This window comes from Bos indicus x Bos taurus, chromosome 4 (assembly GCF_003369695.1).
Source record: "Bos indicus x Bos taurus breed Angus x Brahman F1 hybrid chromosome 4, Bos_hybrid_MaternalHap_v2.0, whole genome shotgun sequence".
In the NCBI taxonomy this organism is placed as follows: Eukaryota; Metazoa; Chordata; class Mammalia; order Artiodactyla; family Bovidae; genus Bos; species Bos indicus x Bos taurus.
In genome coordinates, this window is record NC_040079.1 from 80680439 (window position 1) to 80824617 (window position 144179).

A 144179-nucleotide genomic window follows, 5' to 3' on the forward strand; every position below is an offset into this window, starting at 1 on the left:
TCTCCACCTGCCCTCAATCTTTCCCAGCATCAGGGTCTTTTCCAATGAGCTAACTCATTGCATTAGGTGGCCAAAGTATTGGAGCTTCAGCCATAGCATCAGTCCTTCCAATGAATATTCAGCATTGACTTCCTTTAGGATGGACTGGTTTGATCTCCTTGCTGTCCAAGGGACTCTCAAGAGTCTTCTCCAGCACCACAATTTTAAAGCATCAATTCTTTGGTGCTCAGCCTTCTTTATGGTCCAACTCTTACATCTGTACATGACTACTGGAAAAACCATAGCTTTGACTACATGAACCTTTGTCAGCCCTAAAGTATGTTGTTCCACAAACTTTAAATTCTAACTGCTGTGAAGGACTGAAAGAAAGTAGACCAGTCCATTAGGGTGGATAAAACGATTTTAAAACTATATTTACTTTATCATTACAACTCATTAGCAATTTTCCTCTTTGAAGATCTCTATTTTGTAATGAAGTAATTGGAATTGGTATATACTTAGTACCTTCAGAGAGTATGATTATTCAGTGTGGAGGCAGGATGTTAAGAAAAATCAAGTCCTTTTGGGGGAGGGGAGAATGCTACAATTTAATGAAGAAAATTGCTTTACCAGCTCAGTTTTGTTGATAGTAAGTCTTAAAGACTTCTCTTTAAGAAATGATTCTGGCTTTCTTTTTCTTGAATAAATTTACTTGTCTTCCAGTAAAACTTTGAATTACCTCCACCCAATCCAACTGAAACAGAAGTGCCTCACCCCTTCACTGCTATCTGTTGTCACTAATCATTTGAGTTGGAAAATCATAGCTATAAAATGCATGGCTGTGCCAAGAGAAATATTTCATAATTTTAAAGTAGTAGTATTACTTGAATTCCTCTATTATATATTTCCTTCTATGAAAACTGGGACCACAACTAAAATATGATAACCAGACACAAACTCTTATTCAAAGATTGTAGTTCTCCCAATGGATAAAGATAAACCAAACTGATAACTTTAATCTCAACATCAACTATGAAGGAGAGTGATTAGTAATAAGACAGCTGAATTTACCCAAAAAAAAAAAAAAATCCCTAGAGTAGAAATTATTTGTTCATATCAGTCAGTCAGTCAGTTCAGTTGCTCAGTCGTGTCCGACTCTTTGCGACCCCATGAATTGCAGCACCCCAGGCCTCCCTGTCCATCACCAACTTCCAGAGTTCACCCAAACTCATGTCCATCGAGTCAGTGATGCCATCCAGCCATCTCATCCTCTGTTGACCCCTTCTCCTCCTGCCCCCAATCCCTCCCAGCATCAGAGTCTTTTCCAATGAGTCAGCTCTTCACATCAGGTGGCCCAAGTACTGGAGTTTCAGTCTCAGCATCAGTCCTTCCAAAGAACACCCAAGACTGATCTCCTTTAGAATGGACTGGTTGGATCTCCTTGAAATCCAAGGGACTCTCAAGTGTCTTCTCCAACACCACAGTTCAAAAGCATCAATTCTTTGGCACTCAGCTTTCTTCACAGTTCAACTCTCACATCCATGCATGACCACCGGAAAAACCATAGCCTTGACTAGACAGACCTTTGTTGGCAAAGTAATGTCTCTGCTTTTGAATATGCTATCTAGTTTGGTCATAATTTTCCTTCCAAGGAGTAAGTGTCTTTTAATTTCATGATGAAATCACCATCTGCAGTGATTTTGGAGCCCAAGAAAATTAAGTCAGCCACTGTTTCCACTGTTTCCCAATCTATTTCCCATGAAGTGATGGGACCGGATGCCATGATCTTAGTTTTCTGAATGTTGAGCTTTACAGTGCAAAATCCTTGCATTCCAAATTGCTAACAAAATTTCCACTAATTCGAAAGAAAACTTTAAATTTACAGATCAAATGTCTTTCTTTAAGCGAAAATCGAAAAGAATTAGAAAGTACTATAGTATTTTGGAAGTCAAACTTGGTGACTTCCATTCTGCAAAACTATAGGAAAATGATTCCTTGCTACTTAGATTCATAGAGGCATATATTATAGTCTAACTACCACACAATTGCACTCATCTCACATGCTAGTAAGGTAATGCTCAAAATTCTCCAAGCAGGCTTCAGCAACACGTGAACCATGAACTTCCTGATGTTCAAGCTGGTTTTAGAAAAGGCAGAGGAACCAGAGATCAAATTGCCAACGTCTGCTGGATCATAGAAAAAGCAAGAGAGTTCCAGAAAAACATTGATTTCTGCTTTATTGCCTATGCCAAAGCCTTTGACTCTGTGGATCACAATAAACTGTGGAAAATTCTTCAAGAGATGGGAATACCAGACCATCTGACCTGTCTCTTGAGAAACCTGTATGCAGGTCAGAAAGCAACAGTTAGAACTGGACATGGAACAACAGACTGGTTCCAAATAGGAAAAGGAGTACATCAAGGCTGGATATTGTCACCCTGTTTATTTAACTTCTATGCAGAGTACATCATGAGAAACGCTGGACTGGAAGAAGCACAAGCTGGAATCAAGATTGCTGGGAGAAATATCAGTAACCTCAGATATGCAGATGACACCACCCTTATGGCAAACTGAAGAGGAACTAAAAAGCCTCTTGATGAAAGTGAAAGAGGAGAGTGAAAAGGTTAGCTTAAAGCTTAACATTCAGAAAATGAAGATCATGGCATCCAGTCCCATCACTTCATGGGAAATAGATGGGGAAACAGTGGAAACAGTGTCAGACTTTATTTTTCTGGGCTCCAAAATCACTGCAGATGGTGACTGCAGCTATGAAATTAAAAGATGCTTACTCCTTGGAAGGAAAGTTATGACCAACCTAGATAGCATATTCAAAAGCAGAGACATTACTTTGCCAACAAAGGTCCGTCTAGTCAAGGCTATGGTTTTTCCAGTGGTCATGTATGGATGTGAGAGTTGGACTGTGAAGAAAGCTGAGTGCCAAAGAATTGATGCTTTTGAACTGTGGTGTTGGAGAAGACTCTTGAGAGTCCCTTGGACTGCAAGGAGATCCAACCAGTCCATTCTGAAGGGGATCAGCCCTGGGATTTCTTTGGAAGGAATGATGCTAAAGCTGAAACTCCAGTACTTTGGCCACCTCATGCGAAGAGTTGACTCATTGGAAAAGACTCTGATGCTGGGAGGGATTGGGGGCAGGAGGAGAAGGGGACGACAGAGGATGAGATGGCTGGATGGCATCACCGACTGGATGGACGTGAGTCTGAGTGAACTCCGGGAGTTGATGATGGACAGGGAGGCGTGGCGTGCTGCAATTCATGGGGTCGCAAAGAATCGGACACGAATGAGCGACTGAATTGAACTGAAGGGAATTTAGCTTAATTAGCCATTTATCTTAATACGATTTATTTTAAATGTATATACATACATATCTTATATTAATTTATTTATAAAGAAAAATATTTTAGGCTCAACTGTGGTAATGTTCACTTTTGCTCTGATGAACAGAAAGGAAAAACAGAAAAGAATAAAAGGAAGGGAAGAAGAGGGAAAGAAATTTGAAAGTTATGTTAATGAAATAACTTGAAAATACACGCTTTATTATACATCAGCCTGGTATTTGTGCAAGAGAAAAAAATTGTACCTACATATGCCAAAGAATAATCATTAAAGAAAGGGAAAAAAAAAAAGCCAATTTGTGTCAGCAATTAGATCAGGCACATCAGAGCCCTGAGCTAATTGGAGCAAGGAAGGCAACAAATGGGGATGACAATTTTCAGATTTAAAATGTACATGTCCGTCCCTCATAATACAGAAATAGTTGTTTATTTACTGGCTTCTTCACCGTTAGGATTTATCTTTTTCTCTTCTTCCATGAAATTCTTTTTCTTTCTGTAGTTCCTTCTGAAAAGGAATAGGAATGCTGATCTTGAACTGTGTTCCTCCATCAGGAGCCACTGTACTCTAAGAACTTTCAGGGGAATTCCCACTTGATGAGACATAAGTTAAAATCTAGCAAATGGATTTACCAATTGTTAGAAAAATAAAATATTGGTGTTTATAAGCTTAATAGCTTATACTACAACATTAACACTACTTCCTTGATAATATTAATGGCACAGACTGGCCATTATTTCAATAGCCAGCTTAGTTCAAAGCCAAAAGTACTTAATTTATAAAATGGCTTTGTATTTATAACAGATTAATGTGTGGGACAGTTGCATTTGTGCTTGATTGAAAGCTACATTGAATTATATGCCATTCTTTGGAGAGAATTCTACTTTTAGATTTATTTTTTGGAAACAAACAGCTGCTTTTAGTTTAAATAGTTTACTCTTGCTAAAAGTGATGGCAGTCCAGAAACATTTTTCTATCAAGGTTTATCTCCACTTGTTAAAGTTTAGATAAGAGACTGCCAGATTTTCTGCTTCAAAAGAGATAAGAACAACTGTAACCACAGACACTGCTCATTTATCACTAGTGCATATGGTTTTACAGAACAAAGTAAAAATGCATCTATCTCTGCTTAGACAGAGGATACATTCGAATTAGACCAAGGAAGAAATATTGGATATTTAATTTCAAAAGAGAGTGACACGGTTTTTGTATGGGAGGAGAGAATAATTCACATCTAATACAATAATGAAATTTCAAAGATAAAGTTGATAAGTGAGTTTTGAACTCCACTGGTTTCAGGTGTTTTAAAGGTTTTGCAGAAGACTGAATGTTCAAAATAATCATTTATTTTTATTCTAGTGTTCAGAATTGAAACAGTGGTTTTTCTATTCAAGGAGATTTGCAAATACTTTTCATGACTACATAGTATCCTTTTTCAATTTAGCCTCCAACATTTATGTAGACTTAAATTATTGAAGATTACTAATTACTATCAGAGAAGGCAATGGCATCCCACTCCAGTATTCTCACCTGGAAAATCCCATGGACGGAGGAGCCTGGTGGGCTGCAGTCCATGGGGTCGCGAAGAGTCGGGCACGACTGAGCGACTTCTCTTCACTTTTCACTTTCATGCATTGCAGAAGGAAATGGCAACCCACTCCAGTGTTCTTGCCTGGAGAATCCCAGGGATGGGGGAGCCTGGTGGGCCGCCGTCTATGGGGTCGCACAGAGTCGGACACAACTGAAGCGACTTAGCAGCAGCAGCAGCACTAATTACTAAAAACAAAATAATTATCAGGAATTACTATGTAGGTAGTATAGTCTAGGCATGATGCTAACACAGAGGATTAAAAGAAAAGAAATAAAAGAATTCCAGAGGGAGAAGTGCTAGAAAAAGTACAAATACTCATAATGTAGTATGATAGGGATTATGGGAGAACAATGAATAATTAATTTATTGATAAAGCAAGATTCGTGGAGAGGAAAGTATTGGACCTAGGATATGAAGAATAATCAAGTTTATGCCAGAGAATGAGAAAGGGAGAGGCATACTCTTTAAGGGGCATACTATTTAAGTAAAGGCACTGGATCATAAAATATCAGGAGTTTAGGGACAGAAATACAGTATGACTCGATCATATATTACTAGGTGCTGAAATGGCCTGATAGAAAACATGGAGGAGATATAGATTTGGGCCAAATAATCAAGAAAACATAATTAAAACTTTGGCAAAAGTGCATCATATATTTTTGTCATGGCAAATGTGTCACTATGGCTATATCTTTGAGTAACCAAGGAAAGAAGAAGCAGATAAAAAAGACTAGAGAGATACGTTTGCAGCACATTGACAAGCACATCATGTCATACTAAAAGGCTTATATTTAACTTCAGGCAGTGAATTTAAGCTGGGAAGTAACATGATGAGATGTTAATAGAGAAAAACTCCACTGATGCTGTATAGTATAAGAATGTGAAGGAACTAAATTGCTTAAGACCAGAGTCACGTTAATTTTGCCTTCCCATCACTCTTCTTCCCCTTTTTAGTAAATGCACTTTCCCTTTTTTTTTTTCTGAATGTAGAAGGAAAGAGCATCCTACCTTATCTTGACTGGGTTAATGATAAATAATAACCATTTATCCATGACCACAGTGAAAGGAACAGAGAAGAGTATATGCTAGCTGCCTGAAAATTACAGATTACAGCTGAACAGAGAAAAGAGTTCTATCCTTATGTCTAATCTTCTCTGAAAATAGCTTCATCCCATTTCTAAGTTTTGTTTATATGAGTATAGTATATTGAGTGTGAAAATGGCACCAAGTCTTCCTCTCTCTCTTTACCTGTGCCCTTTGCAGTGTGAATTTTCATCTCCTTCCTTGAAAATGCAGCATCTATTTCTCCATGCCTTATATCTGGCATATCTGTGACTTGCCTTGGGCAACAAAATGAGGCAGAAGTGCCTGTGTTTCAGTTATGAGCCTGGGCCTCAGAAAGCCTAAGACAATTTGTTCTTTAGAAACCCTGCCATTGCCATAAGAACAAACTGAGGGCAACATGCTGAAAATTGGGAAACCATATAGAGAAAAGTTGAGTCAGCCCAAATACTAGGCAGCCGACCTGCCAGTCTACCTCAGACACATAAACTAGCCCAGCCAAGGTTATTCAAACCAGTCCAATCCACAGACTGCTCACCTAATTCACAGACTTACAGAGCAAAATAAATTTTAGTATTATATTTCACAGAGATTTTGTTTTATTTTCTGATGCAGCATTATTGTGGCAGTTCATAGTTGGTACCATAAGCCAACAAATCCCACCCCCCTTCCCCACTTTTTAAAATAAGTTACCTGGATTTGAGATTCTGACACAAGACCTTAAGAAGGCATTTTGATATCAAGGTGAGAGTTCAAGCCAGAAATACTGTGGAATGCACAAAACATTAACATTAAAAATCAATCTAATGAGTAATGGCCAAAACTTTTATGCAGTTGGATATGGTTTGGGACAAAGTGGACATTGTTAGGAAATATGCTAAAATTTATGTCTAGAAAAATTGGGTGATTTATCATTGAATGGGGAATAAAGAAGCAGACCAGATAAAGGTGGTCTAGGAAAAGAGTAAGCACAGCAAAGGTATTTTGCATCCGATGACCTGTAGCTTGGGGTTATTATGGATAGTGCTGCTATAAATATTTTAGTACTCATCTATTGGTGAACATGTTTATGAATTCCTATTAAGTATATATCTAGGAGTTGAACTGCCAGGTCACAGGGCATCAATATGCTCAGCTTATTTTATAAAACTAGTTTTCCAAAGGGGCCACACCAACATACACTCCCCCCAGCACAGATACAAGTTCTAGTTACTCTATACCCTTTCCAAAACTAAAAATTCCAAGCTATTTCCCTTCTTTTATACTGTAGTCATTTTGGTGGGTATATGGTGATATCTTAGTAAAGTTTTAATTTTTGTTTCCTGGCCTTCCATTCCTACCCTCGTGTCTTCCCAAGACAGTTGACTGAGACCTCAGACCCAGCACAGCTCTCACATGACTGCACTATTTTATATCCCATAGTAATAGTAAGCAATTAGTAAATGTAAGTCTTGCCCCACAAGAACAGCCCAGAATTTCATGGATTAATTGGTTAATTGCATTTACAGAATATATAACATCAACACTTCAAAGTTTTTTTCAGAAAATAGAGGAAAAAGCAACACTCTTCAACTCTAGGAGGCCATATTACCCTGATATGTAAGCCATTAAAAATATATTATTAAAACAAGAAACAAATATTCCTTATAAATATAGATATAAAATTTTTCAACAAAATATCAGCAAATGGAATCCAGCAACATATAAAATAATTATACCTCATGACCAAATGAAGTTTATTCCAGTGATACAAAACTGCTACAGCATTCAAAAATCAATGTAATCTACATACATTGTAGATTACATATTACATATTACAACCTAAAGAAGAAAAATCACATGAAATACAGTTGAGTAAAACTTTATTAAATTTATTAAATTTCCAGCAGGCTTTATTCCCCCAAAATTGATAAATTTCTAATCCTCAAATTTATATAAAAATATAAAGGACCAAGAATAGCAAATAAAGCATTGCCAAAAAGCAAGGCAGAAAACAGCTGCCTCCCAATTTCAAAATTTTTAAAAACTACAGTAATAAAGACACTGTGGTACTGGCATGAAGTAAATTCTCCATTTGGATGAGCAAATAAATGAGTACTCAAGCAAAACAAGACAAACAAAAACCAAACAACAACAAAAACACAACAGTTTGCCTGAATGCAAAGTGTTGTAAAGTTATCTGGAATATGATCAAGGAATTTCATCAGCTTGATTTTGCTGGAGCATAAATTGTGCTATGGAAGTTGCAATCAGTGAAGTCAGGAACAAAAACACAGTCCAGATGATGAAGACCTCTATGCATTCCTAAGACTGGGATTTGTCCTATAAAGAAGCTTAAGGGTGGATGATGCTTAAGGCAAAGGGCTATAGGATCAGATTTTTATTTAGAAAGATAACTCAGGGGATAGTATGGAGACAGAAAGAAGTAGGGATAAGGCTAGGGTATAAAGACAGTCCAGGTAGCATACTTTTCAAATATCAGTTATTCCCATAAAAGTCTTCAAGATTTTTTGCATTTAAATCTATGGCCTATCAGACATGACTGAGCGACTTCACTTTCACTTTTCACTTTCATGCATTGGAAAAGGAAATGGCAACCCACTCCAGTGCTCTTGCCTGGAGAAGAGACCAGAAAAAGGTGGTCTAGGAAAAGAGTAAGCTGGTGGGCTGCCGTCTATGGGGTCGCACAGAGTCGGACACGACTGAAGCGACTTAGCATAGCATAGCATATGTCTTTTACTTAATCCTTACTTTTATATCAACTTGCTTTAAATTTCAAACCTATTGATTCAGAAAGAAAATTTATATATCTTAAAATAAAATAAATAATGGCTCCTTTTTAAAATTTATCCCTATATGCAATCTAAAATAATCTTCCGTACTGCTAGTGACATGTGTACAATTTGGAAAATAATACTCTGTCATTCAGGGGTAACACAAAGGAGAGGATAGAGTTAAGAGATACCAAGAGAAAAGATTTGTCAAGACCTAGTAACTGATTGGATGATGGTGCAAATATTATCTAATCTTATATTAGATAATTAATATATGAAGAACTGTACAAAAAAGATCTTCACGACCCAGATAATCACGATGGTGTGATCACTGACCTAGAGCCAGACATCCTGGAATGTGAAGTCAAGTGGGCCTTAGAAAGCATCACTACGAACAAAGCTAGTGGAGGTGATGGAATTCCAGTTGAGCTATTTCAAATCCTGAAAGATGATGCTGTGAAAGTGCTGCACTCAATATGCCAGCACATTTGGAAAACTCAGCAGTGGCCACAGGACTGGAAAAGGTCAGTTTTCATTCTAATGCCAAAGAAAGGCAATGCCAAAAATGCTCAAACTACAGCACAATTGCACTCATCTCACATGCTAGTAAAGTAATGCTCAAAATTCTCCAAGCCAGGCTTCAGCAATACATGAACCGTGAACTTCCTGATGTTCAAGCTGGATTTAGAAAAGGCAGAGGAAGCAGAGATCAAATTGCCAACATCTGCTGGATCATCAAAAAAGCAAGAGAGTTCCAGAAAAATATCTATTTCTGCTTTATTGACTATGCCAAAGCCTTTGACTGTGTGGATCACAATAAACTGTGGAAAATTCTGAAAGAGATGGGAATACCAGACCACCTGACCTGCCTCTTGAGAAATTTGTATGCAGGTCAGGAAGCAACAGTTAGAACTGGACATGGAACAAACAGACTGGTTCCAAATAGGAAAAGGAGTACGTCAAGGCTGTATGTTGTCAGCCTGCTTATTTAACGTATATACAGGGTATATCACGAGAAACGCTGGGCTGGAGGAAGCAAAAGCTGGAATTAAGATTGCTGGGAGAAATGTCAATAACCTCAGATATGCAGATGACACCACCCTTATGGCAGAAAGTGAAGAGGAACTAAAAAGCCTCTTGAAAGTGAAAGAAGAGAGTGAAAAAGTTGGGTTAAAGCTCAACATTCAGAAAACGAAGATCATGGCATCGGTCCCATCACTTCATGGGAAATAGATGGGGAAACAGTGGAAACAGTGCCAGACTTTATTTTTTTGGCTCCAAAATCACTACAGATGGTGACTGAAGCCATGAAATTAAAAGATGCTTACTCCTTGGAAGGAAAGTTATGACCAACCTAGATAGCATATTCAAAAGCAGAGACATTACTTTGCCAACAAAGGTCCATCTAGTCAAGGCTATGGTTTTTCCAGTGGTCATGTATGGATGTGAGAGTAGGACTGTGAAGTAAGCTGAGTACCAAAGAATTGATGCTTTTGAACTGTGGTGTTGGAGAAGACTCTTGAGAGTCCCTTGGACTGCAAGGAGATCCAACCAGTCCATCCTAAAGGAGATCAGTCCTGGGTGTTCTATGGAAGGACTGATGCTAAAGCTGAAACTCCAGTACGTTGGCCACCTCATGCAAAGAGTTGCCTCATTGGAAAAGACTCTGATGCTAGGAGGGATTGGGGGCAGGAGGAGAAGGGGACGACAGAGAATGAGATGGCTGGATGGCATCGCCGACTCGATAGACATGAGTTTGAGTAAGCTCTGGGAGTTGGTGATGGACAGGGAAGCCTGGCGTGCTGCAATTCATGCGGTCGCAAAGAGTCGGACATGACTGAGCACCTGAACTGAAGTAAACTGAACACAACTGTAAGCACTTTACCCTATAAGAATACCATTATCATTTCCATTTCATGGAGGGAAGGTTTCAGTGAGAGCTTTGCTCTTTGACAAAGACCTGAAGAAATTAAGTCATGATATAACCAAAGTAACAATATTCTAGTCAGAGATGGAGAATAGGAGCTGAAAGTATTAGCTGGAATTTACCCATTTCAGTTCAGTTCAATTCAGTTGCTCAGTTGTGTCCCACTCTTTGCGACCCCATGAATTTGCAGCACGCCAGGCCTCCCTGTCCATCACCAACCCCCGGAGTTCACCCAAACTCACGTCCATCGAGTCAGTGATGCCATCCAGCCATCTCATCACCGTCGTCCCCTTCTCCTCTTTCCCCCAATCCCTCCCAGCATCAGAGTCTTTTCCAATGAGTCAACTCTTCGCATGAGGTGGCCAAAGTACTGGAGTTTCAGCTTTAGCATCATTCCTTCCAAAGAAATCCCAGGGCTGATCTCCTTCAGGATGGACTGGTTGGATCTCCTTGCAGTCCAAGGGACTCTCAAGAGTCTTCTCCAACACCATAGTAATGCTCTGCTTTTGAATATGCTATCTACATTGGTCATAACTTTCCTTCCAAGGAGTAAGCGTCTTTTAATTTCATGGCTGCAGTCACCATCTGCAGTGATTTGGGAGCCCAAAAAAGTAAAGTCTGACACTGTTTCCACTGTTTCCCCATCTATTTCCCATGAAGTGATGGGACCGGATGCCATGATCTTTGTTTTCTGAATGTTGAGCTTTAAGCCAACTTTTTACTCTCCACTTTCACTTTCATCAAGAGGCTTTTTAGTTCTTCTTCACTTTCTGTCATAAGGGTGGTGTCATCTGCATATCTGAGGTTATTGATATTTCTCCCCGCAATCTTGATTCCAGCTTGTGTTTCTTCCAGTCCAGTGTTTCTCATGATGGACTCTGCTGCTGCTGCTGCTGCTAAGTCGCTTCAGTCGTGTCCGACTCTGTGCGACCCCATAGACAGCAGCCCACTAGGCTCCTCTGTCCCTAGGATTCTCCAGGCAAGAATACTGGAGTGGGTTGCCATTTCCTTCTCCAATGCATGAAAGTGAAAAGTGAAACTGAAGTCTCTCAATCATGCCCGACTCTTAGCGATCCCATGGACTGGAGCCTACCAGGCTCCTCTGTCCATGGGATTTTCCAGGCAAGAGTACTGGAGTGGGGTGCCATTGTACTCTGTATATAAGTTAAATAAACAGGGTGACAATATACAGCCTTGACGTACTCCTTTTCCTATTTGGAACCAGTCTGTTTGTTCCATGTCCAGTTCTAACTGTTGCTTCCTGACCTGCATACAAATTTCTCAAGAGGCAGATCAGGTGGTCTGGTATCACATCTCTTTCAGAATTTTCCACAGTTTATTGTGATCCACACAGTCAAAGGCTTTGGCATAGGCAATAAAGCAGAAATAGATGTTTTTCTGGAACTCTCTTGCTTTTTCCATGATCCGGCAGATGTTGGCAATTTGATCTCTGCTTCCTCTGCCTTTTCTAAAACCAGCTTGAACATCAGGAAGTTCACGGTTCATGTATTGCTGAAGCCTGGCATGGAGAATTTTGAGCATTAATTTACTAGCATGTGAGATGAGTGCAACTGTGCGGTGGTTTGAGCGTTCTTTGGCATTGCCTTTTTTGGGGATTGGAATGAAGACTGACTTTTTCCAGTCTTGTGGCCACTGCTGAGTTTTCCAAATGTGCTGGCACATTGAGTGCAGCACTTTCACAGCATCATCTTTCAGGATTTGGTGTCACTAGAACTAGTTAATTAGAAATGAAGAAGGTACAGCTATCATGAAACACTTCTGGTACCTTTAAAAGGAGGCCAGGAGAGTCTTTCCTTAGTTCTTCTTCCTGTGGTCAGCAAAACAAAATACATGATTGGGACTTAAGATTGTAGTATACTCTGGCAATATCTTTTGGCTTCTTTAGTTATCTTATAAAAGAGATGTCTGTACTGTGTTCTGACCTTTTTCATGATCAATTCTAGAGTAGAATAGGCCACAAAAGTAATGTTTTACACCATGATTAGTATCATCTATGGTTTTTCCAGTAGTCATGTATGGATGTGAGAGTTGGACTTTAGAAAGCTAGCACCGAAGAATTGATGCTTTTGAACTGTGGTTTTGGAGAAGACTCTTGAGAGTCTCTTGGACTGCAAGGAGATTCAACCAGTCCCTTCTAAAGGAAATAAGTCCTGAATATTCATTGGAAGGACTGATGTTGAAGCTGAAACTCCAATACTTTGGCCACCTGATGCGAAGAACTGACTCATTTGAAAAGACCCTAATGCTGGGAAAGATTGAGGGTGGGAGGAGAAGGGGACGACAGAGGGTGAGATGGCTGGATGGCATCACCGACTTGATAGACATGCGTTTGAGTAAGCTCTGGGAGTTGGTGATGGACAGGGAGGCCTGGCGTTTTGCAGTCCATGGGGTCGCAGAGAGTTGGACACAACTGAGCGACTGAACTGACTGACTGTCATCTGCATGGTACAGACATACAGCCCCACAAAAGATGTAGATTTACCTTTATTCAATAGTCTTCTTATAGATTTAGTGATTTCTTAGTCTGTTGTCAGAATTGGTATATAACCTTAAAGTAATTATTTGGTGGGATTTATTTAGCTTTCATTTCTTGAGCACTAACTCTTTTAACCAATGGACTAGACTGTTGGGAAGACAAACAGTAGCGTCAAACAGTGATCCTACTTTCCAAAAGTTTGTGTTCTAGTGAAAATATAAGCATAGTCATACTATCTTATGATATGTACTATGGTAAAGGCATATAAAAATTGTTTCAGAGGTTCATAGTAGGAAATGATTTTTTTCTCTGAAGAAGTCTGGGAAAATATCCCTGAGGTGGTGACAATTCAGTGGCATGTGAAATATGAATTTAAGTTCACCATTTGTAGGAATGAGTTGAGATAACATGTGAGAAAACATATGCAAAGTTGTAAAACAGTATGCCATGTTTAGTGAGTGAAAGTTAGTTCTGCATGATTATGGTATAGGATGTGAAATAAGTGAAAGTTGTAAAACAGTATGTCATGTTTAGTGAGTGAAAATGAGTTCTGCACAATTATGGTATAGGGAAGTGAAGTGAAGTGAAAGTCACTCACTCATATCTGACTCTGTGACCCCATGGACTATACAGTCCATGGAATTCTCCAGGCCAGAATACTAGAGTGGGCAGCCTTTCCCGTCTCCAGGGCAACTTCCCAACCAAGGGATTAAATCCAGGTCTCCTGCATTGCAGGTGGATTCTTTACCAGCTGAGCCACAAGGGAAGCCCAAGAATACTGGAGTGGGTAGCCTATCCCTTCTCCAGTGGATCTTCCTGAAGTAGGGGACAAAAAAAGTTTGAATGGCTTTTTAATATTCTTGTTAATTTAAGCCTAGATCCTTTAGAGAATTTGAAGCCAATGAAAGTTTTTAAGTATGATTATTAAATTTTATTTTCAAAGATAAAATGTGGAGCAGTGTAAAACAAATGTTATTTATTATGAACACTTAAATAAGTGACATTAAATGGCTTAATGGAAAGATTAAAGGCCATGTATTTATACAGACATGTTCATATACTATCACAGTCATTTATCACCTTTACTTTTTAAAATGTAGAACCAGTTTTCCCTCCCTTTTGTAAAATGATGATTATATATTTAACTTGCATGATAGCTGGAAATCACAGAGTATCAGGTACATAGTAGATGTTCAGTAGATATTTTATCACCAATGGCTTTTATTCGCAGGGTTGTCATGAAGATAAAAAATAATTTATACAGTTAAAGTTTCTAGTATAATGCTGGCATATGTAAAACACAATGTTTTATTTCCCTTTTTCTTTCTTTTTAAACTGAAATAGAGATTTTTCATGGTGTTGTTCATGAGAAAAAGCAAAAATAAATTCATTTTGAAGGTACCGTAAGGAAATCTTGGGGACTGAGTAGTGTGATTAAAAAGAAAAAGTGACATGACAAAGTTATGTGATATCCATTCAAACAAAAAAGTAGTAGTTTTTAATTGAAATGCTAACAACAATGTACAAACTAAAAATATAGAATGATTTCAGTAATGAGAGAAAGAAATTGTTTATAAATGTGATCATGGGAAGATGCACTACCCTATAGTCTTGAGCACACAAAAGTGTATATATATATGTATGTAATATAAATAGATATAATTTAAAAGATATATGCCAAACTGTTAATATAATTTCTATGATGATATGTCACTTTCAGTTTTACCGTATATTGTTACATTGTTCTGCATCTTTTGCTTTTGTTCAGGCATGTATGATTTTTTTTTATGAATACAAAACTTGATAAAACAAATGCACACACACACACACACACAAACACAAATTTACACTAAGATAATACCCTTATGGCAGAAAGCGAAGAACTAAAGAGCCTCTTGATGAAAGTGAAAGAGGAGAGTGAAAAAGTTGGCTTAAAACTCAACATTCAGAAAACTAAGATCATGGCATCTGGTCCCATCACTTCATGGGAAATAGATGGGGAAACAATAAGAGACTTTATTTTGGGGGGCTCCAAAATCACTGCAGATCATGACTGCAGCCATGAAATTAAAAGATGCTTGCTTCTTGAAAGAAAAGCTGTGACCAACCTGCTGCTGCTGCTGCTGCTAAGTCGCTTCAGTCGTGTCGTGTCCGACTCTGTGAGACCCCATGGATGGCAGCCCACCAGGCTCCCCTGTCCCTGGGATTTTCCAGACAAGAACACTGGAGTGGGTTGCCATTTCCTTCTCCAATGCATGAAAGTGAAAAGTGAAAGTGAAGTCGCTCAGTCGTGTCCGACTCTATCGACCCCATGGACTGCAGCCTACCAGGTTCCTCCATCCATGGGATTTTCCAGGCAAGAGTACTGGAGTGGCGTGCCATTGCCTTTTCTGGTGACCAACCTAGACAGCATACTAAAAAGCAGACATATTACTTTGCCAACAAAGGTTCATCTATTCAAAGCTATGGTTTTTTCCAGTAGTCATGTATGGATGTGAGATTTGGACTATAAAGAAAGCTGAGCACAGAAGAATTGATGCTTTTGAACTGTGGTGTTGTAGAAGACTCGAAAGTCCCTAGGACTGCAAGGAGATCCAACCAGTCCATCCTAAAGGAAATCAATCCTGAATATTCATTGGAAGGACTGATGTTGAAGCTGAAACTCCATTTCTTTGGGCACCTGGTGCGAAGAACAGACTCATTTGAAAAGACCCTGATGCTGGGAAAGATTGAAGGCGGGAGGAGAAGGGGACGACAGAGGATGAGATGGTTGGACGGCATCACCGACTCGATAGACATGAGTTTGAGTAAGCTCTGGGAGTTAGTGATGGACAGGGAAGCCTTGTGTACTGCAGTCCATGGGGTCACAAAGAGTAGGACAGGACTGGACTGAACTGAAGATAATACACCAAAGATAGCATTAAAGAACAAAACATAATTCCTTTTACAAAGGGATCCAGCTCACAAAAATGCAAAGGGGAAGTGGTGGCTTTATCTCAATGATAAGGCTGACATTGAGAAATTCCAGGGGAAAGTAATTGAAGAGACATGCGGAGCCTTGTCTCCACTCCTTTATGGTTGGTTACTAATTACTAACACCGCTGCCTCACAAGGACAGCAGAGGAAATCTGTGAGGCTTACAATTAAATAAGTAAAGATAAATCTCCCCCTTTTTCTACACTAAATTAGAGGCAGAAAGGGTCAGGGACTGATGTGATAAATAGCATGAAATTAAACTTTAGCAAATGGCACCTACAGTGACACAAGATATGTCTTTGGAGACTCAGCTAGAGTTAAAGTTTTCATCATTTTCAAATGATAAATTGATGGTATAAGATTATGAAGTGGATTAATATGGAGCCATGAAGAGTCTCATTGTGTGTTGCACTAAAGAATGTTGGCAATGTTAAAGGGGAAAATGCTATTTTTCATGTAGATGAGAACTATGATTTTCTCTTTAAAACACTTACTTTATGAACATTTTGCATTTGTATATACTATGTTTTTCTGCTTAGAAAGACCAAGGCTGAGAGGGAACATCTGGAAAAACAAACTAAAGTTACCTGCTAATTCAATACATAATATTTAATTTCTTTTCACCTTCAATTGAATCTTGTCTTCCTAAGATATAACACTCAACATAACACTGAACTTTCCAAATCCTACAACCCCTGTTTCTTCCTTTTTAAACTGTGGATGCATGCATATACTATAAAGTAGTAAAAACTGTACAAAGTAGCAAGACTAATTTGAAATCCCTTCTTTGTTCCTCATCCTTTGACTATAGTTGTCACCATTTTGGTTTCTTGCCATCCCACGGTTTTCTCTTTCATTTTTTACTTTTACTATACTATATATAGACTTCACAAGCACAAGCATTTTACACGTAACCTCAGCAATGTAGTGTATTTTCATAGCAGCAAAATATATCTATGAGTTTGTATTATACATTTCATCATTCTAAAGCTGGCCATTTACGGTCCTTCAGAGTTGAAATATTGTAAAATTGCTATGCTAAACATATTTACATGCTCTCTCTCTCTCTCTCTCTCTATCTTGGCCATACTATCAAGAATCAATAATAATATGTATAAAAATGACTCCCTGACACCACTTACCCTGGTGCAACCCAGAATGGCCTATGAGAAACAGGTCAACTCTAAGTCAACACCTCTTTATTTAGAGTATCTGCCTAGCTGAATTTTAATTTTGTCTTCATTCATGAAAGCCATCATTTGTTTTCTCATTCCATAGAATCTTTTCTTTTTTTTTTTTCAGTTTTATGGAGGTATAATTGACAAAATTGTCCTGGATTTTTTTTTTTTTTTTTAAGGATAGGGCGAGTGGATAAGTAGAGAACAGGGTATCCCTTTTTAAAATTTAATTATTTGTATTTTTGGCTGTGCTTGGGCTTTGTTGGTGTGCATGGGCTTTCTCTAGTTTCGGTGAGTGGGGGCTACTCTTTGATGTGGTACACGAGCCGCTCATTGTGGTGGCATCTCTTACTGTGGAACACAGGCTCTAGGCACGTGGGCTTCAGTGGTTATAACACGCAGGCTCAGTAATTGAAGCTCATGGGCTTCAGTTGCTCCACAGCGTGTGAAATCTTCCTGGACCAGGGGTCAAACCTGTGTCCCCTGAATTGGCAGGTGGATTCTTATCCACTGTACCATCAGGGAAGGTTCTGTCATTGAATCTTAGTGCTTATTGTATGCTGTTGTTGATCGACCTCCAAGTAGGGGGTCTTAGTGTATCCTAGTTGTAATCCTCAGATGCATAATTCTATCAGTCAAGATAGGCTAGGTTATGTCATGGTAATAAACAGAATGAATATCTTAAGTGGTTTTCAAAACAAAGTTGTTTTTGTTTTTTTTTCATCTCCCATATGCTAGTGGAAAGAGCATGGGAAAGGACATCTTAGGAACTAGAAAGACTTGCAGGGGCGTTCAAACTCTAGCTCAGGAGTCCCCAATCTCTGGGATCTAATGCCTGATGATCTGAGGTCGAGCTGATGCAATGACAATAGAAATAAAATGCACAATGAATGTAATGCACTTGAATCATCCTAAAACCATCACTTGTCACCCCTTCCCTCCCCACCCCATTTGTGGAAAAATTGTCTTCCAGGAAACCAGTCCCTGATGCCAAAAGGTTGGTCTAGCTCCTTTTGGAAATCAGAGTAGAAGAAAGTGTTCCTACTGTGCTATGTGAAGAAATGAAAACACATGAAGCTAGAAAACAAACTACTAATTATACTCCAGTGACACTTAAGTTTTCATATGTTGTCGATGGAAGTTTAAATTCATCCTACCTATTTTGAAGACAACTAGATTATATGTGAAAAGCTTCTAAAATAATTATCTCAATAATCCAGCAATTATTTTTCTAGAGTTTTAAACAAATAGAAAATTTGACCTGTGTGTTTGATGGATATGTTTGTTTCTGAAATAGCTGGAACTTTGGTAGGTTTCTTTTTTCTTTCTTTCCTTTTTTTTTTTTTTGCAAAATTTAGAAAATTTACTTAAAATTATGTGATTAAATTATATGCATATTTGAGATTTATCTGGTGGGGAGGGCAAAAGACCCTCAAAGTGACATCTATTGTGATGCATTATGTTTTTATTCATAAACGTTCATTCACACTCCATGGGGAAGGATTACACCATCTGTCTCATAGACGCGGGCTCAGCCACATGACATGCTATCATCAATGAACTGAATCCAGAAGTGAAATGTGTTGCCTGTGGGCAGCAGCGTAAAGTCCTTTCTACAGTGATGACTGGAAGGAGTCTAGACTGAAACTTTTCCATCAAGCTGACTAGGTGGAGCTTCCTATTACATTTAGAATAAGCTCAACCCCCTCACCATGGCCTACGACAAAACTATAGATGATCTGTCTCCTTTCTGCATCCAAACCTCATCTTTCTCTATTCTCCAAATCCTCTTCTAGACACTCAGGCTTTCTTGCTGCTCTCATTCTACAAGAATCTGACGTCTCATGTCTTTTATTTTCTCTGCTCTCCCTGTGGAGCACATTGTTTTCCTCCCTATATTCTCTTCCTCTACTCGGATATGATCTTCATGAAGAAAGAGGTCTTCCCTGATTATAGATCTAATACCACAGAATTTTCTTATCTTCCTACTCTTTTATTTAAAAGTTCTAAAACCATTATTCTTATATTTTTAAAAATCTGTTTACTTGTTTATGCCTGGATCATTCACTGCTGTGTTCCCAGTGCCTAGAAAAGTACCCAACACATGACATCTGTTCAATAAATATGTGCAAGTTAAATTAATTAACAAATGTTGTAACTTACAGCAGGGCCTAGTTTCACATTCTTGAATAAATGGCTTGTTGTACTGCTTCAAGAAATTTTCATGAGTATCAACAAGCAAAAAATAATTGCCTTGACATATGTACTTAAAAACCAGGAAGGCAGACCATAGAAATATAGCAACAATACTAGTTTATCTGTCAAAATAGATGTTTTAGCTATTTCATCCTGGTATTCTGAAATAATGAGAATAAAGTGTGCATGTCATGGTAGAGGAAGATGAAAAAAATCTGTGGTTAAAAAGCACAAATTGGATGTGAACATTCAATCGCTATCAACCATACCTACTTTCTAATATTCCATTAACTTTCAAGTAAAATGAAGATATACAGATATTTTTAAGTATTAAATTAGAAATCTATATTCATTTCTCACTCTAGTGTCTGTCATATAAGAAGCACTCAATAAATACTAGCTGTTTAATTTTTAATAAATATACTTTATATTTAGGGTATATAGCACATCACTTCTTTGAAGTAGATTACCAAATCATAAATATTTTTCAAATCAAACATCTATTTGATAATGAAAAAGTAGGCATTGCATTGGATATACACTTTAATGTAGAATTTGGCATTGTAGAATAAAACTTTCTTCCTCATAAGTACATAGACTCCACATAAGAAATTTATGTAGAGTATCAGGCTTTGGTAATATTTTTAATCTACATGTTTTATCATGAGAATATAATTATGTTTATTTAAATGGAGCATGCATAAAAAGTATTATTCCACTTTCTCCTGTGCATAAAATCCAACTCTTTCATAATTATACAATATACAATGGAATCATATGAGTTTGCCTGAATACTCATGACAAGATGATAAAAACAGTTTTGTCTTTCTAATTTAAACAAGATATTGTTTATCAGGCACAGAGGGAACATACCTTAACATAATACAGGTCATATATGACAAACCCACATTTAACATAATACTCAACAGTGAAAAGCTGAAAGCATTTCCTCTTAGATTAGGAACAGGACAAGCATGCCCACTCTCACCACTTTTATTCTGCATAGTTTTAGGAGTCCTGGTAATAGCAATCAGAGAAGAAAAATAACTAAAAGGAATCCAAGTTGGAAAGGAAGAAATAAAACTGTCACTGTTTGCAGATAACATGAACTACACATATAAAATTGTAAAGACACGACCAGAAAACTACCAGAGCTCATTAGAGAGTTTGATAAAATTGAAGGATACAAAATCAATATACATAAATCAGTTTCATTTCTATACACTAACAATGAAAGATCAGAAAGAGAAATTAAAGAAGCAATCTCATTTACCATCACATTAAATACCATAAACTACCTAGGAATAAACCTAACTAAGGAGGCAAAAGACCTGTACTGTGAAAACTATGACTCTGATGAAAGAAACTGAAGACAGCACAAGCAGATGAAAAGGTGTATGTATTCATGGATTGGAAGAATCAATACTGTTAAAATGACCATACCACCCAAGACAAGCTACAGATTCAATGCAACCACTATCAAAATACCAACAATTGTACACTGTACATTCTTCCCCACAAAACTGTTTACAATAAAAGTATACATAATGAAAATTAAACTGTTTTAAAAAGTGAAATTTCAGGGCTGTGATCAGATGAAAACAGTAAAAGAATGAATATAAAAGGAGAATGTGAGGGGATGTGAATTTTCTTCAGCGTATATTCCCATTCTCAGTCTAAATAACATGGAGTACTTATTTGAACCCCTTACAAATACCTGATTGTCCCTTTATATAGCCTGATCCTGTCATTTAAAGAGAATGTTATTATTACTAGGTGAGTTACATAATTGTCACTACCTCCTCTAAGTACGTCTTCCTCTAAGTAAGTACTTCCTCTTAGCATGCCTACTAAGTTGCTTCAGTTGTGTCCAACTCTTTGCGACCCCATGGACTGTAGCCTGGCAAGCCCCTGTGTCCATGGGATTCTCCAGGCAAGAACACTGGCGTGGGTAGCCACGTCCTCCTCCAGGGGATCTACCTGACACAGGGATTTAACCTGTGTTTCTTATGTCTCCTGCATTGGCAGGAGGGTTCTTTACCACTAGTGTTACATGTATAATAATACTGATTTGTTATCTTTCCACCCTTTTCCTCTAAGCCCCACTACACAAGGAAGAGAGAGTAACTACTGACCCTAGGTGTAACCTTCTCTTGTCCTTCATCCTGACCAGCTGACTGGCTGGATCCCACTTTCTTGTTCAGTTTCTGCTAGACCTGTTGGCAGAGGGGTAACTACTTATAAGTTAAGTAGTCACCTAAAAAATTTAAATGTTTTGTTTAAAAAAGTAAATCTTCCCATCACATAGTTTGCTCTTAATAGCATTCCCCCAAATTCATTCTCCACTTCTTCCTTAAAAATAGCATCCACAATATTTACTTGGGCATATGGAGCCCAAGAGTCTACCAACTCTTTCAGCTAAAGTTTGGCCATAAGACTAAGTTATGGGCAGGGGACTCCTGGGAAGTGATCTCAAATGGAGGATGTCCTTCTAGCTTTCCTTTCTTATTCCTGCTGTCTGGAAAACAGACTTAATGATAGAACTCTGAGCAACTACTTTGGACCTGAAAAAGAACTGAGTACTGAAAATAATGCAGCAATAAAATAGATTCCTTGAGGATTCCCTTAATTTACCACGCTAACCCTGGACTCCTACCTCCAGATTGCTTTTATATGAAACAGGAATAAAATTATTATTTTGAATTTTTGTCTATTGTAGCCAAACCTAATTTTAACTGAAAAACCCACCGCTGTGGGATTTTTGTTTATATTACTGTCAGAATACTTAATATTACAAACTATAACAACAACAACAAAAAAAACCCACAAAAGTATAGATGGAAAGTTAAGTACTGATACTTAACTGAAGACTTAAGGGGATCCAAACTACTATTGATTAACTTAAAATCTAAAATTAAAATAAACCCAAGGTCATAATTATTTTTAAAATCACTTATGTGTGTAGTTTTCTAAATTCCATTTCATAGAAGGGAAAGCAAAATATCAGAATCTGTGGTTCATTGATAAACACCTGTCCCCCCTGCAGTCCTGAATGTATTAGGTGACACTTGATGTGGAAGCAGAAGCTCCAAGGAAGAGGGATGAACTGTGAGAATAACATCACAGGAGTTTTACATGTGACTGTTGTTCAAACTCCAAAGGATTAGTCCCAGCTAACAACCACAGAACTGAGATCCTGTTGCCCCAGGGAAAGTAGCTTCTTTAAGGATATTCATCTAAAAACAGATGGAATTGATCTAGAGCAGTGTTTTGCTCCCAGACAACAGGTCTGGCAGAAACTGAACAAGAAAGTGGGATCCAGCCAGTCAGCTGGTCAGGATAAAGGACAAGAGAAGGTTACACCTAGGGTCAATCTCAAAACTTATGAAGTTAGCAACTAATAGAGATGGTAGGCAGAACTACATCAGGAAGACAGGGACCATGAAATAGTTATTGAGGGAAGAAACAGAGGAACAACTGAAAAGAAACAAATGGTAAAACAAATCACCATTTTTTCAAGCAGCTACCATGATATCTGTTTGCATGAAGCAGAGTGAACAAGGAGGGAAGAGGTATGGAGTGAGCTCTGAGGTCACTAAGAAGGTTGGTGTCTACATCCTGGCAGATGGAGAGGCATATTTATGATCTGCCCTTGTCATGTGTGCCTTTTAAAAGGATCACTCTAACTATGGAAGAGGATGGCTTAAGGCAGAACCAATTTGTATTTAGCCTTTTATGATACTGAGGCAGTGGAGGGAAATAATGAGGGCTTCAACTAGGGGAGAAGAGGTAAAACGGAAGAAGAATGAGCCTTTTCAAGACATAGTTAGATGTCAGAATCAGCACAGCTGGAGACCTGAGCTGTAGGGAGCAGGGAGAAGAATGGTATGAACCAGGGCTGTCACTGTAAGAGCCAGTGCCCTTGTTTGGTGGGTTTGCAGATAGTACTGCCATGACTGAAATAGAAAATATTGGAGGAAAATCAGGTTCAGTGGGAAATAACAAATTCTGGGTTTGGTAGAGTTTTATCTTTTTAGTAAATCTCAGAAGAGCATTTTGGACTCTAGATACATTAAACTCAAAGCATAGCATGGCAACCCACTCCAGTATTCTTGCCTGGAAAATCTCATGGACAAAGGAGCCTGGCAGGCTATAGTCCATGGGGTTGCAAAGAGTCAGACACGACTGAGTGACTTCACTTTCTTTCATTTTACTTCATAACACTGTAAGAAAAAAAATCAGTTGACTAAAACGTAGGCCACATTATTATGAGGTTAATAAAAATAACCTTTATTTTTAGGTTATTGTTACTATTACCAAAAAACCCCACAAAATCAAGCTTATCCACTGGACATCATTGACCATATACTTAAGTGATAAAACTTGAAATGATCCAGGGGCCACATTTGCCAACACTACTCCTTCTGTCTTCAGGACTATAACATCAAGGAATGAGACTGCATGGTTCCCAGACAGGATCACTAGACTAAAGTAGGCTTTGGGTATGTTTTTAGACAGATAAACATCCTGAAAATGCTCACTAGGTACATAGAGACAGAGTTTGAAAAATCAAACTGGTGAATTAAGGTAGCTGGGCAATATATAAATCATGTGTATAATGTTGAGAACTATAAGTACTATTTCAATAAGCCTTTAATCTCAGGGTATGACCTTGTATTTGGGAAATTTAAAGCTAGAGTTTTAAACTCATCTCCTTCAGGTTGCACAACCACAGAACACCACTGACTCCACATGAGGAACTGAAAGTAATTCTAATCTGCAAGTAAAACCAAACTTTTAAAAACTGCTTTTAAAAATAAAATCCCTGGGTGAGGAACTCTTGCCAATTTCTGAATTGGTTATCCCCAGGAGGTTTATTTACCCAGGGGTTAGGAAGAACAGTCCTATGCACATCATTTCGTTTTATGCTACTGCTTGTTAGCATATGTTTTTGCTTCTTCTGCATTTCAATTCTGTTTCTGCCAAAAAACTAACACATCCCCACTCCTCCCCCCGTCCCACCCCAGCTTGTCCTTAGAAGGCTTCTTCCCAGTCAGAGATGGGATCAGATCACAGACTGAGACAGGGAAGGAAGCCTGATGACACCCACCTTGGCTTATTCCTTAGTAGGAGTTTGCTGTATCTCCATCTAGTATTGGGCCTCTCTGCCAGGAATTAGGCCAGATTCCTTTAGGTTGTAAAGTAAATTGAACCTCACTTTTGTCTGGACAGCATTTTAAGTTTTTATTCACCCTTCTTTTTAAATTACTATTTTTTTAAACTATGGTTCTTTTGAGGTTTTGACTAAATTTCAGTATTATGTATTTTTTGATCTTGTTTCAAAATAAGTAAATAATAAAACCAAAGTTTTGAATTTTAAAAAGGAGTAGATTTGTTTCTGGAACTGGCTCTGCCTCTAGCTATGTCATAGCTAGTTATGTCTAGCTATGACATAACAGATAAGTCACTCTGTTTTTCTTGTTTTTTCCTCTGTAATTTGAAAATGTGACTTTTAGTATAGTTTTGCGGCTGTGAAAGTCTTTGATTCCACATGTGTGCTGTCATTTCAGTCTTGTCCGACTCTTTGCAACCCTGTGAATGGTAGCCTGCCAGGCTCCTCTGTCCATGGGATTCTCCAGGCAAAAATACTGGAGTGGGCTGCCATGCACTTCTCCAGGGGATCTCCCATCCAGAGATTGAACCCATGTCTCCTGCATTGGTGGACAGGTTCTTTACCACTAGCACCACCTTGCAAGCCCTTGATTCCATGTAATATAATGCAAAAACATAAATGTGTAAATCAAGTTTTTCCAAGGACTGCAGTGAATATTTGTAAAAGATTATAATTTCCTTGGGAGCTTTTTCCCTCTTTCATATAGTACTTACAGGGCAAGCACCATTACGCCTTTGCTTTAGAATAAATTCTGAGTTTTTCCCCCCATTGGGACCCTTTTGAATTCTTACCACCACATGTTTCTCTATGATTTTTATTACTTGTCTCACAAGGCTGTTGTACTATTTTTGTCAATAGCTATTATCCAACTCTCCCCTCAAAGATAAAGAAACCTCTTCTGTGGAACTAGCTCCTTACCCCTCTGGCCTTCAACTCCACCATAAGTAGCAATACAAGGAACTCATCTTTTAGTCATTTATTTAAAGGTGAGAAGGGCATGCTCTTTTAGCTGATGATGACTCACAGAACTTTGGGGAAGGCCAGCTGAAAAGCAACTGTCCCTGGAATAGCTTTTTGCTCATATCCTGTCCAGATGATGGCAGTGTTTTCTTGTTTAAATAAGTTTCCCTCTTTGCCCTACTTTGCTAGAAAATAATTAAATATACATTAGATAGGCTAGAAGGGAAGAATCAAGCAGAATTAATACTGAAAATCTGCTCCTGTGTTCTTTTTACAAGTTATTTGAACATCTCCTTTTCTCTAAAATTAATATAATTATGAAAGTGAAGTTGCTCAGTCACGTCCAACTCTTTGCGACCCCATGGACTGTAGCCTAGCAGGCTCCTCCATCCATGGAATTCTCCAGGCAAGAATACTGGAGTGGATTGCCATTTCCTTCTCCAGGGGATCTTCCCAACCTAGGGATCAAACCCGGATCTCCTGCATTGCAGGCAGACGCTTTACCCTCTGAGCCACCAGGGAAGGCCAATATAGTTATAGAACCTGCCTATGTAACATTGCGATGCTGATTAAATGAGATAAAACAGAGTCTGACGAATAAAAAGCGCTGAATGGATGTTATCTGTTATTAGATCATCTTCAAATATAATTAAAAAGTTATCATGATAAACTTATCAGTCTTGCACTAGCAAAGGAAATCTTTATACTTTTTCTTTTCTTTCTTTCTTATTTTTTTTAAGGCAGAGTGGGGACTAGCTTGGGGGTGGGGTGGGGGTGGCCAGGCGCTTTCTGCCCAGAGGAAAAGATGTTTGTGGTTTCTTTGAGTGACAGCCAGACATTCACTACATGGAACAGGATCTGAAGAAACCTTTATAATTTCATCTCTAAAATTTGTTAGTGTTCTTTCCCTTTGAGAAGTTACATTATTCCTTTGATAATAAATGCCTAAACCTCTTTGAATCTACCAAAAGCATCAGAAGATTCTTGGGAATGTAAGGAAAAGGGTGCAGAATTAGTATTGAATTAGTTGAATTGAATTAGTATGAAAAGATTAGTATCCTGGAAAACTGATTAATAAGGGAGAAGATGGGAAAAAAAAAAAGAAACTCTGTACTTAGTTAAATAATTAGTAATGCAATGAAGGAAATGTTCAAAAAATAGAATAAAACTAATATTCAAATTGTCAGGATTTTAGACTACAGCAGTACAGAAAAATTAAGGGAAGATGAACAAAAAGCTCAGTGAAATCTTACCATATCCTTCTGAAGTTATTCACACTTCTAGTTAACACTTTCAGGTCCTTATCTTATGCTTATCTCCCAAACTTGTCTGTATTTATAATTAAAGTAGAAGCCAAATTTTATTTATTCACTATTATATTTCCAGTACCTAGCTCTATCACAGTAGGTGATCAATAAATATGAGCTGACATGAAATAGAAGCATGTGACAGAGGCTGATAGAAACCTCCTCCTTAACACTACTACTGAAGAAATTTGGAAGTGTTATTATTTTAATAGCAAACAAAATTTAGAATTTATGAAATTGGAATTGATTGAAAAATAAAATATCCTGCAAGCAGATAATTACTGATACATTTATTTTAAAATATTATCATGTAATACTTAGTTGGTACTGAAGATACATGTGTGAAGAATTTACTTCTAGCCCACATTCTCAGGGAGCTTACAATCTAGGAAGAGAGACTATGCAAATAACAATTTAATTAATGGAGATAAATGTTCTGAAATAAAAGTGCATCATACTTTGAGATGTGTAACTGGGTCTGGAGCAGTGGTGAGGGGACAATTTGTGACATTTAAGTTGAAGGATGAAGTAAGCATTAGTCAGGGAAAAACTGGTGGGTGGAAGGTAATTCCAGGCAGAAAGAATAGCTGATAAAAAGACTTTGAGGAAGTAAAGAGTTTAACATACTCCCACAATGGAAAGAGTCTGATGTAGCTGAAATATAGTGAGCAAAGAGAAGAGAGTGGATGGTGGATGAGTTAAATAGTCATGGACAGTTCATATAGACATAGTAGGCCAATAGGAATAAAGGAGTCTCTGGATTGTGATTTGGGAAAGCCAGATTGATGTGCCTTTTGAAAACAAGATTGAGGGGAAAGGAGGGAGTAGTCTTTAGTTTTGGAGTCATTCAGTGTAGATGATGAGAGTGCATCTGAGGAGTGATGTCAAGTGGGCAGCTGGACTTTTGCCTTGTGCTTCCATTCGATACCTCGGTTCTTTACTGTTGTGCAATCTTAGTGAAGTTCCAGCCATGTTCATCTATTTGCTATGGCAGAGGAAAGATACTGAAGCCCTTGAAGGTGAGAAGGGTGTTATAATATTTTACAGAGCAATATTAATATATTGAGAATTTTGTTTTTCCTTATTGGATCATGGGTATGATGTAATTGAGGGAGGCAGCAAGTAAAAAAGGAATGGAGAAGACGAAAGAATAAAAATGGAACCCTGACTATGAATATAGAAGATCTATACTCATACTCTATATTTGTTAATTTTAGGGTCACTCCTTATATTTAGTTTTTACAAGTAGATTTAGAAATACAAATGACTGTGACAAAGAAGGAAACAGACTAAAAAAGAAAAATGCTTTACATAATTTTCTTGACTTTACTTCCAGGGACATGTAAACAACCTCCAGAAAACTTTCCCAGCTCCCTTCCAGATATTTTTTTTTTCCTTTTTCTCTTTCTTTTCCTTTTATAATCTTTTCTCGTCTTTTTTCCCTCTTGGTTTCCTCACTTCCAAATAATTTCAGCAGATGAGAGGATACTGTGAGCACTAGTAAAATGGGGGGAAAATGGGCTATTTTCTTTTTTTCTATTTTTAGTTTTGGATGGTAAAATATTGTTATCTTATAATTTTGTTATCAATTCTGCTTTCATATTAATGATATGAGAAATCAGGTAAGTGGTATACATATACCAAAAGTATATTCCTAAACTCCCCCTAAGTGTCTAAATTTTACTCAAATTAAGTACAAAGGGCAAATCATGTAAAAAAAAAAAAAAAAAAAAAGAAAGATAGATTGATCTGGAAAAATTTGCCAAATGGAAAGATTGCTGAGAGATGTTTTTTGGGAGACAGAAATTACTGTAGATTATTAAAGACAATAGAAAACTCATACTGTATAGTTACTACTTCCTCTGGTTCAGAAAATATGTAAATCTTTTCCTATACTTCATTTATCAGAACTTTAATGCGAGAGGTATAAATATCATCTTCATAATTGTAAGGAGGTTTTTAGTACAGTAAATTTGAAAAACATGCTATACCATACTCCTTTGTGTAGCTTCAAAACACGTATGAACATCTGAAGGCCCTTGACAACTGTGCAGGTAAGTGACCTATTTAAAGCAACCGAGCATCTCTAAAACTTATTCAAACCCCAAACACTTTGTTCTCAGCACAGCTTTTAGTATCCTACAGAATGGCGGTCCATAACAGACTAGTCTGGGTAAACTTACCTAAGTCAATGAGGAAACATTTCCTATTTTAAGAAGTGTCCATAGTAAGAGGTTCTGAGGTTTCTTATTCATTTTTGTATTTTATAGTCTTCAGAATTATGGAGCCCTACCTGATACTTAAACTGACATAAATATCGATCTTACTTTCCCCAAATTCTTACTTTCTTAATCAGAAATATCTAAGCATTATTTTCCTCTCAGAATGACACTTTGAACAACCAAAGAATATGTTAAATCATGTGTGTATCTTCTCTGATAGACAGAGTGCCTGAAGAACTATGGATGGAGTTTTGTATCATTTGTATATTGTACAAAAATGAGGAGGCAGGCATCAAGACCATCCCCAAGAAAAAGAAATTCAACAAAACAAAACGGTTGTCTGATGAGGCCTTACAAGTAGATGTGAAAGGAAGACAAGTGAAAGGCAAAGGAGAAAAGGAAAGATATATCCATTTGAATGTCGAGTTCCAAAGAATAGCAAGGAGAGATAAAAAAGCCTTTCTCAGTGATCAATGCAAAGAAATAGAGGAAAACAATAGAATGAGAAAGATTAGAGATCTCTTCAAGAAAATTTCTAATCTCAAGAAAATTAGAGATACCAAGGGAACATTTCATGCAAAGATGGGCACAATAAAGGACAGAAATGGTATGGACCTAACAGAAGCAGAAGATATTAAGAAGAGATGGCAAGAATACATGGAAGAACTGTACAAAAAAAATCTTCTGCTTCTGCTTTATTGACTATGCCAAAGCCTTTGATGTGTGGATCACAACAAACAGTGGAAAATTCTGAAAGAGATGGGAATACCAGACCACCTGACCTGCCTCTTGAGAAATCTGTATGCAGGTCAGGAAGCAACAATTAGAACTGGACATGGAACAACAAACTGGTTCCAAGTCAAGAAAGGAGTACCTCGAGGCTGTATATTGTCACCCTGCTTATTTAACTTATATGCAAATACATCATGAGAAATGCTGGACTGGATAAAACACAAGCTGGAATCAAGATTGCTGGGAGAAATATCAATAACCTCAGATATGCAGATGACACCACCCTTATGGCAGAAAGTGAAGAACTACAGAGCCTCTTGATTAAAGTGAAAGAGGGGAATGAAAAAGTTGGCTTAAAACTCAACATTCAGAAAACGAAGATCATGGCATCTTGTCCCATCACTTCATGGCAAAGAGATGGGGAAACAGTGGAAACAGTGACAAACTTTTTTTGGGGGGCTCCAAAATCACTGCAGATGGTGATTGCAGCCGTGAAATTAAACGATGGTTACTCCTTGGAAGAAAAGTTATGACCAACCTAGACAGCATATTAAAAAGCAGAGACATTACTCTGACAACAAAGGTCCATCTAGTCAATAAGGTTTTATAGAAAGCTGAGCCCAGAAGAATTGATGCTTTTGAATTGTGCTGTTGGAGAAGACTCTTGAGAATCCCTTGGAGTGCAAGGAGATCCAGCCAGTCCATTCTAAAGGAAATCAGTCCTGAATATTCATTGGAAGGACTGATGCTGAAGCTGGAACTCCAGTACTTTGGCCACCTGATGTGAAGAAGTGACTCATTTGAAAAGACCCTGATGCTGGGAAAGATTGAATTCAGGAGAAGGGGAGACAGAGGATGAGATGGTTGGATGGTATCAGCAGCTCAATGGACATGAGTTTGAGTAAACTCTGGGAGTTGGTGATGGACAGGGAGGCCTGGCGTGCTGCAGTGTATGGGGTCGCCAAGAGTCGGACATGACTGAGTGACTAAACTGTACCTTCTCTATTTTGAAAAGACTTTATTAACTTTTAACACTCCATGGTGTCCAATTTCTACTTATTAAATATTTTATTATTATTTTATAAAAAATAAAGGTTTAGGGTATAGTCATATTCCATACTTTCATTGAATTTGAGTTTAGCCACGTGAAAAATAAGATATATGAAAACTAGACAATATTTTGTAAAGCATTAAAATACATGGAAAAAAAACAACTAAAATCCAAATCTGCCTTTTCTCTGTTTCATTTTATTGCAACATTTTATCTGAGATTTCTATCAGTTAAGAAAATTCATCAAATGAGGATCTTTTGCTAATTGAGTAACAATATTGTGAAACTTTCAATGCACAGCAGATGGCATATTTTAACATAAGTCATAAGTGGACTATTCTTGACTCAGAATGTTTTTGCAATAACTGACATAATCCCTTTCCCCTAAAAGATATGACATCAACATTCCCGCCCCCCCAACACACACACACAAAATCAGACCAGAAAATGTTTACCAACATAATCTAAATTATATTAGGTTGTATGAAGTAAATATTAGTGTCCATTAGTAAACTAAATTCTCTTTTCCATTTTCATTTTAATAACTACATTTATACATTTACATGTAAAACTCTTAAATAGTTCCTCTCTTTTCTAGTTGTATGTTCTAGTATTGAAATACAATAAACATTTTAAAATAGCCCCAATTACTAATTCAAATTAATAATGCAATTAAATATAAAACCCCAAATTCTTAACCTTCAGTGTGAGTTGCACAATTTGTATAAACACTTTAAATCTCTGAATGATATTGATAAGCCTTCAAAAAGAGAATGGACTATAAAATATTAATAATTATATGACTGGGATATTATCATGTGAAAACACTGTAGAATAAAGGATATACAAATATTAATGACAAGATATTGCCGATGCCTTCAAGGAATTTAAACTGAGTGGAGGTAGAATGTACGTTGAAAACAAAGCAGAAGGTGTCCAGTGACTTTCTAGCAGAAATATTGCAGGCCAGGAGAGAGTGCCACAATACATTTAAACTGATGAAGGGAAAAATCTAAAACCGAGAATACTCTACTCAGCAAAACTGTCATTTAGATTTGAAGAAGAAATAAAGAGGATTACAAACAATCAAAAGCTAAAAGAATTCAGCCGCACTGACTTTACCACAGCATGAAAGGAATTTCCCTAAGGGGAAATGTCAGGGGAGAAGAGGGTGAGATGTACAGAAGAAGTAATGGAAACTTGTATTACCATATGTAAAACAGATAGCCAATGGCTCAGGAAACTCAAACCGGGGCTCTGTATCAACCTAGAGGGGTGGGATGGGAGGGAGATGGGAGGGAGGTTCAAAAGGGAGGGGATATATGTATACCTGTGGGTGATTCATGTTGAGGTTTGACAGAAAACAGCAAAATTCTGTAAAGCAATTACCCTTCAAAAAAATTAATTAATTAAAAACAACAACAACAAGAAATAATAGAAAAGGTCAATGAAGCTAAGAGTTGGTTGTTTGAAAAGTTAAATAAAACTGATAAACCTTTAGCTAGCTTCATCGCTTCACTTCATGGCAAATAGATGAGGGGAAAGTAGAAACAGTGACATTTTATTTCCTTGGGCTCCAAAATCACCGCAAACGGTGACTACATCCACAACATTAAAAGATGCTTGTTCTTTGCAAGAAAAGCTGTGTCAAACCTAGATAGCATATGAAAAAGCAGAGACATCTCTTCGTCAACAAAGGTCCATCTAGTCAAAGCTATGGTTTTTCCAGTAGTCATGTATGGATGTGAACGTTGGACCGTAAAGAGGGCTGAGTGCCAGAGAATTGTTTTCAAACTGTGGTGCTGGAGAAGACTCTTAAGAGTCCCTTGGACAGCAAGGATATCAAACCAATCAATCCTAAAGTTAATAAACTCTGAATATTCTTTGGAAGGACTGAAGCTGACTCTCAATACTTTGGCCACCTGATGCGAAGAGCTGACTCATTGGAAGAAACCATGATCCTGGGAAAACTGAGGGCAGGAAGTGAAGGTGGTGACAGAGAATAAGATGGTTGGATGGCATCACTGACTCAGTGAACATTAGTTTCAGCAAACTCCAAGAGACAGTGAAGGACAGGGAAGCCTGGAGTGCTGCAAGTACATGGGGTCGCAAAGAGTCAGACCCAACTCAGCGACTGGACAATGAATAACAAGATTCATAAAGAGAAACATAATGATTTTTCCAAATCAATAAAATCAGAAATAAAAAAGGAAAAGTTACCAGAAATACCACAGAAATACAAACAGTAAGAGATTACTATGAACAATTATATGCCCCCAAAAATGCACAGCCTAAAAAAATGGATAAATTCCGAAAAACAGACAATCTCACAAGACTGAATCAGGAAGAAATAGAAAATATGTACAGATAAATTACCAGTAATGACTGAATCAGTAATAAAAATCAACATCTGAACAAACAAAAGTCTAAGACCAGATGGTTTCCATGTGAAGTCTACCAAACATTCAAACAATTAACACTTACCCTGCTTAAATTATTCCCAAAAAACGAAAGGGTAGGAACACATCTGAAGTCATTCCATGACCAGATAAAGACACCATGAGGAAAAAAAAAAAAAGAACTTGCTCTTTATAGTGCGTTTGTGCCTGCATGCTCAGTCGCGTCAGTCATGTCCGACTCTGGCATCCTGTGGACTCTAGCCTGCCATTGAACCCACATCTCCTGCGTCTCCTGCATTGTAGGCGGGTTCTTTACTCACTGAGCCACCTGGGAAGCCCGTTCTTCATAGTACTATAAAATGCTTCCGAATTACCTTACATATAGTTTTATCTTAAAGTTATTAAGACTTTTAAAATCAGCTTTCCCAAACAACACATGCAATAGAGATATTTGCAAATTCATGAACCAAAAGAAAAATTTATACTGGCTAAAATAAGACTTTTAATATAAGTTATACATGAAAGTGGTGTAACTTGGTGAAATGGTGTGGAAAGCACATCTAGGGCTGTGTAGATTAAGGATGGTGCCTGTGCAATGTAATAATGGTGTGAAAGAAAGTGAAGTTGCTAAGTCATGTCCGACTCTGCGACCCCATGAACTGTAGCCGACCACGCTCCTCCATCCATGGATTTTCCAGGCAAGAGTACTGGAGTGGGTTGCCGTTACCTTCTCCAGAGCATGTTCCCGATCCAGGGATCGAACCCAGGTCTCCCACATTGTAGGCGGATGCTTTACCGTCTGAGCCACCCGGGGAAGTTCTAATGGAATAGAATGGCAATAAAACTCCTGGATTAAAACACTGAGGAATTGCAAACCAAGGTGATTCTATTCAGAACACTGACAAACGGTGACTAATTAAAGCATTATAATTTGTAAGAGTAAATGAATACATTATATTAAGAAGCCAGCAAAAATATTGTCCAAGCTCTCCTTCTCAGATTCCAGATATTATTACAACTTTCTCACTTGCTCTCTCACTTCACTGAGTATCCTATTATAATACCATCTCTCAAAGGAGCTTTTCTGGACTATTCTACTTAAAATAGCACAATATAGGTTTAGGATGAAATGGAGTTTTAGAAAAGAGTGAGAAAAAATAAAAAATTAGAAAAATTAACAATATATACATTTGAAATGTTCTTATTGACACCAAAAATGAGTGAATACATATATTCTACTTGGATCATAACCTTAAAAAGATTAAATATTTTATAATGGGCTCTAGAATTAGATATACTAATCACCACTTGAGATGAGTATTTATGCCAGAAAAATTGGTAAAGCAACCTTTTTGAGGGATAGACAGTATAATATAACTTGAAATAGTCAATGGTGTTATAGAACTCTTTTCGTTAGACCAATTGATAATTAGTTCTTCCAATTTTGCCTCCAATTTGAATGAAAAGAGTGAATTTGATTCATATTTATTCTGAATTTAATGTATACATTGAAGATAAATTCTAAAGTGATTAACTGATTTATAATACCCTTTGTAATATATAGTAACATAGTAAAGGAATTCAGATGATCATTCATGACAACTTGTATCAGAGCATCACTCTAGCAAATATGAAGAATGAATAATTCTATTTTGCAGTGGAAAAAATTGAAGTCCATAGAAATTAACAGTTTACTGAAGATCACTGATATTACCGTAGATAGAAGTTGTAACAGAATAATAACTTTTGTCTTGGTTCTATACACAAGTTATATAATCTTTCTTGCAATTAAGCATATATAATTTCTGTCAATGAGATCATTGTTGTTTGTTTTCTGCATTAACCCCAGAGCAGATTCAAATATGTCCACTTATATAACTAAAATGAAGAGAGCATTTTGATAAAATATTTTATTAATAATAATAAGCATGGTTATAAAAATAACAACTTTATTAACTACAGAAAATTTATATACACGTCATAACCACAGTGTTCCCCTTTGGGTAAGCATCCAGCTATACCACTCAATAGGCAGCTTATCTATTTCCTATTTACATACAAGACAAACAGTAATAACATCCACAGTATTCCATTTTCAGTTTCCTAAAGACAGAAACTTTCTGTGCAAATGGAAGTGAACCTACTGAAAACCACACTGTCAATATTTATAGGGTCCAGAGAATTTTAACTTTTTTTATATTAGCAAATTCTTAGTTCAAAATTGTTGAATATTGAAAGATAAATTCTTTTGGATTTTATTATGAAACATAATTTATTCACATAAAGATTATATTTCATTCAAATTAACTTTATTTCTCAAATGAGTTTGTCTATATATATGGGGTATAATTGATTGAAAGTAGTTCTTTTTTGGACTTATGTCAATTTAAAATATTTTTAGTGTGAGTTTATTAAAATTCTTCACCACATGATCCTTATATTGCAAAGCCAGTATTTTTTTTTTAATGTTTAGAAAAAGCAAGAAAATTCCTGACAGCAATTTCTTATTTCTTGACAGTGTTTTTTTCAAGAGAATGTTGTGGCTATAACATTCACTTTCTACAGTACCATTGGTACCAACAAGAAATATTCACAGGAATAAGTGAAATACAATTTTGTTATCACATGTCATTATTGTTATTTTTCTTGCCCTCCAGTGTCTCACATTTCCCATAGTTTGAAACACTTAGATAGCAAGCAAGAGCCTGTTAATACTAGAGATTCACTCAATATAAACCATTTTACTGAGGACCTGCCCACAGCAGATAGGTAAAAGTCATTACACATTTCACAATAAAATTAAAGAAGTACACAAAAGGATTATCATTCCTTCTGCACGGCAGAGGCATTATGACAAATATTTTAATTTTACATTACTATTCCTGGTAGACATAAGAAAATGTCCACAATTATAACAGCACATAACCATTATTCAAACAGCCAAAATAAAAATATCATTGAAAACTTCTAATTTAAAGATTTTTTTCCATGACTCAAATAAAATGGATTTTTACATAAATTGGATTTTTTATTTTTTATTAAGAAAAAAGAATGCCCAGGAAATAGTATTTTTCACCAGAGAAAAATGACATGGTTATTCCCTGTTGCACCACCTAAAATAACATGAGTCTTGTTCATCTTGCTTTTATATCTATTCCACCAATCTCCTATAAAAAGGAAACTCCCAAAGAAAAGAACTGCTTTTTACACATGTCTGATAGTTTATTGGTGGTCTTGTTTTATCCTTATTAAAATGGAAAACACTGAGTTCAAAACATCTATAAAGTTAGCTTCATTTTGTATCTATGTCATCTCTACCCTCAGTGGAAATTTAGAGGAAAAGACATAAAAGAAATATTTTTAAATGTGAGTATTTAAAAAAATTGCAATTTAGTGTTTTACAAATATAATTAATATGTGACAATAAAATTTTGTCATTTAGCGAGAAGAAACTGAAAAATACTTTAATATCTAGACAATTTACCTTGGAAATTTCTGTTTGATTATAATGGTATATTACATAAGGGAGAGAAAAATACAATACACTGTTATGTACTAGCAACTTGTTGGATTTCTCTTCACTGTCACCGTTTCTTGATACCAGCACATATATTATTACAAAAAATAAAGAAAATGGCACAATTTTGAAAAGAATTTTGGATTTGCTGCCCATAATCTGAACTAAGTTCTTGAGTAAAATTAAAACCATTTTACTCAAGATTGAACAGTGTCTTCTGGAATTTTTAGAGCATCATTTGGATCCGTGGCCTTAACTGAGATCATCCAAAAGAAACAAGTTAGAGAAATGAACATACTAGATTCAAAATGTTCAAATAATTATTTTTAAAGAATTCTTATACAGGGATATTTTGTGAAACTTCAGAACATATAATAATTACTCTTTGTTATTTCTTGACAAATACATGATCTTTAGCTAATCATGACTAATACAGTAATAAATATGGTCTGGTTATTATCATACAGAATACAAAATCTGAAATTTCCCATGCATTAGGAAAGATCTATGTAAAATTAAGTAAGATAAAATAAAGGTATTTTGATAAAATACCTCATTCAGCAGATTTAACTGTACTTTAAAAAATAATCAAATACAGAGTTTAGACAAACTAGTTCCTTTCCTTTTACATTTTTTCCTTTACTTGAGTAAAGTTTGATTAGACTAAAACACCTCCAGTTATACAAAGTTATTTTTATTTCTTTCTTCAATATATATTTTAATGCATAATTTGGTGAAAGGCTATTTACAAATTTTAGAGACATGGGAATTTTCCTCTTAAATATTTGCTTTTAAGTTAAAGAAGATGAGAAAGAAGCCAATCACAGCAGCAAGTCTTAGACTTAGATCCTTAAATACATCTTAAGGACCATAACACTTTTAAATTTCAATTAGTTATCTCTCACGATTTTAACTACTTTAGGAAAAAAGATCTAAAAATACCTTGCATAAATAAGTGTCCCTAAATTTGAAAGAAAGAATACTAATAAACAAATAGCCTATTCCCTTTAAGAATCAGAAACTATCTAAAATAACTTGGATAATAAATATACGTAAGCACCTAGGTTAGGTGTTATTTAACTCTGTGTGTCATGACCACACCTCAATTGCCAAGGAGTAGAGGCCATCTGCAGATTATATGGAGGATGATCTAGTCACTTCTATCTTGCACTTTTCCTTAATATTCCTACTAGTCTTTAGAATTCTTTTAATATTTTTCTTAAGGAAAAACTATAAATATACAATTTCAGCATATTTAGGGATTACATTAGATACACCACAGTTTGAACTGTAGTGTATGCACATGTGTACCCATGTATTTGCATATAGGCATATGTTTTTGTAAAAAGTATATGTACCAGTATTACAGGATACATGATGAGGAGAAATGAATGAACTATAATGTATAGCATATTAAAGGTAATATAATTTAATATAGAGTTACAGTTTAAGGACACAAGATATAAATTGTTTTTGTGAGGTTGAAATAATGTTTAACTTATGGTTTATTTATTATTATGAAACTAACCTTGGAAAGCAGCTGAGAGAAATTAATTGATCTTTTCCATTGTATCTTTAGCATCCAGCAATTATACCTTTGCATTTTTTAGTTCATTCAAGTATCTTCAGGAGATATGTTACTACACTTGCATGTACCTTAATTCACTTCAACATTTACAAAATAACACTGACAAACAAAACAACAGCAAACGCCCATAAATATTAATGAGTATCTTAACAAACATGACACTCAAGTAGTTGTCTCAGGATTTTTAAGTTACATTTTAATTCCATGTACTCCAAAATCTTCATGTAAAAGAGACTTGTGTTATTGGAAGCTTCAGACAGTTATACCAGCTACGACTGTGGTGCCTTATACGTTAATATGATTTTGTGTATCCATTTTGCATAATATGCCACTCGGACAAAAATACCAGGACGGTTTGGAATGGCACAGCCACGACCAGGAACAATGACACCAAGAACCATTCTCATTTTATGTTGTTCACAAACAAGTGGGCCACCATAATCTCCCTAGGAAGAAGACATCAATAATAACAACAAAGTATTATTTTAGAAATAAAAATTAACAAATCATTAACATTTCATATATCAATTTATATCTCAAATATATATATGTAAAAAAGAGAATAACTTCAACTAAAATATGAAGACATTCAATTGATGTACTAAACCATTGGTTGTCTTTCTATTAGACAACTCAAGACTGAGATAAGTACAAAGGTTCAATAGTGTTCTATCATGTGTAGTAATCATTTAAGAATGATTTGTCTTTTCTAAAATAGTCACTCATATTTTAAAGTGGTTTTTGCTTTTGTTCCAAGCAGACTAATTAATACATAACCACTGATAGCTTTTTAAGAAAGTAGATTTTATATTCATTCTGGTTTTCTTCTGGTGTTCTGAGTATGTTCAATATAGAAAAAATGGAAAATATAGACAAATACAGTATCAAAAAAACCTCACCTGTAATCATACAGTTTAAATGATTAAGCCACATTAACTTTTATCTAATTTCTTCCCTTCTCTCAACCCTGCCCCCAAAATGATTTTAACAAGTTAAACAAAAACTTGTAGGCAGTAAAATAATTCTATTTACTGTTTAGAAATTGCTTTTCTGGGCCTAAAGAAGGAATGTTCCTGCACTTACTGTTAGTATTAGTAGTTAACAGAGTTATATTTATATTTGTCTTACTCTTTGTGGAAAGGTTGTATGGTAACCCTGTTGTATGATCATATCTTCATAAGTGATAGATGAAAGATGAATAGATTGATAAAAAGATTTGCCTGTATATTTTTTTAATATAGATGTTATGTTTATACCATTGTTATATGTCATCATTAAAATGTGCTGCATCACTTTTTTTATGCCAAGCAGCCTCCTGGGATTGTAGTGACTGACTTTTGGTATCTTTGTATCTAGAAGAGTGCTTGGGACTATCTTCATTTTCCCCCAACAGTGATGAGATAAACTAAACTACTGCAAAATTTAATTCTGTAATACAAGTAGAAAGAAGAGAGCTATCAACATTCTATGATAGATAAAATCAAGGTGGGGGTGACACAGAAGATAAAATACTAAGGAAAATAGTTTATTCAAAGAGACTTGATGCAGAAGTACAGAAGGGACTTGTGGACACAGCAGGGGAAAGAGAGGATGGGACAAACTGAGAGAGTAGCGTTGACATACACACATTACCATGTGGAAGATAGATAGCTAGTGGGAAGCTGCTGTAGAGCACAGGGAACTTAGCTTGGCGTCTGTGATTACCTAGAGGAGCAGGATGGGGTGGGGTGGGTAGGGATATACGTATACTTATAGCAGACTCATGTTGTACAGTAGAAACCACAACATTGAAAGGCAATTATCCTTCGATTAAAAATAAATGAATAAATAACCCACAAAAAAGTGCAATGAAGTGAAAGTCTTCTGAATGCCAAAATTCATCATAAACAATGTTCAAATAAAGCCATAGATTGAAAGAACATTTGAAACTCCTATAAATCAATTTGAAAAAGACAAATGACTTAACAGATAAATTTGCAAATGAATGAAAAAGTAATTACAAAGTATGATGAAATAGGAACAGATGCTTAAATATGTGAGCAATAAAATCTGATCAAACAAAAATGAGATAAATTTTGAACTGGCTTCCCTGGTGGCTCAGACAGTAAGGAATCTGTCTGCAATGCAGGAGTTCTGGGTTTGATCCCTGGATCAGGAAGATGCCCTGGAGTGGAAATGGCTACCCACTCCAGCACTCTTGCCTGGAGAATTCCATAGACAGAGAGCTACAGTCCATGGGGTCATAAAGAGTTGGATGTAACTGAGTGACTAGCACTTTCACTTCTTCATTTGTACCAAAATATTAAAAATTGATGATACTGAGTCTTAGCAATGGGAAAAGGGGGCTTCTTTTTCATATAGTGTTTCTGGAAGAATAATTGATATAAACTTTTGAGGGCAATTTGACAGAATGTATAAATTATCTAAATTTGCTTTAATGTTGTCATTCCATGTTAAGAATCTATCCTAAAGAACTTATGATTCAGACACATGCAAAAAGATTTCTCTATAGGAATATCAGTTTTGCTGTGTGTTTAGTCTCTTAGTCATGTCCAACTCTTTGCAACCCCAAGGAGTGTATTCCACTAGGCTCCTCTGTCCATGGGGATTCTCCAGGCAAGAATACTGGAGTGAGTTGCCATGCCCTCCTCCAGGGGATCTTCCCAATGCAGGGATCGAACCCAGGTCTCCTTAAACGCAGGCGGATTCTTTACCATCTGAGCCAAGAGGGATAGCTCTGCTAATAGTAGCAAATGATTAGAAACTAATAACTGAACTGAAGTATTCAATAAAGAGTAGGGGTTAATTTTTTAATTAAAAATAAAAAGAGGATATATGCATACATATAACTGGTTGACACTGCTGTACAGCAGAAATTAACACAACATTATAAAGCAGCTATATTCCAGTGATTTTTTTTAAAGACTTGAGTAAACTCTGCCACATGAATTTATCTGGTTTTTAAATTAATGCACCAGTGTTCACTGATACAAATTGTTCAAGTCAATTACATTTTTAGAGACTTTCACTAAATGTGATACTATTGCTACCCTACAAATGTTTAAGAGATTTCTTTTTCAAGTGTTTAGATTTCAGTGGTTTGGTGATTAAATTATCATTTCAAATAACAGTGATATAAAAAAAATTAAGCATTTTTAAGAAGTGGCTGAATCAATTTGAAGCAAATGGATAAAAAATAGCAAATATGTGATAATATGATAAATTTTTCAGTGCTAAAGTTAGGAATCTAAGAGTATATAGATGATAAACCAGATTACAGGCTATCCAGAAGAGCAGTTGTCAAAGTAATAATGGCAGTAGAACTTGAATAAGTGTAAACTTCCTAACTATCTCAAAGACTTGGTTTAGCTCAACATTTTTGTATTTACAGAGCTCTTTGGGGAATAAATAAATAGATAAAAAATATTCTTCATAAATTTTCATTTGTTATAATAGACTTAATGATGTTAGATTTACTGGAACAAAAAACGCCAAATTCCAAAGTGGTTATAAACACATAATCAGTTTCTACTCATATTATTTTCAAGCAATTTAAACTTTTTTTTAACTTAAAAAAAAAAAACTTAAAAATATTTTATTTTCTTTTCAAAGATGAAATCTCAAAGCAATATATACATAACATATGGACTTCAATACAAATTTATGCTCCATACATAGGACATTTTCCTAAAAGTCAAAAGATATTTCACTATTACTGAACTCATTCCATATTTTACTACACATAGTATTCTATAATTCCAGAGTTCTCAGGGTTGGAGAACTTGTCTCTTGCATTGAAAATACATCTAAAATAGCAGTTTAACAGCTTGTTTATGTTAAATAGGGATAGGAACACTGCCAAGTAAAAAGAACAGTTGCCTAAGAAATGAAAATGTCCAAACTCTTAAAGTCACAAACTTTGACCTTCTGGTTTTTTAAAATAGAAGCGCGCACGCACACACACACACGCACACACAGACACATACACACATACACACACACACTGGCTTAACCAAAAACACATTTAAAGGTTTAAAACCAGGCATGGATCTCTTACTAAAAGTAATAGAGTTAGCTTAGAATTTGGGAAGATCAGATAAATTTAGAAAAACATTAGAAAAAATGCGAGCTATGGTATCAAACTGCACGTTGGCTACTTCTAATTTGAACAGCTTTCTCAGAGTTTTGGCTGTATTAATTTCTTGCTATATGAGAGGTGAATGGCATCTTAGTTTGCTGCTAATGAAACATGGATTGTTCACTGTTTAGCTAAAAGAGATATACAAGAATAATAAGGGTTATATTTTCCAATTCCTTTCTCTTACAACAGGCAGATGTACAATGATTCTTACTTGAGAAAAATAGAAAAAAATTATAAACAGGAAAAAATATGCTATCTATCACGTGTTACTTCTTTTAAAATCCCCCTTTTTTACCTCACATGGTCCTGATACAATATTTTCAGCCCCAGCACATATTTCAGACTCATTCAGAGTCACCTTCCCTTGATGATATTGGCTGCATTTCTCATTCCCCATAATATAGAGATGTGCTACTCGTAGTAGACCATCTGAGTTGATCACTGGAATGGTGCAAAATACGTATGGTTAATGAGCATAGGGTAAAGTGAGAAAATAAACAATTACCAAATATTTTTGTAAAATAAATATGATATTGCCTTATCTTTTAAAAAATAGCTTACATCCAGTGTAGCCCCAGCCATAAACACTGCAAGTGGTTTTCTCAGGAATTGTGCACCCATAATTAGGTAAATCAATTGTACTAACAAAATCATCCAAAATAGCAGGCCTGAAAAGAGAAAATATAATGGTAAGTACCTTTGACTGGATTCAGCACAAAATAAACATATTAAAATGTAGTGTAAAAGTTTAATATACTTCATTTAGAAAGAATAAACAATTTTGCTTCAAGTAGGTAGTAGAGAAATGAATATTTGAAAATATTTAAGAGTAAATGGTCATTGTGATTTTTAAGTCATTATTTTACCTGTTAAAAGTTACCATATAATTGCTCACTAAGCTTTGGTTTTAGAGCAGGCTAACCATATTGTTGGCCCAATTTCATTTATTCACATATGAACAATTTGAAAATGCTCCTCTCTTTGCCTCTGTATGCATATACACACACACACACACACACACACACACATATGACATGTGACGTATGCTTTATAATATATTTACATGAAAGTGAAAGTGAAGTCGCTCAGTCATGTCCGACTCTTTGCGACCCCATGGACTGTAGCCTATCAGGCTCCTCCGTCCATGGGATTTTTCCAGGCAAGAGTGCTGGAGTGGACTGCCATTGCCTTCTCCAGGGGATCTTCCCGGCCCAGGGATCGAACCTGGGTCTCCCACATTGCAGGCAGACCCTTTACCGTCTGAGCCACTAGGGAAGCCCATGAGAGAGAAAGAATAACCACATAGTTGAAAAAAAAGATTCAACCATTCAAGTGTATGTTAAAAATATGAAACTATCTAAAGGAACTAACCTAGCAAGCTTCAGTAATACCAGATCTGATCCTTCAGGCCCATATACCAGTTGGGTAACATTTAGAACCTGTTTGCGTTTCTCATCTCCTCTCCCATGGACATCATGAATTCCAAGCCAAGCTTCATAATCTTTCAAGTCCTTGTTTCTAAATAAAAAATTAAAATATAAAATATAACTTTAAATTATGTAATATTATTTATATGTATTGTTATATTAGCTTACAAGGGCAGATAAATAACCTAAATTTAAAGTTTAAAGTATAATAAAGAGCAACACATTTTTTATTGGAAGATTCTGAATACTACAAGAACATATAAGCAGGAAGAGCCTTTAAATTGCTGAAATTCTAAACGGCTATTTTTTCAACTTGCTTATTCTTGCTAGAGAGTAGGTTATTTATGAAAAATTCTCAGGTAAAGCATATTACAAGAATTATAATTTATTGCAAGTTTTCCTCTTTATCTCAAAGGTGTATATGTTTGCCTTATTAATAAGGATTGAAGATTTATACTAACAAAATCAGTATAATCTTGATGAGAATCAAGAAGTAAGCTAACAAATGCTATTTATCTTTTCCTTAAGGCTAATTTACTCTGAAAATCATTCTCAGTATTATTTTGAGGCTGTCTGTACATAAGAAAGAAGTGAGGACTGAAGGAAGTTTGTTGCTAATTCAGAAAAAGAATTTCTCTCTAGAAATATAGAATTCAAGAAGGAGGTTAGGGTAAAAATTATTAACATAATTCTAGCAAAATTTTCTCCCAAATGAGAGTAGTGCTAATCGTGGAAAGAGGTAGACAGAAGTAGTACTCATAACTATTAAGTCAGTTTCATAAGCTAAATCTAAAATAAAAATAATTTGTTCACCCTATGCTGGTGAATATCTGTTAAATGACTATACATTCTAGGGGGAATCTAGGGGGAAGCCATACATATTTTTAAATGCTTAAAACAAATATTGGTTTCACTTTACCGAGAAGGGAAACACTGTCTTGCAGTAAGAATCCAACTTTCCTTTATCAATGATCCTCCGCAGATATGTTTATTTCTAAAAGAAAGAGGAAAGAAAAACAAGTAACATCTGTACAGAAAGAGTGCTTGCCAATTAATGCAAAACCTATGGCTCCATTTGTTAAGCATGAACACATTGAGAGGAAACTGTAGATATTAACCCAAATAGAATAAATGAGTATTTTTTTTATCAGAAGGATGATACTTGATGATGTAGCATTAGAACTTGTTTTTCAAAATGTGATTATAATTTTATATAATCAACTTTACTGATTCATTAGCAAACACATGTTCACATGTGTGTAGTCTATCCTTATAAAAGAAAGTATGTGCTATAAACATAGGATTATTAGACCTAATTTAAATTCAATGTTTGATTATGAAAATGACAAATTTGAGTGTTTATTTAAATTCTGAAAACCATCTTGTGGTAACCATATATAATATTTATGCACTATTTGCTTCTTTCATTACCATTATTTAGTTCTGATACATTAACAGGATATAACAGTAAATTTGTTTGTCCAGCTTAATATCAACAATATAACATTTTACTTATCAAATTAAAACAGTTTTTCAAGATATATCATCTAGGAAATTATAATATATTTGTAAAGAATAATAAATACTAGAATATTTATTTGATGATATCCAAAATCTGTAAATGTATTCTTTTTTGGCAAACACATGGGAAAAAGTACAACTACTCACAATTTACATTTCCAAAGAGTACAGATGTTCAGTGCTTCAGAGAGTAATAGAATAAGATTCCCAGACTAAGACCACATTTATTTACGGCCTATACCACACAGGAGGATAAGAATATATAGAGAGTTTTAGTTTCTATTCCTCTCTATGAGTTTTGGAACAATAGATAAACAGCTGTTGTTACTAAGAACTTAGATTTAAAAGGAAAAGAGTACTTTTTAAAAAAAGTTTATACTACACTGATCTGGTGAAAAACAGTTTCACCTACTTCTCCAAAGATGGCGACTTCAAAAGGAAGTCTCCTATAAGTAAGAATAAATTCAAAAGTATTTGCCTTTTCTTCTGGAGTAATGAGATTTGCAGAGATCCTCTAATTAGCTCAAAGATGTAGATTATTGGAAATTTTTCTACAGTAAAGAAAATACCACCCTCAAATTTTACAGCCTTCATTATGTCTTCACATTGCATGATTAATATTCTGGTGAGTTTTATAACTCTATTTTAGTTACTACCCTACAATTATCAGCATAAAGATTTATAAAAATTGATGTTAATTCCTTGAAAGAAAGACACACTAAGGGAACTCTAGGTCATTTTCTACTTGGTGTATAAAGAATATAAACTTCATGCTTATTAAGAATTGACTTATTCATTGAAAGAAAAATAACCAGTTTCAAGTTGTCCCTATTCTACTTTAATATCACTGTGAGTTAATTATAGTAAAAATGAATTTTATTCCTAAATTCTAGGAGGCTAGAGTTAAAGAAACAGGGAAGGTTTAGAAAAAAAGGAGATATTCCAGTTTGTATTTAAAACATACAAATTTTGTAGGCATAAAATATGGAGGAAGAAAGCTCCAGCAGCACAAAGGCTGGAGGGAGAAACATGGAGGGTCTTGAAAACAAGGGAAAATGCGGCTAGAATTCAGGTGCACTTTGGGGTATGTTTCACGATGACATTCCAATAGAGATAGATATATAAAAAAAAAAATTTAACGTTCTGATTACCATACAGTATAATATGTGTAGTATATAGAAAGTTCTAAAATCAGGTTTTAAAGCTAGCTCCTATTTTCAGTATTTACTTCTTATAATAAATAATCTTAATTTTGTATAATAATACATTTTTAAAACCTATTTTACATAGAACATGGCATTGATTTTTACACTAAGCAATAGACATGTCTTGTCATATCAAATATTATAATTTCAAGACTGTTAAACTATCAGTATAATTTATACTTTTCTTAATGATAAAATATTTTAGTATTTTAAATTATTGCCATTTTTCATTAGAATGACAATGAAAAAGTCAGAAATTAAAATCAAATATAAATTTTTGCTATGATTGTGCATAAACATGCTAGAAAATAATCTCATAATATCCTTAATTGGGAAATTAACATAAGTATTACAACTACCATGGTTATATCAAGGTATAAGTAGGTTTCCTGTGTAGTTGTCTTTTGCTTAACAACTAAAATGTCACATCAGGGACAATGGCAACACATATGGGACCTTTGTAAACATTTAAAACAGCTCTATCTCTGGAGGCACAAACTGCAAAATCCAGGGATGTTTGGCAAGCAGAATGGGATTCGTCCCTCTTGTGTCCCCCTCATATGGGTGTCTTGTGCAGGGCACAACCTTCACGGCTGCACATGGCCATACTGCTGGGAATACAACTATTTGCAAATAACCCAAATATGTGTGATTTGTGTCTATTAATAATTACCTGTATTTCAAACTAACCATCCATCCTACATTTGTTCGTGTTGGAATTCCATTTACAACTCGCAATTGTTTTGTTTTGGCGCAAGATATTACTGGATCTAAAAAGAGGACCAAACAACATTTTGACAAAACATTCTGAAACAACCTGTGCCTCTCAACTTTCTCAAGCATTTGACGGTCACTACACAAATGTAACTACTGTAGCTGTGTCAGAAGTACATTTTGGAAAAAATCAAAGGTAAATAGTGTGACTACAGTGCCAGATCAGACCCAAAATGTTTGCTCTCCTCATCTAAGTAGGTAGATAACAAAGAAAAAGTAATCAACTCAAGGTCAGCAGAATTGACATCATAGTGACAGACTTTGCTCTCTATGTACAAGTTCTTCAGGTCTAACAGCAACTGTATTTTCCTTACCAACCTCAACACGACAGAATGATGCTATTTACAGAGCTGTTTTTCCTAAATATCAATGGAAAGCCCCAGTGGGGGGAAATATATATATATTTGGTTTATTACTTCTGAATTTGTATAGTAAGAATGTAGAACTGTTTTGCAAGGTGTTAACCAAAGTGATCTTGATTGAAATGTTATCCAAATGACATAATTATGTTTAAATCATTATATCCAAATGATATAACACAGATTCTTTGAAGTAAACTTTTTCCTGACCCTCGTCAGTGTTCTTTGCTTTATCCTATCTACTCTTCTCCATGGTCTAAAATAGATTTCCATTTCCTTCTTCAGACACAGCAGGTGGTCTCTCAAACCAAAACATTTGAGTAACTTCCTTCAGCCCAAGAAATGTGTGATACAAGCAGCTCCTAAATGCAGTTTAGATTTTCCCAAACTGAGGATTAACTAAACCTTTCACATTGTGTCATCTTTTGCCTCATAGAAAATGCAAAGAGCTTTAAAGATAGAGCAGGATAAAGACAGTGCATAACTTTCCAACCTTCTAGTTTCATTCTTTCTAACTTTGGCATCCTGATTTAATTTAAAGGATGGTGAAGGTCCACTGGATATATTCTGCCCCAAGTTAAAAGCACCATACATGCTTTTTCAAAGTTTAATATAATATTTTCTGACAGAGCAATGAATTTTGATATTTAGCATGCAGCTGTCTTTGTAATACCTTTATACATTCACACAGGAAAAGTGTTCAAATAAAACAATTTATGATGGAAGTTTATATAATGATATTTTTATGAAGTAAATAATGATCATTATGACACATAGATACTAAGATATAATAAGTTCTTTTGAAGGATTACTTACGGTCTAAATTGACTATTGTAGGTGTGGTATCGCCCTCACCTGTAAAAACAAATATATACATATATACATAATTCATGTATACATATTTCTGTATGTAAAAATAAAATGTACTATTCAATAGTACATCATTTTGTACTGAAACCCAAATATCTATGAATTGATAATTTAAGACAATTCTTTACATTTATTCAAAAATATAATGTAATAATACCCTTTTGGATAATTCTGTATCACTTTTATTAGACAAAGTTGAAAGTATGGTAGTGGGTGATGTGAGGAAAGCCTTGTTTTATGATTTTTGAAGACTCTCGGGCATGTGGTTCGATGATCTTGGCAGTCTGAATTACACTGCTGGAACCGAGGAGCTGCCTCATTCTCCCAACATGCCAAACACTGTACACAATGAACAGTCCACTGCTTATTATTGTTTGTTTGGGCCATTCATATAAACTATATAGCTTTACTGTAATTTTGGCCCATTTACATTATTGCTGAAAATTACTTTTATCTTTTATATGATTAAGGATAATTGAATCTTCTTCTATGTTTCAGAAAACTTTTTTTAATAATTTGAGAATATAGAAATCCACCTCACTCATGGAAAAAGAGGAATAACAAAATATAATTATGTTTTGTCAGAATATTTCAAAGATTGGTTTTTCTAGGTAGTAAAGGGAAAAGTATAAAAAAAAAGAGTACTTGGAAACTGCAAATAAATTATGACTAACACTTCATACTTAATTCTTTTTTATAACCTCTCTACTGAGTGGGGTTTAACTGCTGTAAAGAGATTGGCTTGGAAGATTCTAGAATTTAAAAATACTTAAGTAGTAATGAATGAGGCCCAAGACATTTCCTGGATTTTAATGTGTGACTGTTTAGAATTGATGACATAGAGTTTAGTCAGACATTGTTTAGACCCAGCTGGTTGTTAGTCCTTAGAAGTGCCCTGAGCTCAAATAAACCAGCAACGAAACAAAAATGGCATATGGATGCCTTTGTAATAGATGAAAAGTTGATTTTCATTTAGGGGGAATTTTGAGAAAATTAACACATGCTAAAGCTTTTTTGTTTATGTTCATTTTCCAGATCTAGATATTTTAAGTGAATGAGCATAAAGGTGAACTATAAATTTCATCATTTCCCTTTCCTTTTAGTTTATCCCGAGGGAGAGTTTTGTCTTAGAGTCAGCTGAGGTAATTGTTTTAGTTCATAGTATAAATGTGGTCATTAAAACATCAAGGATATTGGTTTTTCCACTTAATTTCTAAAAATTCCAAACTGAAAAGCTGTTTATTTCTTATATTGTTGTGGTGAGAAAAGACTAGACTATTCATTGTATTCTTTTTTTAAATAAATGTTTAATAAGATAACATTTGGGATAGAGCCTAAAGGGCACTTAAAAAAACAAAACAGAGAACTATAGTTCTTAAAACAAAAGAGTTTAATCTCCAAAATTAAAAACTTTCGAGGCACTGTGATTGATTGCATATTCATTGTATTGTTAATTGCGTATCAAGTTTTCTACTTTTAAGCATCAAGCTAATAGTTCTGCAAAGTATTCAGTTTGTTATTGTGCCTCATTAAAATATTTAAAATTTTTTAAATGTTTAGATATTATAATTTAGAGGCTTTAATAATTATATATATATATTTTTTTTTTTTTTTTTCTGTAAGCCAATATTTAGAAAAGCTGTAATACCACTTAAAGTCAGATTTCTAAATATTCTGGGTAGTTTGTTAGATTGCAAATTGTTAAAAAGCTTCTTAACTAGCTTTAACTAGCTTCTCTAGTTTCTTCAGCTTTCAAGGCCTTTTCCCTTTTCCCTTAAAATACTATTTTCACTTCACTTCTTTTACTTTTCCTTCATATGTCTACCATAGTACTCAAATCTGAACAACTATATATGATAGAAATCTTGTTTATATTGACTCAACTTAACTTTGAAGAGGGAAAACTTGTCAATGATAAAAGTTTTTCCTGTGGAACAGTAGAGATATATGTGTCTATGTGTTGATATATGGCCTCAGAAAAAACATGGGCTCTTAGTGAAAGCATAAAGAAAACTTTCTTTTAATAGATCCTTAAAGTTTCAACTCAAATTCAAAACTTTATGAACAATGCATACTTTCCAGACTGATATTTGTATTCCCATTTCATTATATATTTTAATATTAACATGTATGTGTTTAAATGACTGTATTTGTGATTAGGTATGTAGCTCTCTCCTCTCTACATTGAAAATGATTTGAGTACAGGAGACATTGTTTATATTTTCTATACCTAAAATGTTATATAGGGCTTTGCACACAGTAGCAGCTCAATTTAAAATTATTAATAAATGAATAAGTAAATGCAAACTGAAGTGGAAGAAATTTACCCAAGGCACTTAAAGTGTTAGAACTATAATTTTTACCTAGGAAGTCAGAGTTGCAACTCTAAACCACTGCATTCTCTTAACACTTAGATACTGAAATATATATCTAATTAATACTTAGATACTATATAAATAGATATATATCTATTTAATACTAAGATATAGTGTGTGTACATGTATAGACAAATACAGACATTTCTACAGTTTTACTTTTGCATCTTGATAATCTTAAAATATATAACATATCATTTTGTAAAACTTTTTAAAGGAATACAAAAAAAAGAAATAGAAACCTTTGCATGTTTTGTAATGCAAATGTACAGTGTGAAAATGACATATACAATCTCTGAAGTTAAATAGATAAGAAATCAAATCTTCTGAAGATAAATATTTTTAGCCTTTCACTAGTGATAAAATATAAAGAAATCCTGGTTATATATATAGTTAGAAAAATATTCAGCAAAATATTTGCTGAAATTAATGTTCAGAATGCATTGAAATAAATGTTATCTGCAATAGCATTTAATCAAATACTAGTAACGCCCCCAAGTCTTTCAATACCACATTACTAATTTTTAGTTTAAAAATGTTAGTTGACCATATGTTTAAAAACTTCTTTAATTAGCGCTTCCCTGGTGGCTCAGTGGTAAAGAACCTGACTGCCAGTGCAGGAGACATAGGTTCAATCCCTGATCTGGGAAGATCCCACTTGCCAAGGAGCAGCTAGGCCTGTGTGCCACAACTATTGAGCCTGTGCTCTACAGCCTGTGTGTACGTTAGTTGCTTAGTCGTGTCTAACCCTTTGTGACCCCATGCGGTGTAACCCGCCAGGGGCCTCCGTCCATGGGATTTCCCAGACAAGAATACCGGAGTGCGTTGCCATTTCCTTCTCCAGGGGATCTTCCTGACCCAGGGATCGAACCAGGGTCTCCTGCATTGCAGGCAGACTCTTTACCATCTGGGCTAATAGGAAAACCAAAAAAGTGAAAGTTGCTCAGTCCTGTCCAACTCTTTGTGGCCCAGGCCAGAATACTGGAGTGCTTTTTCCCTTTTCCAGCAGATCTTTCCAACCCAGGAATTGAACCAGGGCCTCCTGCATTGCAGGCAGATTCTTTACCAACTGAGCTATCAGCAAAGCCCCAAGAAGACTGGAAAGGGTAGCCCATCCCTTCTCCAGTGGATCTTCCTGATCCAGGAATTGAACCGGGGTCTCCTGCATTGCAGGCAGAGTCTTTACCAACTGAGCTATGAGGGAAGCCCTCCTGAATCAATATATATTGCTAATATCAAGTTTATTGATGGTGGGGCAAGGCAGTCTTTCTAGCCCAGTCAGAACCATGGCCATGTATTGCTTCTGGATTCCAAATAGGAATCTTTCGAAGGAGGAAAAATCTCTTTTAAAAGGTCAGCAAAATGTCTCTTTGTCTAGAGGAGAGATGAAATTGTGTGTATATGTATTGCTATCTGGAGTGCATCCTTATTTTGGGATCAACTCTAGCCCTCCTGTATTACTTCCACCTCCAACTGAATTATCATTTTAGGGCATGCAGTATACTTAAAATAATTCACCTGAAAAAGATCACAAAATGTACTTACAACGAGATATAGGGCAATAATCCCAAGGAATGAGAGGATTCCCTGTGTAACACCAGGGACCGTGGGCATCGTCATCAGGATTCCGACAGTAATTCTTATTCAGCTTAGTAGCATCTGGTTCCCAGAAGATATGCCTGCATAAACAGCAAACTCGGAACATCACAAGAAGCACACATCTTGTCCAAGAGAAACAAAACAAGAAGATACAACCCTAGCACATAATTTTCATTACAGGCACAACACAAACTACCTGCTGTGAACTTTTCTTTTTTATTTTTTGAGACTTTGTTGTTGTTCTTGCAGTTTGGAAGCATGTTCTTTAACTGAGGAATAAGGCTGAATAAGTAGCATAGATAAAATGATAAAAAAAATTTATTACATTGTTTCTATTAAATAATTATACTGGGAAGGTAACAATGCACCATGCAAGAAAGAAGCAGATGATAAAGATCTAAGTTATAAAATGTATAAAAATATAAGCTATTGCAAAAATATTTATTTTTTCATGTTTCAGAAACATGTAAACAAGCTTCATTAGCAACACTGCTATGACAACATATAAGAAGATACACTGAAAGCACAGTGTGCTAATAAACATTAAATTTGAGAATTTCACTGGTCATTTAAGATAAGTTTTTGAAAGATAACTGAGTAACATTTCAGGCTATCTCATTTTACATCTTAACTAAATTTAGTACAAAAGAAAAGCAAAAAATGCTGTATATTATTTTATTAGACCATGCCCACTCATATGTGTTCTGTGCTTAGTCTCTGAGTCATGCTGGACTCTTTGTGACTCCATAGACTGCAGCCTACCAGGCTCCTCTGTCCATGGGGATTCTCCAGGCAAGAATTCTGAAATGGGTTGCCATCCCCTCCTCCAGGGGATCTTCCCAACCTAGGGATTCAACCCAGGTCTCCTGCATTGCAGGTGAATTCTTTACCATTTGAGCCACCAGGGAAGCCTGCCCACTCATATAACATCAACATTAATTAACCATCATGCTTGAATTTAATTAATGTGTCATTTTTAAAATTTGGGAAGAACTTCAACATAGAAACTTAGACTGTCTTTCCAAACTCAGGTTCACTTTTTGGACCAATAAAACAAGAAAGACACGCATGTAACAGATTCTACTATGTAGACTTGCATACTTACTTAGACCAACCTGATGAGGCAGGCTCTAAGATTATGCAACTTTGTGTTTGAGGAAATTGAAATCCACAGAGAACAATTAATTTGTCTAGGGTCACATATTTTTTCAGCTGTAGATCAGGTGTTTGAACACGTAGCATTTTCCAGAGTCTTCGTTCAAAATCACCACATCGCATTACCTCTTCACGCAGTCACAGATTTGTTCTTAAACCAAAATGGTACCATGCAACTTACTCATTCATCAATAGCCTACAAGTTCTTTCCAAATGACTTTTAACTATTCCCAAAGGCAAATCAAAACACAGTGAATTTAAAGTTATAATAATTGTAGTTCCTGAATAAATATGTTGTAAATTTCCAGTGATATGTTGATAAATATTTAGCAACTGGCATTTTGAACTGTGTATGCAGGGAGTCTTTATTTGCTGTCCTTGCAGATTTCTGTAGCATAACTACTTCCACCATAAAACTGTCAAGCATCTAATGCTGGAATCACCGAAGGCAGAGTTGGTTACAGTTATTTCTCACAAGCAGGTAAAGAGCTCACTCTACCCCATCATATTTCTAAAAATGATTTAAAACTACCAGTGTTAAAATGAGCATTAGTTTTGGCCATGCCAATTCTTGCTGAAATTCTTAATGGACCCATATGGGCTTAGGATAAAACCCAAACTCCTTAACAGAGGTTAAAGGGCCTGTATGGCTTTGCCACTAGAGAATTTCTTCTCTATGCCCACTGACCAAATGAAACTGCTTAAACCTTATGGTTAATAAAAGTATTTCCGATTTTCAAACAGTTCAATTTAAAGAGCTTTTGGACAAGTTGTTTCTTCTGCCTGATGTGTTTTTCCTCCTACACTTCTTTGACCAACTCCTACCAATTATGTGTATCCTGCTAATGTCCCTTCTGCTAGGAAAGCTTCCTAACCATCTAAGTCTGGCTGGCTTCTTTGCAGTCCCATAACATAAAATGTGGTGTTTTCATGGAAAATTCTTAAAGAGATGGAAATACCAAACAACCTTACCCACCTCCTGAGAAACCTGTATGTAGGTAAAGAAGCAACAGTTAGAACCGGACATGGAACAACAGACTAGTTCCAAATTGGAAAAGGAGTACATGAAGGTTGTCACCCTGCTTATTTAACTTATATGCAGAATACATCATGTGAAATGCTGGGCTGAATGGAGCACAAGCTGGAATCAAGATTGCTGGGAGAAATATCAGTAACCTCAAATATGCAGATGACACCACCATTATGGCAGAAAGTAAAGAGGAACTAAAGAGCCTCTTGATGAAAGTGAAAGAGGAGAGTGAAAAAGCTGGCTTAAAACTCAACATGCAAAAAACTAAGATCATGGCAACCAGTCTCATCACTTCATGGCAAATAGAAGGGGAAACAATGGAAACAGTGACAGACTTCATTTTCTTGGGCTCTGAAATCACTGCTGATGGTGACTGCAGCCATGAAATTAAAAGATGCTTGCTTGCTCCTTGGAAGAAAAGCCACAACAAACCTAGACAGCATATTAAAAAGCAGAGACATCAGTTTGCCAACAAAGGTCCATCTAGTCAAAGCTATGGTTTTTCCAGTGAGAGTTGGATGATAAAGAAAGCTGAACACCAAAGAATTTATGCTTTTGAACTGTGGTGTTGGATAAGACTCTTGAGAGACCCTTGGACTGCAAGGAGATCCAACCAGTCCATCCTAAAGGAAATCAGTCCTGAATATTCATTGGAACAACTGATGCTGAAGCTGAAACTCCAATACTTTAGCTACCTGATATGAAGAACTGACTCATTGGTAAAGACCCTGATGCTGGGAAAGACTGAAGGCAGGAGGAGAAGGGGACAATAGAGGATGAGATGGTTGGATGGCATCACTGACTTGATGGACATGAGTTTGAGCATGCTTCGGGAGTTGGTGATAGATAGGGAAGCCTAGCATGCTGCAGTCCATGGGTCGCAAAGAGTCGGACATGGCTGAGTGAATAACAACAATGGATTTTTTAAAATATTGCTGTTTCAGCCATTCCATACTACAGAGTAAGATCCATGATGGCAGAATTCTACGTAATTTTGGAGTCCTAGAACTGAAATTTCCAATAGAGTAACTACTAGCCAAATGTGGTGACAAAGTAGTACATGACCTCTCCAAATTGAAAGGTGATGTAATTATAAATACACACCAAATTTTGAAGCTTTAATATAAATGTAAAATATCTCATTAGTAATTTTATATTGAATACATATTGAAATGAAAAGCTTTAGAAATGCTGAATAATATAAACCTATTATTTAAAATCAGATTAATTACATCTTTTGCAGCCAAAGATGGAGAAGCTCTCTATACAGTCAGTAAAAACAAGACTGGGAGCTGACTGTGGCTCAGATCCTGAGCTCTTTATTGCAAAATTCAGACTTGAAGAAAGGGAAAATCACTAGGCCATTTGGATATGACAAGCCAAATTCCCTATAATTGATTGATTATACAGTGGAAGTGAAAAATAAAACGATTAGATCTATGGATGAAGGTTTGTAACAGGAGGTGGTGACCAAATCCATCCCCAAGAAAAAGATACAACAAAACAAAATGGTTGCCTGAGGAGACCTTAAAATAGCTGAGAAAAGAAGAGAAATGGAAGGCAAAGGAGAAAAGGAAAGATATACCCATCTGAATGCAAAGTTCCAAAGAATAGCAAGAAGAGACAAGAAACCCTTCTTAAGTGAACAATGCAAATAAATAGAGAAAAAACAATAGAATGGGAAAGACTAGAAATGTCTTTGAGAAAATTAAAGATACCAAGGGAATATTTCATGCAAAATGGACACAATAAAGGACAAAAATGGTATGGACCTAACAGAAGCAGAAGATATTAAGAAGAGGTGGCAAGAATACACAGAAGAACTATACAAAAAAGGTCTTAGTCACCTGGATAACCACAATAGTATGATCACTCACCTAGAACCAGAATGTGAAGTCAAGTGGATCACAGGGAGCATAACTACAAACAAAGCTAATGGAGGTGATGGAATTCTAGCTGAGCTATTTCAAATCCTAAAAGATGATGCTGTGAAAGTGCTTCACTCAATGTGCCAGCAAATTTGGAAAACTCAGCAGTGGCCACAAGACTGGAAAAGTCAGTTTTCATTCCAATCCTTAAGAAGGTCAATGCCAAAGAATGTTGAAACTACCCCACAACTGCTCCCATTTCACATGATAGTAAGATAATGGTCAAAATCCTTCAACTAGGCTGCAGTAATATGTGAATCGAGAACTTCCAGATGTAGGAGCTGGGTTTAGAAAAGAGAGGAACCAGAAATCAAATTGCCAACATCTGTTGTGTCACAGAAAAAGCAAGGGAATTTCAGAAAAACATCTACTTCTGCTTCATTGACTGCACTAAAACCTTTGACTGTGTGGATCACAACAAACTGTGGAAAATTATTAAAGACACGGGAATACCAGACCACCTTACTTGCATCCAGAAAAAACTTGTATGCAGGTCAAAAAGCAACAGTTAGAACCAGACATGGAACAACAGACTGGTTCAAAATGGGAAAGGAGGACATCAAGGCAGTATATTGTCACCCTGCGTATTTAACTCACACCCAGAGTACCTCATGCAGAACACCAGGCTGGATGAAGCACAAGCTGGGATCAAGATTGCCAGAAGAAATATCAATAACCTCAGGTATACAGATGACTCCACCCTAATGGCAGAAAATGAACAGGAACTAAACAGCCTCTTATTGAAGGTGAAAGAGGAGAGTGAAATCACTGGCTTAAAACTCAACATACAAAAAACTAAGATCATGGCATCTGGTCTCATCAGTTCATGGCAAATAGATGGGGAAACAATGGAAACAGTGGCAGGCTACTATAAAACTTAAAAGTACAAGTGCGGCTTACATATTTGAATTGCATATTTATGTTAGAGAACACTGCTTTAGAACTATTACTGTTCGTGGCAGTAAATCAATCAAAACTGTATAATCCACTAGTGAGTAAATTTTGAAACAGAATAAGAACTTTAAAGTGGAACCGGGAGCAAAATGACTCAACTTCTCTAGATCCTTAAATTCTTATACACACATATAGAACTATCTTCAGTATATAATTATGATGGTCAAATGTGATAACAACTCATATAAAGCAACCATGTTGTAGATACTTTGTTAAATGACACTACCTTTTTGTTCTCTTAATCCTTTTGCATATATTCTGGGATATTTAATAAAAATCTCTTCTATGTGATAAATAGGTCTCATAATTCTTTTATTATTTCAAACACACTAGCGATTTGCTGGGGAAAGATAGTGGAAGGCAACTGCTTTTTTGTGAATATATTCAATGTCAAAATCTCATTGAAATATATGGGTTTTCAATTCCATATCTATTCCATTAATTATAGAAAAATTGTGTGTCAAAATAAAGGTATACAAGGAAACATATCTCAATAGGTTTATAGTAAAGTGGAATTGTAAGGTATCTAAGTACATGAAGATGATAACATCAATTTTATAAACTACTATGAATAAATAATTATGAGAATATAAACATGTAATGTACTATATGAAACACTAGATTTGACATTTAATTATTCATGTCTTATCAAGTTGTATAATTGTTTTCTCAATAGGAACATATCCTGCTTAAAGGTGAAACCAAAACATATGTCTACTTTTTGTTAATGTCCCCAAGGCACCTTTTATAGACCAGAACACACAGTAAATGCTCAATAAATATTTGCTGGTTTGAATTGTTTGCCACATAGGGAGAAAATATTATATTGAGTTACATTGAATAACCAGTCTAAGGTTTCTATTAGGTTACTAAGATACGTAAATGAATAGAAAGAAATACCAATGCATCTCCATACATGTATCTGCTGCTATTACTACATACTATATATTTAAAGAAATAAATTTACATACCGGTGTAAATCTTCCATGTTCTTATCCCACATCGAACATGTTAGTCCAGATCGTGTTTTGGATAAACTGCCCATATAGTTTTTGCCATTCCCACGATAACAATCTAAACATAAAATATATGAAAACTAATGAATCCTAGGGAGTATTCTTAAAGACATTTTTACAAACATATGAATTCATGAAAATCAACATAAAAATGAAAGCAACACACTGAAATATGTGCAAAGCAAACGGACTTAACTATCTCTAATAAAACATTTTTTTAGCCAGATTTCTTCTTCATTAAAATGGAAGTTTGTACATCAAATTACAAACTTAAAAAAAAAATCCAAAGAAAAATTAAATAAGTGCCTCTTAGGGACATCAAAGAAAGAAAAACTTTGTGCTGTTTATTCGCTCAGTCGTGACCAACTTTTTGCAACCCCACAAACTACAGCACACAGGGGTTCCCTGTCCTTCACTATCTCCCAGAGTTTGCTCAAACTCATGTCCATTGAGTTAGTGACGCCATCCAACCATCTCATCCTCTGTTGCCCCCTTCTCCTCCTGCTCTCAATCTTTTCCAGCATCAGGGTCTTTTCCAATGAGTAGGTTCTTTGCATCATGTGGCCAAAGTGTTGGGAGTTTCAGCTTCTGTATCAGTCCATCCAATGAATATTCAGAGTTGATTTCCAAGGGACTCTCAAGAGTCTTATCCAACACCACAGTTCAAAAGCATCAATTCTTGGCCACTTAACCTTCTTTCTCACATCCGTACATGACTGCTGGAATAACTATGGCTTTGACTAGAGGGACCTTTGTCAGCAAAGTGATGTCTCTGCTTCTTAATATGCTGTCTAGGTTTGTCATAGCTTTTCTTCCAAGGAGCAAGCAAGCATCTTTTAATTTCATGGTTACAGTCACCATCTGCAGTGACTTTGGAGCCCAAGAAAATAAAATCTGTCACTGTTTCCACTTTCTTCACATCTATTTGCCATGAAGTGATGGGACCAGATGCTATGATCTTAGTGTTTTGCATGTGAGTTTTAAGCCAGCTTTTTCACTCTCCTCTTTCACCCACATCAAGAGGCTCTTTAGTTCCTCTTCCCTTTCTACCATTAGAGTGGTATGATCTGTATATCTGAGGTTGCTGATATTTCTCCTGACAATTTTGATTCCAACTTGTAAGTCATCCAACCCAGCATTCCACATGTTGTAGTCTACATATAAGTCAAATAAGCAGGGTGACAACATATAGCCTTGATGTACTCCTTTCCCAATTTCGAACCAGTCCATTGTTCTATCTCCAGTTCTAACTGTTGCTTCTTGACCTGCTTACAGGTTTCTCTGGAGGCAGGAAAGGTGGTTTGGTATTCCTATCTCTTTAAGGATTTTCCATGTTTATTGTGATCCACATGATCAAAGGCTCTAGTATAGTCACTGAAGCAGATTTTTTTTTTTTTTTGGAATTCCATTATTTTTTCTGTGATCCAACAGATATTTGCAATCTGATCTCTAGTTCCTCTGACTTTTCTACACCCAGCTCCTACATCTGGAATTTCTTGGTTCATGTACTGTTGAGGTCTAGCTTGAAGGACTTTGAGCATTACCTTTCTAGCATGTGAAATGAGCTCAATTGTACAGTAGTGTGAACATTCTTTTGCATTGCCTTTCTTTAATATATATTTTCCAACGGAAATTTTACTCCACAGAAGAGTCACAAGAGATATAATGACTACTCATGTACCAGTCACATTTGTTGACTTATTATTTTTGTCTTACATGAGGTTGACATTCTGGGTCATCCAAGCCAGCTGTCTTGCAAACACTCTTTAATTTTGTCTGATTATCCTCATGAATGAAATCAAGTTAAATACAGAAATATTATATAAGGTGATATTTTGTTGCATTTATAGCATTATTTCATGTGACACATGATGTCAGTTTTTTCAATTATTGGTGATGAGTTTGATAACTTGGTTAAGTGATAAAAAGGAAAAACTTCTCTTCATATATAACAAAAACAAGCAAATAAAAGTTTTGAGACCTTTGAGACTGACAACATCCTATTCCCAAACAAATTTTTTAAAAATGGCTTAGGAATACTTTGATTAATATTGCATAAATCAGTTATTACTATGTTGGTTTTAAAATATTATCTTTCTTTCTTATATTTCTTTCTTTCTTGGTATTCTTCTCTAACACAGAGTTTTACCTTTTCCCCCGACTCCCTTCATTTAAGTATTATTAAATACTTCTAGTAGTAATACTAGCAATGGTATTGGCAGACCTACTAGTAGAAGTAGTAATGTAATGATGGACTCATGGATCCTCTTTTTATTCAACATGATATATAATCTATTCCTGTTGTTCATTTTAATGCTCAAGTTGTTACAAATTTAGCCAATGGAAGCCATGTTAAAATGATTCCTGTGCCTTTTATCATGCTCCATGTGAGTTTTTCACTTTTTTTCAACTGAGCAATTTGCATTCTGTTAAACATTGATAGGAGTGACCATATTTTAATTTTAAAATTAAGAAAAAGAAGTTAAGTTCTTTCTAATATATATGTAGCAATTTCTGCATTTGAAAAAAAGCACTACATATTCTTAAATAATCTTGTGTATTTTAAAAGTAACTAAAAATTCTGATTTTTATGTGAATAAATATGATAAAAGACTATAAAATGTTACCTAGAAATGTACATCAACATTATTTTCTTTTAAATTTGGTAAGCCAAAGAATATTATCATTGGTTTTAAATATGCTATGTGATTAGAATAAATAATAGGTGTTCTGTGCTTAATGGTTCAGTCATGTCCGACTTTTTGTGACCCCATGGACTGTAGCCCACTAGGGGCCTCTGTCCATGTGGTTTCTCCAGGCAAGAATACTGGAGTGGGTTGTCATTACCTCCTCCACGGGACCTTCCAACCCAGGGATCCAACCCAGGTCTCCCACATTGCAGGCAGATTATTTACCATCTGAGCAACCAGGGAAGCCCAAGAATACTGAAATGGGTACCCATCTTTTCTCCAGGGGATCTTCCTGACCCAGGAATCGAACCAGAGTCTCCTGCATGGCAGGCAGAATCTTTACTAGCTGAGCTATCAGGGAAGCCCCAAAATAATAGGTAGAAAGCTTAATAAAAATTTTAAATAAATTGTCCAGGAATTAATTTAGTAAAGTATATAATTTAGTAAACTATATAAATTAATTTACAAAAGTATATATAAAATATACAGTAAGTATATTCAATAGCTATGTTTTGGTATTCATGATTTAAACTTAAATATACAAATTCAAATGATATGGGATTTGATACAAATAATATAGCAATCATTACAATACACAATAAAATTGTTTTCAGAAAGCATAATTTTGTAAAATCCAATTATTGTACATATGCAGAATGTATTAATTAAAATTTCCTCTGACAATGCTATTTTTTCCTTTATTATGTAATCTTAAACCTTTGGCTGTTAAATAGTAAATTATTTAAATAAGCTCTCATTGAAGAAAACAATTGTGCAATGCAATATATGGTACTGCTCTTTAATACATTTTTCATTTTACACCTATGTTTTCTGTATTAGAGAAAGAGGATGATTTATAAGCTAGGCTTTTTTTTTCTTAGTAAACTTTATATTCTAGAATAGCTTTTAACTTACAGAAAAACGTGTAAGTTTGTACAAAGTTCTAATACACCACATAGTTTCCCCTACTATCTTATATTGGTACGATGGTTTTAACGCCACTATTCAACATTATTACTAACTGAAGACTATTTCGCTCCAATTTATTCATAGTTTTTACCTAGAGTACTTTTTGTGTTCTAGGATGATACCACATTACATTTAACTGTCATGTTTTTTCGGCTCTTCTAGATGTAACAGTTTTTTCAGACTTTCTTTTTTGATGATCCTAACAGTTTTAATGAGAACTGTCATGTTATAAAATGTCCATCAGTTGGGTTTGTCTGATATTTTCCTCATGATTAGATCTAGGTTATAAGTTTTTGAGAGGGAGACGTGAATTTTTGAGCACTTGCTAGCTTTCTGGCAAAAGATACTCCAGCCTTACTTTGTGTTTTTCTTGCCCTAGGCATGGATTCTTCAACTTCACCAGAGAGCCAATGTTAGTGATGAAAAGTAAGAAGACGAGAAACAGGTGTGCTCATTGCTATTTGCTACCATTTTTTCTGGTCCCTTTCATTTGATAGAGCCAAGCTGTGTGTGTGTGTGTGTGTGTGTGTGTGTGTTCATGAGTAACTGATCACTTCTAACTCCAATCTAGTACAAGAATTTTTCCTCTTCTCTATTTTAATGGTGTATTTCCTTTCTCCCATAGTAAGAACGCTGATTGTAGGTACATGAAAGTATTTCTTCATTTTCTGAATTCTTCAATGCACACAAGATAATGTCAAATCTCCTAACAACAAATTTATATTTTAAAGTTCAAAACACATTTATAGTTATCTACTTTTAAATGTATTTCAGTGAGGCTATATATAAAAAAATACGTTTAAAAATCATTTTGAAATTTATTTCCAAATTCTGTAGTAATGGTATCTCTTTGATACACAGATAGGCATATTTCTGTGCTTTTTCCCCCATCTTTCTTGAGATTACTTTTTGAACATTTAAAACACTATTAAAACATTAGTTTTGGTATATGAGAGTATGTATTCAGACTGTTCTCATTTTCCCTCTTGCTTCTGTGTCATATTTCTACTCACTGCTACCCACCATTAGGGTAACCAATTTCATTAGTTTCTTGTTTATGGTGCTTGTGTTTCTTTGTTTTACTTTTCTGGCAAAGATACACACATATATACATATGTAATATGACTATATAAATTATATGTATATGTTCTATGTATATATTATTATATCCCATTTTTTTATTACTAGGAATAAATAACTTTTATTAATAGAATACCAAATGTATATTTTAGTGCCTTTTTTCATTAATAATATACTTGAAAATCACTTCATATTAATTCAAAAAAACTTTATCATTCTTTTTGCAAATCCACAGTGTTCCATTGTGTGATTTTGCCAGAGTAGATTTGTGTTGTTTTGCTAACATACAAAATGCTGAAATCAAAAACTCGTGCATATGAGTTTCCATATTATTGGAGCTATATATTCAGATAGTGTATTGTTAGGTGAAAAGATGGATGTATATGTAATTTAATTATTGTAATATTCCATTCCATATGGATTTTACCATTTTCCATTCCCAAGAACAAAGTGTGAGAGTTCATATTCCCTTACAGTTTTGCCAAAAAATAGTGTTGACAAGATTTTGAATCTTTGTGAATTTATATGTGAAAAACAGAAGTCCCATATTATGAAAAATCTCTACTTCTATTTTAATTTTTTCTTGTTACATGTGACTTGAAGCATAATTTTCATGTTCTCTAAAGAAATCTTCATGTTCCTATGTTTTGTCCATTATTTAATTTTTTGGTCCTATATTTTTCACTTTCATAGCTTTTATATATTAGAAATATTTCTCTTTATCTGTGATATACATTTTAAAACTTTTTCCAAATTTGTCATTTGTCTTTTGAATTTAAAAATATAGGTTTGATTATGTTTTTGTCATGACACCTTTTGTAGCTTATTTTTTTTCTTTTATTGTCTTTAGAATTTGAGTGTTAATTAGAACCCACATTGCTACATCTAAGAAATAAAGTATTTTTCCAAGTTTACTCCTAGTATCTATATGGTTTCCATTTTTATGCTCATATCTATTATCCATTTGAAGTTTATTTTCAGGTATGGTGCAAAGCATGGATTAATTTTATTATTTCTCCAAATAGAACTTTATTGATCCACTATTATTTTTTAATTTTTACCCAGTGACATATAGTGCCACATTTTAAATATAATCTCAGTAAGGAGTCTATTTTTAGATCCTGTGTTCTGTTCTAATTGTCAATTTACTCTTGGGGTAGAACTACATTTTTAAAATTATAAACTCTTTAAAAAATAAATAAAATTATAAACTCTTTAATAATATTTTAGTATCTGATAAACTTTTTTACCTCTAATCATTTCTTTTTCACATTTTCCTTACTATAGTTACATGTTTATTCTTCTAGGAAAGATTTAGAATGCATTTGTTTGATATCAAAAAAGACAGTAATCTATTTATTAATATCACACTAAATTTACAAATTAGCTTAGGTGAAACTGATGTATTTGTGATATTGAGATCTTATATCAACAGCAAGTGATTTTTTCTACATGTTAAAGTACAACTTGGGACTTTCAGTAGTAATCTGAAATTTAATTACATAGATTTGCATATCTTTTCTAAGTTTACTCCTAAGTTTTCATCAGTTTTATTTCCTATTACAGATGTAGTTTTCTCTTTAATTATATCTTCAAACGCATATGTGAATGCTATTAATATTTGTATATTAATCATATATCATGCTACCTTAGTAATTTTTTTTACTATTTGAATTTAGATTTCCAAGAATATTACTATTATATAATTTATGCAAAGATCTTTTGCCTTTTTACTCAGTCAATAAATATGCCTTCTTGTCTAATTGTATAAAATGTCAACATTGCAATGTCAAAGAAAATATAATGTTAAAATATTTATATTATATAGTAAGGGAGATAGTGGCCTTCCCTGGAGTCTCAGTAGTAAAGAATCTACATGCCAATGAAGGATATATGGGTTCCATCCCTGGTTTGAGAAGATATCCTGGAGAGAGAAATAGCAACTAACTCCAGTATTCTTGCCTGGGAAATCCAATGAACAGAGAAGCCTGGCAAGCTATAGTCCATGGGGTCGCAAAGAGCTGGACATGACTGAGGATGCTATATATATATATACACACACACATATATACACACACACACACACACACACACACATACACATATATAGATACAAATATATGGGTGTGTAAGTTTGTATGTATACTGAATATTTTTGAGTATTTTTACGAAGAATGCATGAATTTTTGTCACAGTAATTTCAGAATCTGTTGAGATTTGTTATATGGTTGCTTTTCTTACAACTAAGGTGAATTATATTAATGGGTTTCTAAAACTGAACCATTTTTGGACTCAGACTATATTCAACCATTATGTATTATTTTCTTAATTTCTTTATTAAACTGTTCATTCAAATTTCATTTAAGATTTTACATTAATATTTACAAATGATATGAATGTATAGTTTTCTTCTCTGATTCCTTTATCATATTTAGGATTCAATATTATAATTTCATCCAGAAATAATTTGAAATTTTTATTACATTTGTTAAGCTATAGGATAATTTATGTAGCATTGTGATCACTTGATCTGTGAATTCATCAAGGCATGATGTGGTTTGTGGTGGAACAATTTATTATAAATTTCCATGTTTCTTCTATAGGAATGAGTCTAAATTTTCTTTCTCTATCAGGGTCAATTCAACTAACTTGAATTTTCCTACTGTATTATTCATTTTATTTTCATTTTCAGTTTTCATATAAGGTTGTATAAAATAATCTCATGTTTTCTAATTTTCCAGTTCATTGGTTATCTTTACCTTCATAATTATTATTTTATATATTTACCATCTCTCTTGAGTCAGTTGGCTAATGGTTGTCCATTTTGTTAATTTTTTCAAAGAATCATCATTTAGCTTTATTCATTAGTTCTACTATTTTTTCTTTACTTTTATAATGTCTGCTTTTGTCCTAGTTGTTTCCCTTCTTCTGATGCTTTTGGTTTACTTTTTTTACACTTCTTGGAGTGGGAAATTTCATTCCCCTCTCTTTATCATATATTATTGATATAAATATTTAAAATGTCAATTGTTTGTTTTCTACCTTAAATGTACCTTATATAATCTAATACAGTGTTTCATCAGTGTTTTTAAAGAAATTCTACAATTTCGATTTTTTTAACAGTTATTTAATATACAAATGGAAAAGCTTTTATATATATGCTAATTCAGATGCTGCAAGATTTGAGCAAAAGTTTTTAACTCATCAACCTATATGTAAAATTTATGTTTCCTGTTATATACAGAGGGATAAGAGCACCATCCTTTAATGTGTGTGTGGGGGGGGAGGGTTGGACAGGTATGTGTATATGTGTGTCTCTCCATGCATACATATCATATATGTAACAATGCCTACTATTAGCTTGGCAGTATTATACAATGATATAGCTGTCTGATAAAATTTCACAACTCTGTTGGCTAACTGTCTCAATACAAATTGCCCCATAGGACCCTGCAGATTGCTGCATATCAGGTATATTGTTAAATAAAAAGATTATAATATATTGTTAAAATATTAATGAAAAGCAGAAATCATGGGGGTAATGGAAAGGTCATTTTAAGGAGAATTCAGGTAAATCCTAGTTGTGTTAGTTTGAGAATTTAGGCAAGTTACTTGAATTCCACAAAACTAATTTCTTCATCTATTAATGTGTAGGTTTATTATATAAGCAATAACATCAACTTTGCTTTCAAAACCAAAAATCTATATTCTATTACCTGATCCTTTGATAAGTGATATATCTGTACATAAAAGCATCTTAATACACACCAGAGGCTTACAAAACAATTATTCTCATTTGCCTCTGTCACTCAGAAATTAGCAGTAATTGTTTAAATGAATAAAGCAAGGACAAAATAGATCCAGCTGGTACCAAACCTTCTTTAATCATTGTTTTCAACTTTATTTCCAACTGACCTTTAAAGTCTGCCCAGGAAGAGTGAAATTGATTGAAAAGGGATCTTCCCTCTACAACTGTTTTTGGAGTTGTTCACGAAAAATGGCACTGAGGGAAAGTCAGGGGATGGAAGAAGTATGTATAGGGCAATAAATCCATGAAACAAAGCTTTAAATTTGGTTTGGACTTTTTAGAATGATTTAGAACTGACCATGGCCATGACCATCAAAAGTAAATTTATGTGAAAGAATATGATTATTAAAAATCGTAACTCCCAATTCATTCTATAGCAATAAATGCCCAGAGGCCAACATTATTATTATTGTTTGACAAATGATTTTTTAAACCTGTTTCAATGTGACTTTTCTTAACCACTGCTCCCTAAAACAATTCTTTGCAATGGTTGTCTGTGTTTCCAAGTACAATGGTGATTTATCTCAAAGCCCACTGTTGCTTATCATCTCTACTGCTAACACTCCTGTCCACATCACTCTCCTTTCTTGCCTAGATTACCGAAACAATCATTCAACTGATCCCCTTGTTTTGGCCCTTGTCAGGAGCTCTGGCTATTTTTCATAATCCAGCCAGTCATCCAGTTAGAATTGAAATCAAACAGATCATTTAATTTCCCTTCTCAAAATCCTACAGCAGTCTCTTCTCTTTCAGAATAGAAGTGTAAATCCTTCCAGTTTTTACAAGACTTATGAAGTTTTAGCTCAGCTGCTCTCTAACCTCATCTTCTGCTACTCTCTACCTTGCTCATTCTGTGCTGTTTCTTTCTTTTAACTTTTCAAGCACTTTCCCATCTCATCTCATTTTCATCTGCAATTTCCTCTCCCCAGAATGCTCTTTACAATTATGCACATGGTACATGCTGCTCTCCCACTCTTTCAGGTCCTCCTTAAATGTTACCTTAATATGTAAGATATTCTCAGACCATTAAAACGTAAAATAGCAACACCCTCCTCTCTAACTCTGGGACATTTATCTCTCTAGCACTTACACAAATTAGCTTTCTATCCCCACCTCCATTTTAATTTTGCTTGTTTTTTATTTGCTGGACATTAGTTCCATGGGGCCAGAGAATTTTGTTTACTGGTATATCCACGGTGCCTAAAATTGTCCCTGGCACTAGTATACGGTCACATAAATAAATGGATATTGAGCAAATTAATATAAAAAAGAAATCCAACTTTGGACTTTGTGATTTTGTTTGCTAACGTGCAATAAGAAATAGCTCATCTCCTATAAAATGTATACTCCCTTTAGGCATTTCCACTGAGTTTAATCATGCCCACACTGCAAAATGTCAGCTATTACCTTGTCCACTTGACACGTCACATTTTGGAATTTGGGAGCAGTAGCCAACTCGGATGTTTGGATCAGTGGTAAAACACCACGGTGACTCAGCCCCATCTGGATTTCGGCAATAATTTTCTCTTAGGTCCCTATTGAGAATAAGCACGTTAATGTAAATTGCCAGGGTTTCTTACATTGGTGAAGTCAGTGTTATTACATTTCTAGAATCCCAGAATGTATGCATTCTATAAATAGAACTCTACATTTTAGATTTGGGATAGTTTTAACAATTTAGAATTCAATATACACAGCTGACACTGCCCACATTACTGAAATAAATGCTGTCAGATGTCAGAATTCTTTTACTTCCACAGACCTGGAGTTTCACACAAATACTACTGCTTCATGAAAAAGAGAAATAATACCACTTCATCATTCTCACTCATTTTTAAGACTTGGACTCTCAACTGTTACAATTTTTAAAGTCTGGTCTGTTACTCACTGTATTTTCATGGATCATAGATAATGTAGAAACAACATTCTCTTTGCAGAAAAAAGACTATTATAATTAACAGTCTTTAATTACTCTTGTTAAAAATGAAGTTCTACCTATTCAAACATTTGCCACGAAAAAAATATTTATCCTTTAAATTCTGTATTTCTTTTATTTATTTAATTCACCACATAGATTTCTTTTAATTACAAAGTAGTTCTTTCTTGATTTAGCGATATTACCTGAAATTTTATATTTCTGTAAAATTAAGGCCTAATTACAATATAGAAAACCTACCTATAGAAAAAGTTGTCAACGTAGCACATGTACTTCCTTTATTTTATCAATGATACAGTTAGACATTTGGAGCTCGTGATAAGGGAAAAGTCTAAATTAATATTATCTGTATGTAAAAGGATTTTACCTTTAATACAAAGTTCACATTAAATAAAATGGGGAGTTCATGATTTGTTCCCGATAGTGGTCTCTAATTTGAAGAAAGCGTGTACTTTCTTTCCATAGATCTCTTTAATAATTTAACAAAATTAATATTCATTCTATAGGAAGGTATGCTATTTCACTTAGGCCCAATTAAAAATACGACACATTTAATACTAATCAGTTGGCCATTAGAAACTGAAAACCATTTTTTAAAAAAGCTTGAGTTTGGTTATAAAATCAACAAGTAATAGTTTATCAAGCCAAAATAGGTCCTGACATAAACTATGTTATTTAAGGTTGTAATAACAGTGAGTGCCAATAGATTTGACCATTCTATAGCAAAGGTTCTTATTTATAACTCACATTTAAACCTTTACTCTTCTTATAAAATCATAAAATTATTAACTGGAGAGATGAAGAAAATCTTTTCTTCTAACTAGTTTATACTCAAATTTTAAAAGATTATGTCAGTACAATATATGTGCACTGAATTTTATATAAAGTGTATAGAAATTTGCAATTTTAAATGAATAATTGCTTAGTTAACTTTGAGTTGTAATTTAAGGCAAGATAATTAAACATATCTAAGGCTATCAAAAAACTTAAAGTTCCCCTTTTATAATCTATATCTAGAAGCACTTCATTAATCTAGATTAAACCGGAAAGTCATGGTTTGCTCAAATATTTTTTCTAAGTTTATTCACCTCACTTGAAGAATCAGTTACAATTCTTAAAACAAATTAATGATTGTATGATTCATGTACATCATCACAGGCAGTATTTTTTAGTTATAGTGCTCTAAAAATTGTCATTTGTAAGGAATCTCAGTACTGGGGCAAACAGTGTTTGGTACAACCAGAGACACCTGACCAGAACTCCATTCTTTGCTAGCCCACAAACAGTAAATGCATCAATACTCTGAGCAAAATGATGCATCAGATTTTATGTGTTTAATAACACAACTCACTTTTTGTTTTTTCATATTTATGTTTATCTTGACCAAATAACCAGTTAAGAAAGAATAGCTTGGTGGTTGTGGTGGTTTCGTCACTAAGTCGTGTTTGACTCTTGCAACCCCATGGACTGTAGCCCGTGATACTCCAGGCAAGAGTAATGAAGAGGGTTGCCATTTCATTCTTCAGGGGATCCTCCCAACCCAGGTATTGAACTCAGGTCTCCTGCATTGCAGGCAGAGTTTTTACCCACTGAGCTACAAGGGAAGCCTTCCCCAAAAAAAGAATAGCTTAAATTCCAATAATATATAGCAACTAAACTTTTGATCATTTTTTATTGTGAAACGTGTGGATTGAATTTCTGTAATGAATTTCTTTTTCTTACAGATGAGGTTAATTTGGATCACATATACAATCTTGAGTATTACCAGTCATTAGAACCAGAAGTGTGCATGGCACTGATACTGTCTTCTTTGTCTCTCTTAACTATTCTTTTCTCATTTTATTTGTTCTCTCTACTTTTATGTTTATTTCTGAGGCGTGAAACACATGAGTCAAAAATAGAGTGAATTGCTGTGAAAAAAATGAGGGAAATAAAAAATAAACAGAGTGGCAACAATACATTTATTATAAATATATTTTTAAATACAACAGGTGAATATTTAGTATCTAAGCAAAGAACTCTGAATTGGTTTAAAAAATTTAAATCATATAAAAAACCATAAACTATATCCCCTCTCCAGTGAATGGGCCAACTAATGTTCATAGATCTCCATCTTGAAATGTTAAGCCCTCTTATTAAAAGTCAGTTACATAAAGCCAATATATGTTATTTATAGGTGCTATTTCAGCAAAGCCACTATGAATGACACGTGTGTTATAAATTTGAAAAGCAATCATTTTATGTTCCTAATAACAAGGTGGACAATTTAAAAACACATGGCACTGTGGCTGTCCAACAAAATTCAAGTGGTGAAGAAAAGCAGCCATGGGGAAGAACATAACAAGTATATAACTGATATACAAGGGCAGTTTCTTCAGCTTGATTCATCTATACAATTGTTTTACTTCCCTACTTGTTAAATAAAATGTTGAAACAATAAAAAAATTTCATATAAAACTATAAATTTTTTTCAAGGCTGAAATCTCATCAGTTTACAATGTTGACTTAAGGTATGCCTTGTAATCTCCCCTCAAGTTAATATGAAAATTTAAGGAAGCACTAGTTTGAAAGTTTCCTGGTTATAGTTACCACTGATTTGTTCATTAAATAGACCTGCAAGAACAAAGCTGTGATCAGAAACCTAAAGATGTGTTTCCCAAAGCACGGATGGTACATCAACCATCTGATTCAGAATCAACAAGAGTGGTTGCTAAAATGTATTATTTGAGGTCCAAATTTCAGACCTGAAGAATCAAAAATTTGGGGTGCATGTATCTGCCTTTTAATTGCTAAATTTTCCCTAGGCACACTAAAGTTTAAGGATCACTAACATAGAAATTAGTAAAAATCAACCATTCTGCCTACTGAAATGTATAATTTCCCTAATTTACTCACTTGCACTTGAAATTTTCAGGAGTTATGTCATGCTGGTGAGGATACTGGGAATCCCAACGCTGACAGGGAATTCCATTCCAAATGGTATTGATGGTGCCCCGGTAACCTTCTCCTTGACCTTGAATGCATTCAGTCGTTTGCATAGGGACATCTGTGTCATTCATAGTACTGTGGGCTATTGGTAAAAAGAAATATAAATTTAAATAAAATAATTTAATTTGTCATCTACCTCTTAGAATTTACTTGCATTTTATTTGTAGGATTTTCTGTCACATAAGTTTTTACAATAATTGAATGAAATAAAAAATTCAGTTTATCATTATTACTATCTCATTCAACCAAAAGGAGGATTAAAATGGTGGACTCAACTTGTTGACATTTTAAAAATATTGCTTGCCTCTAAGCAGATTTATTTATTGCCTTTTTGTTTGTCCAATTTCAGTGCTTACCATACCTGATAAAGATCCTGAAAATCTCAGTAAGAAAATATTTAAAGTACAAAATTAAACTTATAAAACTTGAGCTCTCTCTTTGTCTTAAAATATACTCACTTATACAAAATATAACTCAAAGCATTCTGGAGCAACTAAAATTCATATACCTTCTCAAAACATGCATGAAAATGTTTATGTTTCCATGTAAACTCACCAGTTACCTTTAACCTAAATGGTTATTCAAGATGCCTCTGGATAAAACTCAAGTTGACACCATCTAGGATAGTTTAAAAAGTGAATAAATGTCTTTTATTCATCTATTCTGGAATTTGATGTATCATTTCTCCAAAGGAGAGGTCAGAATTAGACATGTCTTCAGAGGCTAGGGATGTGTATAAAAATGTAATATATTTAACAGTGTAAATACTTTAAAAGTGGCTCTTTAGCTTCATTTTGAATCTTTCTTTCTTGCAAATAATTATTACCTTATGTGGCTGAATGCTTTATTTCATCGAGTTCCTTGCAAAGGTAGTAGAGCCTAAGTTTGGAGTTGTTCTATGAAGCTTTGTGAAAAATAAGGATTAATTAATGACCATCTCAACCACTAGAACATTTTAAACACAAATTTTCACAAACTGCTCATTTAGTAATTTTTATTTTAAAAAAACTTCTTCTTCAGCTCATCTTAAAATGTGTTATTTCTTAGGCATCTGCTTTAGGGAATACAAATGCAGCTTAGAAACATCCTAAATTAAAAAGAAATCCAAATGGACATGAGGAAATGTCCACAGATTGACCCATAAAATGGACATTGAGAGTGGATGACTTAGAAATTAGTATCTGTTGATATTGGCAATTTTTATTGTCAATGTATATCAATGTATATTGATTCAGAGGGCTTCCCTCATAGCTCAGTTGGTAAAGAATCTGGCTGCAATGCAGGAGACCCCAGTTCGATTCCTGGGTTGGGAAGAGCTCCTGGAGAAGGGAAAGGCTACCTACTCCAGTATTCTGGCCTGGAGAATTCCATGGACTGTATAGTCCATGGTTGCAAACAGTTAGACACAACTGAGCAACTTTCACTTCACTTCATTGATTCAGGAAGAACAAAAATTTTGAACTGAGAAAGTACTTGTATAGAAGTTCATACTATTTAAGTTCATTATGATTTTAATACTACCTGAAGTTCTTTGATGAAATAGAAAATATTAAGTTTCATAGATTCTGAGGGTTAGAACTATATTTCATTAAAACAAATGCTACTAAGCTATTTTTTCTGATAATTTGAGTGGATTGTTAAATGATTTGAGGAGATTGGGTATGTGCCGGAAGTCTTTAAAGGGTGACAACTCTAAAACAGGTACTGACATATACATCTAATTATAAAACTATGATGTGAAAAAAGACAAAAGGAATGTCCCCAGGAATCTGTCACTTCATTAGCTTAACATTTTAAGAAGAAAACTTTTGATCCCCCACTTCTTGGACACAAGCTCCTGGGCAGTAAACTTGTGACCTCAGTCAGGTCTCAGATTACTGACAATGGCAAGAAGGTCAGAGTTAGGGCAGCCAGAGCAAAAACACTTCCTCTACTCTCATGGACTTCATTGCCTGACTTGGGTACTACAGCTCTCTTACTTTCTTAGTTATGTGTGTGTGTTGTTTTGAGTGTTAGTGATCCATCCTTCTCAGTATCATTTTGGCACTATGAACTTGCAACTGAAGAATCCAGGCAGCCAGGGCCACCTTTGGCTAGATAATGGGCCTTGCACGCCCATCAGAGGTTAACACACTCTAGTCCTTGTACTCCACTATGATTGTCTAGACATCAACCTAAACAATGTAAAAAGAGGAATGATAAAATTTAAAAGCTAGTAAAAGATAAATATTTTTCTAATTTGAGGTTAAGTTTTCAAATTTTTGGAGTCCTGGTGAAAAGAATTATCTATATTACAAAAACTCTAAGTCAAAGAAAAGACTACCTGTATAAGAATATGGAGGAAAATATTTCTTTGCTGATCAATGCATTAAAATTTCAGTGTCAAGTTCAGAGACCTGAACTGTTTTACTGACCTTGCACCTCAACTGCAGAGGTTCCCAGAAAGTTTTAAAGAATTTGTTTTCACTTTAACTATCATAAAATCCTCATTTGAACAATTATGCTAAATATTTTTTCTGAACTTTTATTATTATATTTTAAAAATGATATAAACTTATTATAAGGAGTCACTATTGGACAGGGAGGCCTGGCATGCTGTGATTCATGGGGTCGCAAAGAGTCGGACACGACTGAGCAACTGATCTGATCTGATCTGATTATTCACTAAAAGACAATGTAATTTAAAATGGTTAGATTAAAAACTAAATTTTTGGATTTGGATTAAATAATTGGATTATTGAACAGATTCTAATTTGGAGGATTATTGAACAATTCCTAATTTTGAAATTATAAAAATTTATAGAATACAAAGAATTTTTGCACACTAGTAAAAATACAATATTGTACAGAATAAATATAATTTCATTAGGTCTTGTTATAAACTGAATATTTGTGTCTTCCTCAAATTCATATGTTATGGTACTAGACAGTGGGGCCTTTGGCAAATGTTTAGTTTGTAAGAGCAGAGCCCTCATAAATGGGATTATAAAAGAGCCCCTGCAGAGCTCCCTTGCTTCTTCTACCATATGAAGACACAGGGAAGAGTTAGCCATCTATGAACCAGGAATCAGCCCCTCTAGATACCAAACCTGCTGGCACCTTGACCCTGGACTTTCAGCCTCCAGATCTATGAGAAATATGTTTCTGTTGTTTAGAATCTACCAAATCTATGGTATTCTCTTATAGCAGCCTGAAATAAGTCTGGCCCTATCAAGATATAAAGAATCTAAATAATATTATTGTTTTTGACTCTTATTTTAACAAGCATCTGTAGCTTACATTTTAAAGGAGATCAGTCCTGGGTGTTCATTGGAAGGACTGATGCTAAAGCTGAAACTCCAGTACTTTGGCCACCTCATGCGAAGAGTTGACTCATTGGAAAAGATCCTGATGCTAGGAGGGATTGGAGGCAGGAGGAGAAGGGGACAACAGAGGATGAGATGGCTGGATGGCATCACCGACTCGATGGACATGAGTTTGAGTACACTCCAGGAGTTGGTGATGGACAGGGAGGCCTGGCATGCTGCGATTCATGGGGTCTCAAAGAGTCGGACACGACTGAGTGACTGAACTGAACTGAACTGAACTTTGAAATATGTAACCTGAAACAACTTGATGATATGTTTTAACTCAGTAGAAATATTTCTTGTGATTTAACTACAAACTATCAATATTTATATAGTATTTTTATTTGACCCTCTGAAGTCAGTATTTATCCATTTCAGCTGCTAGAAGAGGCCCCATAAACAAAGCTACATAATTCTGATGGCAATTATATTCTATATATTTGAATTATATTCTATATATATATAGAATATAATATATAATATATATTATATATATTATATATATTTATTTATTAAATATATATATTTATTCTATATATAGAATAAATAATATAAGCAAAAAAAGATATATTAGTACAACAAGGTAACTACATAGCTTTTATTAATTAGTAACAGTTATTGTGAGATTTTATGCAGCTATTTAATAAATAATATCTGAGGGGGACCATGAATGTCCATAGACCATTTAACTGATATAAATGATCTCTGCCGCCTACACAAATACTTATGATTCAAACAAAAGGAATTATTCCTGGTCTGCAATAAAATAGACTCCCTCAGCTGTCCTACTATATAAACATCAAAACTTGGAGCAAAAACAAAACAAATGTTTCATGCTATTTGATTTGAAAGGGCTGTTAAATGTTGGGAAATCTATTCTTTTGGACTTAATACTTAAACATTAGACCTGAATAAGGGAAGGCTTTGAAGAGTCTCCAGTGGCCTAGCAAAGCATTAAAGAAGCACAGAAACACCCCAGTATCAGCTGAAGATTACCAAGTTTAGCTAAAGCAACATGTTTTTAAAATATTGCATCTCAACATCCACAAATTTTTCTGCAAGTATGTCTACCAGGCTTACACCAAAAATACCAGGAACTCTTCTGAGAGTTTCTAACAAATAAAACATTTTGCCAGGGGTGTAAGTAGTGGTCACCCTTTGGAAGCAGAGGCAAAGATATCTGTATGATCCTCAGTGGCCTATGAGTGAAGGAATGTTTTTCTTTGATGACTGACACAAAGTTTTCTATTTGGAAATGCTTTAAGGAAAAAAAAAACAAGCGCTATTGAAAAATTTCACTGTCTTGCTAGAACATGATCAAATACAACGGGTTTCTCTTGGAACATTAATTTCACTTTGCTGGTATGGATGTGCTGTGATCTTATTATTATACTATTTGGTAGAGAATTTTAAGGTCTGAATAGATTTTTTGAGAGAATTAACATTAATTGTTATGTAATTGCTAGGAAAGCCCTCTTGCCTCCAAGACAATGTATAATAAATTGACGCTTTTTCTCTGTTAAAGGCTAGCTGAGTCCTTGCGGAGAGACCACGAGGCCCTGACAGAGGCCTGTGAAAGGCAGTAGAGAATGTGAGTACACACGTATGTGACAGAAAGCCACACCCATGGCTCCATAACTTTTACATAGACAATTAGTAAATCTACATTTACAGTCCCCTTAGCCCTCCAAAAAATCTGGATTTCTTAGTGGTGAAAAGCTATTGCATTCTTTTGCCTATAGCTAAGAACAAGTTGCTTCATAAGCCATTGGCTAAATACCTGATAATTCTTAGAATAATTCAACCCAACCTACTTCTTATTCCCAGCTACTGAAGAGCAATTGAAATGTAGGATTTACTTTACGATGGTCCCTGGATATTTAGAACAATGTGTAAAGCTACTCTCCCATCATCAGACTTCTGCTCTTTGGGCCACAAAGGGCAGGATAAAGCTCAATGTAAATTTAAAGAGCTCCTTGTTTTAAACTGTTGTGAGAGAATGATATAAAGACCTCCAAACCCAAACCTCAAATTGCTTCCATGTTTTCTTTCCATGTGAACCTGGAATTCATGTCTGAAACTTTCCCCTGGACTTTATCCAATTCTTTTCTATTGTAAAATGCTCAGGAGACAAGACTTTCATGAAAGGTCTTCAATTTTATTCTCTTGTTCCTTAGAAGATGACTTGGAAAAGACCTCCAGTACAAGATTTTTCCCTTGAGAAAGGATATTGATAGCAATTTTTTCCTAACACTGAATACAATGAGAGGACTATATTTCTATGAATCTCTGTTCCGGCCTTGAATTAATTAATAAAATTTAGACAAATAATTAGCTTTCTTTAAGAAAGAAAATGATTTGCTAAAGTAAGTTTCCCAACACACAAAGACATGGAATTTTAAAAGGTTATATATTGATGCCAATGTACATTGGTTACTAGGAGAAAGGATTCTTTTAATTTAGTACCAATGGCAACATATCTTCTCAAGTCACCATAACAAAATAAAACTGGGTGGCTTAATCAACAGTAATATATTTGCTTATAATTCTGGCAGCTATAAAGTCCAAGATTAAGGTGGTAGCCAGTGATTCCTGGTGAGAGTTCTATTCCTGGCTTGTAGATGTAGGTATAGACATACCCTTTTGGTATATCCTCATATTGTAGAGAGAGAGATTATGCTCATCCCCTACTTTTAAGGCCACAAATCCTATTGTTTTAGGATCCCATCATTATACTTCATCATCCTTAATTGTCTCCTAAGAACCCAACTCCAAATGCAATAAGGGTTTAGACTTCAGTGTATGAATTTTGAGTAGAACACAAGTCAACCCATAATGATAATTTTGATAGAAGTCTTAGCTATCAGAGATCTGCCTAGGCCACACTTCTGCAGTGGGGAGTTGTTCAACAAGTATAAAGTTTCAGTTATGCAAGATGAGTAAGTTTTAGAGATCTATGATATGACAGAGTAACTATACTTGACAATACTGTGTTATATACTAAACGATTGTTAAGAGAGTCCACCTCAAGTTGTGTTCTTACCAAACACACACACAAAAAGGCAAGGGAAGTCAGGAGGAAACTTCTGAAGGTAAGTAATATGGTTATTATCTCAATTGTGGAGACAGATTCATAGACATACATTCAAAGCTATCAAACTGTGTTCATTAAATATGTGATGTTTTTAAACATCAGTTATAGCTCAGTAAAGCGCTTAAAAATATAAAATGGCTCTGGACACATATATCAGAAGTTTAAAAAATAAGAGGGAAAAGAAAAAGGAGGTGAAAAAATAGGGAGGACGTCACAAGCTTTGTTTATTTTATTGAAGGAAAACCCATCAAGACACGCAGCAAAGGTGCAAAACTAGCTCAGGGAAGCATGAACTCTGACAGTGAGTTGAAGTGATGGGAAGAAGCTAAGAAGCAAATCTTCCTAGTGGGAAATGTTTGGGGAAAGCCTGTTTTTTACATGAAAATCAAAATGCATAGTATAAATTCCAAGAGACATTAAAAGAAAATGAAAAACTACCACTGATTAGGAAAGGAACAGTCATTCACTCAACAAAGACTTGTTGAACTCCTGTCACAGGCAAGGCAATGTGGTAAGTCTCTGGGGTACAAAACAAGACATAGTCCTTACTCTTTTGGAGCTTAAAAATTTTGATAGAGAGAGCTATTAACCAAATAGCTTCAAAAGTAAATGTGGAAACCAAACTCTGAGAAGTACATGGAAGGAGAGGTTTATGTTGCTATAAATATACAGTAAGGAATTTGACCCAGTCTGGGAAGTCAAATGAAGAAATGATAACTGACTTGAAATTTGTACAATGGGTAGCTGTCAATTAGGTTAGGAAGGAAGAGAACATTTTTTAAGGCCGAGGACATGGCAGGGGTTGAAGGAACTATAATAAGAATATGGAAGATATGAGGCATAGGAAGAAACATATTCTGGCTGGTACAGAGAGCATTGAGAGACGTGTATATGAGGCTGGAGAGTCGGGTGGAGAAGTAAAAGATGGTTTTATTTTGTCTGTGTCCTAAGATCAAAGGCAGTGACTGTAGAGTTTTAAACTGGTGTGTGTGTGTGATATGCTAGGCATAGGGAATGATATATTCAGATTTTTTTTTTAAATAGTCTATTTGCCAAGTGGAGAAGGAGTTGGAGGGGAAAAGCTTGTGAACATGGATATAGCTCCACTCAGAAGTCCATCTGAATATTCAAGAAAGTTCAAAAATAATTCTGCTTAGATAAAAGGGATGAAGTGAAATGGAGATTTGAGAGCTACATAGGAAATAAAATTTACAGGCCTTATGATGTATCAAATGTGAGACATGAAGGAAAGAGCACGTTTAGAATTATTTTAAGCTTTTGGATTTTAAACTGTGTAAATGGTGGTATCAGTCATGCAAAAGAGAGCATACAAAGCAGATTAGACCATCCTACAGGATAAAGAGCGCCGAAGAATTGATGCTTTTGAACTGTGGTGGTGGAGAAGACTCTTGAGAGTCCCTTGGACTGCAAGGAGATCCAACCAGTCCATCGTGAAGGAGATCAGCCCTGGGATTTCTTTGGAAGGAATGATGCTAAAGCTGAAACTCCAGTATTTTGGCCACCTCATGCGAAGAGTTGACTCATTGGAAAAGACTCTGATGCTGGGAGGGATTGGGGGCAGGAGGAGAAGGGGACGACAGAGGATGAGATGGCTGGATGGCATCACTGACTCGATGGACTTGAGTCTGAGTGAACTCCGGGAGTTGGTGATGGACAGGGAGGCCTGGCGTGCTGCGATTCATGGGGTCGCAAAGAGTTGGACACGACTGAGCAACTGATCTGATCTGACAGGATAAATGAAGAAAGTCCAAGAGAAAGATAATAAGTGATAGAAGTCTCCAAGAAGGCAAGTTGCTGGTGATGAAGGGTGGGAACGGATATACAACAAGTATATCCTAATTAGAGTATTTTTATGGGACATGAGCCTTACATGTCTGACATGGAGCAAAAAGTTCTCAGAGGGATACCTGGCATTCTGAAGATCTTTGCAGGAATCTAGGAAGCCAAAACTGTTTTCATAACCATGCTAGAATGCCACTTGTCCTTTTTACAGTGGTATATCCAGGTGCACTTTGATGTGTGATATCCATCCCAAAAGACTGAATGCAGAAGCAAATACAAGACACTCAGCTATCTTCTTACAATTTAGGTAACATTAAAGAAATTTACAAAAAAAAAAAATCTAAACCATTATTAGCATTTTTCTATTTTTCTGAAAAAAGTTTTTTTTCCTTTAAAATGTTATATTTATTAACACTGAATGAGCTTATTATGTCTAATCAATTAATAAATGTTTTTAATTTATGTTTTAATTTCCAATACATTAGATATTGACTCATATAACTCACTCAGACAATTTGGTGTTCTCAATAATGTGTAAAGATATCCTCAGTTTAATTGATTTAAATAATCAATGGGATACCTAAGGGACATCAACCACATCATAAGGGACATAAACCACAAGTTAGTTTTTCAGTTGCAGAGAGCTACTAAAGTTCACTTCAGAAAAGCACAATTAGTCCCAACACATATTTTATTTCTCTCTGAAAAGCATGGACTAATACATAAAACAAACTTACTCAGAATACAGAGTTATTGTTATAGGGAAAAACCATTAAAAAATAAGTACTTCATTTAAGCACTACACGGGACCTCCAATCTTACTACATGTTTGCAGTGTTTTAAAATTCTTGGAAGTCTGTTAAAGTTATATAGCAGAGTATGTGTAGGCTGCTGTCATCTGGGGAGAAATCACCTTTTGAAGAATATGGTGTGAAGGGGGACTGACAAGGCCTCTCCCGGAACAGCCTGGTACACGTGTCAGGTGATGAACTTTCACTGATACACTGATTTCAAGATGAGAAACTCAGAAGCAAAGTGACAATTATACATTTATAGTTCATTCAGCTTTTTTTTTACTTTACTAGTTTATGATAAAATTATGAAATTGCAATTTTATCATAGATTTTGCTGTTTTGTTCACTTCTCTATCCCCAGAATCTAAAAAAATGACATGTAAGAGCTACTCAGTAAATATTTGTTTAATGAATTCTATATAAAAGGGGCAAATACCCCTCTTTATGCTCTCTCTACAGTGGCAACCCACTCCAGTACTCTTGCTTGGAAAATCCCATGGATGGAGGAGCCTGGCAGGCTGCAGTCCATGGGGTCGCTAAGAGTAGGACACGACTGAGTGACTTCACTTTCACTTTTCACTTTCATGCATTGGAGAAGGAAATGGCAACCCACCCCAGTATTCTTGCCTGGAGAATCCCAAGGATGGGGGAGCCTGGTGGGCTACCATCTATGGGGTCGCACAGAGTTGGACACGACTGAAGCGACTTAGCAGCAGCAGCAGCAGCAGCATGCTCTCTCTATGCTTCCTCGGAGTGCTGCTATGTCCAAGGCTTTTGATTTCACTATTCACTTCTGATTTTGCATGACATTCATGGAAGACTGAACTTAAATATGCTTTGAGCACTGACATGAAGCACCTGCATCTCAATATAAAGAGAACCAAACTTAATATCTTTCTCCTCAAATTTATTCCTCTTAAATATGCATCATTGAATCAATTTAAGGAAAAAACCTTTAGACTTTACCTTTTCCCTATCTCATTTCCAAGTTGATCCAACTTGTCATTATATATGGGACACTTTATATCATCATTATATATTTGAACTCTTTAATATTGTTCACATCCTTCTTCACCTTGTTATTGTCACTGTTTACTGCCTTAGTTCACATTCTCTCTTACTTTACTGTTAAAATAAGCTCTTATGAGATGCACCTGCCTCCTTGTTCAACACTATGCTGCTGCTGCTGCTAAGTCAGTCGTGTCTGACTCTGTGTGACCCCAGAGACAGCAGCCCACCAGGCTCCCCCATCCCTGGGATTCTCCAGGCAAGAACACTGGAGTGGGTTGCCGTTTCCTTCTCCAATGCATGAAAGTGAAAAGTGAAAGTGAAGTTGCTCAGTCATGTCCAACTCCTAGCGACCCATGGACTGCAGCCTACCAGGCTCCTCCATCCATGGCATTTGCCAGGCAAGAGTACTGGAGTGGGGTGCCATTGCCTTCTGTGCAACACTATGCTAACCACCCAGAATATATAGTAATTCTTATGGATCAGTTCAGTTCAATTCAGTCGCTCAGTCGTGTCCAACTCTTTGCGACCCCATGAATTACAGCACGCCAGGCCTCCCCGTCCATCACCAACTCCCGGAGTTCACTCAAACTCATGTCCATCAAGTCCGTGATGCCATCCAGCCATCTCATCCTCTGTCGTCCCCTTCTCCTCCTGCCCCCAATCTCTCCCAGCATCAGTCTTTTCCAATGAGTCAACTCTTCACATGAGGTGGCCAAAGTATTGGAGTTTCAGCTTTAGCATCAGTCCTTCCAATGAACACCCAGGACTGATCTACTTTAGAATGGACCAGTAGTCTTCAAATGTTGGCATTTTTTTGTTTTTGGGTTTTGCTCTTGTTACTAAAATTATTATGAAAAATTACTTCTATTTCCTCTCATGTTTTTAAGTTGCCATCTACATTTTTATGCTAAGTTTAAATAGCTACAAAAGACGTGATTTCTAGCATGTTTTAATTATTGACAGTATTAAAACAAAAAATTGTATATCACTCTTTTGAATGGATTTAAGGTTCTCTAAATACCACGGGGATTTACATCTACCTTTTTCTTGATAAAACGTACATTATCAAGTTCTTTTTCTCGTCAAATCATTTTCTATTCCACTTTAACCACAGGATGTTACTTTAGTGTAATGTATTTTATTTTATGTTGGAGAGTCTTTTATTGCTCATTTCTCATACTTTGCTGAAAGATTTTTATATATTTAAATCATATAAAAATCTCTTGTGACTACAAAATTCTGAGACAAATACACACTAAATACATGCACAGGCATAAATGTACAAATACTACACACATATATATGTGTGCATGTTATGAATTGTTCTTGCTGTTTAAATGCTAAGTCATGTCCAACACTTTTGTGACAGCATGAACTGTAGCCCACCAGATACCTGTGTCCATGGGATTCTCCAGGCAAGAATACAGGAGTGGGTTGCAGTTTACTTCTCCAGGAGATCTTCTCAACCCAGGGATAGAACCCACATCTCCTGCATTGCGGGCCTATTATGTGTATTATGGATTGTTGTTCAGTTGATGAGCTGTGTCTGACTCTACAACTCCATGGACTCCAGCACGCCAGGCTTCCTTGTCCTTCACTATCTCCCGGAGTTTGCTCAAATTCAAGTTCATTGAGTCAGTGATGTTATCTAACCATCTCATCCTATGCTGCTGCCTTCTCCTACTGCCCTCAGTCTTTCCCAGCATGAAGGTATTTCCCAGTGAGCTGGTTTTTCACATCAGGTGGCCAAAGTATTGGAGCTCCAGCTTCAGCATCAACCGTTCCAATGAATATTCAGTGTTGTTTTCCTTTAGGATTGACTGGTTTGATCACCTCGCTCTCCAAGCAACTCTCAAGAGTCTTCTCCAGCACCACAATTTAAAAGCATTGATTTTTTAGCACTCAGCCTTCATGATGGTCCAACTCTCACATCCATAAATGACTACTGAAAAAACCATAGCTTTGACTATATGGACCTATGTCAGCAGTGATGTCTCTGCTTTTTAATACACTGTCTAGGTTTGTCATGGCTTTTCTTCCAAGGAACAAGCATCTTTTAATTTCATGTCTGCAGTCACTGTCCACAGTGATTTTAAAACCCCAAAACACAAAATCTGTCAGTGCCGTGAAGTCATTGGACTGGATGCCATGATCTTAGTTTTTTGAATGTTTAAATGTAAGCCATTTTTTTCACTGTTCTTTTTCACCCTCATCAAGAGGCTCTTTAGTTCCCCTTTGTTCTCTGCCATTATTGGTATCATCTGCATATCTCCTGACAATTTTGATTATAGCTTGTGATTCATCCAGCCCAGCATTTCACATTATGTACTCTACATAAAAGTTAAATAAGCAAGGTGACAATATACAGCATTGACCTACTCCTTTCCCAGTTTTGAACCAGTCCATTGTTCAGTGTGCCTGGTTCTAACTGTTGCTTCTTGACCTGCACACAGGTTTCTCAGGAGGTAGATAAGGTGGTCTGGTATTCTCATCTCTTTAAGAATTTTCCACAGTTTGTTGTTATCCACATACAGATTTTAGCATAGTCAATGAAGCAGATGAAGATATTTTTTTGGAATCCCTTTGATCTTTTTATGATCCAGCAGATGTTGGCAATTTGATCTCTGGTTACTATGCCTTTTCTAAATCCAGCTTGAACATGTGGAAATTTTTGGTTCATGTACTGTTGAAGCATAGCTTGAAGGATTTTGAGCATTACTTTGCTAGTATGTGAAATGAGTACAATTGTACAGTAGTTGAAACATACTTTGGCATTGCTTTTCTTTGGGGTTAGAATGAAACTGACATTTTCTAGTCCAGTGGCCACTGCTGAGTTTTCCAAATTTGCCGGCATATTGGGTGAACTTTAACAGCTGCATCTTTCAGGATTTGAAATAGCTCAGCAGGAATTCCATCACCTCCACTAGTTTTGTTCATAGTTCAGTTCAGTCACTCAGTCGTGTCTGACTCTTTGCGACCCCATGAATCACAGCACGCCAGGCCTCCCTGTCCATCACCAACTCCCGGAGTTCACTCAAACTCATGTCCATCGAGTCGGTGATGCCATCCAGCCATCTCATCTTCTGTCGTCCCCTTCTCCTCCTGCCCCCAATCCCTGCCAGCATCTGGGTCTTTTCCAATGAGTCAATTCTTTGCATGAGGTGGCCAAAGTACTGGAGTTTCAGCTTTAGCATCATTCTTTCCAAAGAACAACCAGGGCTGATCTCCTTTAGAATGGACTGGGTGGATCTCCTTGCAGTCCAAGGGACTCTCAAGAGTCTTCTCCAACACCACAGTTCAAAAGCATCAAATCTTCGGCGCTCAGCTTTCTTCACAGTCCAACTCTCACATCCATACATGACTACTGGAAAAACCATAGCCTTGACTAAACAGACCTTTGTTGGCAAAGTAATGTCTCTGCTTTTCAATATGTTCATAGAAATGCTTCCTAAGACCCACTTGACTTCACACTCCAGGATATCTGGCTCTAGGTGAGTGACCAAATCATCCTGGTTATCTGGGTCATTAAGACCTTCTTTGTATAGTTCTTCTGTGTATTCTTGCCACCTCTTCTTAATATCTTCTGCTTCTGTTAGGTCCTTACTCTTTCTGTCCTTTATTGTGCTCATCTTTGCATGAAATGTTCCCTTGGTATCTCTAATTTTCTTGAAGAGATCTCTAGTCTTTCCCATTCTGTTTCCCCTCCCCACCTCCTACCCCCATTTCTTTGTATTGTTCACTTAAGGCTTTCTTATCTCTCCTTGCTATTCTCTGGAACTCTGCATTCAGTTGGTATATCTTTCCCTTTCTTCTTTTACTTTCACTTCTCTTCTTTTCTCAGCTATTTGTAAGCCCTCCTCAGACAACAACTTTACCTTCTTGCATTTATTTTTCTTGGGGATGGTTTTGGTCATCACTTCCCATACGATGTTATAAACCTTTGTCCATAGTTCTCAGGGACTCTGTCTACAAGATCTAATCCCTTGAATCTACTTGTCACCTCCACTGTATAATCATAAATGATTTGATTTAGGTCATATCCGAAAGTGGTTTTCCCTATTTTATTCATTTTAAGCCTACACTTTGCAATAAGGAGTTCATGATCTGAGCCACAGTCAGCTCCAGGTCTTGCTTTTGCTAACTCTATAGAGTTTCTCCATCTTCGGCTTCAAGGAATGTAATCTGTCTGATTTCAGTACTGACCATCTGGTGATGTCCATGTGTAGAGTCATCTCTTGTGTTGTTGTTTGCTATGACCAGCATGTTCTCTTGGCAAAACTCTGTTATCCTTTGCCTTGCTTCATTTTGTACTCCAAGGTCAAACTTGCCTATTATTCCAGGTATCTCTTGACTTCCTACTTTTGCTTTCCAATCCCCTTGATGAAAAGGACATTTTTTTTTTCCTGGTGTTAGCTCTAGGAAGTGTTGTAGGCTTTCACAGAATTGGTCATCTTCCACTTCCTTGGCATCAGTGGTTGGGGCATAGACTCGGATTACTGTGACTTGAAAATTTTGCCTTGGAAACAAACCAAGATCATTTTGTTGTTTTTGAGATTGCACCCAAGTACTGCATTTCAGACTCTTGTTGACTATGAGGGCTACTCCATTTCTTCTAACAGATTCTTGCCTGCAGGAGTAGATATAATGTCCTCTGAATTAAATTTGCCCATTCTTGTCCATTTTAGTCCACTGATTCCTAAAATATTGATGCTCACTCTTGCCATCTCCTGCTTGACCACTTCCAATTTACCTAGATCCATGGACCTAACATTCCATGTTCCTATGAAATATTGTTCTCTGAATATGTGTCCCATATATTCCTATGAAATATTACATCATCAGACTTTACTCTCACCATCAGGCACATCCACAGCTGAGTGTTGTTTCTGCTTTGGTCCAGCGTCTTCATTCTTTCTGGAGGAATTTCTCCACTCTCCCTTCCGACTTAGGGGGATCATCTTCTGGTATCATATCTTTTTGCCTTTTCATACTGTCCATGGGATTCTTGAGGCAAGAATACTGAAGTGGTTTGCCATTCCCTGCTCCAGTGAGCCACATTTTGTCAGAACTCTCCACCAAAACCCATCCATCTTGGGTGGCCTTGTACGCCATGGCTCATAGCTTCACTGAGTTACACAAGGCTGTGATCCATACAATCATTTTGATTAGCTTTCTGTGATGGTGGTTTTTGTTCTGGAGGCTGTGACATTTAAGTTCTTACTTCTGTCTGCCTTCTGATGGATGAGAATAAGAGGCTTATGTAAACTTCCTGATGGGAGGGACTGGCTGTGGGGAAAACTGAGTCTTGTTCTGGTGGGCAAGGCCATGCTCAGTAAATCTTTAGTCAAACTGTCTTTGGATGGGAGGGCTGTGCTCCCACCCTGTTAGTTGTTTGGCCTAAGGTGAGTCCTAGAGTGTATAGGCTCTATGGTAGGGCTACTGGCAACCTCCAAAAAGGACTTATACCCAACACATGCCTCCCAGAACTGTTGCTTCCTGTGCCCCTGTTCCCACGGCAGGCCATTTCCAACCCATGCCTCTGCAAGAGACCCTCCAACACACACAGGCAGGTTTGGCTCAGTCTCTTGTGGGGTCACTGCTCTTCTCCCCTGGCTCCTGGTGTGCACAAGATTTTGTGCCCTCCAAGAGTCTCTGTTTCCCCCAGTCTTGTGGGAGTTCTGGAATCAAATCCACTGTCTTTCAAAGTCGGATTCCCTGGGGAGTCCCTTTGCCAGATCCCCTGGTTGGAAAGTCTGATGTGGGGCCTAGAACTTTCATAACAGTGTGAGCAGTTCTTTAGTATTATTGTGATATTCTTTGGTATTATCTGTTATGGATGGAGTTATATAATTATTAGCAGTATGTAGATGATAAACAGTATGAATACATAGTATTTTCAAAGGTCTCTTTGTTTAGTGTCCCCAAGATTTTTACACCCAGGACAATATACCCCATTAATATTCAGGTAGGATTGACAGTTTACCTTTTTCAGTACAGTAGCAAGAGGCAGTTGTCAGTGGACAGGTAGGATATTGAATTTGATTGACCCCTTAGCAACCCATGCACCTCAAGCGAAAGATTTTGAGAAAGAATTCATATGGAAAAAGAGGAGCTGAAATTCGAGGCTTTTAACCTATTCATGCCCTTAAATCCCTAGGACAGGCTTTGTGTTCTGCTGGGTTTCATGCACACTGATTTGGAAGCTACTGTTCTAGATGACGAACAAGATCATTCTCCCTGCTTAATTTTTCAGTGTTTGTCATGGCAACTAGCTGGGATACTCAGATTCTACTTCATCTGCCTCACATTAATCTAATTTTCTCATCTCCTTCCTTTTCTCTGTCTTTATCACATCCTTATCTATATCAACCTAATTACCATGTCATGAATATTGCAGTCTGTGCCACTGATCATGTCTTTGCACACCTTTCATCACTGCCTACCTAATCACAGCCATTTTGAGATAGAGATTATTGTTAATAGATGGGAAGCACCTTTCAGCAGATGTTAAATAAATAATAGCAGTTATAATTTTCTTATACAGTTGTTACATAATAAAACAAGAGTTTCAAAATCTGCCTTCAACTTTAGAGAAGACAAATGACACAATCATAAACTCTATTCTTTTCTTCAAACATATTGAAAGCTCAGAATGAATTCAAGCAGTTGAGACTGAGAGCTAACCAGAGATAGCCAGAGAGATAACCCAAGAATCAAATGATATAAGTAATGCATAATAAACCAATATTCTTTTACAGCCAGTGCATATAAACCTGTGTTGGTATACAGGATTCTAATACAGCCCTTAAGATTTCTGCCCATTGATGTATGTTCTGTAATCCCCTCCCCTCTAGTATGGGTATAAATTGTGAATAGCCACTTGGGAAAGCCACTCCTGTAATTAGTTTATGTTGTACAACAAAAGTGAGGAGACTTTTTTAGATGTAATTAAAGTTCCCAATCAGTTGACTTTAAATTAATTAAAGGAAGACTTCCTTGGGTGGGCTGACCTAATGAGGTGAGCTCTTTAAAAGGGTGCAGAGCTTTCTGTATCAAATCATACAGAGTGAGGGTAAAAACTGACCAGTTATTTTTCAATCATTGTCCCCAATAAACATATACAATTTTCCCAGGAAAAATAAAACACGGTTATTTTTGCCTTTCACAACTCTGTGTTAAGATGAAAGAAATTATATAGAAGCACTAAAAGATATAATTTCCTAACAGGTCCTTTTGAAATTCATCCCTAGTGCAGAATCTTGGAGAAAGTTGGCTTATAAAATTTTAATAACTTTGAAAAAAAAAATCTTAGTAAATAAATGAAAGAGGGCGCAGACACCAGAGGTTCAAAGTAACAGAAAGCTATGCTATTGGTTTTGGAGAAGTAAACTGCCGTATTTTGAAGAGGGCCATGTGGAAGAAAACATCAGGGAGTTTCTAAGAGCTGAGCACCTTAGCACTACAACCACAAGAAACTGAATTGGAATGGGGACACTCAGTCTTAGATGAGATAGTATGTCTGGTGGGCACCAGGACTGTGGCCTTGTGAGATCCTAAGCAGAGAACACACCTCATTTATGCCTTGACTCCTGTCCCACAGAAAACTTGAGATAATACATATGTGTTACTTTAAGCTACCAAGTTTCTGATAATTTGATAGTTTCTGATAATTTGTCATATAGCAATAGAAAATTAATACACAATTGAAACCATTGCCAATTTTCTTAGTTTTTCATTATAGGCTTATATGTACAAGACAAAATATCTGGAAGAAAGTATCTGTTACATTTTCCAAAATTCCTAAATGCCAGTTTATTTCACTAATTTTGATAAAAGTATAGTCTCTCTATATAAGTTTACAAACTAAAACTTAAAATATTTTAAAAATATTCCCAAACCCTTAAAATAATTTTATCTTAACTACAATTGATCCTTGAACAGCATGGATTTGAACTCCATAGGTCCATTTATATGCTGGTTTTTTTCCTATGGTAGATGCTATTACCTATTAGTACTACAAGATCCCACAGTTGGTTGAATTCACAGATACAAGGGGAGCCAGGAGAGTCAGTGCCACCTAATCATCATGTTGTTTAAGGCCCAAATGTATAGAGGGTTGGTTCACAAATTCTACCACCATTTTCTTGGAATTAGCATCCTATAAACACCACCCTCTGTTTAATAAATCCATCAGAATTGTTGCATGTTGTATAAATAGTCAACTCTGGACAGAAGAGAAAAAAAAAAATCTACCTAACAGAAGTGTCATATTCATTGTATTTTTTTTCCTCTCCCAATGTCTTTTAAAAATAGCCAATCTTGCGCATGCCAGTTGAAAGGTGAATGTGCCAGTCAATATGCATGTGTGTGTGTGTGTGTATGTGTGTGTGTGTTACTACTGGTCTTATTCCAGAGACAATTTATGAGTGCCTAAAATACACACACACACACACACACACACACACACAAGGAAGGGAAACTACTGGTTTATTGTACCTGCCTGGTCTAGATAATAAACAGATTAATAACATTTAAAAAGTCAATGAGTTGCACTAACCCAATCTATACAGAGAAACACTGTCACAAAAATCATCCTTTATTGTAAAGGACCAAACAGATGGTTCAGTTTCCTTGGAACATTGAGAGCCTTCCAGATTCTGCAGTTATTTCACATATGCCAGACATGTCTTTTTTCTATGGGTTTTATTTGAGTCGTCCAAAACATTTCTTTTTATTAGCAGCTTTAAGTGGAGAGATATTTACCTTGGCAGTATCACAGTGTAGATAATACTGAATAAGTTTGTTCAAAGAAACAGTCGCATCATGCCAATCTAAGGAAATATGCAAATCCCTATGCATAGCCTAGTAATTGTATATTTATCATTTGGTGTGCTGGCACCTGATTATCTGTCTTTATATTTTTCTCTCCATATATACATATTTTTATATTAGCAAGACAATTTATAACATGATTACACTTACTACATTTTTGCAATTCTACTGATTTGAAAGCATTTTAGCATCTTGTTGAAAAAAATAAGACTTCTTATACACAGAAATAAAAGCATATCTACATCTAATTATTATCCAGGATAATTTTAGAGAAGAATAAAAATGTGTGAGCTAATGAAGAAGAGGACCAAGTGTACAGATTTAAAGAGATATCACAAAGCAAGTAAGAAAAGAAGCCTTATCATAAACTCAGGAGAGTAGGGTAAAGGCCAGGATGCAGAAGGGCTATAGGACTGCTAAAATACAAGGTGAAAGAGAATGCAGGCTGTGCACAAGGACAGCCAGAGTGGTGAAAATTAGCTGCTAGAGATTAAAGATGTCTGTAAGAATCTTCTATCAGACTTAGTTTTCTGCATTGCCGCCTCTGTCATTCACCAGAAGAGGTCCATAGTCGGTTGACTGCTCATGTTATGTCTAGGAGGATAAGTTAGGGAAAGGATCCAGGATTGGTAGGTAAGAGTCTAAGGTCTTCACTCTTACAGCCCTAATGACATTATGATACTGCACATAATCCCTGATCTTTTTCTCATTCTGTTTTTTTTTCTTCCTTTTCCTTGATAACATGAGAATGTGTAGGCCTTTACCATGAGTTTGTTTTGTGTGTATGTGACACTTACATGTGTATCTCAAAATAATGGCTCTCTGAAAATGCAATAAGTTTATTGCATCTGAAAATGCAATAACTTATCTGAAATGCAAAACTTATCTGAAAATGGATAAGTTTACGTAACACATTCTTAAAACCTATACGCATTAAAGTATCAAACAGTTGTTAACCTGTCTCACTAATAATCGCCTGCTTAGATCCAGTCTGTGAGAGGAAAAGGAAGCAATAAATTTGACCCTAACTTACCGCACATTTTAATTGCACAGTACTCCCAGGGGGTGTCAGGGTCAAGAGTATAGCACCATGGCCTCGGCTTGCCATCAGGATTGCGGCAATAATTATCATCAAAGCCCTTGTCAGGATATCTGCAAACCACACCAAGAAAAGTGTCATGTAAATCTTCCTGGAACATTACCCAGCCCTCAGCTCACAAAATAACTTTTGACTTAGCTCGGATACTATTTTAACTGGTGAAAGAAGAGATTTTTCTATGTTTTGCCTTACAAGGACTGCTCATCATTACTGCTGAGTGTATTAATGTGCATATAGTAGTAAGGCTAGAGTACCTTCCCCTTCAGTAATAAGTTAGGTCCATTTGGCACCTGTACACCAGTTAGGTCTCAAACTGAAGCCCCTTCTCACGAGCCCAATTAAGGACAGGTTACATACACGTTGACCTTGAATAGATTATTTATTAAGAAAATAGGTCCTCTTCTACAGCAGGCTTAAAGTTCAAACTGAAAGTTAGGTTTCAATAGCTATGTTACTAATGATAGCTCAATTTTGGAGCTAGAGCTGTCTAGGTCATGCCCTCACCTCCACCAGAGTAAAAGACGAACTCCATCACACCTTTTTTTCTATACCCACCTCCCTTTAAATTAACAGGGTCCTGAATTGGTGGTTTGCTTTTAATTACTACCATATCCCTTCTGATCTCACTTGAAAGATGAGAAATGCGTTTTAAAATAAAGCAGTTTTAATTTCATCTAAAAAAGCAACAAACAAAAAAAGAGAAAATATAAAGAAAAAACACCATTTGGCAATTTCCAGAGAAAGGGGCAGAAAGGCCTTCTTCTGTATTTATTTGTATTTTCAGTCTTTATAATAAAAAAGGGAAAAGTTTTTTCAACTAAAACGTTGCCTATGAAATTTATAGACCAAAATACACATAATTTTTAAACTCAAAACGTTCTCCTGAGGAGAAATGTAAACTTGGTTGCCTGACTTCCAGATAGGCAATTTAAAAATCTACCATAAAAAAGCAGCCAAGGAATTGTTTGTTCCACCTTTAGCCTGTGACACGGTGTCATACAATGACCCCACTTTACCTGAGTCACAGGAAGGTATGGCACAAGGAGGAGATTGGCTTTTGGTTAACAGTAATGCCACCCTCCCCAGCTTGGACCTGTTGAAGTGGTTATTAGTGAATGTACTTTTATCTTTTTTGCTGCCATGGAAGAGAAAGAGGAAGCATCTGTTAGTGTTTTCCTTTTGTACCCACTGATGCTCCTGTGTTCAGGACCATCCTGATTTCAGGGACTCTCAACCTAATCAGCCAAGACCTGTGCTGCAGTCAGCACTCTCGTGTACCTCATCATAAATCCCTCTGTCCCAAGACTATCAGGAAAACATTATAGAAAGAGAGTTTCCATGTAATTTGTCATGGGACAAATTACAGTTTGTAAAGAGGATCACTTGGAAACGTGATTTGGTGGTATTTTACCTTTCTGGCAAGAATTTGTGCCGGTGTGGTGTCTGATGATCCCAGCGCTGACAAATCTTGCCTGTTTCTGTGTGATCCATGGGACCTCGGTAACTTTCCCCATTGCAGGTCATGCATTCAACTAATAAAATCAAAGCATGGCATATTAATTGCTTCTGACAGCAAAATCAAGAGCACCACTGTTCCATTTAAAGAACAGTAAATCACCTAAACAGCAAGGATATTTTTAGGAAAACTTATATACTATTTTAACTTTAAATTAGGGCTCAATGTCCATTAACAGTGGCATAAAATACTCCCTACAGAACTTTTCACACAGTTTAAATGGAATTTTTGTAGTTAGTGTCATACAAAATTACCACAGGGCCAAGATACTACCTTCCTAATTTTTGATAACTATCTGAAAGGTACCTAGAAACTGAAAAGTCCTTGGGAATTTTCCCTGTGTCGGTCTATAATGCCAGGGATCTCAACATCTATACTGTCAACATAATAGTGCTCCTCTTTCAACTTACCCTCCAATACATACACAGAAAATGCACAGTTTGAAATGAGTACACATCATACTGCTACCGTTAACGCAAAGATCAGGACCACACAGATTTGAGAGACCAGCTTCAAATAGTAATCTAGTACTATTTAAAGAATACAAATATTTTAAAACAAAAAATCACAGTTCCTTTCTATTAGTGAGCATCCACATCGAATAACCGAGCAGACTTACATTCTTATCTAAAGCTTAGGATGGAATATGACCTACTATTGAACTTCTTGTACTCACTATTTTTAAAAATCTATAAACTGATCTAACTATGCTAAATATTACTGTTGATTCTCTGAGGTTAATTAATAGTTTTCTGGCTGGCACCTTAGGCCACACTGAAAACTCTGAATCATATCAACTAGCTGAAAATGAGACTTCTCAAATGGACAGGTTGATTTGATGTAGCACAGCAGGCACCCTGTGGAATAAATCATTGCTTGGCTTTCCTACGAATCCGGCAAACTTCCCCAAACACATCATTTGTATCTTGTGATTACTGATCATCTAACATTAGCTGAAGTGGGAAAAGATATCAGGGTTTCATTTTATCCACTGGGGTCTAGGCTAATGAGTATTTATAGTAGTTTGGGATATACTATTAGAATCATCACTTTTGAAACTTTAATTTTTATAATCTAATAGGACATTAACAATTAAATATCTAAAACATGAAACCATTTGGCCTGATCTATCTACTTCTTTTCATGTAAGTTAATCTATGAAATAAGAAAAGAGACAGATTCAGCTTCCTCTCATTTGATACTGAGCTCCCCCAGACAACAGTCGGTAAACACCTGAGGGGGTCCAAGAGCATGTAGATAAAAGCGCTCTGGCTGGCAAAGATCAAATCCACATAGGTTACGGATCATCACATTTCCGCTTTCCATCTGAATAGGATTACAAGCTTACTTAGTCTCCATTTTGAAAAGAATGTAAGGTTTGATAGGTTCACGTATCATCGATCATTGTCGTTTGCTCCTTTGTATTGAATGAAAGCATATAATAGAATCCTACAATCACAGATAAGGAATAAATATACACATGTACAATTTCTAATCTTTAATAGTACTTAAGAATCAGAATACACCTATTTTGTGTCCATTAGAAAATGCAGTTTATAAGAGTATATCCTTTTCAAATTAGAGCGAATAAAATTATTTTTGGGGAAATTGTTGTGGAGCATTATTAAAAGACCGTTTCTCCTGAAACTTTAGAATTTTTAAATTTCTAAAGGAAAAATAGCTACACAAATGAAACAGGTGATTCTATAAGATGACCACTTTCCAGCATGAGTGGTAGATCACACCTTCTCCAGACTTTAATGTGCATAAACGTTACTTTGAGATCTTGTCCAATAAAGGACAAGTTCTGACTCGGTGAATCAGGGTTGGGGCATTAATAGCAAGCTCCCAGTGGATGCTGATGCTTCTGGTTCTTGGACCTCACATTGAGTGACAAGTTTGTAGATAATCTGTTCAATTCTGAAAGTTCTTAGTGTTTGGCAGTAATAGCTTTTAGGAGAGAATGGATTTTCCTTAGACCTTGAAGAATGGATGACATGTGGATAAACTATAAAGGGAGCAAAATAACCTAAACGGTTCCCAAAAAATGAACTAGTATGCTATGTTTATAGGATAGTGAAGGGAGAGTTATGAATGCAGGTCAAACCTAATGAAGTTGAAAAAATAATAAAACTTAACATGAATAATGTTCAGTTTTGGAAGGCAATGAAAGTTGCTGTTGGGGTAGGAATTAAATGTATCCTGTGAGGACTGAGATGCTAAAAATATAGTTACATATTCTTTGATTATTCAGTATTTTGAACATGTAAGAAATCATTTGATCCTTGCAGTGAGGAAAGCAAAGCTCACAAAAGTTTTAAGGGACTTACCTAAAACAGAAAATGCCAGATCTGTAACTAGAACACAGGTCAGACCCACAGTCCAGTGCTCTCTCCATTCCCCTAACTGTCTATCCATCCTATATATTTAACTTGTTTCCTATACATTCTAACTGGCCATACTTTAAGATAGACCAAAAGTAAAACTTTTAGAAGGTCAGTCTCCCTGTCTTTTTTAAATATTGTCCTCATTACCCTCTTCCCTCTTTTTACAGCCATCAGTTGTTCTCCTGTTGGTTTCTCACCTCTTGGAGGTTACGAGAAACTTATCTAAGGGTAAAAAATGTGTGGTTCTTCCTTTGCATCAAACCATCCGGTTAGTCATAAAAATTACTTTGAGAAAGGCAAATTTTGATCTCATATTTACTTCTCAATCTTTGAGAATTCTAAGACTCTTCTAAGTTTTCCCAGCTCATAGTCAAGCCATCCAGGTGTAAACCAAGCCCATCTAAGGACTCAGGTGAAAGCATTAACTAGATAATAGTTCAAGAAGGTAAGCATTGCATCTCCTGTTCTATGTTCTTTGACTCTCTCTGTTATGGCTAATGTATTCCTTAACCATTCCAGAAAGCTCTCCCTTAAAATTAAAAAAAAAAAAAATTATGTCCCAGTTCTCATATATTCAAACAAAATCTCTATTCATAAGTAGAATATTTTTTTCTCATTATAGTTCTGCCCTAATTGATAATACAAAGGTACACACACTATACATTAATCATAAGTAGGATTAATTTAACACCTTTCTGGTATACTAACCAACTAAACTCGAAAGTTGCTCTGTTCCATTTTTCTCAGTCATAAAGTCACAAGTGATCTGAGTTTACAGACTAAAACTATTTTGAAAGTATCTCTCAGATAAATCCATGCTGGTGATTACTTCAGCAAAACAGAATGTTTAAAATATGAATAGTCTCACAAACCCCCATTTATAAATAATAGTTTTATTTAAATCTTTGTTTTTAAAAGTCTTTTGCCACACAGGAATTACACATTTAAAGTTATGGCAGAATTATTTGGTATTTTATGTGTAAATATTTAAAAATATAATTATGTCTTAATAAAATGCATTTACTTGAATATTTATCATTTAAAAAACCTGTTTCAATGAAAAATGATTGCTTTATTTTAAATCCCAAGCAAATGTTAAAGCAAAAAGTCAGATTTCATATACCTCAATTTTCCATAATCTTTGAATTAAACATTAATGGTAGTATTTTCTTTACATAGTTATGTAAGGTTTTAAATGTGATAAATGAGTATTCATTTTCTTTTGGAATGCTTAATATACTTCAAAGGTTTAACTTATAAGATAATAACTTTAATATCAGATATATTTTTATGAACCAAAATTTCAAATTTCAGATAATTATTTAAAGCAAAAATTTTAATATAGTTAGAAAGATTTCAAAATATATAGAAAGATTTCAAAAAATATATATTGTTTTACTTGTCCTTTTCCAAATAGTCCAAAGTTGATTAAAGGTACTTTAATTTTAAAATATACAAAATGATGGCATCTTTAATGTTTCATTCATATAAATAACCTTTGGAACTTGACATTTGCAATATCCATCTATTAAAATGTCTCACCCATCAAACTATTTAAACATTGTGAATTTTGAGGCTTTTTCCCTCATATATATATTTTAATAGAATTTACATCATATGTACATTATTTTGTATATTTTATATTATCCATTTTGTAAATAACTCTTTCTCTATTAATGTTTGACTATGCTTCTTCTTATTTTAGAGCTTCTTTATTAAAATCCTTCTAAAACATTGTTCATTTTAGTATGAGCTTAAATATCAAAGCTCAATTCACAGTCCTGATATATATTTAGCCCATAGGACAGGTGTTGGTTTACTTCTCTCACAGGAGAGTTTTGCAAGTACTGTCAGACTAAGTAGTTTCCAGAAAAGTATACCCACAATCTTTGATGCCATGGTGACCAACAGCATCAAGTGCCATTCGTGCTACTGAACAAGGTCCTTTTCTAAGGGAGGTGTGATAATCTCAAATCATTGAAAAAAAAAAATTCAAGATGTATACCCTAATAAGAATGACCAGAAATTTTCCCAGTCATTTATTTTTTAGCACACTTATTTTTTGCCTGATAGTTTAAATCTGTGTGAATATATTTCGATGAAGTTTCTTCTTATAAATCAGGGGTTGAAAAATCACATTCCCACAAACTAGGCACACAGAAAAAATGCTAAACTGTTTAAAGTTTGACCATTTTGCCTTTCCTTGAAAACACTGTCCCAGGTCAAACAAAACCAATAAATAAAACTCTTTGCCAATAATTTCCAACCTCAAAAAACTGTGATAGCAGAGAAATCCCTAAAAGTAGTTTTCTTCCATGTGCAAACTTAAGACAGATATTAAATACAGACTTATTCATACAAAACAGACTTATTCATAACGTTATCACAGATCAGTTTATTATTTTTAAAAGAAAAGAAAACAATGAATAAGTTATAGTGAACAGAATATGATATGGAATGGAACGTAAGAATTTACAAACAGAGTTGGGACTGGCTCTAGCACATTAATTCAAGAATTTTAAACTAACTAACAACAAAAAACAAAATTTGACTTCTCTGTGACAAATAGCTAACAACGGCCTTTTTACGTGATAAATATCAACCTAATATTTAATGAATACTATGGAAGAAATAGTTCAAAGATATTTGATTAATAACAAACAAGCAAGATATCCTACTATAAAGATTGGACAGCATTCCAGCAGTAACCCCCACCCCAAGCACTTCAAAACCCTACCAAATTTTTGTCAGAATTTAATCCATGTTTCATTGTGATTTTTAGAATTTTAGTTTCGGACACCACTAAAAAGCCAGCTATTACGTAGCCAGAGACTAAGAAAACCGAGTACAATGCTGAAACGGTTACTTTTCCTTGTCTTCAGTCATTCATTTTCCACTGGAAAAGTAAGGAAGGGCCCTTTCATGCTGTGAGAGGAGATGAATACGCGGATGTGGAGTGGCTGCCTTCAAGACAGCTGGAATGTATAGATTTGAGCTCTTCAGATAACATTCTGAATGGTACTTAGTTCCAGACTACGTGTCAAATTTGGTTCTAGACACATATTCACCAAAACACATACAGGGCATTCAAAATTTCAGTTACCCCCTTCTTCATTCTCTTCTGGTTCTGTATACCCTTGCCACACCACTTCAATACAGATTTGACAAAACTTCTGCAGAAGCAGGTTCTGAATGTATAGAATTAGTGTTACAAGTAAAGGGCTAAGTGTCATTTGGCTCCTTTCCGGTGAGGAGATTGAGGGAATAGATTGAGGTATATGAGCTCAAAACAGTAGATGAAGAAGCCCAAATTTTACTCTACCCAGAGAGATACCTCAGGCTCCTTTGAGATTCAAACTAACTCCCTCCATTACTTTGCATTAATTTGATGATAATCAGTTTTTAATTTTTAAAACATCCTATAAAAATGCTCAAATAATGATCTACAGTTGCATTTGCATGGACAGCATATTCATTGTGATTTAATTCAATTCCGTTAACCTTTAATGTGAGTTGCAGTTTTGCACAAAGGGGAACAGAGTGCCCCACATGGCACTCAGGTCATTTACCTTCTGAACACTGAGGAATGTCACAGACTTCGTAGCGTACCTCTGGATTGCTTGTGAAACACCAAGGTCCCCCTTCTTCCCCTCGAGGATTTCGACAGTAGTTTTCCTGTAGGTCTTTACCCCGATAGCTCGAAGGCAAAAAGCTAGTTTTAAAATGATAATCATTACAGTATAAGAGCATGCAACTTTGGGGGGCCTATTAATTTTACTAACTAGTGGATATATTTTCCTGAAAGTAGAGAAATTCTTTACTCTATCTCAGACAGCCATATATATTAACTTGAATTCTATCACTTCCATCCATTCTTAAAATACTTTAAATTTTATAGACATTTACCTAACTGAATTCTCGTATTCTGCGCCAATAAGAATGATTCATCTCTAACTTTGCTAATCATTCTAGAACCTAATTGACACTGTTTGAACCATAGTTTCAAAGTTCCCCTCAAAGGTAGCAAATGATAGAGGAGAACCCCTGAGGAGAGGCACTGACATCTCACTATTACATTGTTTATCTGAGATAATTACTTGTTTTTTACATATTTTCTTATGAATAATACCCCCCCTTTTCTTCACAATTGATAAATTGATGAAGTAACAGAAACAAAGATTTTACACTCAAACTAAAACCAGACTCAAATTTCAGCTCTATCTTACTAACTGGAGACCCCAGTGGGCAATGTAGCCTCTTTCAGCCTGTTAGCTTACCTGTACACCGAGTATAACCATAACTTGTAACATCTTACACCTCATGTGGTTGTTTTGAGAAGTTCAAAGAGACAAGAGTAACTGAGACTTAATAAATGCTACCTATTATTAAGCACACTCCACTTAGTTTTTAGATGTCATAGTAAAAGACAGAAATGCCATTCTCTTTAAAATTTTTTAAAGTTTTCACTGTGACTGGAGCATGGTGCTTTCAGGCTTAGTTCATAGTATTTGGCCATAGACTGAAATACAGGACCTTTGTTTAAAATTTCTAATGCCCTAGTTATAATTTTGTTATCAGCATAAGGTATTTCAACATAAAAGCAAAAAAGTCCAAAGCTCTTTTTATTCTTTTGCACTGCTTGTGACCTTGGCCTCAGTGATACTGCATGTGTCTCCTAGACTGCACACATAAACAGCAGAAGTAAACAATATACATCTGTAGGTAACATTTGTAAGCGCTTTTTTGGAAAATCCAACTGTATTTTCAATATTCAGTACAATGTTTTCCATAAAGCTTTATTTCTACTTTTACTGATCTCGGAGTTCTAAATGGTACTTAAACAACAGTCAAATCCAAAGCTTTTAGTCTGTCAGTAAATGCTATTCAAATATGTTTTCTATGCACTTAAACTTTTAGTTAAGAAATAATGGTTTTTCATTATGCTGTAGCACATAATAAATAGAAACATGCCTTGGGTACCAAGAAACATTTTGCAAAGAAATCATTTACTTTGGACGTGAAATACAATAAAGTCCTCAGAAAATATAAATTATTGGTCAAAAATAGTCTAATAAGAGACTTACTACTAACTAAACAATTTCAAGATATGAATTAAGCATCATTAACATTATGAAATGTCAAAATAGTTTAATTCTTATTCCACTAGCATTTTAAATACTGGGGAATAATAATTAAACATTTGGTCTTATGATTGATACAAATTATAATTAAAGTTTATCATGACTTTACAGTTCTTAACAGTATTTAAATTTCAAAGAAAACAATGTCATCTTTTGTCTTAGTTTTAGCTCTGTTATTCCAGAATAACTTAAAATAATCTTTGTGCCATTGCATGAAATGTATTTTCTTTTCATTTTTGCCGGTTATCTAATTTTTCATAGTAAATTTATAATGAAATACTCATTTTTCTGATAGAATCAAAACTGAATTTTACTTTATATTTTTTTCATAAAGCATTGCTTTTACCAAATCTACCTAAGAAAACCCCCCTGTAACTCTACTTTCTTAAAAGTTTGGCTTATTATAATAATAAGAATAGGTTATTGTTAATCATGAAAATCTACATAGTTGCCCTATACATTTCACTCGACTAGTATACAACACTAGTCCTTAGGCAATTTACTTGCTTTTTGGGTTTTCAACTTGACTTACAAAATGAATGGAGTGAATTAGATTATTATAAGGTCCTTTATTTTTATCCTTCTATGTATTAAGTTTAAAAAGCTAAGTGATGATTTAACACGTTAAATGCACACATTATAAAATACCTGAGGTTTTAGAGATTTTTGTTACACACACACACAAAACACATACACGTATACACTACACATACACAAACATAAACTTTTCCAGTAGATTTGTAAAGTGAAAAAGAAGCTGTGAAGAAGTAATGAATGCATAAGTCAACAGTTTAGTAGGAAAGATGCAAGTTGGAAGGAAGAGAGATAAAGTAAAAATCTAAAATAGGTATGGTTAAAAGAATAAAGTTTTCCCAATAGAGTTAATACAAATGAAAAATGAAGAGAAAAATATGTGCTGCTTTCCACAGTTCTGTATCAGTGCATATCAAACTCCTCTTTAGGACAGGTAGGGTAAAGAGCAGTCTAGGTCATCTCTTCTCTTCATTCTTTGGTATATATAACTTTTACCCAAATTAACTGGCATTCTTCAGTGTTCTGAGGTTTTTAGTGTGCTTTTCTTTAATATATCATACTTGACCAAGTGATGAAGCCTAACCCTGTTCTTTGTTCTTTTGTGTTCATTCAACACATATTTATGAAAATCTATTACACCCATGCCCTGTGCCAGGCAATAAGCTCTGTAATAAACTTTTACTCACATGCATACTATTTTTGGTTCTTTGTCCTTGTGACCAAAGCTTTATTTTTAGAAAGATAAGTGAAAGAAAATGTAAAATTGATTTATATCCAAATATACTTGGAAATATAACTTAGATCTTCTGGGTGCTAGCCACCCTTTCTTTTCTTTTAATATGAACTATGTTTATAGGAAACTTGATCCATTCCATCATCTGCTTCTTTAATGAATGCTGGGTGGCCAGTGAAGGATACAGATGGAGATATCAGGTCACCTGATTTTCTAGTTAAGCTTCTATACTAATTTCATCATCTATCATCATCTTCCCATTAAGCCACTTGTAAAATATTTCAATTTAGGGAGTCTGCAATAAATCACCCTTCTAGACAGAGTCATATATAGATATATATTTATTTTTCCACTTTCCATACAATTAATCTTTAGTTATCACTTTAAAAGTGTTAACCTATCATTTAGATATTCCAAATAGCCGCTAATTGATGAAAATGTGTTGCTCCCATTGAATACAAAAATTGATTAACCTATGAAGTCTTCTCTTCCTTAAAGCTCTATATCACAAGGAAATGTTTGTTGATAAAATAGCTGATTGGACTGGGAAGCTAGTTCCCAGGGAGATCTATTTCATATGTACTCCTGTAGCAGAGAATCATAATCATAGAGAATTTGGGTTGAAATAAGACCTTTCCTGGGTCAGTCCAGTGCGCTCTCCTTGACTACAGTAGGATTGATTTCAAACACTATTCCTTTGTTCATGAAATTCTTAGATCCATCTATTTAAGCAAAATGTTTTCCTCACTATGCAGGGACTGGCACCATGCAAATCCTATGAGAGGACAAAACCAATTATATTGTTTGCTTTGTACTATAATGATAAAACTATTTTTTGGAGGTATTCATGCATAATTATAAGTAATGAATTTGACAAAAATAATTAGTTGCTTTCTGTTATTCAAACACTGGAAAACTGATTCACTTGGACGCTTGCTGGTTGGCATTAACTAGACCAACATCAAAGATTTCATCCCAGTGTAGACCAACCAACTCTTTTTCTTTATATGTGGACCGATGAACTCTGTTTACTGAAGTAAAATCATCTTGCATGGTTATTCCCCACCAAATGAAAGAAAATGGACAAAGTGGGTTCATCAAGGCAAGTAAATTACCACTATTGCAAAAAGAAGTCACAGTATGTATCCTGATTTGCTGAGTGTTTAAGGCCCGAAAGTTGTTAAAAGCACAGGTTTTAGAGTGGCATTGGCAGGCCTCAGATTCTGGATACACGACTTGCTAGCTGTGTGTGACTTTGAAAACTTACTAAGATCTTTGCCATTCAGTTTCACCGTATAAAAAACAGAACTAATAAAATCACCTACTGTGTGGTTCTTGGGGGCCTCCTAGATGGTGCTAGTGATATAGAATTCACCTGCCAATGCAGGAGACACAAGAGACATGGGTTCAGTTCCTGGGTTGGGAAGATACCCTAGAGTAGGAAATGGTACCCCACTCCAGTATTCTTGCCTAGAAAATTCCATGGGCTGAGGAGTCTGGCAGCCTACAGTCTATAGGGCCGCAGAGAGTCAGACACGACTTAGTGACTGAGCACACAGGTGGTTCTTGAGAGGATTAAATGAGATAACCTAGGTATACTGTTTAACAAGGTACTAGGCACATGGTAATATAAATCTTCCAGTGCGTCTAATAACCAGGTAGAGCTATTTTAAAATACTGCTGCTAAGTTACTTCAGTCGTGTCCGACTCTGTGCAACCCCATAGGTGGCAGCCCACCAGGCTCCTCCGTCCCTGGGATTCTCCAGGCAAGAGTACTGGAGCGGGGTGCCATTGCCTTCTCTGATTTTAAACTAGTTCCTGTTAAAATTATTTCCAGAATAAGTCTTGAAAAACTTTGGCTATATATAGCTCTCCAATGAGTAGATATCTGTTTCTCCTCCATGATGTTTAAAACTCTCAGACTAATGAGCCTATGGATATTATATTTACTCATCTTTAAATAGCATTCATCTGTTATAATGAACACAATCTTTCTCTTAACTATAGATATTTAATTTCCAAGAAATAAGTTTTCTCCAGTCATTAGGTGCTAGGTGAAAAGGGAAAGGTGGTCATCTGAGACACAAATGTGTAGCAAAGCTCTATAGAAAAACTGGTGGCTAGGTTATTTCCCCCAAAAGATTCTGATTTAATCAGTCCATATTGACACCCAAGTGGTAGGATTCATTAAGGGCTTTTAGCGATTTTAATGTGCAGCCAAGTTTGAGAACCACCATGGTTAAACAACATTTGGCCCCTGGGGAAGATCAGAATTTCTCCATCTCCAACTTAGCACAGGCAACCTCTCCACTCCAGCTGCAGAGTGCTGTGCCTTCTCACAGGCAAAGAGAAGGAAAAAAAAATTTTATTACTTTTTTATTATTTCTTCCCAAACACCAAGATCTATAAATTGAGGTTTTGTGGTGAAATAATGTTAGGCTACATCTTAATGATATATATTTTTTATTCTTTGGCTATCAGTTATTAATTCAGATAAGCCTTAGACTAATACATTTCAGCAAAGTTGGCTAAACCATTACAGAACTGTAGGATTAATCTGAAGGACTAACCTGGGCCTGCTAACAGACCCGTCCAAGAAAGGCTCTATCCTCCTTTCTTCGTGTTGGTCTTACCTGTGTTCGTGTGGTATCATGGAATTCCAGGGCTGACATTTGATGCCACTTTTAGTGATAGATACCGTCCCCTTGTAGCTACCGCCTTTACCAATGATACAGTTTCTAATGTAGTCTATTAAAAGAAAGCAGAAAAAAATGTTATAACCATGTGTAATATATGCTGTATATATTAAAAATAAAAATTATAAAATTCCATTTGAATCTTTAAGTAATTAATGCTTATAAACCACCACAAATACTGCAATTTCTTGCCTAAAACTTCTAATATTTTCAAAATAATGCATTTAGAGTAAGCCAAAACAAACAAAAACAACAGACCATTGAGAAGTTTTAATTTTGTGAGTATATACCTGGGAAACTCTAGAGATTAGTCTACCTGTTTAACACAGATTATTCTATATACTCAATTGACAAGGCAAATTTAATTTGGCCCAATTATTTGCTTAAGTGCAGAGACCATTTTAAGAAAATATTAAAAATAAAAATTTGTAAACTTATTTGAATTCAAGCAGTTACTTTGAGGTAATGGAAATAACTGATTATTTTGATATAAGTGATCTGATTCATTTTTTTTTTAATTAGAGGATAATTGTTTTACAAAGTTGTGTTGGTTTCTGCCATACAACAATGCAAATGAGCCATAAGTGTATATGTATCTATATGTATATCCCCTCCCTCTAGGTCACCACAGAGCACCAGGTTGGACCCCCTGTACTATTCAGCAGCTTCCAACTAGCTATCTAGCTTACACATAGAGTGTATATATGCCAATGCTATTGATTTGCCTTTACATCAGTAAAATCGTGTGAGTTTTTGTGTATGTGTGTGTATGTGACAATTACATTATTCTGATTATTATTTTCCATATTTTTTCTAACAGATTGGCTGCTAAATTATAGGACAATCAAATAGAAACAAGCTGTATATTCCTATCAAATAACAGTATATTCAATTAGCAACCTAGAAGACTGAAGATGGTTTTACACTAGATTATGAATCATGTTTAGGATTTATAGAATTATTGGGGTGCATAGAGATCATCTTATTTTCTAACATGAATTAATTTTAATGTAATCTAAGCATTTTCCCTATTAACAAAGAAATGTCTATGTGTATTACTAAATAACTAAATTTATGAAAATATGATATAACAAAACATTAAAATTGAGACACATAGTATTATCAAAAACATAACTCATGATTATTATTTTGTGTGGTGAGAGATTATTTTATTGATATAAATCTGCTTTTGAGCAAAGTAAATGCCTTGAGAATACGATATCAAATTACCAGCATAGACAAATTAACAAATAATATGGTCTCAATTCTTTTAAAGATTTTTTTAAGTATATAACTAGCAATAGATCCAATTAAATTTTCAAAACCTCCATATTTTATTATTATCAGCCATCATAAGTATAACTTAGATTAATTATCCATAGATTAAAATTTAGTTATTAGAAAAAAGTTGTTAAAATTTAGAATACTGTATAAATATACATTTATATATTTATATATATAAAATGTCTTAAACTAATATAAATATATAAAACCAATACAATATTATAAAGTAAAAAAAATAATAAAAATAAATAAATAAAAGCTGCACCTAATTATACCCCCCCAAAAAAATAATAAAATAAAACATCTTAAACTAATAACTTAAGGTGGCACATTCTAAAATGAATGTGGAGAATATCAGTCCCAGGAGATGTTACTAGAAATAAACAAAGAGAGAGGGGGTAATCTAATTATGGAAAATTTGGGACAAGCTCTTTTTAAAGGGCCACACTGAAAACAGTCAAGGCGTTAGTGTCATCTGTCTTAACGGATGAATTGACTGCATAACAGATCAGGATATGATGGAAAAATCAGAAAGAACACTGTGGCAGGTAATTACATATACTTTATTTCATTATGAAATATTTAGAGAAAAGCCAGTTACCTTTGTTTTCATAGAGGTCAAATTCATGGCCAAATTCTTTTTTTACTCCACTTGACATGCTATTGAAAGGGAACCAGAGGCATCGTTTTCTTGCTTTATCAAAAACAAAGGCCCTGAAAAAAATATCTGAATGAAAAGAAGGAATACTACTATTTATACAGCTTTTAAAGAATAGGTACATGGTTTAACCAAGGAAGATAATATAAAAACAGATGAATTATTACATATACAGAAAAGAGGATATTTGAACCCACAATTTTGATAGTGAAATGAGACAGAACAAAATTAAATTTTTATAGCTGTAGATTTAAATACCAGATAGACTAGAACTTGAAATGGTGTCATGTTATTCTACATGAAATGTAGAAAAATGAGGGCTTCAACAAGCACAATCAATATACAACACAATTATTTGGCTTATTTATGAAGATTTTATTATTTTTGTAAGTACACAGAAAGTTGGAAGGTTTTTTTGTGGTTATATACAAATGATTATATTTGAAGTATCATGATTAATTTCCAAAGTTTATAATTATAAAAAGCACATTCTAAACTGACATGTCCTAAAATGCAATAGACAAATCACAACCCCAAGAGATCCTGCTAGCAAAGAAGGATCTGAAATCAAATGTTTGGGAGATTTTACATACAACATCCTTTCTTGTTGAGTTATAAAGCATTGAAACTTATTAAAGGCTATGAAAATCCCTCTATTAGTTAGCTTTATATAAGTCAATGTTTCCTAAATAGATTTGCTTGCATAAGCATTTTTAATTTTTAAGAAACTATTAATATAATAGAGAATATGCTTCTAATATATCATCTTGACAAAAATAATTAAAATGTGTTAACTCTTAAAATCATCATTCCTACAGCTAAGTATTATATTGGATTTTTGTTGCTCATTAAAAAATATATTTCTAAAAAAAAATATGTTTCTAAAGCAGAATGATAAATACAAAAATCCCTTAACTGAGAATAGTAAAGTACTTAAAATTTTCAACACATTAAGTGTTACCATTTTTTACAATACAAAAAATAAAGTTAGAACCTGAATTATTTTCTTTCCATTATTTCTTAATTTTCCATTATTTCTTAATATTCTTAATATTCTTAATATTAAAACTCCTTCTTACCATGTTCATGCTAACTATAATGCCACCATGTATAAGCATCAAATTAAGAGAAATACACAGATTTTCTAAGAATAAAGATTTTTCACTCCCAGGCCATATATTTTGAAACCTCAATTTTCTTGCAATTTTAGATAGTTCAAGTTAATCACTTATTTCTTTACATTTCAACAGCTTTTAAATAATTTTAAATGAGGGGAAATAACTTTTATAAAACAACTTTTAAAATGATGCTATAAAATTATTTAAAATATTTTATCTATTATTATATTTTTACATAGTACATTTTAGTCTATAGCTAAATAACTTCAAAAATTATATATATAAAGTCTGTGCTTTGGTTTACATGTAGACATTTTCAAATATCCACCTACAAGAACATTTTATACCTGTAATAGCATTAGAAAACAAACATAAAAATATATTGTTGCAACTGAGAAGAAATAATGAGAAAAACTGACTAATGATAGATTTGAATTTTGATCTGGAAGATAGTAAACTTATGCAATACGTGTTACATTTTCCTATTGTAGGGTGTTCGGGAGAGAGTGTTAAATGACTTTGAAAGTGTAATAATTAGATAAAGAATACACATGAAGATAAAAAACTAAACAAATACCTAAAAAGAAATCTTAAAATTACAAAATCAAATACCTGCCCCTTAACTTCACCTTAAAATTAAATGTACCACACATACATGTACTACTTTTCTGTCAATAACAGGGCAGGTGACTCATTGAACCCCATCAAGAACATGTAAGATTGCCTATTTCATTCACCATTTTCTCACAGTCCATGGCAGTTCATCTACTCTCAGAAAACTGTTTTTGCTCATATCATTTTACACCTCTATATGGACTGGATCCAAGCTAACAAATTCCATGAATTGCATATCTTCTTTTAAGTTTGATTTTAGGAGTCTTTATCTTAGTCATATTTTTAACTACCATCTTCCTTTCAAGAATTCATTATGTTGAATTGCTTATGGCAGGAGTGCACTTTCAATACCATTTACCCAGTTGTAGTTAGAAATTTTCATCTCTTAAGTCAGTTCTTGAACGTAAATCTTCTGAAAAGCTTAGAATCAGGCATTCTGGTCATCTTTCTCGTACAGCAAAAAAAATACTTTCAGTCTCTATAAAATCAGTATTGTTGACACTTCCTCAAGAGGAAACAGTGTTTGAGACTTCCACCTCATGCCCATTGAATCACAGATGCTTTCACGCAGCATTGTTGGTATTTTCCAAAGGTTTTTGTGTAATTGCCATTGTTTTTTAATGATTCTAGTTCATGTTACAAGCTGTAAAAAGATCTTCAATTCTTGAAGAACTTACTTTTAGAGTATTGCAGTATGTCCATTCTATTCTGTATGGAATCACTAAATATATTACTTAAATAGGTGTGTGGCCTCCCTGTCCATCACCAACTCCCAGACTTTACCCAAACTCATGTCTATGGAGTCGGTGATGCCATCCAACCATCTCATCTTCTGTGGTCCCCTTCTCCTCCTGCCTTCAATCTTTCCCAGCATCAGGGTCTTTTCAAATGAGTCAGTTCTTCGCACCAAGTGGCCAAAGTATTGGAGTGTCAGCTTCAACATCAGTCCTTCCAATGAACACCCAGGACTGATCTCCTGGTGGACGGACTGTTTGGATCTCCTTGCAGTCCAAGGGACTCTCAAGAGTCTCCAACACCACAGTTCAAAAGTATCAATTCTTCGGCGCTCAGCTTTCTTTATAGTCCAACTCTGACATCCATACATGACCACTGGAAAAACCACAGCCTTGACTAGACGGACCTTTGTTGGCAAAGTAATGTCTCTGCTTTTCAATATGCTATCTAGGTTAGTCATAACTTTCCTTCCAAGGAGTAAGCGTCTTTTAATTTCATGGCTGCAATCACCATCTGCAGTGATTTTGGAGCCCAGAAAAATAAAGTCTGACACTGTTTCCACTGTTTCCCCATCTATTTCCCATGAAGTGATGGGACCAGATGCCATGATCTTAGTTTTCTCAATGTTGAGTTTTAAGCAGACTTTTTCACTCTCCTCTTTCACTTTCATCAAGAGGCTCTTTAGTTCTTCTTCACTTTCTGCCGTAAGGGTGGTGTCATCTGTATATCTGAGGTTATTGATATTTCTCCAGCAATCTTGATTCCAGCTTGTGTTTCTTCCAGTCTGGCGTTTCTCATGATGCACTCTGCATATAAGTTAAATAAGCAGGGTGACAATATACAGCCTTGACATACTCCTCTTCCTATTTGGAACCAGTCTGTTGTTCCATGTCCAGTTCTAACTGTTGCTTCCTGACCTGCATACAGATTTCTCAGGAGGCAGGTCAGGTGGTTTGGTATTCCCATTTTTTCAGAATTCTCCACAGTTTATTGTGATCCACACAGTCAAAGGCTTTGGCATAGTCAATAAAGCAGAAATAGATGTTTTTCTGGCACTCTCTTGCTTTTTTGATGATCCAGCGGACGTTGGCACTTTGAACTCTGGTTCCTCTGCCTTTTCTAAAACCAGCTGGAACATCTGGAAGTTCACGGTTCACATACTGCTGAGGTGATGCTAGGTCACTTGTGTCACTCTCTGTGACCTAATGCACTGTGACCTGCCAAGCTCCTGTGCCCATGGCCTTGTTCAGGCAGAACACTGGAGCAGGTTGTCTTGCCCTCTTCCAGGGGATCTTTCCAAACCAGGGATCAAACCCACGTCTCTTACTTCTCCTGCACTGGCAGGTAAGTTTTTTTCCACTAGTGCTGTCTGGGAAGCCAATATATATTTAGGATAGACAAGTGTGAAGGATGACACCATTTCTGGGCAGAGAATTTTGGTCGTACATTGGTATTACCACAAGTGGTTTTCTGCACAGGTTGGCTTAAATTTGGTGACTAAATATAACTCAACCAGAATATGGCAGAAAAGTGTGAAACCTCATATACATGGGATATGTAGAGATTTATTAATCAGGTCACATGTCTTCTCCAACACAACAAAATCATTTTAGTTTCTCCTAAATAAAACAAAGGGAAGTCTGTTTTGTTTTTTCTAGCCAAAGGGCTGACTAGTGTAAAACTTGAGGCTTACCAGTACTTTCCTTATTTGTGGACCCAGGAGAGTGCATTTTCAGATTCAAAGTTAAAAATCAACAATGAGATGTGGTTCTTCTCCCATTCCCTTTGCCCTGCCCTTCTAACCCTGAGAGGGAAAAATACAATAAATCCAACCTCCTCAATTGCCAGAAGAACATCTCCATAAATCTACACAGCTGAGATGTTGATTGAGAGTAATTTTCTCTATTTTTTTTTTAATATCAAGACTTTTCTAGGAAAGTCAGAGAAAGATGGAATTATCATATGAATTACTTGCAAAGTTAATTCCCCACTCCCTGTGCCAGGAAATATCTCCCAGTAAGTGGCAATTTGGCTATAATACTTCTAGAGGAGATATAAATGAAAAGAAAAGAGATAGTCTGTCTTCCCACTAAATCTATGGAAGACTTCCTCTGACCATGTCCTTTCTCCTCAGACCCATAACACTTATTTCCCTGAGAAAGGCAATTTGAATATAGGAATTCTGGCCATGACATTCCTAAAATCTGTGTTCACATCATGTGTCACAAGCCAAATGTAATAGAGTAGACTTCAAAAGTGACAGGCGGCCCTGTGCAGTGCTATTGAAATGGAATGAAATAGGGGAAAAAACAATGAAAAGTGAGAGGAAGGAATGTTTTTTGCAGAACTAGAACATGAATTTTCTTCGGGCAATTTGGAAAACTATTCAGATGAAATTGTCACCTTCATGGCCCCAAACTCCAAGTTTTATGCTCTGAGAGTACTGACAAAGTGGGAAGGAATTTTCCTGGAAGGTGCAGAAGAACTTTCAAAAGATGAGACAACTCCCGATTTGAGTCCCCTCGTGCCTCCTTGAATTGCTCCATCACTTTTCATCTAAAACTTCATCACACTACCTCCTAACTACTTTAAGAGGCTGTTTAAGCTTTTGCTGCTGACACCAATACCCCTAGGTTTTTAATCTAATTATATCAACACTTTTTATTTCTAGCCCTAAAGACAATATGTTGCAGTAAGTTTTGACTGTTGCCCAATTTATATTCTGAAAATTCCTCCACTCCTCTTGTGAGGAAAATAAGAAAAAGTTTACTCTGAACAGAATATTTTAAAATATCAGAAATAAAAAGTTAATCTAATTGAATTTTAGTTCCTAAAGTTCAATTGTTCATAAAATGAGAAAATACAAATTCCATAACTAAAACCACTGAATTCTAAACAATCTTGTGGCTCATGTGTTCTCCCTTACACATATTTCCATCAAATGAGAGCTAAGTCTTCTGTTATAATGAGTTAAAACTAAAATCAAGCTTATAATTTTAAGAGCACATCCCATTGAATTTAAAACCAATGATGATAATGAGCACATTCTATATTTGGAAAATTATTCTAAGAACAAAATGAAGCAACTTACTTGCAAGTGAATGGAAGTCCTTTATTCCTAATACATCTATTGGCACATTGGTCTGCAGTGTTCATTTTTTTTGTTTTTATCTTCAGTAATGGGTCCTCTTTAATTAGAGTAGTCTTTGCTGACCTTTTGAATTCATGAAGTGTGTTTCTTCTTTTCTTCTGTCCTTCTATTAATAATAATAATTTTTAAAAACATAGGGGAAAATATTTTAAGGGTCATATAGTAAAATATCCTTGAAGAATCATCTAGAAGATAGTGATTTTGACAACATACCGGACCTCCAGGGCTTGGAGGTAGAATGATGTGGGGAATGATACTCTCAGATAATTAAGAGCAAGAAAGGAATACTTAATTATGAAGAAAAAATAACTTCTCATACAGAGTCACTTATCTACATTCTTTCAAATGAAGGATGCTTTTAAAAATTAGGACAGAGTTCACTCTTAAGAAATAAGTAACATGATATTCTCCAAACAGTATGAAAGCAAGTGCCAGGGCATATCATATCATATCATGTTCTATAATTTAATTTGTCATTTCCTTCTACAATTGATCTTATGTAACTTATAGTATTAATACTAATTACATAAGCCAATTCAATGACAGGTGAGAAACTTCTCCTTAAAAATGGTGCACTGGATAAATACTTGACTTGCTCTTTAAAATATTTCATTCTATTCATATTTTAGTCTTTCTCATTTCCTACATAAGAGTTTTCTGTGTTTGGGGGCACTATTTCTTAGTATCGCTGAACTGCTTGTTTTGAAATCAAGCCAAAAACTATAAATCAAATGAATGTAAAACTTCATCCTTTAATGAAGCAATATCATTTTTCTTCATCATAGTATTCTACCAGGCCCCTAGATACATGAAGCTTCCTACTAAAAACCCAAAGAGCAGAGCCAAAACATCCCAAAAGACTTAATCTTTGAATAATTTTGGAATATGAAGAACTTCTTCATTCTTAATTTATCCAAAGTTACCTGGTCTCTAATGATAATCTCCTCTTCACAATGAGGATCAAATTGTCTAAGAGACAGTAGCTATTTTATAAAGGATGGACATAACTGTGCCCCTCCCCTGCCTGTCCAACTTTCGAATACCCTTATAACAAAGGTAGCAATAAATTTTTAAGATAAAGAAACCAAGATACAGGGGAAAACTGACAACTTAGACGATCTGATTCAAAATCCAGCTGCCTGGATTCAGAACCCCCACTCTTAAACACTTACAATGCCATCCTCCTCTAAGATTTGCTAAGACAGTATATAAAAATATGGCTTATATATAGTTTCTGAAGATTTGGTTAAAGGTATCAATAGAGAAATAACTTGCATGTCAGAAAAAGAAATCATTTCCAGTCTTTAAACATGGTGAAATGTGTCAAGAAAAGAGGATGAAAATTTTTGTGCAGGAAATTTGGGAATATGGCTTAACAGAGTGAGATAACAAGAATAGCATCATACTCTGAAGCTTGCCAGCAACCACTAGTTGCCACCAGTCATTTTATTAAACATGCAAATGCTACTCGCTAATATCTATCCTAACATGAAGTCCACAAGAAACAGGAGGAAACATGAATTCCTCTGAATTTCTGGTTCTCTGTAAAACCCCAGAATAAAATCCCCAAAAGACTGGAACTAATTTCTATAATAATGCTTACATTTTATTTTCTTTTCTTCAACTTTTCTTTGCCCTACAAGATGAAATGGCTATGGTAAAAGAGATATAATTTAGAAGACATTTTAACATAGAAACTCAGTCAACCAAATAATCTATCAACATGTTACTCATTGAGTGTGGACCAAATGCCTTGCATAATGTTGGCAGACTGATGATAATTCTGGCATTCTTATTGACTTTCCAAGTGACTTTGTTTTATTACCTTAAATGCTAATATCCCATTATTCAATCTATTGATACAAAATAAAAGTTATAGTTGAACTAAAAGGAGTGATTTAAACTGTAATCATATGGAAATCAATTTGGATTATGAAACATTATGAATATGCAAAATTTTACTTTTGTTTTTGAAATTTCATCCTTTAATTTCTGGCATAAGAGAAGAAATCATTATTCTCCCAAGCTAAGAAGTGGTATTATTCTTTTCAAATTTTGATATCTGCCACATGACCATGTTAATGGGAGCTAAGTTTCACCACTAAGAGTTTTTCCTTCCTTTGACCCTGGTGCACTATTTCATAGATGCACTATTTCTTCAGATGATTTCATAAAAATCATCTGAATTTCTGTATAAATTGGAATATTTCTTAGAGACAAATAGTAATAGATGCAAAAAATATATTCAAAAAACTATTACCAAAATGGAAAAAATATGTTATATATATATATCATCAATTAAATTAACTAAAAGTACAGAACTTAAATTGGCCTAATGTATATTGCATTTATTACATATGTTTAAGTGTGAGAGAAGAATGTAAAACTAAATTTAAAAAGTCTAAGACAAACACTGAGTTCAGATATGCGTTTTACTAATTACAAAAAATAGCACCCCTGGTCAGTGCTCTGTTTTGTTTTCTCAGAACCAGACAACAGAAGGAAGGCATTGAGGATGACTATAGAGAAAAGGGGTTTCTGTGGGATCATTGGTTATGTTTAATTCTGCAGATCCTCAGCTGACCTATAGAAATGTGTTAATGTGTGGCTGTACCTCATAAAAATAGTCTACTCTTGCTTGCTGACAAACTTTCGATCACTACCTTTCATCTAAAGATCAAAAAGTATCCTGAAAAACAAATAAATCTATAATTTCCCTTTACTAGATAATAAATAGGAGAGAAAAGCTTGTCTGGGGTTACAAAGCTAATCAGAGGCAATCAGAACCAGATACTAGGATTCCCTCTTCACTCTTTATTTCTACTGACTTAGAAGCTTTCCCTTATAATTCAGTCATCTCTACTAGGTCAGTAAATGATTACTCAAAACTGGAAAGTTCAAGCTAGTTGTACATCATGTAATCCACACACCTATAAAATTAATTCCTTCTTCAATAAAAGAAAAATTTAAAACAGGAGTCATTCAAAAACAGCATCTGAAAATAAAATTCCTTTGCTGAAAATACTTACTCTTCCATATGTATTAACAACTGATGCTTGTTTTGCTAAAAACAGTTAAAACACAAACTTAATTTTGGAGGAAACTCAAAAATATCTTTGGATAAGATTTTCCCTACTATTTTTTTGTGCATGACTGTTAGTTGAAGTTTATAAACAAAATACTGAAATGAAATCAAAGGGTAAGAGATCACTGCAACTTTGTCATACTTTCCTGTATTTTAAACTGCAACTCCTTTTCCCTCTTCCCTCAGTATGGGAAAACATTCTCAAAGCTATATTTCCTAAAAAAAAACTTTAAGTCCCAGTTTTAGAATTGAAATCATTAGGATCTTAGTGAAAACCTACAAACAGAAAGTAGGGTCAAATGTATCAAGGTGCTTGAAGAAAGACACATTTCTCCCTCTGGTCCCCAGGCCTCACACTCATTTCTCTCAGTACCTCATATATTTCTTCTCTGTATGGACTAACCATTGACTTCAAAGGAAAATCATGCAAAGGAAAGGATTTGCAGGGTGTGGAAAGAAGCAGGAATCTGGCTCCACATATTCTGAGAAACCTACCCACGTGATTAGTGATTAACAGCTTGAAGTGGCAAGATGTTAAGATGAAAGTATACAAATAATTAATGGAAGGGAATGGTGGTGACTGGAAATTTACTTCCCAGAGGCAAAAATCATAAAAACAAGTCCAAATCTTCATTTCTATTATCTAGGACTTGGATTCATAAGCAGACAATTTTCTCCCCTTCTTTAGAGAAGTGAACAATATCACAAGTAAAGATATCAAGAAAGGATCAAATCAGATTTCAATCAAATGTTAGTATTTGAGAAGCAGCGTAATTATCTCTTCCAAAAAGTTTTACAAATGAAATGATGTTCAGTATGAGTTTAGGACCCTCCCTAGGCATCTCCTTCCTTCTACTTCATTCCACTTCCTCCTTCAGCCTCTTCCTGGTCTCTTGCTTCATTGTCTGTTTCTTTCTACAGCTCTCTTCCACACCCCAGCCAAAGCAACCACACTTCATCCATGTATTTGTGAACTCAGAACCATCCATAATGTTTAAAATAATGTAATTTAGTGTGATGTTCAAGCATACATATGCACCACGCTCAGTCGTGTCTAACTTTTGGTGACCCCATGGGCTCTAGTCCACCAGGTTCCTCTGTTCATGGGATTTTCAAGATAGGAATACTGGAGTGGGTTGCCATTTCCTCCTCCTCCAGGGGACCTTCCCAACCCAGGGATTGAACCTGCATCTTTTTTGTCTCCTGCATTGGCAGGGGGATTCTTTACCACTGTGCCACCTGGGAAGCCCATATACATGCTAGTCTATTTTTCCAGACCTAGGTCATACTCCTCCTCCTCAGGCACTCAGTACACCCCTACATGATTACCTGTCCTTTGATATACTTGCTTATTTCAGTACCTTCAGCCACTTTATGTTTCCCTGACTTAAGTACTGAGCATACTGCTACCTATATTTTCATACTCCACTCGGCTATTACATACCCCCTAAACCTTATTTGATCTTCTAAGCTAGAAATGAACTCTCAACCGTAACATAATACTACTTTTAACACAGAATCATCCTTGTATTACTAACTAAAGTAGATTTTTTTAAGTAAGTTTTGATTGATTTCACTGCTTCTGTTTTCAATATAAATAAAAGGAAAAAATGCACATTGCATATCTCATTCACGTAGATTTAGGTAAGAATCTCAGTTCTATCCATTATCTAAGATAATAAGCCAAAATATTTAAGAGTTTAACTTCAGTTTCCTTCTGTAAAATGAGTCAATCCAATAATGCCAATCTTATTAGAATTAAATAAGCTTTGTTTTAGAACCAGGTCCATAACAGTTGCTCAACAAATGTAGGTCTTTTTGCCATTTGTTCATCTGTAAATCTTGCACAGACTCCTTGACAATAGGGGCTCCTTTAATGTTCCTTTGTTGTTGTTAGAAGGAATTGGATATTTGTATCCAGTGCAGGTGGGATGATGGAGGATAATCCTATGTGGACTAGTTTCTTATAAAGATGGCTTGGGTCTGTAACAATCAATATTTCTTCAAGTTTTTTGAAACTTTTCTAAAAATATCTCCATAATACATTCTGCTCATAACTGGTTATCAGCTCATTATAATACCGACTTCATTTTAAATATTGTGTTATCTCACAGTATGTAAAAATGCAGTCATCAGATAAATCAAAAAAGTATAACCTAAGCAAGTAACAGCAATAACAAAGTTCTCAATGTTCCATTTTAGATGTTATAAAAAAGAACAGACTTTCTTTGTATGTTCTAAGAGGGCTAGCCATGTTTTCTACTTTGAAGAATGTTATGTTTTTTAAAAAACTATCAAAATAAACTTGACAAAGGGAAATCCTCTTTTGGATAACAATTTTAACATTATCCACTCTAGGAATTATTCTATTATCTGTAATTCCCAACTGTCTTCTTCTTGCTTGCAGCATTCTCTTGGGTTCCATTCTCCCTATATTCAGGAAATGCAGTCATTTCAACACTAGCCAAAGTGAAATATAATTGCAAATGTATATCTCCTGCCAAAGTTTCAAAATGCATGCCAAAAGCAGATAGACATTGTCTATGGTTGATCTACTGTTTGGGTTTTCCACGCCGCGATCCCCATGTATTAGCACAGATGACTCTAGGTAACCATATTCTACGTCAGCCCATCAACATTTTAATTTTAGAAATGAAAATCCTCAAAATGTTAGCCATCATTTCAATTTAGGCTCAAAATCCCCCAAACCAGCAATGTCATATAAGAATTAATTTTAACACGACACATCTCAAGGGTGATAACCTGTTAGATTGATACTTTTTTCCGATCTGTTTAGAAATCTAACATAAATGTTTTCAAACTGACCCTTTCCACACAGTGTTGTTTTCCAAAAAGAACACATCACAAAATCAAAGAAAGCCAGGTAGGACTGAATGACTTTTCTTGTCACTTGCAAATTCTTGGTGTTTTCACCCTTTGGATTACATCGAAAACTAGATCAGAGGTCTGATAAATTTCATATTTAACTTATCTCAAAAAATATAGCCAGTTCTCTGTCTTGTATTATTTTTTAAAAAACCATGTCTACCATCTGGGCATTTGTTCTATTCCTTTATTCCCCTGTGCCCACCTCTGATGCTCACTACCCTCTCCTGTTGGCATCCCAGCCACGACAGTGATAATACAACCAAATACAGATGTTTCCTCTTGCCCTGATAACAACAGAAAACTTCCCAAAGCAGCAAATTAAAGTCTAAACTTCCAGACAATATGAACTCCCAAGCAACTCCTTCCCAACCTGTAAATTCTGGGGAGAAAGCAGGACACCAAAAGGAGCAGTTCTGCAGCTATAATCAAGTCACACAATTTTTGCCTCCTTTGCACTGCAGTGTCCAAAAGGCAGGCTTCCATACTCAGAAAGAATAAGACCTTAGAAGAGAGGCTTTCTCTTTCATTTTTATAACATGCATATACTCAGAGTTTAATCTGCCTTCTCCAAATGAAAACCTGTATTAAGTCATAATTTGGCCCTGAATGTTGACTGAGTGATGTGGGATAGCGGACTGTCGTGGAAAATTGTCTCTGGAAAAAAAAAAAAAAAAATTGTGTCCCTGCTGTACTGACCATCACTGTCCCCGTTCAGATTAGACCCTCTGTTCAGCTTTAAACTTCTCCAAGCCTGTGTTAGCACTCCATTCCCATTCCACCATCCAGGACTATCAGGCTAAGTGAGATGGGGCTGGATCAATGGGAAATGGGTGGAAACAACAGGGGGGATGCTAATTATCATTTTAAATGCTTTTCAAACAGCAAAAGCATGTCAAAAGAAAGATAAATGAGAGGTTTAAAAAAACCTTACCACAAACTGAGTTAAGGAAGGATGCTGGGAGTAAGGCAAAGGGAGAGCTAGGGAAAGCAAAGGTTAGCAAGAGAGAGTGAAATAATAATATTAAAGGAGAAAACTAACCTGCATAGGGGATGGCGATGGGAAGCAGGAGGAGGTGGAGGAGGACGTGCTGCAGCAGCAGGACTGGCAGAAGTCTGGTCACCCACATGGTCCTGCTGGGTGTGCTGGCGGATCCCACTGGAGCAGATGCCTGGGTGAAAGAACCCTCTTCCGACTCAGAGCCTAAAAGAGCCCGTCGGCTCTGAGCTGCTTTTTATTGCGATGAGCTAAGTTTGTTGTGTGATTAACTGGAAAGATCTAGGTCTGAACTCCCTCTTACGGTAAGAAACTGTTTAACAACAGCCCTTTACTCTCTCCCACCCCCCCTCCTTTCCTCACTACCCCCCCAGCGCCCCCCCCCTTCGCCCACCACACCACCAAACAGATCCCAGCTCCCCACCCCCCCACCCCCACTCTGCTTAGGAAAGAAACTTACAAAGAAAAGGTCACCTGGCCTGAGGCCAGCTGCAATTTGGAAGTTGGAGCTCCAGATCCCAGTGGCTCCTATCCGAGTAAGGAAGGGAGGAGCAAGGCTCAGCCCAATAGCTAAATCAAGGCACAGGCAGAGGACCAATTCGCTAAGTTTAAACAGGAAAATACATGTGTTTACATATCTATTTGGGAAAAGAGGAAGGGGAAGCAGCATAAGAAGAAAGCAAAGCACTGCCTTTCTGTTAAATGTGCTTCAACTCCTAATCTGTCTAGTTGCACTGCTATGAGCAATCTAGGGATTCCAAACACTGAGGCAGTTTCCCTAGGGTGTTAGAGCCCGGGAAGGAGCTGGGAGGCAGTCTGGGAGGCAGACGGCAGACAGGTCCAAGCCCAGGTAGAAAGAAGTCCCATGAGAACAGAATATGATACTGTGGGGTAAAAATAAATGAACCAACAAAACAAAAACACCCACGATTGTCAGGCAGAAAAATTGCCCCTATTCAATGGGCTCAGAGCAGGTAACTTTTTTCAGAAGCTCAGCTAAGCTCCCCAGTTACAGCAAAGGTACCAAAAGCACATAAACTTGTCTGATGTGGGGACTGTGATACAATTTGGTCATGCCCTCTTCTTAAAATGTCTAAAACATTGAGATTATGCACTGCCTCTGCCTGACAGATAAATGTGGCATGGATTCCATGTTCTGCCTCCCCCCACCCTCCTCTTTTCTAGCTCCATCCCATATGCATGCACTTCCCAGCCTCCCTCAAAGTGGAGGGGATGAAGGGCTTGCACTGGGGAGGAAGGGAGAAGATAAGGAATGGACACTCCTGATATAGAGGTTTGTCTTTGCACCTTGAGGTAGTGCTTTGATTATTTTAGGTAATAGCTTGCGCTATTTTTAATGAATTTGGGGTATAGTTGCCCCATGTGTTTCTGAAATGGATACAAATAAGAACAATGTCTCTGTCTACAGAGGAAGGGAAAATGGGCATAATGTGGCCTGTCTCTGGAGCTGTAGAGAGATGGTAGTGGGCAAAATTAAAGCCATCTTCAAAACAGCCTTTCCTCCACAGCTCTCATTCCTCATCCTTCAGTTCAGCCCACCCCCACCTCCTGAAAGGACTTGAACCTGAGGAAGAGCGTGAAAGTGAAAGTGAAGTCACTCAGTCGTGTCTGACTCTTTGACCCCGTGGACTGTAGCCTACCAGGCTCCTTTGACCATAGGATTCTCCAGGCAAGAATACTGGAGTGGGTTGCCATTTCCTTCTCCAGGTGGATCTTCCTGACCCAGCGATCGAACCCAGGGATTGAACCTGGGTCTCCTGCATTGGAGGCAGACGCTTTAACGTCTGAGCCACCAGGGAAGTGCTAGCTATTAAGAGAACTAGTCTTGAGGAATCCACTTCATCTTACCTTTTCCTATTTTTAATCCTTTTCTTTTCTCATTTTCTCCATATAAAAACAAAACCAAGCAAACACACAAATAATTTGTCAACCTTTCCTAATGTCCTAAGTACTCATCTTACTTTACTTTTTAGTCCAACTCTTAGCAACCCCATGACTGTAGCCCACCAGGCTCCTCTGTCCATGGGGTTTTCCAGGCAAGAATACTAGAGTGGGTTGCCATTTCTTTCTCCAGGGGGTCTTCCCAACCCAGGGATCAAACCGGGGTGTCCTACATTGAAGGCAGATTGTCTATGGTCTGAGCTACCAGGGAAGCCCACACACTTTCTATTACACTTCTTGCAAATTCTCAATTTCAGTATGTTCTTGTGTGACCATGATCCTGATTTGCCCCATGGTAACTCCTGTGCTTCACTAGGGATTCAGGCTCCTTTTAAAGAAGCTAGATTTTTTGATAAGTAAATTCTGTAGGTAATCAATGAAGGACCAGTCTTCCTATTTGTTTTCTCTCTCTCAGAGAAAGCAGAATCAGGACTATAAGCATAATTGCAATTATCATTATAGCTTGGGGCAAAATCTATCCTGGATAAGAAACTTAGGGCACCAAAAAGAAACTGAACAATCTTATTTAACAGGTCACACATTTTCACAGTTTTTATTGCCACATTAAATATAATTTATTTAGAATTATTATTTATATTTCTATTTTGACAGGTTATTTGGTTTATCTATATTGAAATGACAACTAATATGCATTGAATTTTTGGTGTATGCTAAGCATTGTACCAAATACTCTTAAACAGATTCTTACTAATCCTTACAATAAACCTACATTAAAAAAAAAAATCCCCATTTATAGTTGAAACAGCTTAGGTAAATTATTTTTATTCTTAAATAACTTGCTCTAGATCCCAAAGGAATAAAGATTCAGGTGGGAGAGCTGAACATTGTTGATCACAACACATGGGATGGGATAAATTTCTGTAAACCTTATAAGAACAAGACATTAATCACTAAAATTATCCTGAGACCAAACATATAGGAGGTGCTTAACAATAATTTATGAAATAAATGAAAGTATAAGTAATTTTTAATCTCCCAAAAGTATGATGAAATACACAAAGTAATGAAACATGCTATTATTTTACTTTGTCTTGATAAAGATTCTCATTATTTTTTTCAAGTCATAATCACATTTTCCCCATGCTCTGCTCTTCCTTTATACTCCTTAGTTGTTAAACTGTATAAATCCCCGAAAGTGTGAAAATTGTTTGATAAGACAGAAAATTTTATGAAGACAATATTTTAAATGCTACAACTTGTATAATTCCTTAAATACAAGATGGATCCTCATTCCCTACATAATATCATTTTAAATCTTTCATAAGTTTAACTCTAGTATTCCACACGAACTAGATTGATTGAATGGGAAAAAAAAAAGTACAAGTGCACCGCTGATGTTTTTTAAAAGCCTATTCTTGATCCCCCCAACTCAAAAAAAAAAAATCCCTGTCTTCAAAAGCCTCATGTTTCTCAATCACAAGTGGTGCTTGAGTCCATTTACATTAGAACGAAACTGATAGGAATTTGTGTTCTGTAGACCACTAAAGAGCTCTACATTCGTGGACAACCCGTCTCATTTATTAAGTAATAGGCACATATATTGTGTCATTCTGTTTGCTTCTACTACTTTGTAGACTCAGTTTAGTTCTATGCCTGGTTTCAAATCCCAGTTACTATCTTGCCAAAAGTTTTACTTTCATTTCAGTTTCCAAGGATTAATAAACAAAAAAAAAAAAACACTCATTATACACAAGTAAACAATTTCAATATTTAGTAGGGGATTATTTAATTTCAATATACAACCATTAAAAGAAAAGCAAAATAGACACAATGGAGTTAACAACCTCATGTGCATCACCAAATTGCGTCAGTCAACATCCAGACTTGAACAGCACATGCTGGGAATTCCCAAGGAACAGCGGTCTGGAGTCCCAGTTGGGAAAAGGTCTAATGCAGCGCATCCGCTCCATGGGTGAGACTTCAAACTGCAGTTTTGGGGGTTCCCACTTATAATCCTAGGCCTCAAACTGATATCATCATCACTGTGCATGCAAAAATGCAGCTCTGGTTTTACTTTAACATTTTTACAGTGTTGTTTGTTTTATCTTGTGAGTCATAGGATTTCGTTAAACTCCAGGCATGGTTGGCCAGACCTCCAGGGGCTCAAGAATTCCAAGACCCACTCCCTTTCTTATCTAAAGTGCCACCTGACTAGCTGTGCTTGTGGGCAGGCATGGAATCTGGGCAGTGTCCAAGCAGATCAGAAGCAAGATCAGAAGACTGCTCTTCTGCTTCTGAAACCTGAACAAGACTTCCTCCATTTTAATTTTCCTTACAGTCAGCCGCAGGATTGTTGAGGCTGAAGAACATAGGAATAAGGCAATATAACACGAGCAGTCTTGTTAATTCTGTAGGTCAAATAACAATTCCAAACAGCCCAAAAGAAACAAGATAATTAAAGAAACAAGCAAGGGGTTAAACAATATAGAAAACCATTTCTGAGTGGTAGGGGATGTTGTAAACAAAAAGTTTCACCATGAATTAGAAGTAAGATTTTGTACATTAACTCCTATTTCAATTAACTTATTGGCTGTAATAGCAGTAACAACAGAATGTTCTATCAAGGAATGATTCCTTTTTTCTATGAAATTTTGTAATACTTTAGTTCTTTGCAAAATCTTACATAGGGGTGCTAAGGAAAAGCTAATATTAGCGACAGACAAAGTAGGAAATAGCATTTGAGTCAGTTCAGGTCAGTTCAGTCGCTCAGTTGTTTGGTTCTTTGTGACCCCATGGACTGCAGCATGCCAAACTCCCAGAGCTTGCTCAAACTCATGTCCACTGAGTCGGTGACATGGACATTTGAGTCAATAATACCTGAATTTTCATGGAGAGAAAATAATAGATGGTCCCCTTCCAATATAAATGATCAACACATGTTAGACATCTGGAAAAGGCTTCCTAACAGATACATAGAGGGAGTGTTTACATCATCAGTTACAATACATACTAATTCAGGGGCTATTTCAAAAAACATATCATAGGTTTTAGGGAAAACAATTCATTCACAATACTTGATGGGTTCTCCAATAAGTGGAGTTCCCCAAGTGCAAGAAGTTGGTCCACATAGTGGTCTCTCATTACTCTTGTCACAGTCTATCAGTAAGTTGTTGCGACAATTACAGTGACACAGGAAATTGTCACATAATACTTGTGTTAAAGGCTTGAGCTGAATCTTTACCAGAGCTGTGTAATCTAGCTGCTGCTGCTGCTGCTAAGTCACCAGTCATGTACGACTCTGTGCGACCCCATAGACGGCAGCCCACCAGGCTCCGCCGTCCCTGGGATTCTCCAGGCAAGAACACTGGAGTGGGTTGCCATTTCCTTCTCCAATGCATGAAAGTGAAAAGTGAAAGTGAAGTAGCTCAGTTGTGTCCAACCCTCAGCGACCCCATGGACTGCAGCCTTCCAGGCTCCTCCATCCATGGGGTTTTCCAGGCAAGAGTACTAGAGTGGGTGCCATTGCCTTCTCCGGTATAATCTAACAGACAGATACATTTTGTCTATGGAAAGGTAAAGTTAAGAAAAGACTGGCTTTGAAGTCTTTTGGGCAGATGAAGTTATCCTGAGTTCTGGTCTGGCTCTGCTTTCTCCAGCTAAAGATTCACCAATAGCTTTCTTTATGTTTTTCCTTTAATTGTAACATATCCTTGAAGGTTGAGCCATGAAGGACAAGCTGCATTATAGCCAGGCTTCCAAGAATAATCTATTCACGAGAATAAAAACTCATGGGCTAATTTTCTAATACTCAATTGTTTCAGGATGGAAGTCTATTTTATGAGTTGGTTAAGTTTGAAATGCCCATTCTCATCAAAGGTGTTTCTGATTCTCCTATAGGTTTATTATTTAAAATATTGAGAGCATTATTTAAGTTGTGTGTGCGTGCATGCTAAGTCACTTCAGTTGTATCCGACTCTTTGCAACCCTAACAATCAAAGCCCACCAGGCTCCTCTGTTCATGGGATTCTCCAGACAATACTGGATTGGGTTGCCTTGCCCTTCTCCAGGGGAGCTTTCTGACCCAGGGATTGAACCCACGTCTCTTGCATCTTCTGCACTGGCAAATAGGTTCTTTATCACAAGCGCCACCTGGGAAGCCCCATATTTAAGTTAGTCCTCCAGTTCTTATAAGAGCCATCTCCAAGTTTAATTAATTGCTGTTTAAGCATACCATTCATTCTATAAGTCAAAGGCAGCTTGAGAATAATAAAGAATATGAAAGACCCATTGTATATTATGTTCCTGAGCAAATTTTTATATTAATTTACCTTTAAAATGTCACCCATTGTCACTCTGAATTTGAAGTGCAACACCATAATATAAATTAATTATCTCTAATGTTTTAATAGTTATAGTCTGATTGGCTTTCCCAAAAAGAATAGCCACTAAATATTGAGAATAGGTGTCCATAGGAGTACACACTTACTGGCATCCTTTATCTCAGAATTAATGGATCAACAATTGCACTCATCTCACACGCTAGTAAAGTAATGCTCAGAATTGCCCAAGCCAGGCTTCAGCAATACGTGAACCGTAAACTTCCTGATGTTCAAGCTGGTTTTAGAAAAGGCAGAGGAACCAGAGATCAAATTGCCAACATCTGCTGGATCGTGGAAAAACCAAGAGAGTTCCAGAAAAACATCTATTTCTGCTTTATTGACTATGCCAAAGCCTTTGACTGTGTGGATCACAATAAACTGTGGGAAATTCTGAAAGAGATGGGAATACCAGACCACCTGATCTGCCTCTTGAGAAATCTGTATGCAGGTCAGGAAGCAACAGTTAGAATTGGACATGGAACAACAGACTGGTTCCAAATAGGAAAAGGAGTACGTCAAGGCTGTATATTGTCACCCTGCTTATTTAACTTATATGCAGAGTACATCATGAGAAACGCTGGGCTGGAAGAAACACAAACTGGAATCAAGATTGCTGGAGAAATATCAATAACCTCAGATATGCAGATGACACCACCCTTATGGCAGAAAGTGAAGAAGAACTAAAAAGCCTCTTGATGAAAGTGAAAGTGGAGAGTGAAAAAGTTGGCCTAAAGCTCAACATTCAGAAAATGAAGATCATGACATCTGGTCCCATCACTTCATGGGAAATAGATGGGGAAACAGTGGAAACAGTGTCAGACTTTATTTTTCTGGGCTCCAAAATCACTGCAGATGGTGATTGCAGCCATGAAATTAAAAGACGCTTACTCCTTGGAAGGAAAGTTATGACCAACCTAGATAGCATATTGAAAAGCAGAGACATTACTTTGCCAACAAAGGTCCGTCTAGTCAAGGCTATGGTTTTTCCAGTGGTCATGTATGGATGTGAGAGTTGGACTGTGAAGAAAGCTGAGTGCCAAAGAATTGATGCTTTTGAACTGTGGTGTTGGAGAAGACTCTTGAGAGTCCCTTGGACTGCAAGGAGATCCAAACAGTCCATTCTGAAGGAGATCAGCCCTGGGATATCTTTGGAGGGAATGACGCTGAAGCTGAAACTCCAGTACTTTGGCCACCTCATGCGAAGAGCTGACTCATTGGAAAAGACTCTGATGCTGGGAGGGATTGGGGGCAGGAGGAGAAGGGGACGACAGAGGATGAGATGGCTGGATGGCATCACTCACTCGATGGACATGAGTCTGAGTGAACTCGGGGGGTTTGTGATGGACAGGGAGGCCTGGCGTGCTGCGATTCAAGGGGTTGCGAAGAGTCAGACATGACTGAGCAACTGAACTGAACTGAACTGATAGAAAATTTAGCATATTTCCCCAGGCAGCTTGCCACATGCCAATTTTCCTTTAACTAATTGTGGAAAGCTTCCAAGCTTGCTATGTTGACAAATTAGACATTGTAAAGAAATAGATTTAATGAGATCCGTAGTTAAGGAAATCTTGATCCTGAGCCTACCTGTATGTTGCTTTTTCTCTCAGATGGCCACATTATTGGTGTGCCCACAAAGTAGAAGTGTTCAACTCTCTGGAGTCTGAATAGACTTCTACTGCTTGGATTTGGGTTTGCTCATCTATAATAGAGATATACTGTTGTTCCATAAAATTTGGAACACTCTGAGCATCAACATGAAAGACTGAAACATTAGTAGTTTAAACAATTTCCCAAACATCAGACCATAATTGCTTTCTCCATACTCTTTAGAGTGAATTTGCCAGTTAATTTTTACCCATAGGGGAAGTAAGGTGGCCGATCCACTGGCTACTGATAAAAAATCTGTGTATATACAGCATTCAGTTAAATTATCTTGTACTACCTGATAAACAGCATATAACTAGGCAAATTGGCTGCTTTTACTTTCCTCAGCATATGTCAGCAATTTAGTAGTGACCGAGTTATGAGCCACCACTTTCCAATAGCAAGTGAATCCTATATATTTAGCTGATCCATCAGTGAATCATGTGTGGTGTTTTTCTTGTGCAGTTAAAGAGTCAAAGGGCTTTCCCATTTTATAGACAGCTCAGTTCTCATGTGTAACTATAGCCTCTTGCTCATGGCCTTCAATAGGAATTTCAGAAATCTCTTCATTCAAGGCAGTAACCCCATATGGCACAGATATGGCTTGCTCATGAATATACCATTTCCATTTTATTATGCTGGACTCCTGAACTTACCCAACCCTGTGTGTTTGGGGTAAACTTTGTACCCATTGCATGATTGGCACTTGATGTCTTAATATTACAGTATGATCTATAGTCAATTGTTCCATATCAATCAAAGCCCGATAATAAACCAATAGCTGTTTTTCAAAGGTAATGTAATTTCTCCCAGCCTCTGGAAATTTCCTACTCCAGAAGCCCAAAGGCACTCATTTGCCATGCTGTTTATGCCATAAGCTTCAATTAGCATATAGTTCATTGATAAATACATGTAATTTTATGTCCCCTGGCTATAGTTCATGGGGTATCTGATCTCCATCCGAAGATAGATTGCAGAGATAAGCTTTAGAATAATTCAATTAAACTTTTTAGCAATAAAACATAACAGTCAGTAACTATCTGGGAAGTGAGTCTTGGTCAACATAAATTTCAGTTAGTTAAGCTAGAATTTAATATTCAGTAAAATACATAATTGTGTGTAGAGAGGTAGGAGGTGGGGCATTAACCCTGAAGTCAGGGAAGGTTTTATAAAATACAAAATGAAGGTTTTGACAGAGCCAGGAAAAAGCAAGTGACTGTCTTGGATTTCCCACAGCACCCACTGTTTTGTCTTTTATTATTTACTTATTTTTACGTTTGGCTGTGCGGGCTCTTTGCCGCTGCTCTGCATTTTTTCTAGTTGCTGTGAGGGGGACTGCTCTCCAGCTGGAGTGCTCAGCAGGCTTCTCGTCGCGGTGGCTTCTCTTCTTGTGGAGCATGGGCTCTAGGAGCACAGGCTCTAGTAGCTGTGACCTGTGGGCTCAGTAACTGTGGCTCCTGGGCTGCGGAGCACAAGCTCAGTGGTTGTGGCACACAGGCTCAGTTGCTCCATGGCGCGTGGGATCTTCCTGAATCAGGGATCAAGTCCATGTGTCCTCCATTGGCAGGCAGATTCTTTACCATTGAACTACCAGAAAAGGCTCCAACTGTTGGATTTACAGCTATTGTTTACGCATTTTAAATTCCTTGATTTAGGAGTAGACTGTTGCCATTTTCTAAGGACATCAGGATAGCAAAAGTCTGACAATGAGTGGTTAATTTTTTGTAGAAGGAGAATGAGCGTTATCTACGTCACAATCTTCATAGATCATTGTGAAATAATATTTACCTTACCAAAGTAACAAAAGATTTGAAAAACAAATATAAATAACTTAAAGGCAGAGAAATCACATTGTCTATTATCAATAGCCACATTGCAAGAACACTTTCTCTCTCTCTCTTTTTGTTTTTTTTTTTAATGTGGAAGATAATTGCTTTACAATGTTGTGTTGGTTTCTGCCGAACAATATGTGAAACAGCCATAAGTATACATTTGTCCCCTCCCCTTGAACTTCCCTCACATGCCTCCCACCCCATCCACACACACAGAGCACCAGGCTGAGCTCCCTGTTTTACACAGCAACTTCTCACTAGCTGGCTATTTTACATATGGACATGTATATGTTTTAATACTACTCTCTCAATTCTTCCCACTCTCTTCTTTCCCTACTGTGTCCGCAAGTCTGTTCTCTATGTCTGTGTCTCTTTCCCTGCCCTGCAAATAAGTTCATCGGTACCATTTTTATACATTCCAAATACATGTGTTTATATATGATGTTTCTTTTCCTCTTCTGACTTATTTCGCTCTGTAAAACAGGCTCTAGGTCCATCTGCCTCACTAGACCTGACTCAAATTTGTTCCTTTTTATGCTGAGTAATATTCCATTGTATGTATGTACCACAACTTCTTTATCCATTCATCTGTCAAGGGGCGTCTAGGTTACTTCCATGTACTGGCTATTGTAAATAGTGCTGCAATGAACATTGAGGTATAGATGTCTTTTTTAATTATGTTTTTTTTCAGGATATATGCCCAGTAGTGACATTGGTGGGTCATATGGTAGCTTTAGACTTACCTGGTGGCTCGGATGTTAAAGAATCTGTCTGCAATGCAAGAGAGACCCAGATTGGATCCCTAGGTCTGGAAGATCCCTTGGAGAAGGGAATGGCTACCCACTCTAGTATTCCTACTTGGGAAATCCCATGGACAGAGGAGCCTGGCAGAATATAGTCCAGGGGTTCGCAAAGAATCAGACATGACTGGGTGACTAACACTTCACTTCACGTCATCATGGTAACTTGACTCCTAGTTTTTAAAGAAATCTCCACAGTGTTCTCCACAGTGTGGAGAACAGTGCCTGTGTGAGTTTACATTCCCACCAGCTGTGCAAGAGGGTTCCCTTTTCTCCACATCCTCTCCAGCATTTATTGTTTGTAGATTTTTTGGTGATGGCCATTCTGACTGGTGTGAGGTGATATCTCACTGTTATTTTGATTTGCATTTCTCTGATAGTGACGGGCATTTTTTTCACGTGTTTATTGGCCATCTGTGTGTCTTCTTTGGGGAAAGGTGTTTAGGTCTTCTACCCGTTTTTTGATTTGGTCGTTTATTTCTCTGATATTGAGCTGCATGAGCTGCTTGTATATTTTGGACATTAACCCTTTGTCAGTTTCTTCATTTTGAAATATCGTATCCCATTCTGGGGGTTGTCTTTTCATCTTGTTTATGGTTTCCTTTGCTGTGCAAAAGCTTTTAAGTCTAACTAGGTCCCTTTTATTTATTTTTGCTTTTATTTCCATTACTCTAGGAGGTAGGTCATACAGGATCTTGCTTCAACTTTTGTCAAAGAGTGTCAAGAAAACTGTTCTCTTAACCCAGAGAGAAAAGATAATTCCAGTCTGATACCAGCTTATTGTTAATAAAAAATTTTGTTTATCTAGGTAATCTTAATTATCTTAGATTTAGAAAGTCCTTTCTGTAAATCTTGAAGAGGTGATAGTAATTTATTTTTTTTTTTATGCAAAGGCATCAGTGTGAAACTATAGCTGCTGATGACAAAAGGCTTAAGAAGGTACATTTAAAACCTGATTATATCCATGTGACAAAGTAACTTGGTCACTGAGGTGACATGTAACAGTTTAATGTAATAACTAGAATTATGACTGATAATATTTTACCAGGACCTATCAGAACTTTATGAATTCTGTATAATTTCTAGAATATCTGTATTAGTAACATTTACCATATAATATAAACTTATTGAAAAGATTTATGACTTATTTGACAGTATTTCCCATATAACTTTAGCATACCAAATGAACCTAATTAGTTTAATATCTTTCTTTGGGATGGTTCAAGGGCCCTCTGAGGTACCACAAAGTTAGTTCAGTTCAGTTCCGTTGCTCAGTCGTGTCCGACTCTTTGCGACCCCATGAATCGCAGCACGCCAGGCCTCCCTGTCCATCACCATCCCCCGGAATTCACTCAAACTCACATCCATCGAGTCGGTGATGCCATCCAGCCATCTCATCCTCTGTCGTCCCCTTCTCCTCCTGCCCCCAATCCCTCCCAGCATCAGAGTCTTTTCCAATGAGTCAGCTCTTCGCATGAGGTGGCCAAAGTACTGGAGTTTCAGCTTCAGCATCGTTCCCTCCAAAGATACCCCAGGGCTGATCTCCTTCAGAATGGACTGGTTGGATCTCCTTGCAGTCCAAGGGACTCTCAAGAGTCTTCTCCAATGCTACAGTTCAAAAGCATCAATTCTTTGGCGCTCACCTTTCTTCACAGTCCAACTCTCACATCCATACATGACCACTGGAAAAACCATAGCCTTGACTAGACGGACCTTTGTTGGCAAAGTAATGTCTCTGCTTTTCAATATGCTATCTAGGTTGGTCATAACTTTCCTTCCAAGGAGTAAGTGTCTTTTAATTTCATGGCTGCAATCACCATCTCCAGTGATTTGGAGCCCCAAAAAAATAAAGTGTGACACTGTTTCCACTGTTTCCCCATCTATTTCCCATAAAGTGATGGGACCGGATGCCATGATCTTTGTTTTCTGAATGTTAAGCTTTAAGCCAACTTTTTCACTCTCCACTTTCAGTTTTGTCAAGAGGCTTTTTAGTACCTCTTCACTTTCTGCCATAAGGGTGGTGTCATCTGCATATCTGAGGTTATTGATATTTCTCCTGGCAATCTTGATTCCAGCTTGTGCTTCTTCCAGCCCAGCGTTTCTCATGATGTACTCTGCATATAAGTTAAATAAGCAGGATGGCAATATACAGCCTTGACGTACTCCTTTTCCTATTTGGAACCAGTCTGTTGTTCTATGTCCAATTCTAACTGTTGCTTCCTGACCTGCATACAGATATCTCAAGAGGCAGGTCATGTGGTCTGGTATTCCCATCTCTTTCAGAATTCCCCACAGTTTATTGTGATCCACACAGTCAAAGGCTTTGGCATAGTGAATAAAGCAGAAATAGATGTTTTTCTGGAACTCTCTTGTTTTTTTGATGATCCAGCGGATGTTGGCAACTTGATCTCTGGTTCCTCTGCCTTTTCTAAAACCTGCTTAAACATCTGGAAGTTCACGGTTCACGTATTGCTGAAGCCTGGCCTGGAGAATTTTGAGCACTACTTTACCAGCATGTGAGATGAGTGCAATTGTGCAAGAGTTTTAGCATTCTTTGGCATTGCCTTTCTTTGGGATTGGAATGAAAACTGACCTTTTCCAGTCCTGTAGCCACTCCTGAGTTTTCCAAATTTGCTGGCATATTGAGTGCAGCACTTTCACAGCATCATCTTTCAGGATTTGAAATAACTCCACTGGAATTCCATCACCTCCACTAGCTTTGTTTGTAGTGATGCTTTCTAAGGCCCACTTGACTTCACATTCCAGGATGTCTGGCTCTAGGTGAGTGATCACACCATCGTGATTATCTTGGTCTTAAAGATCTTTTTTGTACAGTTCTTCTGTATATTCTTGCCACCTCTTCTTAATATCTTCTGCTTGTGTTAGGTCCATACCTTTTCTGTCCTTAATCGAGCCCATCTTTGCATGAAATGTTCCCTTGGTATCTTTAATTTTCTTGAAGAGATCTCTAGTCTTTCCCATTCTGTTGTTTTCCTCTATTCCTTTACATTGATCACTGAAGAAGGCTTTCTTATCTCTCCTTGCTGTTCTTTGGAACTCTGCATTCAGATGTTTATATCTTTCCTTTTCTCCTTTGCTTTTCACTTCTCTTCTTTTCACAGCTATTTGTAAGGCCTCCCCAGACAGCCATTTTGCTTTTTTGCATTTCTTTTCCATGGGGATGGTCTTGATCCCTGTCTCCTGTACAGTGTCACAAACCTCAGTGTATGGTTCATTAGGCACTCTGTCTATCAGATCTAGGCCCTTAAATCTATTTCTCACTTCCACTGTATAATCATAAGGGATTTGATTTAGATCATACCTAATTGGTCTATTGGTTTTCTGTACTTTCTTCAATTTAAATCTGAGTTTGGCAATGAGGAGTTCATGATCTGAGCCATAGTCATCTCCCAGTCTTGTTTTTGCTGACTGTATGGAACTTCTCCATCTTTGGCTGCAAAGAATATAATCAGTCTGATTTTGGTATTGACCATCTGGTGATGTCCATGTGTAGTAGAGTCTTCTCTTGTGTTGTTGGAAGAGGGTGTTTTCTATGACTGGTACATTCTCTTGGCAAAAGTCTATTAGCCTTTGCCTTGCTTCGTTCCATATTCCAAGGCCAAATTTACCTGTTACTCCAGGTGTTTCTTGACTTCCTACTTTTGCATTCCAGTCTCCTATAATGAAAAGGGCATCTTTTTTGGGTGTTAGTTCTAAAAGGTCTTGTAGGTCTTCATAGAACCGTTCAACTTCAGCTTCTTCAGCATTACTGGTTGGGGCATAAACTTGGATTACTGTGATATTGAATGGTTTGCCTTGGAAATGAACAGAGATCATTCTGTCATTTTTGAGATTGCATCCAAGTACTGCATTTCGGACTGTTTTGTTGACCATGATGGCTACTCCATTTCTTCTAAGGGATTCCTGCCTGCAGTAGTAGATATAATGGTCATCTGAGTTAAATTCACCCATTCCAGTCCATTTTAGTTCGCTGATTTCTAGAATGTCGACGTTCACTCTTGCCATCTCCTGTTTGACCACTTCCAATCTGCCTTGATTCATGAACCTGACATTCCAGTTTCCTATGCAATATTGCTCTTCACAGCATCAGACCTTGCTTCTATCACCAGTCACATCCACAACTGGGTATTGTTTTTGCTTTGGCTCCATCCCTTCATTCTTTCTGGAGTTATTTCTCCACTGATCTCCAGTAGCATATTGGGCACCTACTGAGTTGGGGAGTTCCTCTTTCAGTATCCTATCATTTTGCCTTTTCATACTGTTCATGGGTTCTCAAGGCAAGAATACTGAAGTGGTTTGCCATTCCCTTCTCCAGTGGACCACATTCTGTCAGTTAACCACAAAGTTAACTAGAGATCAAAAGAAGTTCATTGGAATTTGATTTTAGGAGATTCTGTCAAAATGCGTCAAAGGGTTTAGAACACTGTCAGATGAGATCATAGGTCACTATGAAACAATAGTATTCACTTAGACAAAGTAACAATAAAGATTTAAGAAGCTAATACAGAACATATCACTTAAGAGGTAAAGAAACTTAATATCTATTGTCAAAGGCAGTTCAACATCCCCAGAAAACTTTTACCATGCATAGAGCTCTGTTCTCAGGATCCACTTTTCACAAACCTTTTTTATCACTCTGTATTCATCACTTTATTTTCCCATTCAGAAACAGACACATGTAAGTCAGATCTACTTTCTTGTTCCTTAATAAAATGCAATTCCATTCTTCATGACTTATTTACTCAAAACATACATCTGCTTTCCTTAAGCAACTGTAAACTGTCCTTTATATTAGCATTCTGCTGATTGGTGAACATAAATGCCAGTGATAATTTCTAAAACTTTTTTGCTTTCTTATAAAGAACATCTCAGGATGATACCAAACATATCCAGTAATAGTTCTAAGTGTTTTGTTTCTCTGTTTAAAAAAAAAAAAAAAAAGCCAGTGTTTAGTAATTATTGGTTCAGCATCTTATTTTATTTGGAAATGGCCCAATTATTTAAACTTCCATCATTTAGCTTAATTAAGTACAACTCTAGAAATGCAGGTCACCAAAACCTGGAGAAACTATTTTAGGTAGAAATTCATAAAGCATAATTATCCCTACACCTCTTCTCTCATTTACATTTTCTTTCCTGAAAAGTTTCTTCACACCAAGTTACTTTGTAAAGTGGGTTCAATATCTGGCCCAAATATGGAATATGCTGTTGCCAGAAACCGATTGCCCTTACATTTCTATGTTCTTTAGCCCATTATATTCCCAAAACTTTATAGTCTGGGTGGGTCCATGAATTTTGGAAGGATTAATCTCCCGTCCCAAGCATCAGGGTCCCAGTCTACACCTGCTTTAGGTATTACCAGATGAACTTTCTTTTATGTTAACCTTGCTGTGCCACTTTTGATATTTAGCTTACATAACCTTTATGGTGGCTTTTTCAGCTGCCAACTTAAATGTGGAGACTAGGTCAGCTAAAATATAATTTTGACAAGGACAGTTGTCTTAGCAAATCACATACTTATTTTTGCAATTGTGACTTCTCTTCAACCAATTTTAATTTTTGGTTTTATGTACCTTACAGTAGCATAAGAGACACATTCTTGTCCTTTCTAAATTGATGCACACCCCAAGCATACAATAACTTCAAAATGTTCAGCCCGCTTTAATTCAGAGTCCCAATTTTCACACAATCCAGTGAGGGTGCCGTATTCAGTAGTTAATGAGCACTAAGGGAAATCTTCCCATTCGGGAATGAAAACTTCATTAATTTTAGCCTCTTTCCTATTAGAGTGGCATTTTGTTTCACAAATCCTTCTCACAGTGATAATTTATGTTTTGCCAAAAGTTTTACTTTTGTTTCAGGTTCAAAGGATTCATGAACAAAAGAAACCACTTGTTACACACAATTTCAATATTTAATAGAGGATTATTTAACTTAATTTCAATATACAGTCTTTAAAAGAAAAGAAAAATAGAAACAATAGAGAAGAGTAAGACCACATACATCACCAAATTGGACCAGTCCTCATCCAGCCTTGAACAGCATGCTGGGAAGTCTCAAGTAACAGCAATCTGGAGTCTCAGTGGGGAACAGGTCCCATGCAGTGTGTCCGCTCCACAGATGAAACTTCACATTGCAGTTTGGGGGGTTCTAGCTTATAATCCTAAGCTGCAAACTGATATGCACATCACCAGTGTGCATGCAAAAATGCAGTTCTGCTTTTACTTTAACATGTGTACAGTGCTCTTTGTTTTTTCTCATGAGTCATGGGATTTTGTTAAACTCCAGGCAAGGCTGGCCAGACCTCCAGGGCTCAAGAATTCTAAGACTCACTCCCTTTCTTATCTAAAGTGCCACCTGACTAGCTGTGCTTATGGGCAGGCATGGAACCAGGGCAGTGTCCAAGCAGGTCAGAAGCAAGGTCAGAGGCCTGCTCTCCTGCTTCTGAAGCCTAAACAAGATTTCATCCATTTTAATTTCCCTAGAGTTACTAATTCAGAAAGTTAATCTCCCTAAAACTCAGCTTCCTCACCAGTAAAATGGGACACTGTGTGGCAGTACTTTGCTTAACATTTCAAATGCATTCTCACCCACGCACCCCTGTACAGAAGCTACGTAAGATGTATTTGTTATTACTGTCTCTGATTTACATATTAAAAACTGAGATTTAGAGACGACAAGTAACTTGCATTAGTTAAGCTGCTAATAACATGTGATTCTAAGCCCCAGCTGTCTAGATATCAAGTCATTGCTATCAAATAGTATACCACAGGGACAGAGATCCAGATTGAAAGATTAGCAACCTTCTTCCTAGCTTTAAAATTTGACTATTCTACTTAATGGTCACTATACTTTTATATAATTCTGATCTTTCCACATGAGAAAAAAGTTCCTATGTAATCTTTGAGATGGTTTATCTTTCCCATACAACCATATCTTCTCATTCTTCCGCCCTCTTATATGTTCCACCTTCTAAATGGTAATTTTTCAAATGTAGGCCTCACCACTGATAATCGTGTTGACTACATATAATATAGGAAATATTACAGACTTCATTATGAGTTGTATTGATTTCCTTTCGATAATACAGAACATGTACATAAAATCTTGATCAATATATCAATTTGCCTTCACTTATATTCAAAGTGCTACTACCTGAATGTTTTTGCTCCCTCCCAAATTTAATATGGAAATTATAACCCCCAAAATGGTAGTATTAGGAGGCAAAGTCTTTGGGAGGTGCTTTGGGAATGGGATTAGTGTCTTTATTAAAGTACAAAAGAGCTCCCTTTCCTCTTGCACCATGTGAGGATGAACAATAAGAGGTACCATCTATGGACCAGAAAGCAGGCCTTCACTAGACACCAATCTGCTGGTGCCCTGATCTTGAAATCCCAGCCTCCAGCATTGTGGGAAATAAATTTCTGCTCTATCAACCACCCAGTCTTTATATAGCAGCTCAAACAGGCTAAGACACAGATACTATACCAGTAGTTCCTAATGAAAAAGGAGTATGTTCTAGGGATAGAAAATGATTATTGGATAATTGCTTTTCAGAAAACAAATTTAAAGTTATGTCTAATGTACTTAAGTCTCAGTACTCAGTCTGAGTACTGAGTCTCATGTCTAATGTACTAAAGTCTCAGTACTCAGACTCAGTACTAATGTCTAAAGTACTCAGTCTAACACTGAGTACTGCTGCTGCTGCTGCTAAGTTGCTTCAGTTGTGTCCAACTCTGTGTGACCCCATAGACGGCAGCCCACCAGGCTCCCCCATTCCTGGGATTCTCCAGGCAAGAACACTGGAGTGGGTTGCCATTTCCTTCTCCAATGCATGAAAGTGGAAAGTGAAAGTGAAGTCGCTCAGTCGTGTCTGACTCTTAGCGGCCCCATGGATTGCAGCCTAACAGGCTCCTCCGTCCATGGGATTTTCCAAGCAAGAGTACTGGAGTGGGGTGCCATTGCCTTCTCCGAACACTGAGTACTAGTGCAACTAAAACTGTGGCCCAGACAGAAAACATTTATAAATAAGGGAAGCAGAATCAGAAAACAACATGATAAAAGTAGGCATGATGGCATATTTATTTGAAAATTTCTCCAAGACAGGATACAATGGCCACATAAAAACCTTACCTTACCCTGTGCTGTCAGCATTGGGCACAAAGCCATATGTTGCTACATAAAAACTTATATTAAGTAAAATTAATACTAAACTTTCAAAGTTGCATTAGCCATGTTTCAAATGCTTAGCAGTCAAATTTTTGTGGCTCCCATCATGAACAATGCAGATATAGAATATTTCCATCATTGTAGAAAGTTCTATTAGATAATATTGATCTAGTCTAAGATGTCATTTAAATGTGATTTTGGACTCAAGCAGAGGGGTAAACAATGACTGTTAAAGATGTAAGAAAAATAGAATACTAAAACATAATTTGTATGTTGGTGACATTTATTGATACTTTGAAAACCCCCCACTTTCTATTAGTATTTTATATTGTTGGAACAAGTATAACAGGACTCCAGTTACTTTATCTTTTGAACATAAAATAGCTATGATAGAAGACAGCTCGACAGCTCATTGTTTGGAGACTATGTCAGGCACACAGGACAGACACACACACACACAACACTTTGTCATGAGAAAAACTTTTAAAGTTAGCTATATTTGTAACAAGACACCTGTCTACTATGGAATGTGATACAATCCACACCTACTGAGAAAGTGACCTGCAAGTTTTTGTCCATTACATTTTTTTTAATGACCTAATTGAAAACGACTGGCAGGACTTAATGATACATTATAGATGTGATGTAAGGTGCTTTAAATTGATTCAACATTGCTTAAACACTAAAGTGATTAATGATTATTCAATCAAATCATACACTCATCCCTCACCCGAATTTTTGCTACCCTCCCAGGAAATCTGTTGCCAAATTTGTGGTAAGACCAACCACAAGGCAACATCCAGAAAAATGACAATAACATCGTCACAAGGTAGGAATCGTCAAGTGTGTAAAAAAGCAATGTTATTTTTTTTTTCCTCTAGAAATGTGTCATACATCACTTTTCTTTGTGAAGTTCATTAATGTCTATAAAGCAATAGCACAGTGGATTTAAACAATTCTTCTAAAATCAAAGGATAATCATATGATTAGAGCTGTTCCTTGTCTTTGGGGAGTAAAGAGAAGATAGGCATTGAGAACACCAGGAAATCTGAGCTAAAACTAAACTCTATGATGTTGCATTTTCAGTTTTGTTTTCTGAGCCACGAGGGGCCATTCTTTGAATCTAGGGGGCCTAGTTAACTAACACTCATCACCTTGTGCTTAGAGGCCAGCTTTTATGTATTTCCAGCTGTTGGCTGCTTTGTTAAATCTGAGAGTGCCCCCAAACTTATAAACCCTAAGCATTCCACACCTGGGATGTTAGACACTAGTATATTAGTAAAATGTATGAATTTAGGGAATCCATGTCTTTTCTCTGAATTTAGAATCCAACAATGATTAAATCATAGTGTAAGAAAACTGAAATATTCACAATGAGGTATTTTTCAAAGCAACTGTTTAATCCATTTATTTTACATCTTAAAAGCCACGTAATAAAATGGAGGTTTCCTTTTTTATTATATGTACACGTTGCATGTTTATTGTGGTCTTGGGGATAACTGAGGGCAACTCCATTTACCAGATGGCACTCCATACCAGGAATTACATTTCAAACTAGAGAGAAAAAGTCTTCACCCAGCTGAGTACTGCTTTTGCGTGAATGTGTATGTGGGCAGGTGGGTGGGGGTGCTTTTTGCTTATACTATACTGTACGTAGCTCATCTGGTCTATTGACTCTACTTATGAATTACTTAAAGAGACATCTAACTAATGCTATAGTAGCATAGTCCCATATAACATACTAATGGTAATTTTTTTTTAATGACTGAATTTCTATCTAATTTAGTTGTAAGGCAATACAGTTTCGGTTGTTAAATAAGCTTACCCTTAAATTCCTAATCTATGAGCCTGGGGCTTCTTTCTCTATATGGTAGGGTCCTTGGCTGACTTGCCTCTCTCAAGTTTGGCAGTATTGGGACCCCTACAGACTTTATAGAGCCAAAGGACAACCAAACCCATCAGAAATATCATTTTTCACTGGCCACGCAATGTTGAATGAATATGTGGAGGCAATTCAATTCATGGTTCCTAAAACTATCTATATTCTTTACTTGTTTAATCTTGCTAAAATTTACATGCTTTTTCAATTCACAACAATGTTTGGGGGAAATAGCAAACTTACATAAAATGCCAGGCTTAAAGAACAGATGAAGGATGTTACTGGATGTTTTAATCTAATACTGAATAAAGGGAGAAAAAATAATTCTAGAGTGAACCAAATGTTGTCACCCTGAAACTCTAAAACAGAATTCTACCTCAAATATTGAATAGGTGATGACATTTAGCAGAATACCCATAATGGAGAACACTACTTTTAAAAATAAATAAAATATTTTCTTTATTCCATCTACCCTCCCCAAATAATATATTTATTTTAACATTTCTTATGTTTAAATATTTTATTTTTCAGGTTTGGGGTTTTGGATTTTTTTTGTTGGTTTTTTTTTTCCTTTCTTTTTTTTTTTTCCCCTGTGTTTTTCCTCAGAAATAACTTCCTGACTCTTTCAAGTACTCTTTCACATTATGGTTATTCTGCATCATCTGACAACTTATCAGAAAAAAAAAACAAAGCTGTGTCTTGCTTAATTTCTAATTCAGGATTTCTATACAATATATAACCTTAATGCCCTACAATTTACCATTTCTTGTTATAGATTTATTTAATTCTTTCTTAATGTATGTCAACAGTGCAAAGTCAAGACCAGCTAATTCAAGTCCTAATTATCTAACTTACTGAGCAAACCTGGAAAAATTAATTCATTTTACTCATTGGCAAAATGTAAGGGTTGTAATAATAATTTTTTTTAAGTGAAAACAAATTTATTCAGGAAGATGCACACTTCGTAGGCAGTGTATGGGCTATCAGACAGGGTGAGAGGCCTGAGACATAGGGTGATTAGTTTTTATGGGCTGAGTAATTTCATAGACTAATGAGTGGGAGGATTATTCCAACTATTTGGGGGAAGGGAGGAGATTTCCAGGAATTGGATCACTGCTCACTTTTTGGTCTTTTATGGTCAGCCTTAGAACTGTCCTGCTGCCTATGGGTGTGTCATTTAGCATACTTATATATTACAATGAGGCTGAAGTTCTACGGGAAGTCAGATCTACCACCATCTTGGGCCTGGTTGATTCTAATCACTTTTTGTCATATCCTCAATGGCTAATAGTTGTGCCATGCTGACTTCCCTCCTGTCTCATTCCTCGCTCGAAGATTTTACTCCCATAATTTTATGGGAAGCAGAAGGACAATGGTTTTTTAGAGCCCACAACAATGTCTGAAATATCCTGCTGCTGCTGCTAAATCGCTTCAGTCGTGTCCGACTCTGTGCTACCGCAGAGACGGCAGCCCACCAGGCTCCCCCATCCCTGGGATTCTCCAGGCAAGAACACTGGAGTGGGTTGCCATTTCCTTCTCCAATGCAGGAAAGTGAAAAGTGAAAGTGAAGTCACTCAGTCGTGTCCGACTTTAGCGACCCATGGACTGCAGCCCACCAGGCTCCCCCGTCCATGGCATTTGCCAGGCAAGAGTACTGGAGTGGGGTGCCATTGCCTTCTCCACTGAAATATCCTAGTGACTAACAAAAGCAATTTAGATTCTGAATAAGCTTTATGAATTTTTACCTAACGTATCGAAAAAATTTTGATATTTTTCTTCAAACAGCATGACAAATAGTAGTAAAATTCACCATTTGATTTTATGCACTTAGGCACACATATACACATGACTACATTAAAAAAAATTATGTTGGCCAAAACTACCATAAACTCCTCTAAGGAAAGTCAGGTTACCATTTAGTAGACCGCTAGATTTTTAAGTAAACCAAAGTCTATCATTTTACAGAATAGAAATTTAAGCTGAAAGCAAAGTTCTGCTTTTGTAGAATACTTAAAGATCCCCTATTATCTGACATACATCTTTAGACATTGATTTATAACAAAAACACAAGATCTATGTCCATTAATACTCTATTGAGATTGATTTCAACTCTAATAAATGCTATCTTAATAGTACATGATCAGTAATAGTGAAACTTAGAAACTATTACATGCATCAACATTATTTTTCATAATTTCACAAAATTAAAATTAAAACCAATGGTATATTTATAGGTGTAGTGTTACTCTCACTTTTGCACTCTCCTCTTTCACTTTCACCAAGAGGCTTTTTAGTTCCTCTTCACTTTCTGCAATAAGGGTGATGTCATCTGCATATCTGAGGTTATTGGTATTTCTCCTGGCAATCTTGATTCCAGCTTGTGTTTCTTCCAGCCCAGCATTTCTCATGATGTACTCTGCATATAAGTTAAATAAGCAGGGTGACAATATCCAGCCTTGACGTACTCCTTTTCCTATTTGGAACCAGTCTATTGTTCCATGTCCAGTTCTAACTGTTGCTTCCTGACCTGCATACAGGTTTCTCAAGATGCAGGTCCAGGTGCTCTGGTATTCCCATTTCTTTCAGAATTTTCCAGAGTTTATTGTGATCCACACAGTCAAAGGCTTTGGCATAGTCAATAAAGCAGAAATAGATGTTTTTCTGGAACTCTCTTGCTTTTCTATGATCCAGCAGATGTTGGCAATTTGAACTCTGGTTCCTCTGCCTTTTCTAAAACCAGCTTGAACATCTGGAAGTTCACGTTTCACATATTGCTGAAGCCTGGCTTGGGGAATTTTGATATATACAGAGCACATCATGAGAAATGCTGGGCTGGATGAAGCACAAGCCTGAATCAAGATTGCAGGGAGAAATGTCAGTAACCTCAGATATGCAGATGACACCACCCTTATGGCAGAAAGTGAAGAGGAACTCAAAAGCCTCTTGATGAAAGTGAAAGGAGAGAGTTAAAAAGTTGGCTTAAAGCTCAGCATTCAAAAAACGAAGATCCTGGCATCTGGTCCCCTTACTTTATGGCAAATAGATGGGGAAACAGTGGAAACAGTGACAGACTTTATTTTGGGGGACTCCAGAATCATTGCAGATGGTGACTGCAGCCATGAAATTAAAAGACGCTTGCTCCTTGGAAGAAAACTTATGACCAACCTATACAGCTTATTAAAAAGCAGAGACGTTACCTTGCCAACAAAGGTCTGTCTAGTCAAACTATGGTTTTTCTAATAGTCACGTATAGATGTGAGTGTTGGACTATAAAGAAAACTGAGCGCCGAAGAATTGATGCTTTTGAACTGTGGTGTTGGAGAAGACTCTTGAGAGTCCCTTGGACTGCAAGGAGATCCAACCAGTTCATCCTAAAGGAAATCAGTCCTGAGTATTCATTGGAAGGAATGAATGTACTTCGTAGCAGTACTGCTGTGAAGAACTGACTCATTGGAAATGACCCTGATGCTCGAAAGATTGAAGGCAGGAGGAGAAGTGGGTGACAGAGGATGAGATGGTTGGATGGCATCACCGACTCAATGGACATGAGTTTGAGCAAGCTCTGGGAGTTGGTGATGGACAGGGAGGCCTGGCATGCTGCGATCTTTCATGGGGTTGCAAAGGATTGGACACGACTGAGCGACTGAACTGAGGCGAAAGAATTGCTCCTAAAGATGTCTCTGTCCTAATCCCTCAACCCAATGAATGTAT

At 36.0% G+C, this 144179-nt stretch overlaps 1 protein-coding gene across 3 annotated transcripts; it reads right to left on the reverse strand.

The window, feature by feature from the left end:
* Window positions 1-35270: 35270 nt before the first annotated feature.
* Window positions 35271-120412, reverse strand: HGF (hepatocyte growth factor). Of its 3 annotated transcripts, XM_027539811.1 has the most exons (19): window positions 120282-120412; window positions 119867-119996; window positions 112794-112959; window positions 107178-107290; window positions 105230-105344; window positions 99758-99900; window positions 93697-93817; window positions 92220-92338; window positions 72213-72387; window positions 68789-68916; window positions 58790-58892; window positions 52698-52831; window positions 48724-48762; window positions 47448-47544; window positions 44968-45042; window positions 43993-44139; window positions 43183-43289; window positions 42917-43062; window positions 35271-38926 (listed from the first exon to the last, which is right to left on the reverse strand). In XM_027539811.1, exons 2-19 carry the CDS (start codon window positions 119952-119954, stop codon window positions 38750-38752), a joined length of 2193 nt encoding a protein of 730 aa, XP_027395612.1. In that variant the 5' UTR covers window positions 119955-119996; window positions 120282-120412; the 3' UTR covers window positions 35271-38749. The 3 variants fall into 3 exon arrangements, with proteins under 3 accessions (XP_027395612.1, XP_027395613.1, XP_027395614.1); XM_027539812.1 differs by lacking the exon at window positions 120282-120412 and having other exon boundaries at window positions 99758-99885; window positions 119867-120120; XM_027539813.1 differs by lacking the exons at window positions 92220-92338; window positions 93697-93817; window positions 120282-120412 and having other exon boundaries at window positions 119867-120121.
* Window positions 120413-144179: the final 23767 nt, after the last annotated feature.

Bases quoted from the DNA above. Each gene is read 5' to 3' on its own strand.
- HGF (XM_027539811.1), bottom strand. From the start codon at position 119,954: ATGTGGGTGACCAGACTTCTGCCAGTCCTGCTGCTGCAGCACGTCCTC. The intron at 107,291-112,793 runs GTAAGTTGCTTC...TATTTTTTTCAG, and splicing joins GGACTTCCATTCACTTGCAA to GGCCTTTGTTTTTGATAAAG. The intron at 92,339-93,696 runs GTAAAATACCAC...TGTGGTTTGCAG, and splicing joins CACAAATTCTTGCCAGAAAG to ATATCCTGACAAGGGCTTTG.